The sequence below is a fragment of the Cervus canadensis genome, chromosome 7 (assembly GCF_019320065.1).
Source record: "Cervus canadensis isolate Bull #8, Minnesota chromosome 7, ASM1932006v1, whole genome shotgun sequence".
NCBI lineage: Eukaryota > Metazoa > Chordata > Mammalia > Artiodactyla > Cervidae > Cervus > Cervus canadensis.
In genome coordinates this window covers 19,988,500-20,118,150 of record NC_057392.1, presented here as the reverse complement: position 1 = coordinate 20,118,150, position 129,651 = coordinate 19,988,500, and the positions used below count along the sequence as shown (strand labels likewise).

General features: G+C 49.3%; 2 protein-coding genes across 3 annotated transcripts; one reads left to right on the top strand and one right to left on the bottom strand.

Annotated features, from left to right (window-relative positions):
- The first annotated feature begins 41,130 nt into the window (after window positions 1-41,130).
- TFF3 (trefoil factor 3) lies at window positions 41,131-44,476 on the top strand. The gene is made up of 3 exons (XM_043474481.1): window positions 41,131-41,288; window positions 42,851-42,997; window positions 44,276-44,476. Exons 1-3 carry the CDS (start codon window positions 41,162-41,164, stop codon window positions 44,287-44,289), a joined length of 288 nt encoding a protein of 95 aa, XP_043330416.1. The 5' UTR covers window positions 41,131-41,161; the 3' UTR covers window positions 44,290-44,476.
- Window positions 44,477-54,689: 10,213 nt separating this feature from the next.
- ABCG1 (ATP binding cassette subfamily G member 1) lies at window positions 54,690-120,864 on the bottom strand. 2 transcript variants are annotated; one of them, XM_043474479.1, is made up of 15 exons: window positions 120,703-120,864; window positions 113,788-114,022; window positions 77,329-77,446; window positions 76,041-76,173; window positions 73,207-73,257; window positions 69,187-69,332; window positions 68,910-69,033; window positions 67,871-67,985; window positions 64,399-64,583; window positions 64,157-64,258; window positions 62,934-63,102; window positions 61,873-61,973; window positions 61,610-61,768; window positions 60,229-60,347; window positions 54,690-58,226 (listed from the first exon to the last, which is right to left on the bottom strand). In XM_043474479.1, the coding sequence occupies exons 1-15, from the start codon at window positions 120,742-120,744 to the stop codon at window positions 57,998-58,000; spliced, it is 2,028 nt and encodes a 675-aa protein (XP_043330414.1). In that variant the 5' UTR covers window positions 120,745-120,864; the 3' UTR covers window positions 54,690-57,997. The 2 variants fall into 2 exon arrangements, with proteins under 2 accessions (XP_043330414.1, XP_043330415.1); XM_043474480.1 differs by having other exon boundaries at window positions 64,435-64,583.
- Between the last annotated feature and the right edge of the window lie 8,787 nt (window positions 120,865-129,651).

Below are 129,651 nucleotides of genomic sequence, written 5' to 3'. Positions count from 1 at the left end.
AGCTTTCCTGTGAAATTAGTTCAATTCAGTTCAGTCACTCAGTCGTGTCTGACTCTTTGCGACCCCATGAACCGCAGCACGCCAGGCCTCCCTGTCCATCACCAACTCCCAGAGTTTACTCAGACTCATGTCCATTGAGTTGGTGATGCCATCCAACCATCTCATCCTCTGTCTTGAAATGAGAGGAGACTTCATTTTCCCTCTCGCTACACTTGGTGGGGATCCTGGCAAGGATGCTGGGCCTCGGGGCCCCACGGCCTTGAGAAAGCAGCCTCGGCTTCCGTGCTGACGCATGGTGTCCTCTGCAACCCACGAGGCTACTGCTTCAGGGCCACACACACAGAGTGAAGGGTGCTTCTGGGGTCTGTGCCCCTCAGCACCACCTGGGCGGTGAGCAGTGCCCCTCCCCCTGGCTGGGGGCTTGTCCATCCAGCCACAGGGAGGTGACCCTGTGTCTCCAGCCAGCTCAGCCAGGCAGACTCAGGGCTGTGCCCTCACGGATCACTGCTCTCCCAGCCTGGTTCCCAATGGCCGTTCCCACTGGTCAAGCCCCTCCCCTTCAGCCCCCAGCCCTTCCGTTTACACAGCCCCAAGGCTTGTCCCTGCCCCAAGGCTTGTCTGCATCTGTGTGAAGAGTTGTAAGGTGTTCCGGGACACTGCTGGGAGCTTCCTGGGCCCCACTGCAGCCCAGATGGACGGCAACCCAAGGAGTCGTTTCACTCCACGGTCCCAGGGCTGGATCCCTGCTCCAAACCAGCCAGGCCTCCCTGGCAGCTCAGATGCAAATCCAGGAGTCAGATGCCTGGGCTAATACTGCTCTGGCGCTGGGGGACTGTATTTCTAGAAGGTCCCATGGCTGGCAACTTCTATATTTCCTGGGATCCAAAGAGAGCTCAGCAAGGAGATTAAACCAGTCAGTCCTAAAGGAAATCAACCCTGAATATTCATTGGATGAACTGATGCTGAAGCTGAAGTTCCAATACTTTGACCACCTGATGCGAAGATCTGACTCATTGGAGAAGACTCTAATGCTGGGAAAGATTTGAGGGCAGGAGGAGAAGGGGACAACAGAGGATGATGATTGGATGGCATCACTGACTCAATGGACATAAGTTTGAGCAAGCTCTGGGAGATGGTGAAGGACAGGGGAGCCTGGCGCACTGCAGTCCATGGAGTCGCAAAGAGTCGGACACGAATTAGCAATTGAACAACAACAAAAGAGAGCTCAGCACTTCATGAAGGCTCGACCTTAATTTAGCACAGACAGAAATGAGGCTTCAAGGAAGGAAGGGTCGTCCTGTTTTTCTCACTTATGACACAAGGTGAATGAACAGGGGTTTCCCCATGAAGAACCTTCCAGGGCCAGGATGCTCACAGGGCTGCCTGTCCTCCAGTGCCCTCTGCTGGCCACTCTGGGAACAGACGTTCCTACCTTCAGGTGGCAGGATTTGGCATCTGACAGTACTCAGCTTCCTGATGGAGGATCCGCAGGTGGAGCATTGGTAAAGAATCCACCTGCCAATGCAGAAGAGGCAGGAGACACGGGTTTGATCCTTAGATCAGGAAGATCCCCCAGAAGAGAAAATGGCAACTCACACCAGGATTCTTGCCTGGGAAATCCCATGGACAGAGTCCCTGATCGGCTGCAGTCCATGGGGTCACAAAGAGTTGAACACGACTGTGCAGCTAACACACACACATCAATAAATTCAGCCAAAAAATTTAAAAATTTAAAAAATAAATAATTCAGTCTGATTTGACTTTACAAGTTTAGCAACTTACAATATTTATTAAGGTAGCCTTGTGGGTTGCAGAGGACATCATGCGTCAGCACGGAAGCCGAGGCTGCTTTCTCAAGGCCGTGGGGCCCCGAGGCCCAGCATCCTTGCCAGGATCCCCCCAAGTGTAGCGAGAGGGAAAATGAAGTCTCCTCTCATTTCAAGACAGAGGATGAGATGGTTGGATGGCATCACCGACTCAATGGACATGAGTCTTGAGTAAACTCTGGGAGTTGGTGATGGACAGGGAGGCCTGGCGTGCTGCGGTTCATGGGGTCGCAAAGAGTCAGACACGACTGAGTGACTGAACTGAATTGAACTAATTTCACAGGAAAGCTGCTAGCAGGCAGACCCTCAGGGTGTTCCTGAAGGTCCAGCAGTTGGGGTGCAGCCTGCGGTGGGGGCAGCTGCCCGCCTGGACCACCACTTTAGCCAAAGCCACAGAAGTCTCCCCAGGGAGGGGACCTGGCAGGGATTAGCCTTCCTGTATCAGCAGGGGGGACCTTGGGGGGCTGATGCCCTGGCCCTGAGACAAGGGAGATCCCTTCTGACCCCCCCAGGGCCTGGACTTGTGGACTGGTTCATGTGAATCCAACAGTAACTAGTAGTCACTTTCATGAAGCACTCACCATGTGCCCCGCACTGGTCTAACCACATCTCAGGGTTTAACTCATAGAATCCTCACAACAAGCCCACAGAAAAAGGTGCTATTAATACCTCCCAGATTGCACGTGAGTAAAACTAGGTACCAACCACCTAAGTCACTTGCCCAAGGTCACATGGCTAGGAAGCAGCCTTGATACACAAGCTGTTGTAGAACATAAGTGCAATACATTCATATTAATATATGTTGTTGTTTAGTTGCTAAGTCATGTCCGACTCTTTTGCAACCCCATGGACTGTAGCCCGCCAGGCTCCTCTGTCCATGGGATTCTCCAGGCAAGAATACTGGAGTGGGTTGCCATTTCCTTCTTCAGGGGATCTTCCTGACCCAGGGATTGAACCCGGGTCTCCCACATGGCAGGTAGATTCTTCACTATCTGAGCCACAGGGAAGCCCCAGATTTGTTGACGTGGGTTCACAAAGCTGAGATGCCACATTTAATGCTGCAGTCTAGGAAGTTAAGGACTCTTGCTGGTTTGAAGATGGTCATCTTCTGGCTGTGCCTTCATAGGGCCTTTCCTAGGTGTGTTACATGCAGAGAGAGACAGAGGCAGAGAGAGTGGGAAAGACAGAATTATAAGGCCTACTCCCGTCAAGTAAGGCCCTACCCTGATGACCTCATTTAAGTTTAATTCCTTCCTTAAAGGCTCCAACTCTGAACACAGTCACCTTAAGGGTTAAGGCTTCAATATGGGAATTTGGGGACAGACTTCAGTTCACTGTTTCCACATCAGTAATATTGCTAATGGTTATCCCTTGAGGTTGTTGTTTTTTAAATTACTCTCTGTTGCTATTGTTCAGCCATTGTGTCTGACTTTTTTGGACCCCATGGACTGTAGCCAGCCAGGCTCCTCTGTCCATGGGATTCTCCAGGCAAGAATACTGCAGTGGGTTGCCAGTTCTTCCTCCAGGGGATCTTCCCACCCCAGGGATTGAACCCATGTCTCCTGCCTTGGCAGGAAGATCCTTTACTACAGAGCCACAAGGGAAGCCCACAATTCAATACAATAAAATTAGTCTATTTAAATGAATCCATTCAGTGAGTTTTGAAAAATGAATCCAGTCGTATAAACATTACCGCAATGAAGATGCACAACATCTTCACCCTTCGCCTCAATCTACTCATGCCCTTTTGTAGTCAACACACCCCTCCCAATCCAGCCCCAAGTAACCAACGATCTGCTTCCCTTCACTACAGTTTTGCCTCTTCTAGAGTTTCCTGTAAGTTTAGACATGTCTCGCATGGTTATTTGCGTCTGTCTTTCTATTTGAAGTACATCTGGGTTGCCCACACCTGTTCTCTGCTGAATAGGGTTCTGTGGGGGCTGGGTAGGGGGCCACTTCACTGTTTGTGTACCATCCCCCGTCCATAGGCTTTTGGGGTTTTTTTTTAAGGGTCGTTTCACTGTTTTGGGAACAAAGCTGCTGGGGACAAGTGTGTGCACATCTAGAGCTGGCTATAATTAAAAGGTATAAATACCTTTCCTCACGGTAAATATCTGCTAAGTAGGATGGCTGAGTCCTATGGCAACTGTTCTGCTCAACTTGATAAGAACCTGACAAATTGTGGGTGCTCCCCACGCCCTCTCCAGCCCAACATTGTTAGCGTTTACTTTTAGTCATGCTGCTGCGTGGAGTGGGCATCTCGTTTCCTCTTTAATTTATATTTCCCTGGTAACTAATGATGTCTTTTCAGAGGCTTGTCTTTGTCTTACTTTTGCTCTGGTAAAGTGTTTGTTCACATCTTTTTTTAAATTAATTTTTATTGGAAAATAGCTGATTTATGATGATGTGTTCGTTTCAGGGGTACAGCAGAGTGAATCAGTTATACATGTACACATGTCCGTTTTTTCTCAGATTCTTTTCCCATATAGGTCCTTACAGAGGTCATTACAGAGGATTGAATATTCCCTGTGCTTGACAGTAGGCCCTTATCTGTTACCTACTTTATACATAGTCATCTGTATATGTCTGGAGAAGGCAATGGCACCCCACTCCAGTATTCTTGCCTGGAAAATCCCATGGACGGAGGAGCCTGGTAGGCTGCAGTCCATGAGGTTGCTAAGAGTCAGACACGACTGAGCGACTTCCCTTTCACTTTTCACTTTCATGCATTGGAGAAGGAAATGGCAACCCACTCCAGTGTTCTTGCCTGGAGAATCCCAGGGACGGGGGAGCCTGGTGGGCTGCCAGCTATGGGGTCGCACAGAGTCGGACACGACTGAAGCGACTTAGCAGCAGCAGTCTATATATGTCAATCCCATAGTTTTCATCAGGTGTTTTGTCCTCTATATGTTGGGTTGTAATAGCTCTTTATCTATTCTTCATACAGGACCTTTATCAAATTTATGTTGTACAGATATTTTCTTGCCATTTCATTTCTTTAAGTGTCTTTCAAGGAACAGACGTTGGTAATTTTGAAGATGCCCAGTGTTTTCAACCTTTTTTTTTTTTTTTTAACGATTCACACTTCTGTGTCCTAGCTAAAATAATCTTTGCCTAATCTAAGGCTACAAAGATTTTCTAGTATGTTTTCTTCTGGGAGTTTTATAGTCTTAGCTCCTGTATTTTGGGTTTCTGACACATTTTGAGTTTTCTCAGTGTGAATTTGGGCATTTTCCTTTTTTTTCAATTCTCTGGAGCCATTTATGTTGCATTGGGGAGTATTTGGTACTGGCAACTTTATTAGAATTTCTCTGTGAGACCATCTGGGCGCTGAGAGTTTTACAAACTTGTTCCCCGGCAATGCTTTCTAAGTCCTCTTCAGTTCCGTGCCTTGTCACTCAGTCATGTCCGACTCTTTGCAGCCCCGTGGACTGTAGCCCACCAGGCACCTCTGTCCATGGAGATTCTCCAGGCAAGAGCACTGAAGAGGGTTGCCATGACCTCCTCCAGGGGATCTTCCCAACCCAGGGATTGAACCCAGGTCTCCTGCATGGCAGGCAGATCCTTTACCATCTGGGCCATCAGGGAAGCCCAAGGATACTGGAGCGGGTAGCCTATCCCTTCTCCAGAGGATTTTCCCGGCCCAGGAATTGAATCTTCAGCATTGCAGGCAGATTTTTTACCAACTGAGCTACCTCTTTGGTTGATTTGAGCTTAGTGCCTCTACTGAAGCACTTTGGGTAAAGTGTGATTTTTCTAGGAACTTGTCTATTTCATCTAGATTTTCCCAAATTAGCTGCATAGAATTATGTAGAGCAACCTCTTATCATTTTTAAAAGCTTCTTGTATTTTAATAATGTTTCCCAAAGAATTTTTTTTTAATTGTTGTTGATTTGGGTGTTTTTTTTCCGGTTTTTTTTTTTTTTCTGTTTTGATTAGGTTAGCTAGTGGTTTGCATACTTTATTTTTTAAAAGAATCAAGATTTCAATTTATTACTTTATTGTTTTTCTCTTAGCTGCCTCATTAATTTCTTCATCTTTGTTCTACTTTACCTTGTGCTCTTATTCTTTTCCTAGTTTTATGAGTTGGAGATTTAATTCCCTTATTATTGATATGTGTTTAAAGCTGTAAGTTTTCCTTTGATTACTGTTTCAAATCTTCTTCATAGATTCAGAAATGTGATGTTTTTATTATCATGATTTTTTAATGAAAGTCTATAATTTCAGTTTGTAGTTAATCTTTTAGCTACAAGTATTTAGTAGAGATGTTTAAATTTCCCTTTGCAAGAACTTTCAGAAATGTCGTTATCTTGTGGCTTTTTTACATTTGATGGTAGAGTAATTGTGATGTTTCTATCATATGGAATGTAATGCTTTCTTTGTGATTAAATTCCATGGTTATTTCACGTGCACTTAAGAAGTTGTGTTACGGAATCCAGATCTGGCTGCTTGCTGCTCATAAGCCAATAATTAGAGAGGCAAGTGTCCATGGAAAGGAAAAGTGCTTTAATCAGAAAAGCCAGCAATGTGGGGAGAAGGTGACTGATGTCCGGAGACCAGCTCTGAAGATTCTGCTCAGCCATGACAGTTTTTAAGGAAAAAGGGGAGGATGAGAATCTCAGTGAATCGTTGAGGCAGGAGTCTGGGTTCTGCACCCTTCTCCATGGTGTGCAGACTGGCTGACTCTCTCTTCATATATTATCTTACCTTCATGATCGAAATCCAAGATTGCTAATGGGGGGCAGCTGGGGGTAGAGAGCTAGTCCTTCTTGAACTACTCAATTCTTCATTCTTACTTCTCATCTAGGAAAAGAATCCACAAGTTAGACAAGGCCTGGTGTGAATTCAGGAGAACATACATGAGAAGTTAGTTTCAGTTGCTTAGGGACCTCATTCCTATAAGTAGGTTCTTTTTAAGTTTAGAGGAAAGAGAAACTGGGAACAGGAAAGGGTCAAAAAAGCTGCTTTCAATTTCCCACTGGTCAGGACATCACTCCACCTCTATGAGATCGCAGTAAAGGTCCATCTTCTGTAAGCTCTTCATGCTGACATAGCATGCCATATTAAGAGTGGAAGATGTTGACATGTGTCTATAGCATCTCTTTGCTGACAGTTTTAGTTGCCTGCTTACATACACGGGCAGAATAAACTGCAATTATTTTGATGCCCACAAAGATGCGGATTACTATGAGCAATAGCGTTAGTCCCATTCTCTTGAAGTAAGTTCTTGGAACTGTGCTAACCATGGACTCAGTACTGCTCAAGATGGAGCGGCTGATGCCATGGCTGTAGTCTGGGCGTCATGCTATTAGGTTTTTACCTCTGGTGGTAGTTTCAGTGTTTGTAAAATAACTCATAAATGTGCATCAAAAACTGTCTGTGACTCTACTGTTCTCATTAACTTTTCGGTTTTGCACTCGAGAGTGGGGGACGTGGGCAGTGCCCTGCAGGATTCTGCTCAGTTCCATCTGTATTATCAGGACTTAAAGTTTGACATACATGTGTCCCTAAAGTAAGATCATGGCATCTGGTTCCATCACTTCATGGCAAATAGATGGAGAAAAAATGGAAAATAAAAAGTGGCAGTTTTTATTTTCTTGAACTCCAAATTCACTGCTGATGGTGACTGAAGCCGTGAAATTAACAAATGCTTGCTCCTTGGAAGAAAAGCCATGACAAATCCAGAGTGCATATTAACAAGCAGAGACATCATTTTGCCAACAAAAGTCTGTATAGTCAACCTATGATTTTTCCAGTAGTCATGTATGGATGTGAGAGTTGGGCCGTAAAGAAGGCTGAGCACCAAAGAATTGATGCTTTTGACTTGTGGTGCTGGAGAAGACTTTTGAGAGTCTCTTGGACAGCAAGGATATCAAACCAGTCAATCCTAAAGGAAATTAACCCTGAATATTCATTGAAAGGACAGATGTTGAAGCTGAAGCTCCAATACTTTGACCACTTGATGTGAAGAGCTGACTCATTGGAAAAGACCCTGATGCTGGGAAAGAATGAGGGCAGGAGGAGAAGGGGGGGACAGAAAGAGATGGTTGGATGACATCACTGACTCAGTGGACATGAGTTTGAGCAAGCTCCAGGAAATAAAGGTCAGGGAAGCTTGGCATACTACAGTCCATGGGATTGGAAAGAATTGGACATGACTTAGCAACTGAATGAACAAAAGATTTACCTTATTGATTATATTGTTTGTCTCCATTTTCTTACTTATTTTGTTTACATAACTTACACACAGAATGGGGTCCTCATCAACACCCCATGTGTTTCCAACTAAACATTAGCTGTGTTTTTCTCTCTTTCTGTACCATCTGTATGTTATGTTTAGTAAAGTAGAATAGCTTTGCCTAGCCCAGGTGGCGCTAGTGGTAAAGAACCCACCTGTCAATGCAGGAGACATAACTGATACCAGTTAGATCCCTGGGCCGGGAAGATCCCCTGGAGGAAGGCATGACACCCACTCCAGTATTCTTGCTTAGAGAATCCCATGAACAGAGGAGTGTGGCAGGCTACAGTCCATGGGGTTGCAAAGAGTGGGACATGACTGAAGCAGCTTAGCATGCAGCCCATTCCTGGTACAAAGATATTTATAACTGTTACACCTTTATTGTGCATAGTGGCTTATAAAGTGTCCCTCTTCATCGTGTGTAAGTGATTTGTCCTGAGTCCTGTTTTGTTTGATGTCAAGACACCTCCCCTGCTTAGTGTTCTATCAATTAAATCACTTTTGATCATTAGTGTTGTAAAGTTTATATTTTTAGCAATACATTGACTAATTTTTCATCACAATGACTACTGGTTATATGCTGAAAACAAAGGAATACTGATCAAATACAGAAAAGTAATGAGGATAACAATCATAAAAGTAGTGATATTGAAAATTCATCTTCAGATTTTCAGTGGAAAAGTTATTTGATGAATCAGTTAAAAAATCTTATGCATGCATGTATGCTGAGTTGCTTTAGTCATGTCCGACTCTTTTTGACCCTATGGATTATAGCCCACCAGGCTCCTCTCTCCATGGTATTTCCCAGGCAAGAATACTGGAGTAGGTTGAGATTTCCTTCTCCAAGGGGTATTCCCCACCCAGGGATCAAAGCTGTGTCTCATATTTCCTGAATTGGCAGTTAGTTTCTTTACCACTAGCATCACCTGGGAAGCTCCTAAAAAATCTCTTCTTGAAATCACACACAAAAAAAGTTGCAATAACTTTGTATGATGTAGGATAAACTGAATTGGTCTAAAAATATTTTATTTTCAATGATCCCTTAAAAATGCAATCATTTATATTATGATCCTATTTATTTCTATAAGATTTTTATAGAGAACATCAATGTTTTCCAGGAAATAAAAACAAGTTTAAGAAGAAATAAACAGGACCATAATATCAGTTCAGTTCAGTCGCTTAGTCGTGTCTGACTCTTTGCAACCCCATGGACTGCAGCACGCCAGGACTCCCTGACCATCATAAACTCCCAGAGCTTAACTCATGTCCATTGAGTCGGTGATGCCATCCAACCGTTTCAACCTCTGTCATCCCCTTCTCCTCCTGCCTTCAATCTTTCCCAGCATCAGGGTCTTTTCAAATGAGTCAGTTCTTCGCATCAGGTGGCCAAAGTATTGGAGTTTCAGCTTCAGCATCAGACCTTCCAAAGAATATTCAAGACTGATTTCCTTTAGGATGGACTGGTTGGATCTCTTTGCAGTCCAAGGGACTCTTAAGAGCCTTCTCCAACACCACAGTTCAAAACCATCAATTCTTCAGTGCTCAGGTTTCTTTATAGTCCAACTCTCACATCCATACATGACTACTGGAAAAACCATAGCCTTGACTAGACGGAACTTTGTTGGCAAAGTAATGTCTCTGCTTTTTAATATGCTGTCTAGGTTGGTCATAACTTTTCTTCCAAGCAGCAAGCATCTTTTAATTTCATGGCTGCAGTCACCATCTGCAGTGATTTTGGAGCCCAAATATGCTACTGGAGATCAGTGGAGAAATAACTCCAGAAAGAATGAAGAGATGAAGCCAAAGCAAAAGCAACACCCAGTTGTGATTGTGACTGGTGATGGAAGTAAAGTCCGATGTTGCATAGGAACCTGGAATGTTAGGTCCATGAATCAAGGCAAATTGCAAGTGGTCAAACAGGAGATGGCAAGAGTGAACATCGATATTTTAGGAATCAGCAAACTAAAATGGACTGGAACAGGTGAATTTAACACAGATGACCATTATATATACTACTGTGGGCAAGAATCCCTTAGAAGAAATGGAGTAGCCATCAAAGTCAAAAAAAGAGTCCGAAATGCAGTACTTGGATGCAATCTCAAAAACGACAGAAGGATCTCTGTTCGTTTCCAAGGCAAACCATTCAATATCATGGTAATCCAAGTCTATGCCCTGACCAGTAATGCTGAAGAAGCTGAAGTTGAATGGTTCTATGAAGACCTACAAGACCTTCTAGAACTAACACCCAAAAAAGATGTCTTTTTCACCTGGAATGCAAAAGTAGGAAGTCAAAAAACACCTGGAGTAACAGGCAAATTTGGCTTTGGAGTACAGAATGAAGCAGGGCAAAGGTTAATAGAGTTTTGCCAAGAGAATGTGCTGGTCATAGCAAACACCCTCTTCCAACAACACAGGACAAGACTCTATATACGGACATCACCAGATGGTCAATACTAAAATCAGATTGATTATATTCTTTGCAGCCAAAGATGGAGAAGCTGTATACAGTCAGCAAAAACAAGACTGGGAGCTGACTGTGGCTCAGATCATGGACTTCTTATTGCCAAATTCAGACTTAAATTGAAGAAAGTAGGAAAAACCATTAGACCATTCAGTTATGACCTAAATCAAATCCCTTACGATTATATAGTAGAAGTGACAAATAGATTCAAGGGATTAGATCTGATAGACAGAGTGCCTGAAGAACTATGGATGGAGGTTCATGACATTGTACAGGAGGCAGGGATCAAGACCATCCCCAAGAAAAAGAAATGCAAAAAGGCCAAATGGTTGTCTGAGGAGGCCTTACAAATAGCTGAGAAAAAAAGAGAAGTGAAAGGCAAGGGAGAAAAAGACCATAATATAAATGATTGCATTTTTAAGGAAACATTGAGAAGAAAATATTTTTATATCAGTTCACTTTATCCTGCATCATTCAAAGTTACTACAACTTTTTAAAATTATTTTTGTAATTTCTAGAAAAAGAGTTTGGAGCTTTTTCCTTTTTGTAGTGAAAATTGCAGAGTGAAAAGGGGTGGGAAGCCTGGACCCATGCCTGCTTCCATAGTCCTTATCACTCTGAACCTCAGAATCAGCCCACCAGTTATGTATGAGTTTAAGAATCTCTGAATTTTTCTGCTTTATGGCCACACTGTTCTGCAGCATGTATCTTGGCACAATGAGCATATTGAATCAGGGTCCAAATGGTCTTCATTAAGGCAAACAAACCAGCGCAGAGATCCTGCCTCTCTGCTTTGTTTGCTTCACTAGAGTCTATAAACATGGGATGATAAGCAAGGGCCCAGCTGATGGGTTTCCAATCTTTTAACGGCCTGTGGGCACTGGCCGGAGCCTTGCAGTCTGCTGGATGGCTGACTGCCGGCCTCAGAGTGTAGCCCTGGGTTATAGGGCTCCTCACCCATGAGCTCCAGCCAGGTCTCCTCCTTGCTTCTCCTCCCTTACCAGTCCCACTTCCACACTCTCTTACTGGGGGTACTTCCGTCCCCTGCAACTGGGGTGCCAGGGGACTGAGCAGACAGCAGCTTCCAGCTCAGGGTGAAGAGCTGGCAGGACAGGAGGTGCCAAGGACTGGGCAGCTGCTCTGGGCATGAAACCCAGAGTGAGACCCAGCCCAGGAGGCCAAGTCGAGCTGCAATGAGTCATGATGGATGGATGGGGATGTTTACAGAGCCCGCACCTCCAGGGCACCACAATGTAATGGAGCAGTCGCTGAGCACAGGTGACCTGTAATGATGTCAGCACCACCCTGTGGCCTGCACTGGGGTGGTGCTTTGCCTGTTAGGTGGCTCTGACATCACTGCTCCAGCCTCGCACCGTCCTCGGGAGAGATCACAGTTGCCCATCAGGAAACCACGGCTCAAGAGTTTGAGGACACCCACCAAAGCTTCAGTCAAGTCTTCTGTCTTGAGACCCCACAGGACCATCCTCTCTCAGCCTTCCTGCTTGATAAACATGATGTCATGAGGAGTCCAGGTCACCATGCTGTGCTCTGCCCTTGAGCTGCTGCTGCCTGGACCCAAGTGTGGGGACCTTTCTGCCCAGGGCAGTGCAGGGTCTCTCCCACCATGGATGCTCTAGTGTCAAGACTGTCCCATTCTGCCCTGATGCTCTGGAGAGAGGCGTGTTCTAGCTACATCTTCATCTTCCTCTTCCTCACATTTCAGACAACACACCCCACTGCCTCCTGCCTGGCAGAGCTTGACTCAGGATCTCTTGTATCTTTTGTATTTCCTCTGTTCAGTTACATTTAGTCATGTCCGACTCTTTGTGACCCCATGGACTGCAGCACGCCAGGCTTCCCTGTCCATCACCAATTCCTGGAGCTTGCTCAAACTTATGTCCATTGAGTCAGTGATGCCATCCAACCATCTCATCCTCTGTGGTCCCCTTCTCCTCCTGCCTTCAATCTTTCCCAACATCAAAGTCTTTTCCAATGAGTCAGTTCCTCTGTTTGGAAGAGTGGTGTGTGGATGATAGGGCCTCAACACCTTTGTTTTCCCTCCCACACGGCTGCCTTTGTGTTTTGAATTTGTTTAATTACGTATTTATTTATTTTTGGCTGCGCTGGGTCTTTGCTGCCATGCACGGGCCTGCTCTTCGTGTGGCACACGGGATTCTCATTGCAGTGGCTTCTCTTGTTGTGGAGCACAGGCTCAGGAGCCCGCAGGCTTCAGTCGTTGTGGCTCAGGGGTTCTAAAGCGCAGCCTCAATAGTTGCGGTGCTCAGGCTTAGTCGTTCCGCATCATGTAGGATCTTCCCAGACCAGGGATCGAACCCAAGTCCCCTACACTGTCAGGCTGATTCTTATGCCCTGGACCACCAGGGAAGTCCTGAATTTATTTTTGAAGTCAGCATATTCACCCACTCAGTCCTTCCTAACATAAAGAATATGGAAAATAATGCACATATATGTATAACTGAATCACTTTGCTGTAGAGTAGAAAATAACACAACTTTGTAGATCAACTATATACTTCAATAAAATAATTATTTTAAAAAATGAGTTTGGGGAATGATAACAGCTTCCACATATGCAAATCAATGTTGGATTAACTTAATTACTCACGAAAGTCTAGGTGTTATTCACCTTTATTCAGATGGAATTAAAAGGAATGCATTTAATAGAAAACAAAGCACAAAGTTGGCTGTAGACCATCTTCGATTAATTTCAGGAGGAAAAAATTCTAGGGTGAAATTAAACCTCGAGACTATGTTACAGCATTTCAATACACATGACCACGTGAAGACAGTGAAAGTGTTAGTTGCTCAGTCATGTCTGACTCTTTGCCACCCCATAGACTGTAGCTCACCAGGCTCCTCTGTCCATGGAATTCTCCAGGCAAGAATGCTGGAATGGGTAGCCATCCCTTCTCCAGGAGGTCTTCCCTGCCCAGGGATAGAATCAAGGTCTCCTGCATTGCAGGCAGATTTTTTACCATCTGAGCCACCACAGAAGCCCTGAGTAAAAGTAAAGAAATATGGACTATGGTAAAACAAATAAACTGTTGTATTGTGTGTACTTTTAAAGATATAAGCTATTTGGCGCTGCGTGGAGTTTTTCATGTCCTGTTAACCATTTACTTAATAGCAGACCCCCACCCCAAATTCTAACAATAAAGTTCCTTCCTAACGCTTGGCGCCACTGGAGGGCAGCAGTTACAGCAGAAGGGACACAGTGGATTCCGCAGGGAGGTGTCTGGGTTTGAGGTCATGCTGCTCCCTTCACGACCACAGCTTCCTTATCAACTGTGACCCTATCATCTTCCTCCTTTGGAGCCTCCCACAATATGTGGGCTAAAGGCTGTGCACACAATGGATGCTTAGTAAATATTGACCGATTATTCTTTGTTCAGTAACATATCAGTGTGTGGGACTTGAACAAATATTAACATTTTGGTAAAACTCCTCAAGACAGTCAAACATAAGCTATCATGTGAGTGCTATGGATTATGAATCATCTATTAATGAACCTTGGTTTTAGCTTCTTTCCATTTAGTATGTGAAACAGGTCTATTTTGGGTCTTGAGAACTTGTGAGCCCCTTTATAACTGAGAGCTACATGTAGAGAGGCATTGACTATTGATGTCAGCTGTGACCTGTTGACATTGCCATTCTTGGTGGTCTCACAGAGCTTTAAATTTCCTGGTGGACTGAATTCTTAATGAGGTGAACATATTAGAGCAGGGGGAAAGCGGTTTTTGAAGCTCTGGAATGGTGGTGAGTATGGAAGATCAACCTGAGATAAGCTTGCTTCAAACCCAGCAAATGTCCAAATGGCACCTTAGCACAAACCAGTTAGAATCCCTATGAGCAACAGCCCTGGAGAGGTACCAACTGTGAGGACTTCTCCTCCCCACAGAGAAAGCTCCTTTCCCCTGTGTAGACAGCTTCAAGGCAGATTCTAATCTGTGTAATCGATATGTTCTCTTTGAAGTTTTGATAGTCCAGTATGGTCTTGCTTTTGGCAACAGGTATCTTACGGGATGGATTTGCTTTCAATGTTTTCTGAATTTCCTAAAAACTATTCTCTACTTAGTTGAGTTGACAATTGTCGGGGATGCGGTGGAAAGAACCAGGAGTGAGATGTGGCTGCATTTTTGTGAGATGTAAGGTAACTTGGGGCTTCCCTGATAGCTCAGTTGGTAAAGAATCCACCTCCAATGCAGGAGACACCAGTTTGATTCCTGGTCGGGAAGATCCCCTGGAGAAGGGATAAGCTACCCACTACAATTGTCTTGGGCTTCCTTTGTGGCTCAGCTGGTAAGGAATCCCCCTTCAAAGCGGGAGGCCTGGGTTTGATCACTGGGTTGGGAAGATTCCCTTGGAGAAGGGAAAGGCTACCCACTTCAGTATTGTGGCCTAGAGAATTCCATAGACTGTATAGTCCATTGGATCACAAAGAGTCGGACGTGACTGAGCGACTTTTGCTTTTACAAGGTACCTTCAACTGGGACCATTTTTATCCTGCATTGTAGTGAAAAATCTAACAGGACATTTGTTCGCCTCTGCTGGCACCACACACTCTTGAACAAATTAGTGGGTCATTCCTATGAAGTAGGAAACATTACCTTTAGCTTATTTTCACTGATGTACTTTGAGATAAAGGATGAGATAGTATATGATGGTGGTGGTGGTGGGGTGTCACACTGAGAGCACTTTTGATCCAAGGATTCATCATACACTACATGGTCACTTACTAGTCACTTCCCCACGGGGAGGCCAAGTCACGTCCGTTCCCACCCAGCGACACAGCCAGGTCTTCATACTTAGTGATTTTGGCAAATCTGCTAGTAGAGAAAGTTGGGATTCCACTGCAGAAGCCCAAGGACCCAGGAATTCAAGTAAGTAAACTCGAAGTGACTTGAGACTTTTATTTACTCTTAAACTGGATGCTGGATGTGATTTCATTGGTCCCCTTCCTCGTCCCTGTACAGATAAACCTCTTTGATCTTGACTGAGCATCTAGAATGAAATGTTCAAATGACTCCACAAGCTTGGTCCCCAGGATTCTGACCTCAAGCCTTGGTGCTGGTTTCTCCCAAGTCTGCTCACTCTTATTCCCTCCTCCCCCTGCTTCCTGGACCACTCTATTTATTTGGATATTTTTATTTTTATTTATTTATTTACTTTTTAATTTGGATATTTTTAATGAAAAACTTAAGCTGCCGTATTTCAAGCCCCTTTGCTTAGATAAACAGTATGTAAGGTTATGGTTATATATATGTGTGTGCCACCCAGATTTATCCACCTTCAACTTTGCTCCTATTTGCCTTGTTACCTTCCTTTTATAAAAAGAAATAAAACAATAAAGGTGCCCTCTCTTTCCATCCTTTCCCCTTTCTCCCCAGAGCAGACTGCGGTTCTAAAGTCAGTGTATTCATTGGAAGGGTTGATGCTGAAGCTGAAGCTCCAATACTTTGGCCACCTGATTTGAAGAACCAACTCATTGGGAAAGACCCTGATGCTGGGAAAGATTGAAGGCAAAAGCAGAAGAAGGTGGCAGAGGATGAGATGGTTAGATAGCATCAGTGACTCAATGGACATGAATTTGAGCAAACTCCAGGAGACAGTGAAGGACAGGGAAGCCTGGCGTGCTGCAGTCCACAGAGTTGCAAAGAGTCAGACACAACTTAATGACTAAACAACGGCAACAACATTACTCTTATCATGTCCATAAGTAATATATAGTTTTCGTTGTCTTCAAAATAATCAGAAATGGGACCAAAATAGGCTGTTTTTCATCTTATATTTTACAGCTAACTTATGAAATGTATTTATATTGAAAATATGTCTGGTTCATTTAACATAGAATGCCTTCCCCTACTGATAGGCAATTAGGTATGTTATTCTCAGTTCCTTCCTGTTGAGACAACACCGAGTCGCTCAGTTTCCTAGGTATTGCCCAAATGCTTGCCAAGGTGAACGTGTCAGTTATGCCTGCACCAACTTTAAGCAAGACTTTTTAATTCTCTACACTCTTATCAGCATTTGGTGATATGTTATTCTAATGTTAGTTTATTTTGTCTTGTGAGTCAGGTGGAGCCTTTTTCCACATCCTTATTGACTACTTAGGTTTCCCTTACTGTAAATTTCCTATTTATGTATTCTAAAAACCATGCTGACTTTTTTGCCTTAGTTCATAGGAGTTCTTCTGTATCATTTATAGCCATCCTTCGTCAATTATGTAGATTCCAAATATCTTCTCTGAGTTAAAGGCTTGACTTTTTGCTCATCTATGGCATCTTAATAAACATTTAGTCTTGATTTTGAGTCGGATTTGTCAACAGTTCAGTTCAGTCGCTCAATCGTGTCCAACTCTTTGCGACCCCATGAACCACAGCATGCCAGGCCTCCCTGTCCATCAGCAACTCCCAGAGTCCACACAAACCCATGTCCATCGAGTCGGTGATGGACAAACATCTCATCCTCTGTCGTCCCCTTCTCCTCCCACCTTCAATCTTTCCCAGCATCAGGGTCTTTTCAAATGAGTCAGCTCTTCACATCAGGTGGCCAAAGTACCGGAGTTTCAGCTTCAACATCAGTCCTTCCAATGAACATCCAGGATTGATCTCCTTTAGGATGGACTGGCTGGATCTCCTTGCAGTCCAAGGGACTCTCAAGAGTCTTTTCCAACACTACAGTTCAAAAGCATCAATTCTTCAGTGCTCAGCTTTCTTTATGGTCCAACTCTCACATCCATACATGACCACTGGAAAAACCATAGCCTTGACTAGACAGACCTTTGTTGGCAAAGTAATGTCTCTGCTTTTTAATATGCTATCTAGGTTGGTCATAACTTTCCTTCCAAGGAGTAAGCGTCTTTTAATTTCATGGCTGCAGTCACCATCTGCAGTGATTTGGAGCCCAAAAAAATAAAGTCTGACACTGTTTCCACTGTTTCCCCATCTATTTGCCAAGAAGTGATGGGACCGGATGCCATGATTTAGTTTTCTGAATGCTGAGTTTTAAGCCAACTTGTTCACTCTCCTCTTTCACTTTCATCAACAGGCTCTTTAGTTCTTCTTCACTTTCTGCCATAAGGGTAGTGTCATCTGCATATCTGAGGTTATTGATATTTCTCCCGGCAATCTTGATTCCAGCTTGTGCTTCCTCCAGCCCAGCATTTCTCATGATGTACTCTGCATATAAGATAAATAAGCAGAGTGACAATATACAGCCTCAACATACTCCTTTCCCTATTTGGAACCAGTCTGTTGTTCCATGTCCAGTTCTAACTGCTGCTTCCTGACCTGCATCCAGGTTTCTCAAGAGGCAGGTCAGGTGGTCTGGTATGCCCATCTCTTTTAGAATTTTCCACAGTTTATTGTTATCCACACAGTCAAAGGCTTTGGCGTAGTCAATAAAGCAGAAACAGATGTTTTTCTGGAACTCTCTTGCTTTTTCGATGATCCAGCGGACGTTGGCAATTTGATCTCTGGTTCGTCTGCCCTTTCTAAAACCAGCTTGAACATCTGGAAGTTCACAGTTCACGTATTGCTGAAGGCTGGCTTTCAGAATTTTAAGCATTACTTTACTAGTGTGTGAGATGAGTGCAATTGTGCAGTAGTTTGAGCGTTCTTTGCCATTGCCTTTCTTAGGGATTGGAATGAAAACTGACCTTTTCCAGTCCTGTGGCCACTGCTGAGTTTTCCAAATTTGCTGGCATATTGAGTGCAGCACTTTCACAGCATCATCCTTTAGGATTTGAAATAGCTCAACTGGAATTCCATCACCTCCATTAACTTTGTTTGTAATGATGCTTCCTAAGGCCCACTTGACTTCACATTCTAGGATGTCTAGCTCTAGGTGAGTAATCACATCATTGTGATTATCTGGGTTGTGAAGATAATTTTTGTATAGTTCTTCTGTGTATTCTTGCCACATCTTCTTAATATCTTCTGCTTCTGTCAGGTCCATAGTATTTCTGTCCTTTATTGAGCCCATCTTTGCATGAAATGTTCCCTTGGTATTTCTAATTTTCTTGAAAAGATCTCTAGTCTTTCCCATTCTATTGTTTTCCTCTATTTCTTTGCATTGATCCCTAAGGAAGGATTTCTTATCTCTCCTTGCTATTCTTTGTAACTCTGCATTCAAATGGGTATATCTTTCCTTTTCTCCTTTGCTTTTGGCTTCCCTTCTTTTCACAGCTATTTTAAGGCCTCCTGAGACAGCCATTTTGCTTTTTTGCATTTCTTTTTCTTGGGGATGGTCTTGATTCCTGTCTCCTGTACAATGTCACGAACCTCCATCCATAGTTCACCAGGCACTCTGTCTATCAGATCTAGTCCCTTAAATCTACTTCTCACTTCCACTATATAGTCATAAGTGCCTTCATAATTTGTGCTATTTTAGAAAATCCTGAGAAATCTTGGCAACAACAAAGTTATGAGACAAAGTTAGTATAAAAAATCAATTAAGGTTTTATATATTAGACACAAACATTTGGAAATAAAGATCATCATCTGTGAATAAAGGCAACTCTAATTATTCTTTTGCAATTTCTATGATTTTTTCCCTTGCCTTATTACGTTTTCTAGAACCACCATCATAATATTAAATAGAAGTGGAGAGATTGAGAATTCTTTTCTTGGTCCCAATATTTGGGGGAGAACGTCCAGTATTTCACCATAAGGTATGATATTAGTTAAGGGATTTTTTTTGTAGACACCATTTATCAGCTTGAGAATGTTCCCTTCTATTTCCTCCTGGTTGCTGAGAATTTCTATCATGTTCAGGTGTGAATTTTGTTAAATGCCTTTTATGCATTTATTCAAATGATTGCATGATTTTATTTTCAGTTTTTGATTAAAGTGATAAATTATTTGAAGCTAAATCGACCTTGTTTTCCTTAGATAAATCCATCTGCATTCTGATATATTATTGTTTTTGTATCTTGCTGGATTCAGTTTACTAATATTCTGTTAGGCATTTTTGAATCTATGTTCATAATGATCTTTCATAATTCATAATTTATTTGTCAGGTTTGAGTATTAGGCTCATGGTGGCTCCATAAATGAGTTGAGAAGTATTTCCTCCTTATCATTTTCTTCCCTAAGTTTGCACAAGATTAGAGTTCTTTCTTTGATAGAATGCAGTAGTGAAACCACTGGAGCCTGAAACTTTCTTTGTATTAATAGGAAGATTTTGACAGTAATTCAGAAAGTCTAATAGGAACAGGGATATATTGATTTTCTATTTATTCTTGTGTTCATTTTGGTAAATTGTGTTTTTCACAGAATTTGTCCATTTCATCTGAGTTATCAAATTTGTTAGTTTTAATATTAATTAATATTATTCTGAACATTACCTATTTTTTCCTTTTAATGTCTATAGGACTATAGTAATAGCTCACTTCTTCTCTCTTTTTTTTTTCATCAACCTAGTTACAGGTTTATCTTTATCTTTTCAAAGGTTGTTAATTATTTTATCTTGCTCTTTTCTCTGTTTCATTTCTGTTAGATATTTTGATACTGCCCCACAGGTTCTGAAGCCTTTGGTATTTTTTAAACTTTCTTTCTTCTCTGTTCTTCAAATAGGATAAGTTACCTTGCTCTGTCTTTGAGCTGACTGACTCATTCTTCTGTCATCTTCATTTTGCTCTTAAGATCATTCAATAAGTTTTGATTGCACATATTGGAGTTTTCAGTTCTAGAATTTTTGTCTTTTTTTTTTTTTACTGTATTCTTTCCTTCTTTCCTTCCTTTCTTTCTTCTACTGTTTTTCACTTTTCAAACATTCCTCAAGCATAATAGTGATTGCTATTTTAAAATCTTTATCTGATTGTTGCAACATCTGGGTCATCCCAATTTGACTGGTTTCTTTTCTTCAGAATGCATGACACATTTCTGTTTCTTTGTCTTTCAGTAGTTTTGCTGAAGCTCCAATACTTTGGCTACCTGATGCAAAGAACTGACTCATTGGAAAAGACCCTGATGCTGGGAAAGATTGAAGGCAGGAGTAGAAGGGGACAACAGAGGATGAAATGGTTGGATGGCATCATTGACTCAATGGACATGAGTTTGAGCAAGTTCCAGGAGGTGGTGATGGGCAGGGAAGCCTGGCGTGCTGCAGTCCATGGGGTCGAGAAGAGTTGGACATGACTGAGCAATTGAATTGAACTGAATTTTGGATTATATGCAGAATAATATACTATTAAGTTGTGGAGAATCTAGATTCTGTTATATCCCTCTGAAGAGTGTTATGTTTGCTTGTTTGTGTGTTTGTTTCCACAAGCCGTCTGCTTGGCTGGCGTCAAACTTCAAACTCTTCCTCTTGGGTGGCACTCACACCTCAGTTCTTTTTATCTTTAGCTGGAGTGTGTCCTATGTACACACGGATCAATGAAAGCAAAAGTGAGAGTTGGTCAGTCGTGTCTGACTCTTTGTGATACTATGGACTGTAGCCCACCAGGCTCCTCTGTCCATGGAATTCTCCAGGCAAGATACTGGAGTGGGGAACTGTTGCCTTCTCCAGAGGATGTTCCCTTATACAGGGGGATCTTCCCTTCTCCAGGGGATTGTGCCAACCCAGGGACTGAACCTAGGTCTCCCACATTGCAGGCATATTCTTTACCATCTGAGCCACAGGGAAACCCACATAGTTCAGAGGTCAGATCAAAATTTGAAAAGAGCTTTTAAACATATTGGAGTTTGGGATTCTCCCTCTGCGATTCTCTTCTTTCTAGGATTTCTCCTTCCCTTCCCGGAAGCTGAGCTTGTCTTGCTCACTGTATGCTAGTTGTTTAGGCTAGAAAGACTGTAGGCTTTCTGTTGGGGTTTTAGCCACCACTATACAGGAGCAGCAGACTGGTTCCAAACAGGAAAAGGAGGACGTCGAGGCTGTATGTTGTCCCCCTGCTTATTTAACTTCTATGCAGAGTACATCATGAGAAATGCTGAGCTGGAAGATGCACAAGCTGGAATCAAGATTGCCGGGAGAAATATCAATAACCTCAGATATGCAGATGACACCACTCTTATGGCAGAGAGTGAAGAGGAACTAAAAAGCCTCTTATGAAAGTGAAAGAGGAGAGTGAAAAAGTTGGCTTAAAGCTCAACATTCAGAAAACTAAGATCATGACATCTGGTCCCATCACTTCATGGCAAATAGACGGGGAAACAGTGGAAACAGTGGCTGACTTTATTTTTTTGGGCTCCAAAATCAGTGCAGATGGTGATTGCAGCCATGAAATTAAAAGGCGCTTACTGCTTAGAAGGGAAGTTATGACCAACCTAGACAGCATGTTAAAAAGCAGAGACATTACTTTGCCACAAAGGCCCATCTAGTCAAGGCTATGGTTTTTCCAGTGGTCATGTATGGATGTGAGAGTTGGACTGTGAAGAAAGCTGAGCACCGAAGAATTGATGCTTTTGAACTGTAGTGTTGGAGAAGACTCTTGAGAGTCCCTTGGACTGCAAGGAGATCCAACCAGTCCATCCTAAAGGAGATCAGTCCTGGGAGTTCATTGAAAGGACTGATGCTGAAGCTGAAAGTCCAATACTTTGGCCACCTCATGCAAAGAGTTGACTCATTTGAAAAGACCCTGATGCTGGGAGGGATTGGGGGCAGGAGGAGAAGAGGACGACAGAGGATGAGATGGCTGGATGGCATCACTGACTCGATGGACATGAGTTTGAGTAAACTCCGGAAGTTGGTAATGGACAGGGAGTGGTGTGCTGCAATTCATGGGGTCGCAAAGTGTTGGACACGACTGAGCAACTGAACTGAGTGACTGAACTGAGACAGGAACAAGAGATCAAATTGGCAATATCTATCGGATCATCAAAAAAGCACGAGAATTCCAGAAAAACATCTACTTCTGCTTTATTGACTATTCCAGAGTCTTATGACTGTGGATCACAAAAAATGATGGAAAATTCTTAAAGAGATGGGAATACCAGACCACCTGACCTGCCTCCTGAGAAATCTGTATGCAGGTCAAGAAGAAACAGTTAGAACTGGACATGGAACAACAGGCTGGTTCCAAATTGGGAAAGGAGTACATCAAGGCTGTATATACCTTATATGCAAAGTATATCATGCAAAATGCCAGACTTGATGAAACACGAGCTGGAATCAAGATTTCTGGGAGAAATATAAATAACCTCATATATGCAGATAATACCACCCTTATGGCAGAAAGTGAAGAAGAACTAAAGAGCCTCTTGATGAAAGTAAAAGAGGAGAGTGAAAAATTGGCTGAAAACTCAACATTCAGAAAACTAAGATCATGGCATCTAGTCCCATCACTTCATGGCAAATAAATAGAGAAATAATGGAAACAGTGACAGACTTTATTATTGGGGGCTCCAAAATCACTGCAGGTGGTGACTGCAGGCATGAAATTAAAAGACGCTTGCTCCTTGGAAGAAAAGCTATGACCAACCTAGACAGCATATTAAAAAGCAGAGATGTTACTTTGCCAACAAAAGTCTGTCTAGTCAAAGCTTTGGTTTTTCCAGTACCCATATATGGATGTGAGAATTGGACTATAAAGAAAGCTGAGCACTGAAGAATTGATGCTTTTGAACTGTAGTGTTGGAGAAGACTCTTGAGAGTCCCTTGGACTGCAAGGAGATCCAAGCAGTCCATCCTAAAGGAAATCAACCCTGAATATTCATTGGAAGGACTGATTCGAAACTCCAACACTTTGGCCACCTGATGTGAAGAACTGACTCATTGGAAAAGACCCTGATGCTGGGAAAGATTGAAGGTGGGAGGAGAAGGGGAGGACAGAGGATGAGATGGTTGGATGGCATCACTAACTCAATGGACATGAGTTTGAGTAATCTCCAGGAGTTGGTGATGGACAGGGAAGCCTGATGTGCTGCAGTCCGTGGGGTCACAAAGACTCGGACGCAACTGCACGACTGAACTGACTGAAATGAAGACAATATCAATCATGGCCTACCCTGAGGCAAAAATCCATAAAGAGGGCAAATTCACTTCACTCCCTTTCCTGTCTTCCAATTGTCAATGCCCCTCTGGGATCTTGCAAAGTGTTTTTGTTTTGTTTTTGCTTTGTTTTTCACTCCCCAAGGCCTTCAGATTGTTGTTTTTATTTTCCAGAGTTTTCTTATTATTGCCAGGAGGGTTGGGTCTGGCATGAGGTTGTTGCTTGTCTATGTTTTCTTTCTAATACTGTAAGGCTTACTTTCATTTTGGGGCTTTTAATCCATCTGGAAATATGTTAATGGATTGTAAGTTGTAAATCTGAAGTTGCCTTTTTCTCAAGATGGATAATTAAGAGATGCTTAGTGCTGTGATACAGGCATCTAAGTGTATCTTTTTCTCTAATCTGGGTAACTGATCGTCCTGACACCAGGCACTCAGTTGTCCTTTTTTCTCCATCATATGAAGTATGTTTCTGTTATTATCCAAATTTCTTAAGTAAGAGCATCTATTTCTGGGCTTCCTGTTCTGCTCTAGCTGTTTGTGGTTCCATCACTGTGCCCAAACTTCTTTGCTTTAAACTCAATTTATGAATAATCTGACTGGATAGATACTTCTACTCATTCTCTTCTTCTTTTTACTGCTTGTTTTTTAAAAGTTTTACTGGATACCTTTGGCTATTTACCTTTCCATATAAATTCTATGATCAATTTGTGGTATTTCATAAAAATCTCCCTTTGGAATTTTGATTAAAAATACATTAAATTTGTAGTTTAATTTTGAAAAAAAAAATGACTCTCTTTAAAATCTGGTCTTCTCAACAAGTGGTGTTGGGTAAGCTGGACAGCTACATGTAAACAAGTGAACCAGAGGCAAGCCATGGTGTCCAGGGGAACTCTGTGCTTCCCTCTAGGGCTTGTGCAAGAAGTGTGAACTCTTGAGGTGTGACAGACAGCCTAGAGCAACTCATGATGACACCACATTTCCAGGGGATGAGAAGAGTCCTTGCTGAGCTGCTGGGGACAGCATCTCCAGCATCACAGTAACGGCAATTGAGGAATCCCTAAGAGCCCCCACAGCAGCCGCTGAGACAATAAGTTTGTTTTAAACATCTGATGGGTGCAGAAAGAGTGGAGACACCAGAGAAAACTCACTTCAGGAAGAACTTGCCTTAACCCATCTTTCTCTGCTCTGCCCTGCCCCACCCAGTTTTCCTACCCTCGTAGGAGCAAGTCAGAAGAGGAGGGATTAACATTTTCATTCCAGCTAACTTCAAACATGTGTTAAAGTAAAGATGATAGTTTGATGAGGCCCTGTGTGCCCATCAGTTAAATTCGACAATGATCAATTTGTAGCTAATCTTGTCTTATCTTTACCCACCCCATCTATTTCTCCCTCTTGGATGGTTTTGAAGAAACGTACATACAGACACACACTCACAAGCCTTAAATACAATTATCATGCTACCATTATTTCTTTTATAGCACTGAATGAAATTGAGTGCAGAATGATGATGATTGCATGGAGCCGGAAGCTTCACTTCCTGACAACTACATTTCATGACCTTAGGGACCATGGGGTCACCTGAGTTTTCATCTCAAAAGGAAAAGAAACTGTCCCCACTGAATGCGAGGTGAAAACAAGACACTTAATGAAATCCCACGAGCCCTGTTATTCAGCCCACTGACTACTGACAAGGACCTGCAATGGTCTGAATGTTTGCGGCCCTCCCAGACTCAAGCATTGGAAACCCGACACTCCAAGTGGTGGCCTTTGCGAGGGGATGAGGTCATGTGGGTGCAGCTCCCATGAATGGGGTCAGTGCCTGATAGACAAAACTCCAGAGGCCCCAGTCCCTCCCACCATGTGAAGCACAGATGACTCAGCAAGAGTTCTCATCTATGAACCAGGAAGATGGTCCTCCAGAGAAGACCATGCTGGTGCCATGATCCTGGGCTTCCCGAATCCAGTTGTTGTTCAGTCACTAAGTCGTGTCTGATTCTATGACCCCATGGACTGCAGCACTCCAGGCCTCCCTGTCGTTCACCATCTCCCAGAGTTGGCTCAAACGCATGTCCATCAAGTCAGTGATGCCATCCAACCATTTCATCCTCTGTCGTCCCCTTCTCCTCCTGCCTTCAATCTTTCCCCGTATCAGGGTCTTTTCAAATGAGTCAGTTCTTCACATCAGGTGGCCAAAGTATTGGAGTTTCAGCTTCAGCATCAGTCCTTCCAATGAATATTCAGGGTTGATTTCCTTTAGGATGGACTGCTTGGATCTCCTTGCAGTCCAAGGGACTCTCAAGAGTCTTCTCCAACACCACAGTTCAAAAGCATCAATTCTTTGGCACTCATCTCTTTTTATGGTCCAACTCTCACATTCATACATGACTACGGGAAAAACCATAGCTTTGACTAGATGGACCTTTGTTGGCAAAGTCATATCTTTGCTTTTTAATATGCTGTCTAGGTTGGTCATAGCTTTTCTTCCAAGGAACAAGCATCTTTTAATTTCATGGCTGCAGTCACCACCCAGAGTGATTTTGGAGACCAAGAAAATAAAGTCTGTCACTGTTTCCACTATTTCCCCATCTATCTGCCGTGAAGTGATGGGACTGGATGCTGTGATCTTTGTTTGTTGAATGTTGAGTTTTAAGCCAGCTTCTTCACTCTCCTCTTTCACTTTCATTAAAAGGCTCGTTAGTTCCTCTTCACTTTCTGCCATGAGGGTGTTGTCATCTGCATATCTGAGGTTATTGATATTTCTCCCGGCAATCTTGATTCCAGCTTGTGCTTCATCCAGTGCAGCATTTTGCATAATGTACTCTACATAGAAGTACATTAAATAAAGGACCTTTGCCAACAAAGGTCCATATAGTTATATAAGCAGAGTGACGATATACAGCCTTAACGTACTCGCTCTCCTTTCCCAATTTGGAACCAGTCCGTTGCTCCATGTCCACTTCTAACCGTTGCTTCTTTATCTGCAAACAGGTTTCTCAAGAGGCAGGTAAGGTGGTCTCGTTGATAGCTTACCGTGAACCATGTTGAATTCATGATCTCTGAGGAAGATTTAGCTTCGGGACCAGAGACCAGGCTTGACCACTCAGGGCTCTTGAGTGGCAGAAGTTTTATTACAGTGAAAAGAGACAGAGAAACTTCTGACATAGACATCAGAAGGGGGCAGAGAGTGCCCCACTCAGCTAGTATTTAGCAGGGAATTATATATTTTTAAGTTAGTTATTACAACAAATCAAAAGCATGTCTCAAGGTTGTAAAAATTTTACCAGACCCACTCCCACAATTTACATTTTAGGACAACAGAATTAGAATTTAACAACAGAAAGATTCTACCAAACCCACTCCCACCATATACATTTTAAAGTATCAGAATTAGTCAGAAGGTTTTCAGGAAGGAGAAACTGTCCTCAAGCAGGATACATTGTTGTTATATAATCCCTAGTACAGAGTTTAAACTGAGTTGTTTGTTGTGTAATTATCAGTTCCAGTCTTAAAGAAAAGCACCATTTTATGTGACTAAGACTAAGGGGAAAAAAAAAAGTTTGTCCTTTCCTCCTCCTTGAGAATTCCAGACCCCTATCACCTCCTCAAGAATCCTAGACCCTTCTCTCCTCTTCTGGGACCCTGGACTTCTTATCAACCAGCCTAGGAATTAACTCTCTCATCCATGCCCCCCCGCCCCAACCTTTTTTTAGGAGAATTATGTTGCCAAGGGAAAGGGGTGTCGTTTTCATTCTATAACTACTTCCTGCTGTTAAAGGGCATCATCCCTAAATTGTTGAAGCAACATATTCCCCTAAACCTCATATTGAGGGTCTCTGATCTGGGGCCCCAAATAATAGCTGGAAGAGTCTGTGGCACTCGTAGGAGCCTGGACAACCATTTGTGACTTAAAAGCTTTCAAATGGTTAGAAACAAATCCAGTTACACAGTTACGGGTGCAAGGAGCAAACAGTAAAAAGAAAACAATAAGAATTGTTATGATTAAGATAGTTTTCCACCATGGGGAGCTAGTTAAGTGTCTCCAGAGTGCAGTGACTGAAGCTTCAGGAGAATCCATAGCCTGAATCATTTTGTTCATGTGTTTAGTAAAGTGAGTAACATTAGTACTCATATCTGGTATATAGGTACAACAGCAGGTATGAATAACAGCACAAGTTCCTCCTTGTGCGGCTGTTAGAATATCTAAGGCCCATCTGTTTTGCAAAACCACCTTTCTCATTTGCATTTGTTCAACATTAAGGGCTGAAATAGCTTTTTGAGGATCTTGTAAAGCCTGTTGAGTAAGTTAGTCAGAGCATCAACTCATAGCATAACATCTGTAGTTCCCAGAGAGGGAAGGAATATTGCAGCCGGGTAATCATACCAGTGAAATACAGACCTTGCCTAGCAAGTTTTAAGGTGTGGCAGATTAGCAGGCTTCTCTGGAAGCTCTGAAAATATGAAGCCATGAGTAAAAGGTAAATGTAGGGCGCATCTCCGTATCCAGCTGGGGGAAGCCATGCCTATAGGTAAGAGCCATGTATCCAGTAGGTCCCATTTGGAGCAAACCAACATGACTGAGGGATCCAGTCCCAATCAGTGTCCGGCCAGAAAAAGGGAAGACCTGAACTGGGATTGGAAAACACAGGAATGGTTACATTGCATATTTCTTGAGGCAAAAATCCCAGTTGTTTCCAATCACTCTAATTAAGTTGTTGTCTAACTTCTGGGGATGGCTCTATTTATTCCCAGCATATGGGAGCATTAGATAATAGGTGTTCCTCTTCAGGAGTTAGCCATATGATCTCATCCCATATTTGATAAACATCAGGCAGGAAACCACCAGATCTAGACCCATTTACCTTCTTATGTGCAGCAAAATAGTCATTAAACCAAGATAATGTATAATCAACGTTGAAAGTCACATTATGTCCCTAGTTAAAGTACAAAGTGTTACACTAGTCCATTTTAGGTTTGCTAGATATCATCAGATTAAAGAGAGGCATCACACGCGATTGTTGTTGGTAAAGATATTCACAGAGTAGAGGAAAGCCTTTTCCTTGAAATGGAGAAACCCACCATGGGAAACCTTCACCTGATGAAGAGGGGAGTGCTCTGCAGACCCAGCAATTAGACTGTGGAATGCAGCGTAAGAATGAGCCCGGGACAGGAAAGCATTGTCTTGAGGGTCAAACAGAAGACTCAGGACTTTTGGAGTCAGCAGAAGCAGGCCCACATAGATAATCAGGCCCATCTGAAAAGTAAAAGGTGAAAGCATAGAGAATAAAGACATAAGATGACATTGCTGAGTTTTGGTCAGGGTGCCACTTTTTAACTCAAGTGTAGTGCACCAGGAATCAATTCCCGGCACCTTGACAGCTGTGGGAGAAGAAAGAATAACCGGTAAGGGCCTTCCCAGAGGGGCTCGAGAGATTGGCCTTCCAATCCCAAAGTCTTTATCAGGACTTCGTGCTTAGCTCAAACAGTGGTTTGTTAGACTCAGAGGCTGGATCAGGAGTCACCTCCCGGAGTTTCCGTAACATCTCTTGAAAGGCTGAAAGCTGAGTCACATAGTTAATTCTAAGGCTTCAGGGTCTATAACAATGTCTGTCAATGTCTATGCATAAGAAGGGTCTTCCATCAGTTCAGTTCAGTTCAGTTCAGTCGCTTAGATGTGTCCGACTCTTTGTGACCCATGAATTGCAGCACGCCAGGCCTCCCTGTCCATCACAAACTCCCGGAGTTTACTCAAACTCATGCCCATTGAGTCGGTGATGCCATCCAAACATCTCATCCTCTGTCGTCCCCTTCTCCTTCTGCCCCCAATCCCTCCCAGCATCAGGGTCTTTTCCAATTAGTCAACTCTTCACATCAGGTGGCCAGCGTCAGCTTCAGTGTCAGTCCTTCCAATGAACACCCAGGACTGATCTCCTTCGGGATGGACTGGTTGGATCTCCTTGCAGTCCAAGGGACTCTCAAGAGTCTTTTCCAACACCACAGTTCAAAAGCATCATTTTTTTGGTGCTCAGTTTTCTTCACAGTCCAATTCTCACATCCATACATGACCACTGGAAAAACCATAGCCTTGACTAGATGGACCTTTGTTGGCAAAGTAATGTCTCTGCTTTTTAATATGCTGTCTAGGTTGGTCATAACTTTCCTTCCAAGGAGTAAGCGTCTTTTAATTTCATGGCTGCAATCACCATCTGCAGTGATCTTGGAGCCCCCAAAAATAAAGTCAGCCACTGTTTCCACTGCTTCCCCATCTATTTCCCATGAGGTGATGGGACCAGATGCCATGATCTTAGTTTTCTGAATGTTAAGCTTTAAGCCAACTTGTTCACTCTCCTCTTTCACTTTCATCAAGAGGCTTTTTAGTTCCTCTTCACTTTCTGCCATTAGGGTGGTGTCATCTGCATATCTGAGGTTATTAGATACATTCAAATGAGGACAGTCCTTCTTTTTTAAGGGCAGTCTGAGTCCTCATTAAAGCTATGGGTAGAACTTTAAGCCAACTGTCCTGAGTCTCTTGAGTTAATTTATGCAGATGTCTCTTAATAATGTCATTAGCCTTTTCTGCCTTTCCTGAAGATTGGGGTCTCCAGGAATAGTGTAAGCAGTATTTTATTCCTAGAGCTTTTGACAGCTCTTGAGATACAGCAGCTTTAAAGGCAAAGCCATTGTTGCTCTGGAGGCTCTGCAGCAGCCCAAACCTGGGAATAATTTCATGGATTAAAATTTTAAAAATTTCCTTAGCCTGGTCAGTATGGCAAGGAAAGGCCTCAATCCATCCAGTTGAAGTGTCTACCCAGGCTTGTAAGTAAGAAAATCTGTTTTTGGCATATGAGTAAAATCAATTTCCCAGTCGTCTCCAGGATACTTTCCACTTCATTGTAACCCAGTTTTTGCTAACTTTTCAGTCTTTGGGCTATTTTTCTGACAAACCTCACATCCCTTGATAATGTTCTTTAAAGTTTTCATTACACTTTTACCCTCAAATAGGTGAGAAGCCATTTGGTAAGTGCTTTCAACACCTAAATGAAAACTCTGGTGTAAACCCTTAAGGATTTTCCATTGAGTATTTTCAAGAATTACAAATCGTCCATCTTCAGACTGTAACCAACCTTTATCAGTAATTTTTGCTTCTCTTTTTTCATATCTTTCTAATTCTTCTTCAGTATATTGTGGTTTTTCCTGTTCAACAGGACCGGTCCAGCTAGGGGCATTTGTAGGAGGAGGAGTTCCTAAAGCCAGAAAACGGCTTGAGAATCAGCCACCTGATTTTCCTCTACTTTACTCCCATCCCTGCTGTGCTCTTTGCAATGTATATCAGCTACTTCCTTAGGACAACATACAGCAGTTAAAAGTCTCTCAATCTTTTTGAAATGTTTAATAGTTTCTCCTGTTGCTATTTTAAATTGTCTCTCTTTCCACATTGCAGCATGGGCTTGTAAAGTCAAAAAAGTATACTTAGAATCAGTGTAGATATTTAGATATTGCTGCCCTCTGCTTAATTCTAGGGCTTGGGTCAAAGCAATAATCTCTGCCAACTGGGCACTTGTACCAGGGGGAAGAGACTTGCCTCTAAAACCTGTTCAGACGTAACCATAGCTTAACCTGTTCTCCGATTCCCATTCCAAAGAAAAGAACTGCCATCTGTAAATATATCCGTGTCAGAATTGTCTAATGGGTTATCCATTAGATCTTCTTGAGCTGCATAGTTTAAAGTTAGAAATTGGGAACAATCATGATCAGGAGTTTCATCTTCCTTCTTAGGAAGGAAAGTGGCAGGATTTAAGTTTCCACAAATTTTAAGCTTAGTTATTGGTCCTTCTAACAACAGTGACTGATATTTAAGAAGCCAACTGTGTGTCATCCAAGCATTAACCTTAGAGTTTAAGATTCCACTCACAACATGAGAAGTCAGTACAGTAAGATTTCACCCATTAATTATTTTGAGGGCTTTGGGTGTTAATAAAGCCGCTGCCGCAATTACTCTTAGACTGTGGGGCCAGCCGTGTGAGATTACATCTAATTCTCTGCTCAGATAAGCTATAGATTGCTGGTGAGGCCCTCGGGGTTGTGTCAAAACTCCCAAGTTTTCTTTCAGTGACAAACAAATTAAATTCTGACACTTCGGGCAAGCTCAAAGCAGGAGCTTGCAGGAGAGTAGGCTGAAGAGCCTTAAAAGCCTTTTGAGTATCTGGACACCAAACCAGCTTGTCAGTTTGGGTCTGCTGAGTTTCAGTTGTAAGTTTATATAAAGGCCGGGCGAGTTCCCCATAACCTGGAATCCAAATGCAGCAGTAGCCCATGCTTCCCCCCAATTCCTCTCAGTTGTCTAAAAGTCATAGGTAGGGGCTGGTTTAGTATAGGTTTAATTCTAGGCTCTAGTCCCTTCTGATATGATGAAGCCAAGATATTTAACAGATTGTTGACAAAGCTGAGGCTTTTCCCTTGATGCCTTATAACTGCAGCCTGCCACAACGTTTTAAGAAATCTTCTGAGGCTTGTGAGCAAGCTTCCTCTGTCTCAGCACAGAGCAGAATATCATCTACATATTGTAGTACCACTGCCTCGGAGCAATTAAAATTTTGTAGATCCCATGACAAACTTTGCCCAGATAGATGGGGGCTGTCAAATCCCTGGGGCAAAACGGTCCAGGTTAACTGAGAAGCTGGCTGAGTAGGTTCTTGAAAGGCAAATAGAAATTGACTTTCCTCCATCAACAGTACAGAATAGAAAAGTTTAGTCACTCAGTCGTGTCTGACTCTTTGGACTGTAGCCTACCAGGCTCCTCCATCCACGGGATTTTCCAGGCAAGAGTACTGGAGTGGGTTGCCATTTCCTTCTCCAGGGGATCTTCCCGACCCAGGGATCAAACCTGGGTCTTCCAGGTTGTAGGCAGACACTTTACCGTCTGAGCCACCAGGGAAGTCAAGTCTCCATGGAAGCAGATGGCAAATGCCTTTGTTGTTTAGTCGTTGGCAATGCTCTTGGTAAGTACCAATTTGTAGTCGATGCACACAATTATGAAATGGTCAAAGAGACTAGGAAAAGCTGACGGAGAAAGAAAGGTTCAGCCCACACGCTTTGCCCATTTTGGTTGCTCCCCTTGCAGGGACCTTGAGTGTCTCTTGGCATGGGCAGGTCGATATAACCCCCTAACAAGGCTCCCCTTTTTGGGGGCTGCCTTCAGTCATTACGAGGTACCTCAAAACTGCAGAGCAGGGCTCATCACTTGCTTCACACAGGGCATGACATTCATTCACACAAGCACACCAAAGAGTTAGTAGCAGTCTGTAAAGCAGAAAATGCAGTAAATGCAGTAAAGCAGAAAATGTGTATACTGAGAAAGCAGAGAGGCTAGAGCTCCGAGTGTTCTTGCCTTGTCCCGAAGATCCCGGACGAGCCCCCAAGATGATAGCTTACGGTGAATGATGTCGGATTCATGATCTCTGAATAAGATTTAGCTTCGGGACCAGAAACCAGGCTTGACCACTCAGGGCTCTCGTGTGGCAGAAGTTTCCTTACAGTGAAAGGGGTCAGAGAAACTTCTGACATAGACATCAGAAGGGGGTGGAGAGTGTCCCCCTAGCTAGTCTTTAGCAAGGAAATAATACACTTTTTAAGTTAGTTATTACAATAAATCAAAAGAATGTCTCAAGGTTGTAAAAATTCTACCAGACCCACTCCCACAATATACATTTTAAGATATCAGAATTAGTCAGAAGGCTTTCAGGAAGGAAAAACTGTCCTCAAACAGAATACATTGCTGTTATATAATCCGTAGTACAGAGTTTAAACTGAGTTCTTTGTTGTGTTATCATCAGTTCCGGGCTTAAAGAAAAAACCTTTTATGTGACTATGACTAAGGAATGCAGAGAGAGAGAAAAAAAAACATTTGTCCTTTCCTCCTCCTCGAGAATTCCAGACCCTTATCTCCTTGAGAACCCCAGACCTCTTCAGTTCTCTTCTCCTAGGGGACTCCAGACTTCTTATCAACCTGCCTGGGAATTGACTCTGTCAGTATTCCCATCTCTTGAAGAATCTTCCACAGTTTGTTGTGATCCACATAGTCAAAAGCTTTAGCACAGTCAATGAAGCAGATGTTTCTCTAGAATTCTCTTGCTTTTTCTATGACCCAATGGATATTGGCAATTTGATCTCTGGTTCCTTTGCCTTTTCTAAATCCAGCTTGAACATCTGGAAGTTCTTGGTTCACATACTATTGAAGCCTGGCATGGAGAATTTTGAGTATTACTTTGCTAGCATGTGAAATGAGTGCAATTGTGTGGTAGTTTGAACATTCTTTGGCATTGTCCTTCTTTGGTATTGGAATGAAAACTGACCTTTTCCAGTCCTGTGGCCACTGCTGACTTTTCCAAATTTGCTGGCATATTGAGTGCAGCACTTTCACAGCATCATCTTTTAGGATTTGAAATAGCTCATCTGGAATTCCGTCACCTCCATTAGCTTTATTTGTATTGATGATTCCTAAGGCCTGCTTGACTTTGCACTCCAAGATATCTGGCTCTAGGTGAGTGATCATGCCCTCATGGTTTTCTGGGTCATTAAGATCTTTTTTATATAGTTCTTCTGTGTATTCTTGTCACCTCTTCTTATTATCTTCTGCTTCTGTTAGGTCCATACCATTTCTGTCCTTTATTGTGCCCATCTTTATGTGAAATGTTCCCTTGGTATCTCTAATTTTCTCGAAGAGATCTCTCGTCTTTCCCATTCTATTGTTTTCCACTATTTCCTTGCACTGATTACTTAAAAAGACATTCTTATCTCTCCTTGCTATTCTTTGGAACTCTGCATTCTAATGGGTATATCTTTCCTTTTCTCCTTTACCTTTTGCTTCTCTTCTTTTCTCAGTATTTGTAAGGCCTCCTTGGACAACCATTTTGCCTTCTCGCATTTCTTTTTCTTGGAATGGTTTTGATCACCACCTTCTGTACTGTGTTACGAAACTCCATCCATAGTTCTTCAGGCACTCAGCCCATCAGATCTAATCCTTTGAATCTTTTTATCACTTGCACTATGTAATCATAAGGGATTTGGTCTAGGTCATACCTGAACCGCCTAGTGGTTTTCCCTACTTTCTTCAATTTAAGTCTGAATTTGGCAATAAGGAGTTCATGATCTGAGCCACAGTCAGCTCCCGGTCTTGTTTTGCTGGCTGTACTTGGCTTGTGTCTGTTTCCAGAGCTTTAGAAAGCAGCTTGCCGGTGCTCCATCAACATCACACACTGTGCAGTTCATACTCAGAAGTGACTGCCACCAGGGTCAGGGCTTGTGGGATGTCCTCTTGCTAGGTGACCTGGGACCGCACGCCTGCTGTTGTGGCATAATCACTTATAGCATCCCACATGCTCTAAGCGTATCCCCATGTGGACGACTCACTGCGCGGTCACTTCCCTTGGGCCTCCCCTGGTGTGGTTGCTCCCTGCCCTGGTCCTCCAGGCCCTGATTGGAAGGTGAGAGGCCTGTTCTTCCCCACTGGCCAGTGTGGTCCAGCCTCCCTAAGCAACGGCATTTGAATGGAGGGCCTGGTGGGGATTATTTGGGTCTCACGTGGAAGTGTGGAAGGGATTCAGCAGACTCTTGGTGACTGACTGTGGCCCGTGGTTCACAGAGACTACCAATCATTTGTGCACAATGAGGACAAAGGCAGGGGTGCTGGAGGGAATGGGGTCTCAGTCTGCACAGCAGGAAGGCCAGGGTCCTGGGTGAGAGGACATGGGCCCTGGTCAGAGCTTGTCCAGTTGACCAAGGGGCGGGTGGGAGGCGGGGATGGAGAAGCTTTCTTGGAGACATCTATCCAGATCTTTGACTGAATCCTCCCTCCCCTCAGGAGGAGAAGGGGGTGACAGAGGATGAGATGGTTGGATGGCATCATTGACTCAATGGACATGAATCTGAGCAAACTCCGGGAGATGGTGAAGGACAGGGAAGCCTGGCGTGCTGCAGTCTGTGGGGTCACGAAGAGTCAGACACGACTTAGCAACTGACCAACAACAACCACCCCTCCCCTCCCTGGAGAAAGTATAAATTAAATAGACCCTCAGAGCTGGGTGTCCCTGGGGCTGCCGTAACAAAGTACCACAGACTGAGTGGTTTAAACCACAGACATCTCTCCTCCGACAGCCTGGAGGCCAGAAGTCTCTGTGGGCCCGGCTCCCTCTGAGGCTCTAGCGGAGCTGCCTCCCCCATCTCCCAGCTCCTGGGGGCTGCCCGTGGTCCTCAGCTCTGAGTGGCATCTCTGGGTCTTGGTCCCTGTAGTCAAGGACATCTCCATGCCTGTCCGTGTTCACGTTGCCTCCTCTTTGTGTCCATCGCTGTATTTTCTCCTCTCTTATATGCACACCAGTCAGATTGGACCAGGGACCCACCCTACCCCAGCCTGACTTCCCCTTAACTGAAACACTTATACCCAGACAAACTTGTTCCAGATAAAGCCATGCCCTGGGGGTCCAGGAAGGACAGGACTGCACCCAGCATACCCGCAGGTCACTCGGTGACGTGGCTTGATTCACAGGGAAGAAAAGCAAGGTGGCTTGACCTTAACTGGCTGAGGCTGGAGTTCCCTGGGGGGGTCTCCTGCCACTGTTGAGCCTTCGTCCTGTCCTGCCTGCACTGGGGGCTCTCGGGGACGATCTCTGCCTTCCTGGGCTATCCCCCTAGGATGCAGCGCAGGGCCAGGGGCTGGTGTTGGTCAGGTCCAAGTGGAGGGCACACCTAGGTGCCGCCTCAGTGGTTGCCAAGCCTCAGCTTCCTGCTGGAGCCCATCCAGCTGCAGAAAAAGGCTTTCTGGGTCCAAAAGTCAGGGCTGTCCACAAGAGGCCTGGTGCCCCGGGCTCACTTGCTCCAGGCTCTAACTCTGTTTATTTCTGACTTGATCCTTTGGGCTTCCTGGTCCTCAGCCAACTTGTTCCTGGGAACTTTTCTTTGTTGTAACAGTACCTGCTGCTGATGCAAGAACTCCAACCCCAAAGGCACCCTGGATGTAGAGGTCACTTGTGGCCACACCACCGGAAATGTACCCTGAGCCGGACATCACTTCCCCAGAACCCCCAGGGGATATCACAAGCCCTGTCGTGGTAGGACCGGTGCTGGCCCAGTACTGGGGGCAGGAGACCCAGGGTCCACAGGGGTTGTCCTCAGGCCCCTGGCCTCCATCCCAACTTAGGGCCTGCTGTTCTCTCCCCCCTCCCCACGTTTGGTGGGTGATTCATTTGTACAGCCTCAAGCCTCCCATTTGTCCTCAGTGTAAACCAGTCCCCCCTGAATGAGTCCATGTCTGTGTCCCCTAAACATGGACACTCAGTCCTACTCCTCGGGGAGGATCTGACTGCAGAGAACTCAGCACAGAGGGTGGGGTTGCAGCCAAGACAGCTGCAGGGCGAAGCGACAGCTGGTCCGCAGGACGCTTCTTGGAGAAGGGCGTGACCCAGGGCCACCCAGAGGGCGTCAGTTAATGGACTTTGAAACTTCTTTCTCTGTGTGGCTCTCTGTGGGCTTGAGTAACCAAGAGGGAGAGTATCAGAAAGCTGAGCGGTAACGTGGAGTTTATCACCCTGTGCAGGCCACACTGACTGTACTTTCTATGAGGTGGTGAGCTCACGGTGCCTGCCCAGAATGCCCTTCTGACCGAACTCCTACTCATCCCTCAAGACCCAGTGCAGTTTCACCCCTGATGAGAAGCCTGCTGGGTAGCTAGCACTCCGCCAGGTCATGGTACGTCGCACGGCAGTTCACACTTCAAGGCCGACTCTCTGGGTTCTGAGGGCAGGCTTCTGCCTGGTGTCCTGAGGGCCCAGCATCCATCCCACGATCACGCTCGGCCCATGCTTCTTACATACGGGCCAGTGGCCAGGCATCCTGAGGTGGGAGGTTGCAGCACCCAGGGCCAGATGGCCTGCTTCTTGGTCCTTGTGTGCCCTGGGCACCTGCACACACAGCTGAGGTGGGGATTGCAGGGCAGGCTCCCAGGACAGCCCAACCAGCTGCTCAGACTGGGCTCTAGGCACCAGGCAGCCACCTGTTGGGGCGGGGCCAAGACAGGTGACCCAGGGGCCCGCCGCTCCGGCACTGGTTTTACTTCATTCCTGGAACTTGAAGTGCCCCATTGGAATGCTGACGGCTACGGCTATGGGCCTGTGTGCTCTGGGAGGCAGGGTGGGCTCCCTGTCCTCATCCTCTGCCCCTGGTGGGAACAGAACAAAGAGAACACACACACTGGACTTCTTCCCACAACCTGTACTCAGTTCCCGGGGCTCCAAAGCCAGCCACGCCCCATTTTCTCCAAGAAGCCTGTGTCCTGCCCCCCATCCCCAACCCCTCCCACAGCTGAGGCTTCTATGGGACCCGGGCTCTGGGGGACTGGACCCTCTGCACCGTAGCTACTGCACCGTGCCCGGCAGGCGATCAGAGTGTGACCCTGGTCACCAGCTCATGCACGCCTGCGGGCCAGGCTCCACTTGACAGGCGAGGACGCCGGGGCCCCAGAGACGGGAAGGGACAAGCCCCAGACTGGGACCAGGTCCCTCAGCTTCATCACTGTAACTACGACCCCATCTCCCTGTGGGGGCTTTTCCAGCTTGGTGACATGTTCCATGTTATTCCTTCCTCGGCCCCAAGCCCCAGGCCCCTGCAGTGGGGCTCAATCCACATTCACGGAGGGATGCTGAGCAAGTTACCAGGCAGCAGCTGGTGCTGGCTGCGGGAGAACTCAGTGGCCTCCCAGTTTCTTGCCTGGGTGGGCGGGCCGGGGGTCCACGCAGGTCCTGCTCTCCAGGCAATTCCAGGGGCAGCCGGGTGATCTCCCTGCCAGGACAGCCTTCAGATAACTGTCACTTCTAAGCCTGTTTCTGGGCATCCGTGCCTTCCTGGAACCTGACCGAATTCCCCTGCCTGGCCTGGCCTGGGGGTACTGTGAGGAGTAGGAAGGTGGGGGTCAGGTCAGCAAATGCTGTGAGGAATTTGATGTGATGTTCTTGTTAATTACATAAAAATCAAGCCATCTGTTAGCTTGGGTTACTCCCCTCTCTGGAAACAGAGCAAAAGCCCTGTAAACAATGCAGAAACTGCTCTGTCTGTAAGCCTTGTGGGGAGAGGGGCAATTCAGACATGCACTGAATTTACGCAGACATCTCTGCGCATGGATTTACCCAGGGCTCCCTGGGTAGCAGAGCAGGACCTGGGGAGTCATGAGGTGGGACACGGTGCCTGTTTCCAGTGCACGCACAGTCTAGCCCCATCAGTCCCTTGGGGAAGGGCAGTGCTAGAGATGAACCCCTGGGTGGTTTGGGGACCCCTCCAAAACCATACCCCCACCTGGGGGTTAAGTGCGGCCAGCAGGTGTGTCTGCCCTGGGATGGTGGACAACTCCCATCCCACGGTTCCTGGATCAGAGTTAAACAGAAAAAGAAGAATACCCCGTTAGGAAGGAAGCCTGGAGAACACTCCACAACTAGACCCCACGCTCCCCTGCTCTCCCCGCCAGTCAGGTGCAGGTGGGGCTGGCGTCCTCGATGGAGGGAGGAGACCACAGCGTCCCACAGAGGCTGGTCGAACCACAGCTCTGCCAGGCCTCCTTGGCGACCTTTGGCAGATGTCCAGCGACAGAGATGAGCAAACCCGACTCCACCCTGCAGCTGATCTTTTAGCTCTAACCTTCGTGCTCTGTGGACGGACGGATGGATAGATGGATGAGTGGACAGACGGATGGATGAATGGCATGCATGCTCAGTTGTGTCCGACTCTTTGCAACCCGCTGGACTGTAGCCCTCCAGGCTCCTCTGCCCATGGAACTCTCCAGGCAAGAATACTGGAGTGGGCTGCTGTGCCCTCCTCCAGGGGATCTTCCCGACCCAGGGATCGAACCCGCATCTTGTGTCTCCTGCATTGGCAGGTGGGTTCTTTACCACTGGTGCCACCTGGGAAGCCCTCTTGTGCTCTGTGGCTGGAGCTTAATCATGATGCCCCTTCATCTTGATACAAGTAGGTCACGTATAGCCTGATATATACAATAGCCTCTTCTCAAGGCTCTGCCTCCCAGCCTTAACCTTTAAAGGGAAAACATGTTTCATTCACGTAGAGATAAAAAGTTGCAGAGCAGAGAATGTTTGTCCTGTTGGAAGTATACAAGAACATGGTGCCTAGACCTGTGTGGACTGCTGCAAGGACAAAGGTCCGAGGTCTGGCCGGTACCAAGAAGTTTGCAGCAACCAGCCACGCCCCTCCCCTTTTAGTGGAAAGAAACGTGAATTCTAATTCAGCTAAGACGGTTCTTTGGGACACGAGTCCAGCATCTTCTTGGATTCCTGGCTTTCCAAATGAAATCGCTACTCTTGCTCCAACACCTGTCTCTCGATGTATCAGCCTATTGTACCGCCAGCAGTATGAATTTGATAACATTTTGAGCCTTAGTTTGTTCCTCTGCAAAGTGGGTATAATTATTCTCATTTCATTTAGATATGCTTTTTAAGTAATTAATTTTGTTTTTGCTTTTTTGGTTGTGCTGGGTCTTCCTTGATGCACAAGGGCTTTCTCTAGTTGTGGAGAGCAGGGGTTACTTTCTAGCTGTGGTGTGTGCACCTCATTGTGGTAGCTTTTCTCGTTGCAGAACACAAACTCTCGGCTCAAGGGCTCAGTAGTTGTAGCACATGGGCTCCATAGTTGTGGCTCGAGGATTCTAGAGCTCGAGGGCTTCAGTAGTTACGGCAGATGCGCTTTGTTGTTTCACAGCACGTGGGATCTTCCTGGAGCAGGGATTGAACCCGTGTTCCCTACGTTGGCAGAACAGATTCTTAACCACTGGACCACCAGGAAAGTCCCTAGATATGTTGTTATAAAATAATTTCCAAGCTCTAGCTTTCACGTTAAAAAAAATGAAAAGGAAGGTGGGCAAGGTAAAGTAAGTTCCCTTTTGTGTGAACAAATGTGCTTAAATGTACAGAGAACATTCTGGGAAAATACCTAAGAACATGTGAAACGTGGACAGGGCCACACAGAAGGGGCAGAGTCTTCTGTCCTGTCTGACTTTAACAACCAGCTGCCGGTATTGTATCTTTATTAAGACATATTCAATACTTAACACATTTGTTAAAATGTAGTTGATAAAAATAATTTTTTGTTGGAGAAAAAGCAAAAAATAAAGAAAAAGCACTTCTGCCTTCCAAGAGCTGTGACACAGAAATGAAGTCAGCATACCCCATGTACCTGACTTGTGGTTGTCACCTGTCTTTTCAAGTACTCGAGGTAGGCCTGGGATTAAGTGGCCTGGAAACTCATGTCACTGAGCAGGGACCCTCCTGACCTGCTCCTGGGTGGGTTGTTGGGTGGTGCCCAGGCCTGGCAATGCTTCCTTGAACCTCATGCTGAGCCTTTGCTCTTTACCCCTGGCCAGGCTGACAATGGGCATTGACCCTGCTCTGGCTCCCTGCGAGAGAGGTGTTCACCGGCAGCTGCATCAGCCATTGCCCCTCACTTGCTACTGCAAAACAGTGGGGTGGAAAGCACCCCTACCCTTTGGGATGGTCGAGCCTCTGGGGACTTTGTGGGCTCGTGCAGAACAGGAGTGGGCAGGGCTGGAGGGAAGGGCTCCCAGATAAACAGAACCCGGAGTGCCTGTGTAAACACTGGGGTATAAAGGAGTCTTCTCGGCCAACTCGACATGTCCTCTGAGCGGTCGGGTCCCCAGAGCCTGTCTGTGACCATGGAGGCCAGAACATTCTGGCTACTGGTGGTGGTGGTCCTGGCCTTGGGGTCCTCCAGCTCGACCGGGCAGTACGTGGGCCTGTGTGAGTACCCCTCCGACCCCCTCCCAGTGGGTGGCAGGGAGGAGGAGGGGCTGGGTGGCAGAGTGGGAGCACAGGACACGGAAGAGCCAGGCTGGGGGCTTTCTGCGGGCTTGAGGAAACTGACCAAGCTCCTTAATTTAATGATTGCTACTCTGGCCACCTGATGCAAGGAGCCGACTCATTGGAAAAGATGATCGTGATGCTGGGAAAGACTGAAGGCAATGGAAAGAGGGGTGGCAGAGGATGAAATGGTTAGATAGCATCGCCAACTCAGTGGGCTAGATAACTCAAAGGACATGAGTTTGTGCAAACTCCAGGAGATAGTGGAGAACAGAGGAGGCTGGTAGGCTACAGTCCATGGGGTCGCAAAGAGTCAGACAGGACTCAGTGACTGAGCAACAGCAACAAACTTACCAGACACACACATTTTTCTCTCAGCAGTCCTACAAACTGGGTCTTGCTGTCCCCATTTTGCAGACAAGGAAACTGAGGTTCAGAGAGTTAATAACTGACTCTACCGGTCAGTGCAGAAAGCAGGATGGGAACCCTGGTAGCCACACCAAGCCTACCCTCCCACTGCCTTCCTTGCTGGAGACTTCTGAATTAACAGTATAAGTCTTTCTACATTATTCTGACACATTTGCAAAACACAAAGAAAAGACAAATGAAAACAGCCACTTCCAGAACCTTTTCAATACCTACAGTTTTCATTTAGCCATTGAATTGTAATCCCAGGTAGGGCATGGCTGTTCCATTAACTGGATTTTGCAGAAATTAAAGTGTGGCTTTTGTTAGGTTCTGAGTGGTCTCAAACTTGGCAGCCATCCGAATCACTTGGAAGCTTTTAAATCTCAAAGCCCAGTAGGATGTGCCAACTACGTCAGAATGTCTCTGGGTGGGAGCAGGTATCACTGGTCCTGACCCCAACGTGAGCAAAGTTTGGGAACCAGTGGAGTAAGGAATTACAAATTGTCAGCCATAGAAGAGGATTCTAGGTTCCCTGTGAATTCTATTTTCCTAAGGAAAAATCTGGTTAAGGAATGAGGCACAGTGGACTCTTGCTGAGCTTCTGACATAAAGACTTATCTGAAAAGTGAATCGTAGAGACCCACAGGTATACAGGCATGGTGTGTCAAGGGAAGTAGGGAGTGGCAGAAAACAGCACACATTGCGGTTTTCTCACTTGAATGACTACCTTCTATTATGCTATTCATTTTTAAGGGGGAAGTTCTGTTGATCAAACACTGAAGGGGAACTTTGTTTCTGGGTTCAGGGGACCCTGGATTCCTGTGGGTACCTGCCAACTGGCGAGAACCCAGGCTCTACAGGTGCTAGGAGCAGCCGAGTGAGAGAGATGCTGGGCACCCGGCCAGATCTTTCACAAAACATTTCTCCTGAAATATTTATGGGGAAAGAGGGCCCTGGAGCAGCAGGTGTTGGGGAAGGGGAGGGGTTGTATCCCATGAACTGGGTGCTGGGGGGAGGGAGCGGACTTGCAAATGCGGCCGGTGGACCAACCCCAAGCCAGAGAGGGCTCTCTGACCTGGCTTTGTGTGGGCCAGCGGCGAACCAGTGTGCGGTGCCGGCCAAGGACAGGGTGGACTGCGGCTACCCCGAGGTCACCCCCGAGCAGTGCAACAACCGCGGCTGCTGCTTCGACTCCAGCATCCCCGGGGTGCCCTGGTGCTTCAAGCCCCTGCAGGAAGCAGGTGAGCCAGATGGAACGCACGAAGCCTCTCAAGCCCCGGGAAGCTGCACACACCTCGGCCCTGGGTGGGACCCCTATGCCATAGCTGTCTGCTGGGCAAGCGGGGGCTCCCAGGGGGCACCAGTGGTAAAGAACCCGCCTGCTGATGCAGGAGACACAAGACACGTGGGTTCAATCCCTGGGTCGGGAGGATCCCCTGGAGGAGGGCATGGCAACCCACTCCAGTTTTCTTGCCTGGAAAATCCCATGGACAGAGGAGCCTGGTGGGCTGCAGTCCACGGGGTCACAAAGAGTCGGACACTACTGATCACGCATGCACGTAGTTTTTCAAAGTCAAGGCCTTATGTAGAGGGAAATAGTTTAAAAGCTACCCTGGAGAAAAGTGGATAATACATGGGTTTGGAAAACCCGGCTGCCTTTCAAGGCCGTTTTCAGCGAGCACCCCACTCAGAGCCTCGGCCATTTGTGATCTGTGATGTGCTCTCTGTCTGGACGTGGAGTCCTGGCACGTCTCCCCACCCTGCTGCCCCACTCCTGCCCCCACCACGAGGGGCTCCCCCCTCCCTCGCTGGGGCAGAGGGGTGCAGGGTGGCTCCTGGGGGACCCTGCTCATGTCAGGAGCAGATGGCAGGGCACTCGGTGCTTTGCTGTCCTGGCTGCATCCCCCACCCCCCGTCCCCCCATCTCCACCCCCGTGGGGGTTGCCTTAAGCCATCTGGAGCCCAGGTGCCAGCTCACCTTCTATGAGGCACGTACTAAGTAAGGCCTCTTCTGGAATTGGCACAGTGGGGCGGGGTGGGGGCGGGCACGCGTGCCCTTTGTCCCTGGGGAATGACAAAGGCGCCTGCATTCCAGCCAGCCCATCCGCCTCCCTAATCAGTTCCGGGGGTGGGGGGCTACCCGTTGCCCAGGGCTCCTCCCCTTCCCGCAAACCCGGGCAGAGGTCCAGATCAGGCTCTGGGCCCAGTGGGGAGTCACCCCTGTGCTGGTCATCCCCGCCTCCACCCGCTCCTCAGCCCGAGACGAAACTTCTTTGAACTCTAGCAGCGACCCTGTCTGGCCCGGCCTGTCTCAGGCTCCATTTGTCCTGACCCCTTGGGTACCCCTGGGGGATGTGGCTGTTCTCCCAGAGAGTTGGGACTCGACCCTTCCCCAGGGACTTGGCAGGGAGACAGCACACACCACTGACCTCGGAGCCGCTCTGGACCTGGAGAAGCCAGGCAGCGGGGGCCGGGGACCACACAACTCAGGGTGACGCTTGTCTGTGCTTCATTTCCAGAATGCACCTTCTGAAGCCACGTGGCTGCCCAACACCCAGGGAGGGGACCTCCGCACTTGGGTACTCTGCCCGCCCACCCAGTACTCTTCCCTCTGCTTCTCTCACACTGCTCCTGGCCAGACCTGAACCTAACGCCTGGGGCCTGATATCTTAAAGAATAAAGCTCCCGTGCTCAGCATGAGGACAGGTCTTCATTCCTAAGACTTGACGCCGCTGTGTTTTATTTCTGCCAAGTCACTCTCTCCCTCCTCAGCCTTCCACTGATGGGGGCGGGGGGCAGTGTCTTAGCATCACCCAGCAGAGGGTCTGGGGAGCAGGGAAGGACCCCAAAGTAGCTCCCTAGAGGTGAGGATGCTGCAAAGCTGAGACCTAGTGTGACAGGACAGAGAGCATCACTTAGACACTTAGAAGGTTTCTCATCTTCTAAGCATCACTTAGAATGGTGTTGAGAAATACCGTTTCTAATGTAAGTTCCCCCCCAAAAGTTATTAATGATTTTCATGGTAAAGAGAGAGCCAATAAATCCATTTCACCACCTGGCACTTTTTATATATGTCTTTGCAAGTCAAGTTTAGCATCTGTGACATGTTGGCCTTCTTTTGCTATTTTTCCTCTGAAAATGGATGCAGTCTTGATACGTGAACAACGTGTCACCAAGAGGGCTCTTGAAGTCTTAGCCATCCCCAGATGGAGAGTCGTCTCCCCTACTCTCGGAGACACTCGGCTTTCCCGGGACACCAGGAACGTGTCCACACTGTCAGACCTGAGCTCCTGCTCTCCAGGCCACACGGCCGACTCCCCTGATGCTACTGAGGGCTGTTTCTGCTGCTCAGGGGCCAGGAAGTAGTGCGGCCCCTGAAGGCAGGGCTTCTGGGTCTGAGCCACCCTTCCCGCTGGAAAGGAGACACTGGCTCCTTTTCAAAACAAAAGGCTTCATTTTTAGCCTTGCACTTGGGGCCAGGTCTGTAGAGTGAGAGCTTGTGTGTGTCCTAGAAGGGAGAGGTTAATACCCTTGTTGTAGGATAAGCAACTCATCCCAAAGCCCTTTGAGGGGGCAGCACCCAGAGCCAGGGGCGGCCTGCCTGTTACACTGGGATGTGTCGAGTGAGGTCTGGTTGGAGGACGCGATTCCCCACGTGGGAGCCCCCCAGCTGGTCCCCAGCCCTCTCACACCCTCCACCCCAAGAAAAGGACTGTGTCCCATCCATCATCCCCGATGGCCCTGAGTCAGCATCTCTTCCTGGCATGAACCACTCCCCCGCCTCAATTTGTCCACAGATTCCCAAAAGCACCTCCCCCATAGGTCCCTGCTCACCCCTTCCCCCAAGAGGACAGGGCCCTCAGCGTACAGCCCTGCAGGGTAAGGAGGGAGACAAGGCCAGGGTCACAGGGGACAATTCCCTTCCCCACCACAGAGGCAGCCGAGGCCCCTGCACCCGCCCTCCTGGATGGAGCCCATTGGAGCCACCGTCTCCCCACTGACACTTCTGCCACTGCCCACCTGGCGCTTCTGTGGTCAGCTCAGCACCACTGCTTCTGCGTCAAGGCCTCCAACACCATCAAGGGGAGGGGTCCTTGCCCCCCACCTCAGCCCCCAGACGGCAGCTTCTCTTTGCTCGCTGCTTGTTCAGGGTCCTGTCTGGAGAATGTGTTTCCTGGGAAACTTGGGGAGACCCCAGGCCAGAGTTGGATGCTGGAGCAACCTTCATTCCTGCCAGGAGACCTGGCCACAGGTGGGAGGACAGGGAGATGGAGCCTCAACCTTTCGTCCTGGGGCCCACACATCTCTCCCCAAACTTCACTCTGTTGTTCCTGCAAAGGTCAGAGGGGTCATCACGCAAGTCGGGCATCTGGGGTCCCGGTTGGCGTGAACACCAGCCCCTCCCCACAGCCAGCACTTCTCAACTGGCTCAAACAACAGATGTGGATCAGAGTCACCTGAGGAGTGTCCAAGAATCTCAGAGTCTGGTGATGAAATCAGGGTCTCCAGGGCAGCTCACAACCTCAGTGATGTCCAGCCAGGCAGAGAGAAGCTGGGCACGTCCATCCGTGCAGGGCCAGCACCTGATAATGGAAGCCAAGAGTGTTGTCAGGGTCTGCGACACCAGGAAGGACAAGATCCCCAGAGAGGGGCCTGACCAGGCAGACTCAGATCGTCTCTGAGACCGTCACTCTCCAGTCAAAAAGAAATACACAGGCAGAGCCAGTGGCTCACTTGTCCTCCAAGCCAAGATAACCACAGACTTGTGGGGACCTGGACAGCCTACTTCTTATATAATTACATATCATTACTGAGTTAGGGCACTCACTTCAATCCCGTGCCTCACCCTAGCCACACAGGGCGGGGGCTGTGGCTGCAGTAGTCTCATAAGTGTGTTCACAGACCACCGACATCAGGCCAGACCGCTCTGACCGCGATGGAGCAGGATGCAGGGAAGCCCAGTTCCCCATCCTTCCAACCTGGTCCAAACCACAGTGACCAATGGCCCCCTCTGCTGGCTGACCTGAGTGACTGCAGCTTCCTGCAATCCCAGCTTCAGCCTGTTTCCAAGTCACTCACTTTCTAAATGGGACTTACCAAGAGGCCTGGTCACCTGACCACCTCGCCTCCAGACAGCATGGGATCTTGAGCAGAGCTGACTCCCAGTTTCCATCAGTTGAGCAAAACTTCATCTTTGCAGGAAACTTGGAGTTTTTTTTCTCATTCTCCTTTTCCTTGAGGTTAAGTCTAACCCCGGCCGTGGTGCTCCATTTCCCGCTTCCTGAGATGTCCTCTAGTCCCAGGGGGTGGGGGAGCAAAGGAGGCAGGGGTCTCATGGAAGCGTCTGGTGCCCCATATCCCTGAAAAAAAAAAAAACACGTTGAAAAGGTGGCTCAGTCTCCTGTAGGGCACACAGCTGCAGCGCTGTGGGGCTTCACACACTTGACTTCATTCAGCCCCCACAGCAGCCTGTGAAATAAAATCGTTATCTCCGTTTTTACAAGTGAACAAGCAGAGGCGCAGAGCAGTTAGGTCAGGAGCCCAAGGTCACACAGCTGTGGAGGGAGATCTCCAGGCACTTCCCCATCCCAGCAGCTCTGAGCTCTCAGAGAGGGCTCCTTCTTGGTTCTCAGGCCAGGCACTGGGTGGGGCAGCTTCTGGGCGGTGGGTAGAAGAGGTGCTTCCCTGTCCAGGTTAGTAAGTAGCAATGGCGGGGTGGCTGCTGCATGTCCTGCCAAACACAGCTGGAAGTAGCCCCTGGAACCTGCAGGTTCGAGAAGGGTCTTGGAGGGTGTCCCTCTGGGACCCTGCCTCCGTGTGTGCCAGGCCAGGGGGAGAGGGGGAGGCTTATAGAAGTCCACATCACCCTTCCCACTGTGGCAGCCCAGACCCCAGCAAGCCCCAGCTTACTTGTCAGGGAACTGGATGGAATTCACCCCAAAATGCCTGAGTGGGAGCTTTAAGTTCAGCCATAGAGAAAACTCAAGTCACTGATGTGCACAGTGCAAATGTATTTTGTGTGCACCACATTTTGTGTGTCTGCCTGAAGTGTGTGGCTGCCCCTCGTTTCATCCTCTGGACAGACACTCAAAGGGTCTGAGCGGAGCCCAGCATCTCACAGTGACACCTGGGGTGGGAGGAGTTTGGAGGGGTGTGGCTCCCAGGCATGCTCTGTGTTGGGGGCAGTGTGGTTCCATCTTTATCCTTCACCTGGGCGTGGACATCTCACGCTGCAGCCAGCTGGAAGTTGCTGGCTGACACCCAGACGGATCTGTAAAGATAATCAAAGCTAATAAGATGATCAAGCACTTGGCATGCGGCAGACACCCATCAAGTACTGGAGATTTGCTAAGTCCTTGAAAGTCCATGTGGTGTGGGGGGTGGGTACTGCCATCCCTTTTTTATTTTTTCAGAAGAGGAAGCTTTCAGGGAGCCCTTTAGTAATTTGATCAGGCGTTCCCAGCCAGGAGGCAGCCTGTGAGGATACACTGTGGCTGAATCATAGCACCTCCCACTGGTCACTCCGGTCTATTCCATTTTATAAATGACAATAGATTTCTGATAGGTGGCACTAGTGGTCAACAACCAGGCTTCTGATGCAGGAGAGGTGAGAGATGTGTGTTCGAACCCTGGGTCAAGAAGGTTAAGATCCCCTGGAGGAGAGCATGGCCACCCCTTCCAGTATTCTTGCCTGGATACTTCTGTGGACAGAGGAGCCTGGCAGGCTAGTCCATAGCGTTGCAAAGAGTCAGGACACCCCTGAAGCAACTAAGCACAAGGAAATTAAATTGTTAATATGTTTACAAGCTTGTGTAAAGAAAGGTCTATAACAATTGGCTAGGTTTAAAAAGGAAACACTGATGGGGAATTTCCTGGAGGTCCAGTGGTTAGGGCTCAGAGCTTCCACCGCAGGGGGTACAGTGCAGGCAAAAAAAAAGAAAAAGGAAACACTGAAATGCTGAAAAACGTGAACAATTATCCTAATTACGGACTTGCAAGGACCCAGCAGAACATCCTGCGGAGCCCTGCTCAGTCCTTGAGTTCTTTGTGACCCGGTGGGGGGTCTCCCAGAGGTGGGTGGTCTTCCTTGGCTCCGGACACTAGATGTCAATTAAGTACAGAGAGTGCTAACCAATTTTAAAATTCTGGGAGGAGAGGTGCTGCAATGTGGACTGGGCACTTTCCTCTTAGATTTATCCTTACTTTACCAGTGAGGAAACGAGAGAATTTCGCTCAAGGACACAGCCTTGCTAAGACTCAAACTCAAAGTGTGCTGGTGTTTCCTGGGCTGCGTGTCATTTGATCACCACTGGCGGACTTCGCGCCCCCTGGGCTCCCGACTGACACTGACTGCCCGGTGGGTGGCCTAGACACCACCCGCTAAACCTTCCTACCTCCCGGCCAGCCACAGCTAAACTTTGAAGCCACCAGTGGCTCACGGTAGGTTCAAATAATGAATTGGGTCCCTTAGGATCCAGGGATCACTCTGATATCAAATACCTTCCTCACTGATTAATGATGCACATTTGTGGAACCTTCCAGAAACCACAGGATGAGCACTTTGACTTGCCCAGGACAACCAGGACCTGCTGCCTTGCTGCTGGTGGAAAAGGGAAAACAAACATCAGGCTTACTCCACCTCCAGCATACACAGTGGCCATTAATTTTGCTTATTATTAACACTACTTGTGGTGTTCACAAGCTTTTCTCCTCCTCTTGCGTCAGTGCGGTTGGTCTGTGAGAGCGTTGCTCCGACGTTTCTTATTTGGCAATGACTCCTTCTGTATTGTTCCAAAATATGTCGACTATTCACTGGAATTCATCACTCTGATCTAAGAATTCTTGAACGCTCAGAGGCGCAGAGGAGGGTTTTGCAGGTTCAGGTGATCAATGCGTTCACCAGGGAAGTCTGCAAGGGAGGAGAGTGGGTGATGCCAGAAGCCCCAGATCCCACTGTGGGTCTGACACCAACAAGTGGAGCAGGAAGGACTCGGGGAAGTGGGGGGACAGAGCCTCAGCCAAGTTCAGACAAGGTTTCCAACAGGTGGATCCCTAAACCAAGATGCCCCTTAGAAGAAAACTGCATGGGGTGGAATGGCCAGGTTGGTAAGGCCTGGGGGAGGTGTCCTGGCGTGGGTGCCCTGGGGCTAGAGGCAGGATGTGGGTGCTGGGAGTGGCTGCCTTGGAAGCACCATGAGAGTGGGGGTCACACGTGGGGTCTGCAGTCCCACCTCCAGGGGACCTGTTTCACATTGCACCTTTCCTTCTGCTTGAATTTCCAGAAAAGCTTCTGTGGTTTAGATTGTAGGTTGTAAGGATATAAGTATAAGGTTGTTTTCCTACTTCTCAGATTTATTGAAGCATGGATGCTATGGTAAAAACAACCACAGTGGGGATCAGAAGGGACAGGGCTGCCTGGATTCTGGAACATTCCGAGGATGGCATGAGTGCTGTACCTTCTGGTCCCATTTGGAGTGGGGGGTGGGAGGCCAGTGTGAGGAGGGTCTTTCTGAGAATGATGAGGGGCGGGGTGATCACCAGTCATCTGGTGGGCAGCTCTGGTTTCCTTAAGGGGCTGTGCTTGGGATGGTTTGGGGATGAGATGACTAACTTTCATCTCCTTTGTTCAAAGACGTGTGTAGAATATTGGTGAATGAGATGTCTAATAAAGATCATTTTGGAAGGAGTGGAAAGTGGCGGGGATTCTGGTGCAGAAGTGCGGGTGGCTTGGGAGCAGAGGACGGCGTCTAGAGACAGAGAAACTTGCGCAGAGAGAAGTGGGGGCTCCAGGTCCTCAATGTGGCTTCTCTCTGTGTCCTGTCCCCTCACACACACCTGCAAGGGAAACCCAGTCCTCCCCATCACGGCCACACTCAGGTGAGGATCGCAGAGTGACACCTGGCCCCAGGACCAGCCTGAACCCCAGTGCTGACCCATATGGGGCCCTGACAGCGTAAAGACCCTCAACACTGACTCCTGGTTACGTTCACACATCATCTTGTTGTTGTTTAGTTGCTGTGTCCAACTCTTTTTGACTCCATGGACTGTAGCCTGTCAGGCTCCTCTCTCCTTTGGATTTCCCAGGCAAGAATATTGGAGTGGATTGCCATTTCCTTCTCCAGGGGATCTTCCCAACCCAGGGATTGAACCTGCATCTCCTAGCAGAGCCTGGGAGAAGTTTCATGTGAGTGTGGGGCCAGACCCCTCCAGGCCACTTCCTATGACTTGACTGACTCTTTGCTATCAGCCCCTCAGTGTCTTCTTCTGAAGGAGGGAGTGCGATGCAGGGGTCAGGAGTCCTGGATCCCCCGCTAGACTGTCACCATCTGAATTCTGCCTCCACCATTTGCCTTGGGACACTTGTCTCATCTCTCAGCCTCAGTTCCCTGGCCTATGAAATGGGTTGGCCATAGTTTTCTGGCCCCAAGGATGGCTGAGAAATGAGATCACATATGAAAGCCACCTGACCCCGCATTACCACTTTGCCTATCGAGTGGGGCTGGCATATCTCCTCCCTCACTCTCACTTTCCTTCCCAACTTCATCCATCATAACACCTTCCAGAGGAACTGTTTCATTAAGAGAGAGGGCAGTGCAAGGTACAGAAAATTCCCCACAGCCTCCACCAGCCCCAGGCCCGATTCTCCCCGCAGGTCTGCGAGCTGCTGCTGTCAAAAGGAAAGAGAAGCGAGAAACAGGAAAATCTGAAAATAACAATGGTTTATTTTGATTTATGTCACATTTTCATAAATGGCATCTAATTTCAGAAAACAAAGCTCAAGTCTGCAAAAAATGCACGTACAAATCATCTAAGGAGATAATTCTACAGAGATATACAAAGCAGGCCCAGGGTCTATAAGGTTGAGTTAGAAAGCTCACACCCTAGGGTCTGCTCGGGTCCCTGTTCCAACAGAGAGAAACAGCCAAGGAGTCAGGCACCCAAGGGAGCCACTGTCACTTTAAAATATATATTTATATACACGTATCTATAGATGTCGTTCTCATCTACAAGAGTGCACGCCTCTGCCAGGATTTCCTAAAGCTACGTGGCTACGTCAAGGCAAGGTTATCCACACAGCATTATAAAAACCAGAGATTACATAATTACATGTTAGATATACAGATATATGCACATCTTTACACCATGATTAAAAGTGTTATTTGCATTGACTCTTGCTTTGGAAGGAAGAACAAAGGAAAAAATGTAAAGTAGCTACTCCTCGAGTAAAAGGCAGCAGTTCAGATTCAGCTCTGAGCAGGTATTAAACCACTCTGTCCGCAAAGAAAAAAAATCTTGGGGAAGGGGGTCAGCTACATGAGCTAATTTTTTAAACATACACGTTCTACAGAGAAACCCACCTCCGGTCATGCCCCTCCCCAGGGAGCATTTGATGAGAGAGACAGAAAACTTCTAGTGTGGGGTGAGTGGTTCATATCATTAGCAATTTGGATGATAGAACCTTTTGCTATCATTTTTCACTGGCCAAGGACTTGGAATGAGATATTTGTGATGAATCTTGGGCAGCCTGTGTTCCCAAGGTCCTCGAAAAGAGTCCCCTAAGGTACATGATGACAGAATTGTGGGGGGAAAAAGTAGATATAAAAACAAAGTGTCTGCCACAGCCACTGGAATACTCTCAATGAAACCAACTGTGGTGCCTTTCAGACTGGGTTGCACCTGGGATGTCCAGGAACCCATGGATGTAGGGCTCTCAACCTTGACCCAGGTGCCCATGACTCTCAGCCCATCCCTTCGAGACCTGATCCATTCCATCCAGCTCGAGAGGGCATGTTCTGGGATCCCCAAGAGGGCAGGTGAGTTTGGTAACTTCTCCCCTTGGAATGAGTGAGCCTGCTGTTTCCTCCGCCCCAGCAGAGACCTGCTTGGCAAACACTGTTTTCTTGGAAGCTCCACAGTGCTGATTCAGGGCCGTGCTGACTGGACCACTGCCTCATGGCAGGTGAAATGAAAGCAAGACTTCCTGAACACTCCTTCAAGGAGACGCCCTGGGGGGCTTGAGAAGTGGCCCCCAAGCAGGTCAGGGACTGTCACACCTCACCGCCTGGCCGTGCCTCAGCATCTCTGCCCCAGCTCACCTTGGCCCTGCTGCAGGTGAGGGATGATCTCCATCCTGCAGAGGTACCAGCAGGTGGCTTCCAAGTTCCCCAGGACCAGATGTCCTAGCATCAGTGAACACAGGAAGTACCATTTAACTGTACGCAGAATCGGGACCACAGTTAAATGCATGCGCCAGGTACACTCCGAAGGCACCCACGGGTGACCAGCAGGGTTCTCGCTCACGTTTATATAGACACCCCAAGCAGAGGGCGTGGGCCGTGGAGAGAGAACTGCGGCTGACCATTGCTGTTTTCTGCTTTGCTCTTTTCCACTTGTGTGGCTTGGGCTCGGGCTGTTTCCAACATTCGGTTAAAACCACGAGCCCCAGGGAGAAATTCACATGTACTTGTGGCCCCATCCTCGGTTTGAGGGTGTCTCCCTGGGAACGGGGAGCGGACTGGGTGGGTCTGGCCCTCCCACTGCATACTCACAGCCCATCTTCCCTCCCAAAGTGGGGCCCAGACCTAGTTGGCAGGCTCTGTCCGGCCTGTGAGCAGACGAGAACACACTTTTGTGCTTCTGTCCTTTCTCTGCAGCTTTATATCGTGGAAAAGCCCTGAGGCTGTGCCCCTCCCATGATGACCACTTAGCTGGCTGGAAGGTGGTAGCCGGTGTACTTGGGGCACTTTCTCCTTTGATGTTAAGGGACTATTTTAAGAACAGGGAGGTGTCAGGGGCTCTAAGTCTGTCTTGCATTCACTTGAGTCATCTGTAGAAACCTGGCTTCCTTGGCTACTGTTACAGGCCATAGAATGCCTGTTTGAGGACTGAGCTTGATGCATTCAGAGATAACAAAAATGAAGTTAATGCTAAACCCTCATTTCCTCAAAGATGGGAAGAAGAAGTGGGGGAGGATATGTGACAGCTGTCAGAAAACCTGGGCTGAGCCTCAGAAGGACATGCCTGAATGCTTCAACTTCATGCCGACTTCCTGCCCAGAAAGCGGGATTTTTCAGCCCAGGCTGAATGGAGTCTGAAGGTGAGAAAAGTGAACTCCCCAGGGAGGGTGTGGGGCTCCCCCATTTCTGGTCCCAGGGGACCCCCAACAGGGACATCAGAAACACCTGTTTTTGCAGAAGGCGATTGTCTCTGGGGCATTTCCCTGAGGCAGGAGGTCAAGTGCAGGGACCGGAAGGACCAGACCTTAACGGAAGCTGCAAAGAAGGGTGGGATTCTCAGGGCAGCGGGGCTGCAGAGAGAAAGCAGAGGGAGGCTCTCAAGCCTGCCCCACTCCAGGGAGCTCTCCAGTGTCCGCACACGCTCTCCGGTCACTTAGCAGGAATGCAGGGGCCACACATCCTGGGACTTGCCTGGCTCCATCCTCTGTGTCCCCGAGGAGAGAGGCAAGCCCATGATGACAACGAGCCCTAAACACGCTTCCCTGGAAAGTGAGGCTCTGGGTGTATTTACCGACCGAAACCAGGGAGCTGAGCAACAGCCTACACCAGCTCCCGTGGTCCCTGTCCCCTGGGACCAGCGCAAGGGAGGCACACGTGGTCCCTGTGAATCTGGGCGGTCGGCACTTTCTAAAGCCCTGGCTCACATTAACAACGGGGGGAGGGATGGGTGAGGAGGCTGGAACACAGAGGAGAGAAACAGAGCTTTAAGACAGTTCACCATGAAACACGAAAGTTACTGAGATAAAGGAGACTATTTACAATCAGGCGTTAGACCAGAACACTGAGGAACGAACCAGAACCTCTGCTGGACGTCAGCAAGGATAATTCCAAATACAGACAAAGACCCCTCCTCTTTACCGAGTCAGATCCAAGCCCGGTATTTTGAGTCTGAAGCATTTAACACTGAACACAAGTAAAAAGTTATAAAATATTTTATTAGCGGTCTTATTTCTTCAGAGCCTCTAACTTGATGGCCATACACACTGCACTTCCCTCCACCCAGCTGGGTCGTTTGGGTTTGCTTTCTGTCACACGCTGATCAAGCCGGCATTTGCTGAAAAACCGGGTGGGTTCTGACTATGCTTCACCATCTGCTCGGCAGGCATGAAGTCGGGGAATTTTCTCTTTCCTTCTTGGAGTAAAGGACGACTAAAGATTGACAGAGACACCACAGATAATACTATGAGATACACACCCGGAGCGAGCTGGCACGTGCCCCTGCGCGTGTGTGCGCACACTCGTAGGCACACACACACTGGACCCTCTCGGACCCCAGCCAGCCCACAGGCAGGCTGCGTTAGGAAGCTAAGGCCAGGCACGGGCAGAGGAAGGCACCTCCCCGCTGAGACAGGGTGGGTGGGTGGGTGGAGTGGGGGTGAGAAGCTGGGTCCCTAGTCCAGCTCGGGACCCCCCTACAAAAGGCAACTGAGGAGACAAGAGCAAACTGCCCCCATCCCAGTGGTCTGCATGGTGACAGCAAGTCCAGAACTATCCTCGTATCGCACTTTACACCTTGAAAAGCACTTTCGAGTACATTCACACACTGGGAACAGGAGGCAAGAGAGCAAAGCGAAAGTAATAGAGCATTTGGGGCCAGACCTGGCTCTCTCCCGGCGCTCGGGCCCAGGGCCTCACTGAGCCTCCCCAGCCTCGGTGCTCCAGCCGCACCAAGCGTGCGGGGCGGTGGAGGGGAGTCCACATACATTGGCCGAGTGAGGACCTGAGCAGAGGAGGTGGTTAGGCACACAGCTGGGCCGCCCAGTGAGGAACAAGGGATGCTAGGTGCACGGGGGGGATGTTCAGCCGTGAACCCACCAGAGGCCTTTCTACCTCACGGACTAGCCTGCCCCTGACCTTTCTCAGGTGGGAAAATGACCTTTCTGTGGGTCTCCAGGATGAGTTTTTACCTAAAAGCTTAAGTCCTGTTTCTTGGTCCTGAAGGGCCCTCTCCCAAGGTGACATAATCAGATTCCAGCATCTTCTGTGTAAAATGTTTACCTGGTGTCTTCCCTCCCCACGTCACCCATACGAAGCTCTGGAAGCATTTAATTCTCAAGCTGATGCTCAGCAAGAGTAGGTGGAAAGGGAGGTCTGAGGTACTGCAGACAGGTTGAAGGCTCCCAAGATGGGCTGGTGAGCAGAGCCAGGCCCTGACGCTTCTGAGGAGCCACAGGGGTTAGAACACAGTGGAGCCCCTTCCTCTCCTCAACCCCATGGATCAGAGATTCTCTGGACTTACATTCTCACCTAGACTAACAACCAGAAAGGCAGCACATCATTCACCCAGAGCTTCCTCCTTCCTTCTAAATGAAGAAATGAAATCACTGACGAAGGAAGATCCAAGTCATTACATTCAGAAATTACTTAAAAGAATTAGACTTGGCAAGTGGGCCAGGTTTAAATTTCAATGTGTGAAAGATAGCACGTCACCCCTCCCCCCACCTCTTAACTAAACCCATTTAGAAAAATAAAATCAACAAGTTACTTGGATGTTATCTTTTGGTGTTGCTTAGTTGCTCAGTCATGTTGACTCTTCGCGACCTCATGGACTATAGCCTGCCAGGCTCTCTGTTTATGGGATTCTCCAGGTAAGAATACTGGAGTGGGTTGCCATTTCCTTCTCCAGGGTATCTTCCCGACCCTGGGATCGAACCTGCATCTCCTTCTTGGCAGACGGATTATTTACTACTGAGCCACTTTGGGAAGCCCGGATGTTATTTCAGGCCATTGCAGTAAGGGGTTTTATCAAACTTCCCTACAACAAAAAGCAGATTCACTCAGAGACCCTGATTTCAGGTTCACAGCATTCTAGAAGGGGAAAACAGTTCTGTTTCCTTCAGGAAGCTTCTTTGGCCTGAGCCCTCTTCTACCCTGTGGCCACACTAATTCCAACAAGCACCCAGGCTCCTGCCAGGAATTCAAAGGCCATTTACCCTGCAGAAGTGCCCATGACTCTTGTCCTAGAGGGATTTTGCTTCTGTGATGGCGTCATTGGAAAGACGTTTCCAGTCCAGAAAGACTGAGAAGATGATGGCTGAGTTGCCATGGAAACCAGATGTGGGAGACAGCATCTCCCACGGCTCTCAGTGCACACTTTGATGGAGCTCCAGAGTCTTGGCCACACTAAGCTTTTGCCGGTTTCTTACAAAGGCCTTGGGTCCTCAGGAAATCTCAGCATCTCCCCGCCTGTGCACTTAGTACATCTTTCATGGGCTACACCTGCAGATCCTGCACATTCACACCTGGGCTTCTCTAAGCCCAGCGTCCCCAGGTTCAGTGGAGGTAGTTGATGGGATATGTGAGGGAAGAGAAAATGTTTGTAAAAAATCAGCAGGATTGAGCTCCTAGAATTTGGGGGCAAAATTAAGGTGCTCGGAAAGTTAGGGAAAAAAGAAAACCGACATTTTTTGCTTAAGTGAAAATAAGAAGCGTGGGGGAAATAAAAGATTTTGAAAGAGATAGCCAAATTCGCCTTACAACTTTCTATACAACTTTAAAAAGTTCCTGCATGGCTTGGCGCACACGGTTGGTTCCAAGGTTTTCCTCCAACCTGCAACCAGCACCTGTGTCTTTCCCTGGTTCTGTCTGCAAATGAGACCAGCTCAGCGATCAAGCCAAATCCCTCACGTCTCTCCACGAAGTACGTTTACCCTGAATAATTTTCCTCACCAAGTACTAAAAAGGTACAGCTTCTGGAAATGAATGAAATTGATCGACTTTTGACTTGGAAAACGACTTCTCGTTGGAAAAAGAGACAGATTGTAGAAAGATGAAACTACGAAAATATCAGTCACAGGATGGAGTCCCTCTTGGCTTCGCCTTTCCACCCCTGGACATCTGACTGCCCAGGGGCCCCAGGAAACCACCCACATTCCTCGTGCAGAATTAGAGCTCCCCGGTCAGAAGGAAGAATTCTGCCCAGGAAGCCTCTTGTCACCCACTTTGTGGCAGTTTTAAATTCTGCCTCAGAGGTTGTATTTTAAAAATTCCTGCATGTGAAAAAGAAAGACCATTCTACATCTTCTTCCTAGTTACAGCTAGAAAGGGTAATGGAGAGAAGACCCAACTCAGTGGGGCGGCGAAGTCCAGCACTGGTTGGCTGCCTGACAACCCGACGTAGTCCCCAGGGTCCACAAGCGGGTATGTGTCCTTGAGCCTGCAAGGGTTCTGGAAGTGGCCCGTGGCCACGGTGTCCAGCGTTCCTCTCTCTGGCTTCCCAGCGCTTTACCTCTCGGCCCGTATTTTGTATCTCAGCACGAGGTAGGCGATGAGACGCAGGGAGATGAAGAAAATCCCCAGGACAATGAAGTCCAAGTAGAGCTTGGCGTTCTCCACATCCAGCTCTCGCAGGATAGCCTCTGACTTCTGGAAGTGGCAAGTCTCGTTGGTGTTACAGTGCAGGTCCTCCCGGTCGAGGCCGTAGATGGAGAGGATGACCCCCTCAAACCCATACCTGAGGGGGGAACGCCAGAGTGAGGAGGGTTTGGGATCCCCCCATCCCTACCTCTATCCATGTCTGTGGAATGTATGCTGACCCCCCCACCACATCCTCAGCCTGGCTCCCTTCCTCCCTGGAGGTCTTTTCTCCTGGAATACTTCTTAACCGCTCTGCAGCTTCCTAGCATAAATCCACTCAACAGATTGACCGAGTGTCTTTCAATTTCCTTGCCTCCAAAGTCTCCGCAAAAAAAAAAAAAAAAAAACCACCCAAATTTAACCAAGCGTGGGTATTGTTCAGAGGTGACACGAATGGAAAAACACATTGATCACTTCTGATATCACACCTTTTTTTTTTAACAGTTAAATAGAATAAAGGGTCTGAGAGCTTTTCAAGGCCTGTAGAGCATTTGAATAAAACATTTCTGCACCACCTTTCATTCTGTTCCAGTTCTGCATTATCAGAACAAAAATGCTAATTCTGAGAAGAAAGACATGGGTCTCTGATTTCTCGGTCTTGAAAGGTGCACCACTGCTGAAACTCTGCACAAGGCCTTTGTTTTGATTTTGTTCTCGGGAACAATATACCTGGCACTGAATTGACATTCTAGAAAACACAAGCTTGCTCACAGCCTGGGACTCTGGGTGTCACGTGGAATGGCTGTGGCTGGGGGCACAAGCTCTAATGACCAGCCCTGCCTGCTGAGGGCCAAGGAGCCACAGCGCCTGTGAGCCAAGAGCATGAAATCTGATGCTGAAGCGCTAAGGCACCAGAGCAGGCTTGTTCAGGAATATGAGGACGCTTGAGACATGTCTTGTTTTCCACAGGATTTCTTACTCAGAACCTTGTACTATGGTGCTGGAGAAGACTCCTGAGAGTCCCTTAGACTTCAAGGAGATCAAACCAGTCCATCCTAAAGGAAATCAGTCCTGAGTATTCATTAAGGACTGATGCTAAAGCTGAAGCTCCAATACTTTGGCCACCTGATGTGAAGAGCCAACTGATTAGAAAAGACCCTGATGCTGGGAAAGATTGAAGGCAGGAGGAGAAGGGGGCGGCAGAGGATGAGATGGTTGGACGGCATCACTGACTCAGTGGACATGAATTTGAGCTACCTCTGGGAGATGGTGAAGGTCAGGGAAGCCTAGTGTGCTGCAGTTCATGGGGTTGCAGAGTCAGACATGACTTAGCGACTGAACAACAACAAGAATCTTGTTATAAGCAGTGTTTATTCCAGAGAGGAATGAAGCTCTTCAAGGCAGCTCTCTAAAGCACACAGGATATGGGGCTTCCATGGCTTGTCCAGGGCACCACTGCATGCTTGCTTAGTCACTCAGTCATGTCCAACTCTTTGTGATCCCGTGGGCCATAATGCGCCAGGCTCCTCTGGCCATGGGATTCTCCAGGCAAGAATACTGGAGTGGGTTGCCATTTCCAGGGCACCAGTAGCTAGGGTTTATTTTATCCACGAGTGAGTCCCTTGGACTGCAAGGAGATCCAACCAGTCCATCCTAAAGGAGATCAGTCCTGGGTGTTCATTGGAAGGACTGATGCTGAAGCTGAAACTCCAGTACTTTGGCCACCTCATGAGAAGAGTTGACTCATGGGAAAAGACCCTGATGCTGGGAGGGATTGGGGGCAGGAGGAGAAGGGGGTGACAGAGGATGAGATGGCTGGATGGCATCACCAACTCGATGGGCATGAGTTTGAGTAAGCTCTGGGAGTTTGTGATGGACAGGGAGGCCTGATGTGCTGCGATTCATGGTGTTGCAAAGAGTCGGACACGACTGACTGAACTGAACTGAACTGTGTGTGTCGGGGGCGGGGGGTGGGTGAAGGTGAGGCACACAAAACTAGGAAGAAAAAGGCACTGATACTTTCTGGGTTCACGACCGGAGAATCCAGCTGGCATCTAGCTGACAGCCAAGGAGGGGCTTTCGTGAGCCTCTGCCTGTCCCCAGCCCCCTTCCCTTTGTCATCCCAAAGTCCCTGAGTCCTAAGGGGCCCCACGGGCTACCTGACGTAAGAGACGTAGGACATCCACTGCAAGTAGGTGGGGATCGTGTCAAAGCTGACAAAGAACCCTGAGAAGAGGAGCACGGGGATGGCCGTGACGGGTCCCACGAAGGTCGCCACCTGGGAGGGGACACAGAGGGACCTTACTCCTATCCGCCTCCTCTTCCTCAGGGGGCCCGGAGCCCACAGCCCACGCTTCCAGGAAAGGGCCGGAGACGTCAGGACAGATCATCCTGGTCATCCGTGGCCAGGATGGCACAGAAGCACCCCTTTGGGGAGGAACAAGCTGGCCTCCTGCACAAGGAGGGGCCAGGTTGGTGCCCAGAGGCCCAGCTGGACCCAGCAGAGGGGACAGAAGCTAAAAAAGCACGGAGGCCTGAAAAGCAGGGACAGAGGGACGCTGGTGTGGCCATGAGGGTGCTTGCGGGGCGGGAGGCAGACGCCTGAGGAGCTGACATCCTGTGTCCCAGCAAGGAAGGGTCAGGAGTGAGACTCCCTGGGTGCCGACAGCAGCTGGCATGGGCCCAGAACTTTCTACGGCTGTCGGCCGTGAGATGGACACCATTGCCATTCCCGCCCATGGATAAGGGTGCTGCCCGGAGGCTGTGAGCATGGAACAGAAGGCCATGCAGCAGGAGAGGGGGTGGCAGAAGGCCGTGGGGTGCTGACTCCCCAGGGCTCTGGCCTTGTTTTCTAAGGGTCAGACTGGCCTGAGCATGTGAAGCCCTGGAAGTACAAAAACTGTGCACACAGTGAGTTTGGCAGGCTGGGAGTAGGTGGCACCAGATGTCCAGAAGGGGCATGTGGAGGGGCTTGGGCAGGTGGGAGTGTGGGGTGTGATGGGATTGTCTGGGGAACAGCTGCATGGATCCCACAGAGGCAACAAAACATAGGCATTGAGAGCTTGGCCTCAGAGCTGGCTGTGTGACTCTGACAAAATCACCTTGCCTCTCTGGGCCTCAGTCTCCCCATCTGTGAAATGGGAGCATTGCACGTAACTTGTGAGGGTGCTTAGACTCAATGAGCCCATGTCCAACCACAGGTCCAGCTGGGCCTCTGGGCACAAACTCAGCCCCTCCTTGTGCAAGAGACCAGCTTGCTACTCCCCAAACAGGTGCTTGGCAAGAATAGCACCTGGCGTGCCCCATGACACATAAGGCCACCTGATGCTGTCAATTTGCCAATCCTGAGCAGCCAGGACACCTCGATCCCTTCCCCAAGGACCGACTGACCAACCTGTTGAAGCCAGGCTAGGAAGTTAGGACAGAATCAGGAGGGGGGTCTCAGGGACAGGGTACTGAGCCCACGGGGGCTGCAGCCCCGGCCACACAGGTGGAGGTGGGGAAGCGAGGTCCGCCCCATGGTGCATCCTGAGCTGGCACCTGCAGTGACGTGGACGCGGCTCCGATCAGCAGGCCCAGGGACTGCGCCACCAGTGAGGTCATGGTGCCCAGAGCCGCGAACAGGACGAAGCGCACAGCGTCAGACGGCTGGGACGTCATCCAGTACACGATGCTGCAGTAGGCCACGGGGAACATGATCTGGAAACACAGGGCCCATCACCCTCACCTGCAAGCCACGCTTCCCGCCCCCCAGGGAGGCTGGAGAGCCCCGCCCCGTCACACCACGCCAGGGCGCTCAGTACCTGAAAGGGCACGTCCGCCATGGTCTTGGCCAGGTAGTAGGCCTTCAGGCTGTACCAGTAATTCAGGTGTTCTCGGAGAAACACGCTCATCTCCAGAGGAACTAGGGGGCAGGAAAATGAAAAGGGTCACTAGGACATTAGAGCACTCCAAGAACTCAGACAAGGGGTCTCCTGCAAAGCCCTCTGCAGCCCCAACTTGGGCTGCCTCCCTGTGAACCTGAAGTGCTTCAAGTATTAATATCTGGAGTTTGAATGGAAAGGTATGAAATTATTCACCTACCTAGAGAAACTGCCTGGTACACTGGCATCACTGTAGTGACTGGCCCAAGTATCTCCTGCTGAACCTATTTTCACTGAGTAACTAAGACAATGCAATGCCTTCCCTGGGCAAGTCCTCATGAGCTGCTCTTGGAAACTCAGGGCAACTTAAGGAGGAGGCATTGCCGGAGGAGGTGTCTAGGCTGGGAGACCTGGTGAAGCCACAGTTTTCCACACTGTCCCCCTGAAGTGGCCAAGGGAAGCCTGCTCTGCAAGCAGCCTAGAATTGCACAGAAATCCACCTATAACAGCATTGCTGCATGCTAAGTCGCTTAGTCATGTTCAACTCTTTGCCACCCCATGGACTGTAACCTGCCCGGCTCTTCTGTCTATGGAATTCTCCAGGCAAGAATACTGAAGTGGGTTGCCGTGTCCTATTCCAGGGACTCTTTCCAACCCAGACTAGCTTTACCCGCTCACAAATTTGGCTGCACCAGGGCTATCTTAACTGAATGAGGTAATGCTTACACAGTAGCATTTGAGGGGTTCCCAATTAGAAAACCTTTTAGAAATCTCTCAGCCTTCTACCAGGCTTACAAATCTTCCATTAGTGATTCACTCCTTTGGTTTAAACATGGTATGCATTTTCTCATCTAACAGAACATACAATCATACCTACATCTGTCAACAACGAAAACGGTATTTTAAAAAATAAAATAAGACACTCTATTTGTGGCCAAGCAAGCCACGACCTAGTGGCAGACAAGGAAGAGGGGTGGGCGCGGGCTGGACCAGGCACTCACATGTGAGGACGGTGGGCATGAGGGCCGCGAACATGAGGAAGAGCATGGAGAAGAAGAGGAAGCCAGAGTTGCTCAGGACCTTCTTGGCTTCGTTCCCAATCCCCAGGTAGAGCAGGCCAATGAGGAGGCCGATGCCGATGTGGGACGTGATCCGCAGGTGTGTGAGGACCTGGGCAGACGAGGTCCACACTCAGGTGTGCACAAGCTCAGAGGTGGGCGGTCAGAGGACAAGGAGACCAGGGGCCCCAGAGGTGGCAGTCAAGGCTTCTCCTGCCCCTTCCTTCCAGAAAGGTGGCAGTCAACCCACTTCTTCTGAGGCTCGTGCATTGCAGGTAGATTCTTTATGACTGAGTCACCCAGGAAGCCCATTCATTCACTACTGTTAGTTTAAGCTTCCATTATACCATACCCAGGACCCTATACCAGCTCATGTGAGTGTGTGTGTGTGTGCATGCACGCGCACACACACACACACGTGCACTCACAGGGCAGCATTTCACTGCTGTTCAAGCAGAAGGAACTGCTATCCTTCATTAAATCCTCTTCAACATAGCAAACCAGGACTGTGTCCCTTCGGAGCAGGGGACAAGGGACAAGAATGGTGGTTAATGGACAAAGAACAGCCACAGGACAGACCTACCCTTGCAGAGCACAGCCTGGATGGCTACCAGCCCCTCTATCTTTCAAACTGGGTTCCGGAGGCTCCTGGGCACTCAGGGACCCCCTACACAGGCTGTCAGATTGCCCACTCGAAAAGGTGGATCTTGCCCTGATTCCCAATCCCTCACCAACTCCTTCCTCTGCTGGGTAGAGCTTCCCGGAGGGAAGAATCCCCTCCCTGATGCCAGCCTTGGCCAATGGAATGTGAGCACCAGTGTCAGGTTCACCCACCCACCACCCCACCAGGAGCAGGAAGCTATGAGGGCTGCCATTGGGTTTCTCCTACACTTTCCCCTGCCATGTTCTAGAAAGGAGCCAGTCCTCCATTCTGGGTCCCCAGACGAGAAGACACATGGGGCACACAACCACAACCCACAGCTGCCCACAGGTTACACAAACCAGACACGACTACTGTCATAACCACTAGTAGCCGGGGAGTGTTTGTTACTGCGTCATCACAGAAAGCCGACTGACGCTGAAAGAGGAAAGCGCAAGCAGATGAACAGAGCCGAAGGTGACCCCTCGGCTTCCGTTGCCACGGAGACCACTGCACACCGCCTTACCGAGTCCCTCATGATGCTGAGGAAAGTCCTTTTGAAGAGGATGCAGAACTGGGTGAGGCAGCTGGCAGAGAAGCTGTGGCAGCCTTCCATGGAAGTGGAGTCCTGGGGACACACCAAGGGAGGGGAGGAGGGGTGAGCCCCCCAGCCCCCGGACGCCCCCTCCTCTGAGCCGAGGAAAGTGCTTGTGCAGCAGGCGTGCGGGGCGGCGTGCAGCGCTCCCGGGGGCTGGGGGTGTGCATTACCTTTCTCCACCCCTTCCATCGTTTTGTCTGCTTTACCTCTTCAGAGGGCCGGTGCCAAATAAAAGGATTCACCTCGGCATCGCCCCCAGGCTCTCTCCTGCAGTCAGAGTCGCACTTGCCCTCCCAGACCGCTCTCACCAGGCGGCCGTTCTGGTCACCGTACTCGCCGGACGCGACTTCCATGACTGCAAAGAGGAGAGAGACAGAGGGCTCAGCCCAGGCATCGCTCGTGCGGGCCTCCTTCCTTTGTGACAAAGTCAGTAATCCAGTGGGAATATCTTTTAACTGATTATATAGATGCTGCGTGAGGATGCTAATGATGTGATAAAAATCAGTTAGCGGCCAATGTTGTTTCCAGTCTCAACGCCCAGCAAGGCCATTGATCACGTCAGGAGCCTGGAAATGCAAATACACATTGTGATGTTGGACAGCCCGAGAAGTCATGAGCTCATGCATCTATTAACTTATTCATCTGTCTAGCATTTATTGAGTGCTGGTCATGGGCATGCATACATCAGAGTTGGAGCTGGGAGGAGGGCAGAAGGAAGCAAGATTCCTGTTGGGAAGACAGTTCCCAGGATGAGAGTGAGCGAGGAGCGCTGAGGCAGCTCTTTGGTACCATGAAGAAGTGCCGGGGGTCCTGAGAGGGGTGCTCTGAGCTCCCTGGGGGCACTAGGTTGTGGACTATAAGCTCCACCTCTCAGATCCCCATGGAGCATCACCTCCGCTGACCCTCCTTGACCCTGGTGTCACGCCTCCTCTGCACCCCAAACTGTCCAAGGCCCCACGTTGCTGTTTGTCTCCTGGGTCCACCCTCCCCGGCACCTGCCACTCCTTCCTCTCCTCCCACCTGCACTCTCCCTCCACCCTCCCCCATTCCTCCTGGTGTGGGACCTGACCCTTTATCTCAGTAAGATTCTTGCTAATGCAATGCCCCCAGGGAACCTCTTTGGCAAAACCAGCTGTTTCCAGAGTCCGAGCTAGGATGGCTAACTCTCTCTCCATCCGATCACAAACCGGGAGAGCCTGGCCCCACCAGAATGTCATGATTAATGACACCAACCCAGCCAGAACTGCCTGCTCTGCTGGTCATTCACACCCACCACCCTCCAAACAGCCCCTCTCTCCCCACCTCTCTCCCTCTGCTCAGGCGTGATATTGAGGAGCCCCTCCCTGGGCTCTCCCTGGAGCCCTGTTCCTTCTCCTCCCATCTGTCTTTCCCTGTAGGTCCTCACCTCTCTGCTGGCCATGGCCCTCACTGCCCTTCCCCGTTCAGCAGCACCTGCCCCCCACTGTCCTTGCTCCTGAACGACTCTGCAGCCAACCTGACCATCCCCACCATCAAGGATGCTTGAGACGCCTCCTCCTCCTCTCCCTTGGCCTGCATCTCCTTCCCACTCACCCCACTCTGGCCCCGCTTTGTCAGAGTGGCCTTCTTGTAAGAGAGACGCTTTTCCCAGCAACAGCATCCCATGGAACACAATTCGGGAGAGGATGTGTAGGAAAGGTGGGGTCTGGGGGACTGAGGGGGCTGGATGCTTGAAAATAAAACAGAGTGAGAAAGGCTGATGACCAAGAGACCAAGAAGGAGGAATATAGTGGGTTGAAGCGTGTCCCCCAAAAGACTCATGTCCACCTGGAATCTCGGAATGTGGCCTTCTTTGGAAAAGATTCTTTGCAAATGTAATTGGTTTTGGATCTTGAGATGAAATTATCCTGGATTTAGGATGGGCCCTGAATCCAACTGAAGGCAAAAGGAGAAGGGGGCGGCAGAGGATGAGATGGTTAGATGGCATCACCAACTCAATAGACATGAATCTGAGCAAAGTCCAGGAGATGGTGAAGGACAGGGAAGCCTGGTGGTGCTGCAGTCCATGGGGTCACAGAGAGTCATACATGACTTAGCGACTGAACAATTGAATAAAATGACTGGTACCCTTATTAGAAGAGGAGGTGACATACAGACACACAGAGAGAAACACAGAGAAAAAAGCCATGTGAAGACAGAGGCAGAGACTGGAGGGATGGGTCACAGGCTAAGAACCACTGGAGCCTCCAGAAGCTGGATGAGGCAGGAAGGACCTTCCCCCAGAGCCTCGGGAGGGAGCCCGGCCCTGCAGACACCTTGACTTCTGGCCTTCGGAGTCTGAAACATGACTTCCTCTTGTTTCAGACCACCCAGCTTGTGGGGTCCCAGGGAAGCAGGACACAATGGCCAGCACGGGACCCCACGCACCGTGGCCGAGGGGGAGGATGGGACGGGATCGGGGTGTACAAGCACTTGGTGGTCTAGTGACTACGAAGCTCAAAAGAAAAAGAAGGCAAGCAAGGGGGGTTGCAAGTTCTCGCACTTGGACAGCAGGGAGCAGAAGCGGTGGATCTGATGGGAGGACAAGGGAGATGGTTCCAGAGGCGCTGGACACAAAGAGGCTGCCATGTGCAGATAAACATGCAGGCTGCACAATGGGAGGATCTGGTGGGGAAGTGACTTGGGACATTGGTGTCAGTGCCCTGGAGGGCCCCGGCCAAGAGGAAAGGCCAAAGCGGGAGCCCTGGGGGCACCGAGCATGGAGCTCATAAAGCATGAACTGCAAAGCTCAGAAGCTGCAGCCTCTGGGTCAGGAGGAGTGACTCCCACCATTAACCTGGGCTCTGGGCTCCCAGGGTGTTAGTCGCTAAGTCATGTCTGACTCTGTGCAATCCCACTGACTAGCCCACCAGGCTCCTTTGTCCATGGAATTTTCCAGGCAAGGATACTGGAGTGGGTTGCCATTACCTTCTGCAGGAGATCTTCCAGACCCAGAGATTGAACCTAGGTCTCCTGCATTGCAGGTGGATATTTTACTGACTGTCTGAGCTACTAGGGAAGCCCTGGGTTCCCAGTGAAGTGAAAGTTGCTCAGTCATGTCCGACTCTTTGCAACCCCATGGACTATATAGTCCATGGAATTCTCCAGGCCAGAATACTGGAGTGAGCAGCCTTTCCCTTCACCAGAGGATCTTCCCAACCCAGGGATCGAACCCAGGTCTTCCACATTGCAGGCAGATTCTTTACCAGCTGAAGTACAAGGGAAGCCCTGGGATCCCAGGGTCTTGTTCAAAACTGCTTTTGTCAAAATTCGTTGTGTTTGGTCAAAATTTAAGTTGAATTTTAACATCTGCATTAATCAATGCAAAGGGGATTTTGTTAAAGGTTATCTCTTTTCAGAAATAACTTCCTTTAGACCAGAAGCATCACACAGTCAAGTATTGGGAAATATTTGGCCTAACAACAGATCCCTTGTTTGTAGTCCCAGGTATTTCATCTGGAGGAAAGAAAACCTCCTTTGACTTAGTCTTAAAAGTTCTGCCTCAGGACGGCACTTGAGCTATCTGTGGAATAAAGTAACTCTTGATTTGAAGGCTACAGGTAAGAGTGGAAACCCACCAGGAATAAAAAAGACCCCCGTTTGGCTAGTCAAGGCTCAACTCACCGAAATCGGCCGGGTTGTGGTAGGTTGGGCAATTCAGACCTAAGTCCCTCAAATACGGTACAAGGTTTGAGACTTTCCCTCGGTACACACACTGTCCTTGACTGAGGACATAAAGCTGAAAAAAGTAAGAAGGAAAACATCAACTCTCTGCCTTCCTCTGTAAAGGGAGAGAAGTTCAATCCATCCATCCAATGATCCACTCACCCACTCACCCACCCATCCATCCATCCATCCATCCATCCATCCACTCACCTAACCACCCATCCATCCACTCACTCAACCACCCATCCATTCACTCACTCAACCATCCATCTATACACCCACTCATCCATCCATCCATCCATTCACCCCATCCATCCACTCACCCAACCATCCATCTATACACCCACTCATCCATCTAACCACCCACCCATCTATCTATCCATCCATTCATCCATCAATTCATCCATCAATCCATCAATTCTTCTCTCAGGCCAGCTTTATATTACCTCCCAAGGACTCAAAGTTCAAAGGGAAATCCATGATAAGTCAGGAAAGACAAGATATCAAATGACCAGGAGTTATCTACTCTGTTGCCTTTCTACCTCTCATGCTAACCATTTACTTAGGCCAGATTTTGGAGCTATACACACTGCATTCCTTGGGACATTTTTTTGCTCAGGATGATCTAAAAGCCTAAGATTTTTTTTTTTCTAAAGCCTAAGATTTATACGAGAGATGATACTGTACAAATATCACAACCTGCTATCTAAATCTGTATGGCAAGTGTCCCCCTCCTGTCATCAGGGGGGGACATTAATGAAGCCTCAGTAATGTCAGTGACTCATCCAAGACCCTGTGGCTGGACGCTAACTCTAGAGAGAGGACACTGGCCAGCTCTTCCTATCCCCTCTGGCCCTGCCACCTGAGGTGCTTATGGCACCAAAATCTTAAGAAACATAACACCTAAGGCCACTCAAAAATGAAGACACCCTCAAGAACTAAGCCACAAGTACCCAGATTTGGTTTCACCTGGGCCAATGACAGCGGGCCAACATACCTGGTCAAACAGCTCGAAGAGCTTGGCACTGGGTTGGTGGATGGTGCAGATGATGGACCGGCCGCCCTGGGCCAACCCCTTCATCAGGGAGACAACCTGGAAGCAGGAGGCGCTGTCCAGGCCGCTGTAAGTCAAGGGACACCATGAGATGTCTGTGAGCCCCCAACCAGATCCCTCATTCAGAGCGCCCTGGTTGTGTCTGTGCAGGCTGGCCTGAGCCCCTTGGTGGGCGGGGAAGTGGCTCCTTCTGCCAGCAGGGAGGGCAGGGCCTGATTACCTGGTGGGCTCATCGAAGAACATGACCGGAGGGTTGTTCACCAGCTCCAGCGCAATGGCCAGTCGCTTCCGCTGGCCACCTGAGAGGCTGCCGGTCCGCGTGTTGGCACAAGACAGCAGGCCCAGGGCCGTCAGGATCTCCTTGACCTGGCGGATAGCAGAAGCAGAGTGACATCAGAGACCACCCACCACTCCTTGTCACCTACAGGGCCCACATGGAACCCTGATCTCCCTCCCCACCCAACTCCCAGACACACCTGGAGAGACTGCAGATCCGGCCCACCCCAGCATTGCCAGGCCTGATGTCCTGATTAGGGAGGCTGAGATCCAGGAGACTGAGAGGCAGGGCTGGGGCCAGGCCAGCCTGGGCTGGAGTCCTGGTCCTGCCTCTGGTTGGCAACCTAGCAAGTCCCTTCATGTGTGAGCCTCACTTGGGGCCAGGGCTGGGAAGGTGTGGGATAAACACTGCAGAAAGGGTGGATCCACAGACACACAGATGGACGAGTGACTGGATTTCTGACCAGCACAGAGCGGGGGGCCACCCTGATAGTTTAATGCTTGAACAGATAAAATGCTTGGCACACAGTAAGCATTCACTCAGCAACAGCTGTTAGTAACACACAGCTCCCGTGGACTCAACCACACAGGCCAGGTCTCCCAGAAAGATGGAGCTCCATCCACACTTGTGAATGGGAAAAGAAGGTCTCTAATTCAGCAGCAAAGCAATGACACTGCTCAAAGCTATCACTGCTTCTCTTAGTGACCCTGCCAACACTGCCCCTGGGAGCTGCCTGGGAACCAAGGTATAAACAGCCCACTGTGTGCTCAGCCCTCCCTGGCTGCCCCCATCACTGATCTGGGATGGACTCGGGGAGCAGGAAGGTCAGAAGAGTTTGGTGTAAACTGTTCACCGGTTTCATCCACAGCAGTCAGTGTTTGGGGTCCATCCTGGTGTCTTCTAGAGGTGGCCACAAGAAGGCAGAGGTCAGCTGCCACCCTTCTGGCCTCCTCGTCAGGTTCACCTCCCAGTGGGGTGCGAGGCAACCTGCCAGAGAGGTCCTGCCAGAATTCACTGGGCCATTGTCCTAGCCCATGGTGGCAGCAGGTGGACCCTAGTCCAGCAACTTCTCTAGGGAGATGAGGTCATCCTCAAGGAGAAGGAACTCAAGGAGGAAAATTTCCACTCTGGCTCTTGAATTACTTCTGCACGGTCAGGACACAATGTGGCCTTGGTGATGGGAAGGACCAGGGCACTGCTGCTCCATGGGCCAGAAGCAGGCAGGTCAGATAGATCTGCATTTGAATCCTGCTTGGCCTTTCCCCTGCTGAGCCCTAAACCCAGCTCCATCACCTCTTCCAGAACATACAGTCATTGAGGCACGCCATCCCCGAACCTCGCAGTGAGGTTGCCCAGAAAAGGCCATCTTTCAGGAACGCCTTCCCTCATGTGGATAGTCCACTGGCCTTCCCAGGATGACATGGCTCCAGCAGTCTCCAGGAATCCAGGCCAAAGGTTCAGAAGGAAGATCACCCACTCCCTACTTGCCCTTAGCCCCACTGGAAGGATGCTGGAGGTGGAGGCCAAGGTCAGCACCTCCTGTTTCCCTTGCATGCAGGCATCTTGTCTAGGATTCTCTCAGGAGTGACGCCCTGCAGACTGGTTTTGTTTTAAAGTGAATCAGAAAGAACAATGTCCCCTCCTGGGAAACCTCACTCCTGAGGAAGGCCCCTCGCTGGGGGGTTCTCGAGGCTGGGGCCACTTTTCTGGGAAATGAGGTGGAGTGGGCAACATTCCACTACCTGCTGGAACATTCCAGTCTATTATGTTTCCTCAAGAAGTAAACAACCAGGACCCAGGGACACAACGGGGTGGGAGGGAAATGAGTCAGGGCCTGTCCTCTCCTTGGACAATCACGCAGCCCTGCTGATGGTGCTGGGAGGGGCTGGACCCTGCTGAGGATGAGGAAGACCGGTCGGGACTTGACAGACAGAGGAGTGCAGGGCTGAAGGACTGGCTGTGGGTGCTCCTCTGTGGAATCAGCTGAGAGGCACACACGTGTTCCTCGCCCCCGCCCTTCAGCAAATGCTCCCTCCCAGCTCCCTCTCCCACCTGGAAAGGCTGGTCCCCTGGGCCACGCTGCAGGCAAACCATCCCACACCCACTTACTCATGGATCGCATCTGTTCTGGGAGCTCAGACTTTAATGAGCGCATTGAACTCAGCTTCCCACCTCCAGTAGGCAGCTACGGACAAAACCCCCAGGCGCTGGAGGCCCTGGCCAGTGGGTTCCAGGAGGCCAGGCCTGAATGGTCCCCTCATGGGCTTAGTTCTGCTTCACTTCATGGCCCTCTCCAAGCCAGCAAGACCCTCTGAACCCCCGCATCTGCTCACCCATCTTCCCAGGGGGCTAGCCTGTGTCTGAGGCTCGCCCTTCAGTACAGAGTGGTGATCCTGGGTCCCCCTTGCCTTCAACCCACAAAACCAAACCCTATCTGGCTCCTCCACCCTCTTGGAGGGTGGAAACACCCATGCCTCCCATGCTTTTCCCCCACATCTGTGTTTTGGGGTCTGTTCATCCATTTTATTCCTTTCAGCTACAGAACCAGAGTCCACGTGAAGCATCTGTGAGGAGGGGTTTTCACTCCTCACAGAAACTGGGCTCCCCTACCCTGGATGTGCCATTTCTCACCCCCCAAATCCTTACCCAAATCCTCAGCTTTCTGAAGGGTGGGGTGGGGGGAGGAGGGCACAGAGAGGGACAGAAGGGGCCCTAAAGACCCCTCGCTCCAAGGTCTCTTGTGCTGCATGCATGTTCAGTCATTCAGTCATGTCCAACTCTCTGTGACCCCAAGGACTGTGGCCCGCCAGGCTCCTCTGTTCATGGGGTTCTCCAGGAAAGAATAGTGAAGGTTGCCATGCCCTCCTCCAGGGGATCTTACCAACCCAGGGACTGAACCCACGTTTCTTATGCTTCCTCCATTGGCAGGTGGGTTCTTTACCACTAGTGCCACCTGGGAAACCCAAGGCGGTTTACATCACATCCTATCAACTGTCAAGCTGCTGCTGACATTGTGACTGTTTTCTACAACAGAGGATGAGATGGTTGGATGGCATCACTGACTCAATGGACATGAGTTTGAGTAAGCTCTGGGAATTGGTGATGGACAGGGAAGCCTGGTGTGCTGCAGTCCATGGGGTTGCAAAGAGTCGGATATGACTGAGCAACCGAATTGAACTGATTCCATTTTGCACGGACACAGAAAGAGCCAAGTCGCCTTGTTGGCACCAACCCCACAGATCTTACTCTCTCTGCTGCTGGCCTGTGGTCCTACAGGCATGGGAAGACAGGATAATATTATAAAAGTAGAATTTCACCAAATCACATCTTACACTGGAACTCCCAACAGTGCCAGCCGTGGGGTGGAGACGAGGGGAGTTGGGTTTGTCTTAGACAGTGTGTAAATATAAACCAGGCCTCCCCACTAAGTGGGGGTTTCTGGTGCTCCCCGCTAGGTCTGCTTACCCAACACCCTTTGGCTCCCTGGGGTTTCAGGGAGGCAAAAAAGCAATGAAAAGGATCACAAGATCTCCGTCATCTTAGAAACGTGTTTGTGTTATTTTTAAAAGGCTGGTTAATAACAGGTAAGAACCAAATTTCTTCTTGCAAGTGTGTAGGGGTGGAGGCTGGTTATTTTTAAATGGATGACTAACCATCTTCACTGTTAGTGTTTTATCAAAAACAATGGAGTGTAAAGTGTATCAGAAACTAAAAGGGGAAGAGTGCTCGGTCTAAGCCTGAGGTTGGTTCCTCAAGCCCGTGTCCTTGCTACATCTGTGAGCTGTATCTGTCTTGTGGCAGCAAGGTCACTCCAGGTGTGTGCCAGTCCAAGGGCACACTGCTGTGCCACTGACCCCCCCAACGAAAACAGCCAGGCGCCAAGCCACAAGCCAAGTCAGTCCCCAGAGGCCCCTCCACATGTGACTGCCAAGTGGATTGCATGTGACCCAAGCATACACTTACCATCTCCCTTCTTCCTTCGTCCTTCTCCTGGAGTTTGAGGTGTGCGGATACCTACAGGGGACAACAGCAGCGGTATGGATCAGAACAGATGGCCAGCAGCAAGACAACCTAACTCAGCGATGGCGGCATGACCGAGGAAACCCGCAGAGGTCCGGGCTCCCCACCTCCCTCAGCTTCACTAAGGAAGGTCCCAGAGAGCAGTGAGGCCTGGGCCGCTTCCAGTCACTTCGGTGGATTCTCCGCTGGTCCCTGAGAGAAGTTAGATGTGGGCAACTGAGCAACGAGGACTCCCCAGGCTTTGGAGGCTTCAAGATCACTGTTAGGAATTTCAAAGCCACCTGTGAAACCACTGACAGCTTACCATTCTCCACAGTGGGAGTATTTACACCACAGAAATTGGCGAGTGGTACATAAAAGGAGTTAATTGGGAAAGATCCTGATGCTGGGAAAGACTGAGGACAAAAGGAGAAGGGGGCGGCAGAGGATGAGATGGTTGGATGGAATCACCAACTCGATGGACATGAGTTTGAGCAAACTCCAGGAGATGGTGGAGGACAAGTAAGCCTGGTGTGCTGCAGTCCATGGGGTCACAAAGAATCGGATACAACTTAGTGACTGAACAACATCAACATATAAAGAGTCTAATTTTGTTATTTCTGTTGTTTGGTTTGATATCCTGCCTGCTAGCACACACGGGACCCCTGACCCTGTCTGGCGAAGGCCTGAGTAGCCATCACCATGGCCAGCATCAGCCTTGGCTCTTCTGCTGAATCCTGGGACCTTGGGAAGCAAGGACTTTGGTCTCCTCCTCAGCACAGCACTGAGGTCAGAACCTGCCCACCTGGTGAGCTACTGAGGCTGCCCAGTGGCCCCTCAAGAGACTGTGATGCAGGGGTGAGGGGTCGAGAGGCTGAGCTCCCAGAATCAGGCTGGAGCAGCTGCCAGCCATGTGACTCCGGTGTCATGTCTTAGGCTGCCTGGGGGCGGAGGGTCAGAAGCAGCACACGGAAAGGCACCGAGGGCTCGTGGCCAGCACCGTCCCCAGGCGTGGGACAGGACCCTGCAGAGTACAAGGTATCCTTTCTCATCGTGTGCCAGCGTGCTAAGTTGCCTCAGCTGTGTCTGACTCTTTGCGACCCTATAGACTGTAGCCCGCCAGGCTCCTCTGTCCATGGGATTCTCCAGGCGAGAATACTGGAGTGGGTTGCCATTTCCTCCTTCAGGGAATCTTCCCGACCCAGGGATCGAACCCAAGTGTCTTACGTCTCCTACACTGGCAGGCAGGTTCTTTACCACTAGCGCCACCTGGGGAGCCCATCCTTTCTCATTAACTGAGAATAACTCAATTTATTCAGTTAACCATTTCTCATTAACTTCACAGTATTTGTCAAAGGGATTGTGAAGTTCTCAAAATCAAAATGTAATTGATTTTAATTCTGAAAAATAAATGGATATCCCAGCAGAGCCCGGAGACAGGTTAGGGGGAGGACAGACGTGACAACAGGAGTTGAAGATCTCGTTTTCAAAAGAAAGCGGTGACAGAGCTAGAAATCAAAGTGAAGTTTCTCAAACAAGCAACCAAGGAATGAAGCTCTGGTCACCCCAGATGAAGGTGAAGTGTCGACGTGGGAATCCATAGGGTAAGTAGAGATCATATATTTCCCAGCCTCACCATCCTGTTTGCAAACTCCTTCTGAGCAGCCCATGTCCCCATGAGAACGCCCACTTGGAGGCCAGAGGAGTCACATGGTCACGCTGCTGGATGCTCAGGCCTGCTGGGGCAGCAGGTTAGAAGGGAGACCACCTACCCAACACCTTCTCTGCTTCTCTCTGCTGAGCTAAGGATCCCCTGGAATTGCCCTTCAGCCAAAATGCTGGGCATCCTCCCATCTGTGACACCCCCCAGAGAGGAAGCCTGGCTCCGTATGTGTCAGGAGTGCAAGGCAAGACTTCTCTTGTGGAAATCCATGGTGAATGCTCGTCTGCTGCCCGAGCATGAGGTAGACTAGCTGGGAAGGTCCCCAGTGTGCCAGGAGAGGCCTGGAGACCAGGCACTGCCTTGCACCACAGATGAGGAGATGGCAGAGAAGCAGGCAGCCCCACGGACCCATGCTCCATCATGGACAAGGGCTGCCCACTGACTTCCTGGCTGGGAGGCTCCCTAGCAGCTCCCGCAGCCCACAGCTGTGGGTCAGTGTGGTCCCTGTTGACCTGGCACAAGGCTAGGTCACGGTCTGCCCGAAGAGTACAGACCACGCCAGGCCATCCTAGATCCCACTGTACAAGATGCCCGGGCTAACCGCTAAACTCTCCAAGACACCTTTTCTTATGTGGTTGTGTAGGATTACATGTCTGATGACCTTGCTGGACTACGTGTGTGCGGGCCTGAGACCCCGCGAGTGAGCAGCAAACACGTGTTTTATACCCACCTGGCAGGCAGGTGAGTCAGAGGATGAGACCCTCAGGGCCCTAATCCAGGCACCAGACTGCCTGGAACTTTGGCCAAAGCCATAGAACACCAATGGGAAGAAAAGACCCTCGACCCGTGGGCCTAGGAGTGTGGTCACTCTGGCAGTGGTCGCCCACATCAGCCAGGTTAATCACCTTCTCAGAGACCTGGCCTCGAGTTTGCCATCCGGGGTCTACAGGGCCTTGGGGGGCTGCCTTGGGTGACACTGTCCACACAGCACATGGGGTCTGAACTCTGTGTGAAAGTGGGGTGCCAGTGCCGCTCCGCTTCATGTGGAGGGTGGGGGGTAGATGCAGGTGAGGGCGGGGTACATGTAGGGGATGGGGGTGGCCAGGTGTGAGGCTGCAGGCCCCAGGATGCTCACCATCATGGCCTCCTGCACGGTCAGGTGCGGCAGCAGCAGGTCGTCCTGCATGATGTAACAGGACACCTTCCGGAAGCAGCGCAGGTCCCGGGGGAGCCCGTTGATGAGGACCTCACCCTTCATGCCGGTCTCCCTGCAGGGTCAGCCAGAGGATGTGTCAGCCTGGCCCCTCCCGCACCGCCTCCCCCTCCTCCAAGGCTGAGGGAGGGGGGAGACCACAGCCCTCCCAGCATCATCCAACTGGACCAGTAGGGACACCAAGCTGGGCATGGCCGGGAAGCCCAGATCAACGCTCAGAGGAGGGAACCCTAAGAAGAAAAGGCCCAGGGTGGAAAGGGAGGGGAGAACAAGCGTGGGCCTCCCTGGGATCTCACGTTCGTCACAGGTGCCTACGGACCAAACCAATACATGGATGCTCCTACCTGTGGACATGAGGCCCCATGCATGCCCCTGGCTTTGCAGGGTTTATAAGATGAGCGTATGAACAATCCTGTGTTTAGCCTCAGTTATATCAACTCCCCCAAAGGCCAAGACTCTGCAGCCCAGGGTGGGACCACTAGGTCAAAACCAGTTCCTGAGGGCAGCATGAATCTGATGCTGACTGGGAGGGACCAGTACAGGCTTGCTGGGCCCAGGCGGCTCAGAGAAGAGGAGGGGGTCTGGGCCCTGGACCCACTAGACCAGGCAGATGGGAAGTTGTTCTCTCAGACCACAGTGGAGGTGAGGCATCCCGGGTGTACTGTGGAGACGGAGGGGCATGGCCCCACCATGGCCCCACCAGCCACACTCCCTCCCACTCAGACACACAGGGCACCTCTACTGTCCAGTACGACTCTGGTGCATCATCGCAGCCCAGGGAGGTAGAGGGAGCCACAGGCATCCTACTAAGGTCCACCTTATCCAGTGCTGCCTCGTCGATGCCACGAAAAACAGAAACACAGAGAGTCTATGGAGACCAGTGAGGTTACACCTGCTCTCCAACTTCATCCAGCCCACTACTATGACCATGGGCCCTGGGGTGGGTCCCTTCTTTCCTCCAAGGAATGGGTTGGATCAACTGGCTTCCCAGGGAGCCAGGCTGGGAGACCTGTCTCCAGGTTGCCGCATGTAGCTCCAGGATGGTGCTGGGCAGTCTGGGCAGGAGTGTGGGTGTGGGGTGCGCTGAAAAATGACTGAATTCACCAAACAGAAGCTACTCCCCTGAGGCTTCCCAGAGCCTTAAAAAGTGATGGGGTGGATCATCCATGCTGCTGGCCCCTGGCGAACCACTGGCTGAGGGTTTGCTCACCTGTATCCAGCCAGGATGTTCATGAGTGTGGACTTCCCAGCCCCAGAAGGACCCATGATGGCCACCAGCTCTCCACTGTTGAATTTTCCAGAAATGCCTTTCAAAAGGGTCTTGTATCCTGTGAAAAAAGGATCATGTTCATTTCCAGCCATCCCAGGACACAGTGGTTCTGCCCCCAGTACTATAGAGGCCAACATACAGAGTATGTAATTTCAGAACCAAGGCCAAAGGCAAGGTTTTTCACTCCACAGTATTTATAAAAATGCTGAGTTCTGGGCAAGAAAATGGACCTCCTGTCTTTTAGATGCCTCTGCCTACTGCCTCAGTTGCATTTCATGGGTTATACTAGTGATAAGCACCAGTGGGTGTATAATGCTATAGCATTTACAAAGCCCTTTCCTTGACATCACCTAGGGCAGCCATCCCTAACCTTTTTGGAACCAGGGACCAGTTTGGTGGAGGACAATTTTTTCCACGAACCAGGGGGTAGGGGACGGTTTTGGGATGATTCAAACACATTGCATTTCTTGTGCACCTTATTGCTATTGATATTATTATTACATCAGCTCCGCCTCAGATCATCAGGCGAGATCCCAGAGATTGGGGACCCCTGATCTAGGATTATGAGGAATCCACCATTCTCATTTCAGATCCAAGAAGCACGTGTCCAGTGGGCCTCGGAGACTCGTCTGGGCACCCACTGCTGGAGCAGACAGATCCTAACCCAGGGCTGCACCGCCTACCACTATGGTAAACTGGCACCTTTATCAATCAAGTGATTAATTTATTATTTCACATATGACTTATCTATTTAAGATCCATATTGGTATAAATTATTTATATAGAATTTATCCACATTTGTAATTAAATGTTTCATAAGCTAATAATTCATTGCTAATTGAAAGTTTATCATTTTGCAGTTATACCACATTGCTTTGGACTTTCTGCCAAATCTCCATCAAAGAGCCTTGTGAAAGGACAAAAAAAGAACTATACATGCCAGACAGAGTCACATTACTTCTTTTCAAGCAGATGGTTCAGATGTGCTACAAAGACTTAAAAGATCCCACATGCTGCAGCTATAACCTGACACAATCAAATAAATAAATTTTGTTTTTTAAAAAGGAATCAAATAGAGACAACTGGATTCATCTGAAGATTCCTAATTCAGAGACACTTCTCAGTCCCTGAAAACATTCCCAGGACATGCCCTTAAATGACCAGAATCGGGCAAATGCAGCATTTTGGCTCCCAATGCAGAGCTGAAAGGGCCTGATGAGGACAGGGTCTTTGGGGCACCTGACGAGCCCCTAGTCACTCCCCGGGCCCCAGACCCATGTTTACTGAAACCCCAGCCTAGGTCTAGGTCTCAGCATGTTCTCCCTGCGGCCTCTCTTCTTTCACAGATGGGAACCCCAAACCCCCACCTGTCACCAGGTGCCTGCCTGATTTGAACAGGGAGTCATTCCCTGAGGACTTTTTAATCAGGCCGAGAGAAGCAAAGGGCAGGAAGCTTGCAGCCTTGCAACTTGACTCATTATGGGGAGTGGCAGTCACTAGGGAGGCCTGAGATAGTCATCCTGGGGGGAAGGGACCGACTGGCAGATGGACAGGTTGGGGGCATCTGGGAGACCACTCAGGTCTGCAGGTGAATCAGATTCTTGCCACTGGGACGTCAGTGATGGCAGGTGGACAGACACACAGCGGGGAAGCCAAAGAAGAAAAGGGTGGGGGTCAGGGACCCTGATAGGTTACACCTGCCCAGCGGCAGACACAGGTGGACGAGCTGGGGGACAGCAGGCACCCCCTCTGGTGGGTAGAGCCCCAGAATGGGCTCCGTCCACATGGGAGGGAGCTCTATGGAGGGGGACCCCAGGGGACCAGTGTGACATCACTGAAGGAGCGTTAATGCCAGGTATCTGCTCATTACCGGTCTCCTGGGGGTGCAGGCGGCTTCGGGGTTACTCCAGAGCAAAGCTTCCTTCAGCTCTGTGCTTCCCCGAGTTCAGAACCAGCCAACCCTGAGCTGGTCCCCTGGAAACCGGGGCTTCCCGAGGAGGTATGGGGTGGCTGACTTGACCACCAGCCACTTGGAGGTCATGTACATTCTGGATCATGATACCTGAGTGCAGCCTCGGCATGGGGGTCTGTGAGGCCCCTTGCCTCAGGCAGGGGCCATGGGAGCTGCTCTCTTTGGGACCCTTGATGATGGGGTTCACACGAGGGCACTGGATAATAGTAACACTTCCAGGGAGCTCACACAGGCTGTGATGCCCATGGCCAGGATGCCAGGAACAGACCCGAGTCTGGGAGATGGGGAAGCATCAGCCTTTCAGGGGAAAAGGCAGAGAGACTGGGGTACAGACTGTGGTCTTGTCATTTACAGCCACCAGCTTGGAACTGGGGGTTTGACTGTGGACCCCGGGCTAAACCAACACACCTGGAGCCAAAGGAGTTATCTGCTTCCCAGCTCATTCCTAGGAGGGGGCGTGGGCTCCCAGGGGGATGTGGAGGGACAGCGAGTGTGTGTGACATGACGCAGAGCTGGCTGGCCAAGAAGTGTCCTTGTGTGTGGTCCACCCTCTCGGGCACCATGTTTATATCAGAAGCCTGCTTTTCTTTTAAAACGACAGAACTGTATTTGGGATTGAAGAGTCTGGAAGGTGACAGTGGACTCAGAAGTCCAGGAGGCGTCCACCTGCACCCACCCTGGACCCGTAGAGGCCAGGATGGGAGGACAGGGCATGCTCTGCACTGGCTGAGGCCTGGGTAGCCAATGGGGGCACTCGTGTTAGAGCCAAGTGTGTGAGCGAGTTGGTGAGCACAAATGCATCCCTCTGCTTAGGCACTGAGTTGTGCCCAACTCTTTGTGACCCAATGGACTGTAGCCCGCCAGGCTCCTCTGTCCATGGGATTCTCCAGGCAAGAATACTGGAGTGGGGTGCCATTTCCTTCTCCAGGTGCATCCCTGTATTTATGTAATGAGCTCGTCCTTCACTGCAGAGTCTGGTGTCTGGTCCCCATATAGAAACATGAAATTGAGATGCTCCACCCCGCCCCACCCCACCCCCCTGCCCTACTTCTCAGAGGAAGCTCTGCTCGGCCCAGCTCTTGGTATAATGGATAAGCCGCCTCCTCTGTGTCTAGAGGTCACTTGTTTACACAGGTGCTGACCCTGGGCTGCTCCTCGGATCGGGCCGGTGAGCACTCAGGGGACTGTAAGCATATAAACCTCCCGAGAGGAAGGGCCACTGAGTGCTCCCCAACCCCACGCAGGGCATGAATGCTCTGTCCTTCAAAGGTCCAGCCCCGAAGACAGGTCAAAACCCAGACCCGGGATGACAGGAGAGATGGAGAGACAGAAACAGAGAAAGACAGACAAGACAGAGAGATGATAGTGCCTTGAGCCCACCCATCACAGGGAAGGAAATTCTGCTTAGACCCTGGGTTCAGTGGGGGAGCTTCCCATCCTCTCAGATGGGAAGGACATGGCCTGAAGCGAGAAGATAGGGACCAACAGTGGGAGTTGGTCCCTTGACTTTCAACTGCAGGAGCGCTGGAGCAAATATGCTGATGAGTGGGGTTGCGGGGAGGCACTGTGGAGGCCGCAGATGGAAACCCACAGTTTCCAGCCAGCCTGGGCCAGTCTGTCTCACAGCCCTGGATGCTTTACATCGAGGAGATGTTGAAAGGGTCTTCATGGGGGAAACGATAAAAGTACAATGTGATGTCTGGTTCTGGCTGAAAGCCTAGTCATGCCCCGGCAGTTAGAGGAAATACTATTGTTGGAAGGGTGGCTAGGGCAGGTGACCAGGGCACGGGAGAATGGAGCATCTGGGGGAGAAGAGAAGCCCAATGCAGAGGAGGAGCAGACCTGATTGAGAATCCCCACAGCCCCACAGGCCCAAGGGTACCCAAGGATCATCTTGTCTGTCTTGTTTTTGGTGTTCAAGAGCAGTCTGTGAGAAGCAAGATTCATTTTCCAAAGTTTTGCTTTACAAATGCCCTTGCTAAGCATGCTGTGTTTTGTAAGGAGAGCTAAAGACATACCATAGCATTTCAAATGGTCTCGTGGCTCCACTAAACTCCGAACTGGTCGACAGAACCTGTGCCTTGCCCAGCGGGTATTAGGAAGGAAAACCATGAGAGTAAACCTGTAAAGGCTTTCTCCACAAATCCCGCTGAGGTCATGAAAATGAAGCCAACTGGAGGTGACTTTTCCACGATCTAATCCTTTCTCCAAAATCACTGTGGACAGTGACTACAGCCATGAAACTAAAAGACACTTGCTCCTTGGAAGAAAAGCTATGACAAACCTAGACAGTGTATTCAAAAGCAGAGACATCACTTAGCTGACAAAGGTCTATGTAGCCAAAGCTATGGTTTTTCCAGTAGTCATGTACAGGTGTGAAATTTGGATCATAAAGAAGGCTGGGCACTGAAGAATTGATGCTTTTGAATTGTGATGGAGAAGACTCTTGAGAGCCCCTTGAACTGCAAGGAGATCAAATCAGTTAATCCTAAAGGAAATCGACCCTGAGTATTCATTGGAAGGAGTGATACTGAAGCTGAAGCTCCAACACTTTGGCCACTTGATGCAGAGTCAAGTGACTGGAAAAGACTCTGATGCTAGGACAGATTGAAGGCAAAAGGGGAAGGGGACAGAGAATGAGATGGTTGGATAGCATCTCCCACTCAGTGGACATGAATCTGAGCAAACTCCAGGAGACAGTGAAGGGCAGGGAAGCCTGGCATGCTGCAGTCTATGGAGTCACAAAGAGTAGGAGCAACTGAACAACAAAAACAAATCCTTTCTGAGGGGGAACTGAGATATGTTCAGAACATCCACGGTCCATTCAGCACCCACCTGGTGGGGCTGTATTTATCTATAAAGAATGAAGATAAAGATGCTTGTTAACAGTTTGCATGAAGTGAAAACTGAAGGCTCTCGGTTATATCTGCAGTGGGTTACTCTTACAATGTTAGCAATTCGGAAAGAGCCTGTCCAGACATTCTGTGTTTAGGGAATGAAGGATATTCTGAGCAGGCTACTTCTTCTAAAGACAAAGCCCACCCACCAGTCAAAACCGAGTGCCCAAGGGGAGCCTGACATCTGATATCTCCCCCCAATGCACCCCTCCTTCTGCCTCCTGACCCCCTCAGCTCCGGGAAGACATAAGCAGAGCCATCTTCTGAAGCACCATGTCCTACATGTGCAGTGGTGCTTGGCGTGTAGTAGTCACTGAGAAAGTGTCTATGACATTAATAATCAGAAGGTGAGCTCTCTGCACAGGTGAGCTCAGAGTGATGGCCACTATCTCAGGCACAGACATTTGATTGTCACTTCTTTCCAAGCCACCCTCCAACATGACCAGACCCCTCTGGCGAGTGCTGGGTGAGCAGGATATGGCCAGCAGCTCATGGAGGACCAGCGGTCTGGATGGTCTCCGAGATCAACCCACCGAGTGGGCGCTGCCTTACAGACGGGCCACTGTTGTCCCTCTGTGTCACAACCCTCTGTGACACATCCCGTGTGACATCCTGGGTCACATCCCTCTGTGTTACACACCCAGTCGTCTGTAAACTCTTACATAACTGCAGTCAAAATGTGCATGTTCCATCACTTCCGAGGAATCCCTTTTGACGCAAATTTTACCGAAGTAAAGAAAGTGTGTGTGTGTGTGTGTTAGTCACTCAGTCATGTTGGACTCTTTGTGACTCCATGGATTACAGCCTACCAGGCTCCTCTGTCCGTGGAATTCTCCAGGCAGGAATACTGGAGTTGGTTGCCATTCCCTTCTCCAGGGGATCTTCCTGACCCAGGGATCAAACTTGGGTTTCCTACATTGAAGGTGGATTCTTTACCATCTGAGCCACCAGGGAAGCCCGACATATAGAATACACAGAGAAAAGTGAACACATCGATAGTGTACGCAGGGCTCCATATACCTTCCCCAGACGGAACCACCCAAGGAACACGCCCTGAGATCAAGAAACAGGATCCACAGAGCATCCGGAAGGTCCTCAGGCCCCCTGCCATCACTTCAGTGCAGGAATTGCTTTTGAATCTTAAGTAGAACCCTTGGGCTGTTGGGTTTTAATCAGGGAAACACATCTTTCCCAAACCAAGGGAAAACCCAGTCATTTCCTCCCTTGGAGGAAATGGAGACAGCTCTCCTCCCTTGGAGGAAATGGAGACAGCTCTCCTCCCTTGGAGAAAATGGAGACAGCTCTCCTCCCTTGGAGGAAATGGAGACAGCTCTCCTCCCTTGGAGGAAATGGAGACAGCTCTCCTCCCTTGGAGGAAATGGAGACAGCTCTCCTCCCTTGGAGGAAATGGAGACAGCTCTCCTTTGCTATGGAAAAATTAAGAAGCACCCCTTAGATGGGAAATTGCTCCTTTGTTCCCCCCCGGCCCCCATGTTAAATGCCTGTTTGAAGGCCTGTGACCCCAGCCTGGAGGTGGGCTACCCCTCCCCCCACTTGGCCAGACAGCAGCCCCTGGGATGAGCTAACTCTTGTCCAGAATGTACCTCAGGAAGTGAAGTGAAAGTCACTCAGTCGTGTCCAACTCTTTGCGACTCCAAGGACTGATGGAATTCTCCAGGCAAGAATACTGGAGTGGGTAGCCTTTCCCTTCTCCAGGGGATCTCCCCAACCCAGGGATCAAACCCAGGTCTCCTGCATTGCGGGCAGATTCTTTACCAGCTGAGCCACAAGGGAAGCCCCAGGTCAGGATAGCAGGGAGAAACAGCGACCGACCGCTGTTACATTCTCTATGTCAGCTAACAGTGCTTTAGAGAGAAACAGTCACTCATCATCAGAGAAACGCTAATCAAAACCACAAGGAGGCACCATCTCTTGCCGGTCAGAATGGCTGCTATCCAAAAGTCTACAAACAATAAATGCTGGAGAGGGTGCGGAGAAAAGGGAACCCTCTTACACTGTTGGTGGGAATGCAAACTAGGACAGTCACTATGGAGAAAAGTGTGGCGATTCCTTAAAAAACTGGAGATAACACATATATATGGAATTTAGAAAGATGGTAACGACAACCCTTTATGCAAAACAGAAAAAGAGACACAGAAGTACAGAACAGACTTTTGAACTCTGTGGGAGAAGGTGAGGGTGGGATGTTGCGAAAGAACAGCATGTATATTATCTATGGTGAAACAGGTCACCAGCCCAGGTGGGATGCATGAGACAAGTGCTCGGGCCTGGTGCACTGGGAAGACCCAGAGGAATCGGGTGGAGAGAGAGGTGGGAGGGGGGATCGGGATGGGGAATACGTGTAAATCTATTGCTGATACATGTCAATGTATGACAAAACCCACTGAAAAAATAAATTAATTAATTAATTAAAAAAAAAAAAAACTGGAGATAGAACTGCCGTATGACCCAGCAATCCCACTCCTGGGCATACACACCGAGGAAACCAGATCTGAAAGAGATGCGTGTACCCCAGTGTTCATCGCAGCACTGTTTACAATAGCCAGGACATGGAAGCAACCTAGATGTCCATCAGCAGATGAATGGATAAGAAATATACACAATGGAATATTACTCAGCTATTAAAAAGAATGCATTTGAATCAGTTCTAATGAGGTGGATGAAACTGGAGCCTGTTATATAGAGTGAAGTAAACCAGAAAGAAAAACACCAATACAGTATATTAACACATCTATATGGAATTTAGAAAGATGGTAACGATGACCCTATATGCGAGACAGCAAAAGAGACACAGATGTAGAGAACAGACTTTTGGACTCTGTGGGAGAAGGCGAGGGTGGGATGATATGGGAGAATAGCATTGAAACATGTATATTATCACACGTGAAACAGACTGCGAGTCCAGGTTCGATGCATGAGACAGGGTGCTCAGGGCTGGTGCACTGGGACGACCCTGAGGGATGGGATGGGGAGGGAGGTAGGAGGGGGGTTCAGGATGGGGAACACATGTACACACATGGCTGACTCATGTCAATGTATGGCAAAAACCACTCCAATATTGTAAAGTAAATAGCCTCCAATTAAAATTAATTAATTAATTTAAAAAAATAAAAATAAAGAGAAACGGTGCTTGTCAAAACCTCTGATGTTCTGTAAGGCTGGTTGGCTCCCGGCATGGACTTTTTTCACTCTAGAAACCTGCCTCTGAAAGAGCGGTTGGGAGCAGCCCCCGCCTCGGGAAGCGTCAGCCCTGGGCGCCTCGTTTGGGTCAGTGCGGGCCGGCTCTGCGGTATCTCCCTCTTCAAGCCCCACAGCAGGCTGAGTCCCGGGTGCCTCTCCATAGAGTGCAGAAGAGGAGAAGCCAGGGATCATAGATGGTTCATGACCTGCCTGAGGCCACACAGTGGCTGAGCAGAGAACCCCACATCCCAACCACTTCTCTGCCCAACCTCAGAGTGGCCAAGCACCTCTGCCAGTCCGGGGAAGTGCAGCTGGGGGGTCTGGGCAGCCAGTTCCCCCCACCCCGCCCTCCCTCCACATGCAGGTTTGGTCCCAATGAATCCCAAGCACGTGTGTGCTAAGTCGCTTCAGTTGTGTCTGACTCTTTGCAACCCCGTGGACTGTAGCCTGTCAGGCTCCTCTGTCCATGGGATTTTCCAGGCAAGAATACTGTAGTGGGTTGCCATTTCCTTCTCTGGGGGATCTTCCCGACCTAGGGATCAAACTCGCATCTCTTGTGTCTCCTGCATTAACAGGCAGTTTCTTTACCACTAGCGCCACCTGGGAAGCCCTAATGAATCCCCAAGGTCAGCTCAATTCAGAAATGCAGTCTGCCGTAACATGAAATATTTAACAGAGGATGGGAATGAACACACACCTTCCCTCCTCAAACATGAGATGCCCTTGGTCAGCAAAGGCCCCGTGTGCCACCCGGGTCCTAGCGGCCTCTCCCAGCGCTGATGCAGGAAGATGCCATGGGAGCCAGGCCCCCAGCCCCTCTGTGCCCCCAAAGAGCTCCCAACTGTCCAATCACCTCTCATCCTTCAAATTCTTTTTCACTTTGTGAAATGTTTTTGAGTTTTGTTTTTTTTTTAAAGAAAGAAAACCAAAAGTTCTTTCCAGGACATGGGAAACCTCTTTGGTCTGGGGGGATCCCCAACCCCGCTTCTGAAAGGACCTCTCACTGGGGGGTGGAGTCTGTCCTCTGACCCAAGTGGATGCTCCCAGCACCTCCTTGTCATAAAACCCTCTGCTGGGGAAGAGCAACACATGGACCCATGTAGAGGGTCCGGAGCAGCAGGGTCGCTGGCACATCGGGGTCTGCTGCCCCTTGACCCTGCTACCTGCAGAAAATGACAAGCGGCTTGTCCCTCATCTCCAGCTCCAGGGGCCTGCTCACTCAAGTTTCACTTAACAAGCTTCAGACTTTTTAACAAGGGCCGGCTTTTCCAGGGAGATCCCGAGGTCAGTCAGTCTGTTTCCAAGCTCACCGCACAGAGGTCTGTGGTGTGTGGCAGGGCTGGAGCGGACAGTGGGTGTCCTCCCAGGTGAGCTGGCTGGAAGCCCAAGGCCACAGCAGCAGCTCAGCACTCAGATCCCTCCAGGGGGTCAGCGTGCCATAAAAATACTGGGCTCAAACCACAGGAACCTCAGCTAGTGTGTGTCTCAAGCTTGTGGGAGTGACTGGGCCACACAGAATAGCCTCCTCTGAGTCTCAGCAAACAGGTGAGCCTCGGACCTCCTGGTGGTCCAGTGGTTGGGAATCTAACTTCAATGCAGAAGAAGGTGGGTTCGATCCCTGGTTCGGGAAGTACCACATGTCCTGGGACAACTAAGCCCATGTGCCATAATTACTGAAGCCTGCACGCCCTAGAGCCCATGCTCCGCAACAAGAGAAGCCACTGCAAGGAGAAGGCCACGCATCAAACTAGGGAACAACTGCATTCGATGATGAAGACCCACCACAGCCATAAATAAATAAATATCTTGGGGGGAAAGAAAACAGGTGAGTCTCATCACAGAGAAGGGTCCTCGATGGACAGAGAGACGCTGCCTGCGGGGGAGAGAGGAATAGAACTGCCCATATTCACCTCCACACCCCAACCCAATCCCCTCTCAACCACCCCCAGGGTCCCCACACCCATCAGCCAGGCTCCAGGACAGAGTCTCAGATCCTGCTGGTCCGTATCCTCATTGGGAGACCTCCTCTCACACAGGAATGATAAGGCACAGATCCAACCACCCCCTCTAACCCCACTCCCATCTCCAACATCCAAGAGGTCAGTTTTCCAAATAAGAACCCAGACCACTGTCATCACTGACCATCTGACCACCAGGGACATCCGGAACCTCTACAGATGCCTCCTCGTCCAGTCCACCTGCAGTTACAAAGAGGCCCCTGAGCTAGCGGGGTGGGTAGGGGTGCCTTGCACCATCTGAACACAGCTGTTGGGGATTCCCTGTAGAAAGGGAGTCAGGAGGACACTGGTGAGGAGCCGGCAGCTCCATGGAAATGAGGGCCGGGGGACTTCGAGCAAGTCCCCATTTCTGGGCTGTCTTTCTGTTTGTTCTTTCTGCTAATGGGTATTTTCCTGCCATCAGCTCCTTGGCTCCTTGGCAGAGCGGAGGTGGGGGCACGGGGAGGGTGGGCACAGAACCTGACCACCTGTCCTGCCTCTTGCTGTCACCTCTGACACCACCAGTTGGCGGGAGGAGGTTCGGACCCAGGTCTTTAACTGCTGGGACTCGACATGCGCATCTCCACGTTCCCCCTGCCCCCCTGCAAGCAGCAAGCTCTTGGCTATTTCAGGCAACTCTTCTTAATGCTCACAACTTGAAAAGGACCACAGCAAAATCATTCAGAGGGAACACAAGGAAGGGAGAATAGGGACTTGCAGGCACCTCCTGGTTTCAGCACAGTTCATGTGTCACGGAGTGGCAAGACCCTGGCTTGTCAAGTGCTGACAACTCACACCTCAGGCCCTTTGGGAGGAGCCCGGTCCCAGCTCAGCCACCATCAAGCTATGGGACTTGGGCCAGCTCTCAGAAACACCCACTGCCCAGTCTCTGGATCCCACCCTGGGGTAGAGGTTAAATGTCCACTCTAAACATGAGTGGCCAGGTCACCAGCTTTACCCGAGAGGTGATACAGGGTCCTCACCTTCCTCCATGGGCTCATCTCTTTAAAGGCTGGATCATCAATATTTTACGCTCTGCAGGACACACAGCCTGTCACAACCGCTCAGCTCTGTGGTTTTACCATAAAAGCAGCCAGATGAAACGAACGGATGTGACAACACTTGAATGAAGCTTTACTAACAGAACCAGGAGGTGGGGAAGGGTTTGGTCCCCAGGCCATTGTTGCCAGCCCTGCCCTAGGACCCTGGAGTACCAGCCATGCCACTTCCCTCTGGGAGGTTGGAGGAAGGCCAGGTAAGGAGGGGGCACAGTTCTGAGGGAGAGCAGGAGAGCTGGGGTGTGCCCGGGAGGAAGGCACACACTCTACACCCAGAAGCAAGTAAGAGCACTGCCCTGAACCACAAGTCGCTCTGGACAGCATGGGTCTCCAGAATTCTAGAATGAACGAGGCTAGCTCAGCCAGTACAAGAGGTGACAGCCTGTGGGTATGCCGGGTGCTAGGAAAGCTTTGGGCTGGCTCTTCTCCCATCCCTCCCAGACTTCCTACCATGCCGCCCCTGTCAGGAGTACCACCGGAGCCACGGCTTTCAGGGCCACCTGCAGGCCCCTCATCAGAAGCCCTGAGGGCAGGCACTAGCAGCTGCCCTAATCTCATGACCCTTCTTTGATAGGACGTCCCAGCCCATGTCTCCAAAGCTCACCAGGAACAGCAATGTCACCCACAAGTTGACACGTGCCATCTATCTCTACAAGGGTCAAATCAGGAGCTGCTACAGCTGCTGACCTTCAGCACCCACTGAAGGAGTTCAGGGTGGAGATCAGGAGCGCAGCAACAGTGCTCTGGGAAAAACTGGCAGAACAGGTCTTCACATAGTTAGATATTTTCAGGAGAAGATGTTTTTGAGCCCAATTCTTTTATCTCCTTGTATCTAGAAAAATGCTAAAATCCTTTCTGGTGACGACTGTTCCCCATGACTAGCAGAAACCTTCTGCTAAAAATATATGGTCAATTGCATGCACTCACCCTTCACCAAAATCACATACATACTAACCTCCTCCCCTGACTCTTTGGAGCAATTTCTCAGAGCTATCAGAGATGCTGTCTCCCAGGCTATTGTTCTCATTTTGCCCCCAATAAAACTTAATTCATAATTGTCACGTTGTGCCTTTTTTTTTCTTTTTTTCAGTTGACAGCAGAACCATGTTTAAAGCAATCCCCAACTGCAAGTCCCAGAGTGGTTTTCATGCCCAGATCTTGGAGACTTGGGGTGAGGAGAACTCTGGAGGGAGGGATGGGTGGGTGGGTGGAGGGAGGGGTGGTGGGATTCACGCTCTGCCTCATTGTGGAGGCAGAATCATAATCTCCATGGATGTCCACATCCTAGCCCTTGGCATCTGTATGTTGTCTTTGCAGATGGGATTAAATGAAGAATCTTTAGATCGAGAGATTATTCTGGATTACCCGGGTCAGGGGTTGGGGGCAGCGTGGTGGTCCAAAATCATCACAAGGGTCTTTACAAGGGAAAGAAGGAGGCAGGAGAGCCAGAGGCAGTGGCAGGAGCTATGAAGATACATTCAGAGAAAAAGAAATTTGAAGACGCTACACTGTTGACTTTGAAGGTGGAGGAAGAGGCCATGAGACCAGAAACCAAGGTGTCTCCAGAGCGAAAAAAGGAAGGAAAGGATTCTTCCCTGAAACCTCCAGAAGGAAAGAAGGAACAGAGCCCTGTTAACACTTTAATTTTAGATTCTGACCTTTGGAATTTTCAAGTAGCAAATTTGTGAGGTTTATTAAAAAAAGTTTTAAAAAATGTTTTTGACTGCACTGCAGGGCCTGCGGGATCTTAGTTCCTCAGCCAGGGACTGGATCCTTACCCCCTGCAGTGGAAGTGTAGAATCCTAACCTCTGAACCTCCAGGGAAGACCCACAGATTTGTGTGTTTTTAAGTCACCGAGTTTGTAGCAATTTCCATCAGCCATGGGAAATGAACACGCCCACCCTCACACTGCCCACACCAGCAGCATCCCTGCCAGACCCAGGGGACCACTTCCCTCTGAAGATAACTCCTACATGAACATTACGTAGAAGCTACACTTCTCAGCCAGCAAACATTCACAAGAGACAGTGTCCTGAGAAGGAATGTTCTGGAAGTGATGAGAGCTGCTGTCTTGCAGCTTTCCCAGGGGTCCTTCTGCAGTCCAAGGTCCTTCTCAGACTCTCCTGTGCAGCCCATGTGGGCACGAAGCCTGGTTACATCATCTCCAGTACAGGTGTTTTCACGATGAGGTTAAAGGAGCTGCTTACGCGCCATGCGATTAAATACGGAAAGAAAGATAATCGGCCTTGGAGCTTCCAGTGGGGACCTCTGGAAAGGAGGGAGCACAGTGGTAGGAGGAAACCTGGGCCTCACGTCTGGCTGTGCTCATGGCTAGAGAGTGGCCATGTACAAGCTTCCCACCATCTTGGCCTCAGTTTCCCACGAGGAAAGAGAAACTTAGACTTCTCCAACTATGAGTCACGTGGAGCTCTCTTGCTGAACCAAATGTCAGCTGAGGTTCAGTGGCGGGCTCCTACCAAAACAACCAAGGGTCCTGACATAAGGGCCAGAGACACGGAATTCCATCTGCAGACACAATGCTCAAAGCAAACACTGATGTTGAGGTCACCGGCCTGCAGAGCCTGGCCCAGAATCTTGTCTCAATCTGAAGCAGGTCTTTCATTTCAAAGAGATGTTTTTCAGTTGGTTCTGAACACTGACAACTAAAAAGAAACAAGGGAGCCCAAGCAGATTGTAAAGGCAATAAACCTAGATCATTATTTTCAAGTGGATGTGTGCCTTCGATTATTTTTTAATGGTAAAATTTTGCAAAGCAGACTCACAGAATCGTCGAGTGAAACATTCTCTAGGTCTGCTAAGCAAAACTTGCCTAACCCCAGGGCATTGCCTCATGCCACACACATCAGTGATCCTCCACTGCCCAGAACTGAGCTCATTGACTGTGTATTTTCTCTGCTGAGAGGCAGAGACACAGGCAGACATTCCTACTCAATGGATGAAAATTAACATCAGTATCATGGGATGCAAAAATTATAGCAATCAAAGGATTGTCTGATCTGGTGAGCACGGAATCCTTCTGGATCCTTCTCCATGCTTGGGAACCAGGAAGGGGAAATGGGATGAATGATGGGAGAGGGAAGTAGGGTGGGGGGAGACACAGAGAAGGCATGTGTAGGCTAGAGGGGCTGCCTCAGTGGCTCAGGAGAGGACGAGTCGTGTTCTGATTGGTCAGTCACCTCTGGAAGAGAGTATAAATGTTCCCTGTGCTTGCCAGTGTTATCCAGTGTGCCTGACTGCAGGGAGCAATTCACCGCATAGCATAAGCTCCATCATCTTCGAAACCTTTGCTGGTGTGATGACTTCATTCACTCCTGTCATGCAGGGAGGCACCTGTGGACTGCAGGCATTTCAGTGGCCAGTTCAAACACACCCTTATGTGTGTGAAATCCCTCTTGACCACAGAGTGAAACACATTCCAGCTTCTGGAGTGTTGGATCCAACGTGGGAGGCAGTGAGCACAGTGGGCAGGCGGACCGAGTGAGAGGTCTGTCAGAGTCTGGATGTCCCAGCATTGTCTTTCTCAGGGTCACAATCTTGTTCTCACGCAGCCTTGCCACAAGTTTTGGGATGAGGCTGCCTGGAGGAGCAGGATGGATGGAGGGTCCCAGCTCATCCATCCCCAGCACCCAGCAAATACTAGCACATGTCCTGCTAACTCTGCATCTCTCTTCACCAGCCCTGTATCTCTTTAATGATAACTCCATAAACAATAAGGAATAATTCAGACCAGATGCTAACTGGAAAATACTTCTGCAGAGCCGCCAGCCCCATGGTCCTCAATATCACTGGCATGTGATATTCCTGGAGCTTTGAAAGCTATTCTGACGGAGTCGGTCTGGCCCCAGTGGCCCCTCCACCACCCTGGAGCTCAGCCCCTAGTTTGCTGTGTGACCAGGACAAGTTGCTTCAGCTTCCTAGACTCATTTCCTCACCTTGACCTTCAAGGTGTTTGCGAAGACAGAATAAGATCACGTGTTTGAAGCGCATCCAGAGGAGGTAGGGGTACCCTTCCAGCAGGTAGGGGCTGGAAGAAGTGGTGGAGCTGCAGCTGCAATAGGCACAACACGCACCCGGTGAACCGCAAGCCACCTGACAGTGATCTTGTCACCTGAGGAGGGACAGCTGGGCCACCATCCTCATTCATGTGGACTGAGGACCCTGTGTGCATCCTGGTGCATCTGCAGGGAAGGGACACCCAAGAGAGCATCCACCCCAGGTTAACATTCTGGATCTGGCTGCTCAAGCCTGTGATCATTTTCAGTGAGCCAGAGCCCATTCCTGGAATGCTCCAGAAAGCCTCTAAAGGCTGCTAGGTCAGCCCCTGTGAAGAGGAACCTTGACCCCAGCCTCCCTGGGAGCACGCCTGCCTCTGTTCACACTGCGAGAACTGCTGATTCTCGGTGGGTCAGGGTCCCAGACAACACTGGAGGCACACTGCTGTGATATCATTTCCTGTCACCGGATTCTGTGGGTCTTCTGGAATCACAGCCCCCTGGGGCCAGGACTCCTGGGCTGGGTGCTCAGAGCAGCTGTGAGGTCAAGAGAACAATGTGCTATGCACCTCCAACATGCACACACACGCACACACCATGTGCATACACACATGTACTCACATGTGTACACACACCATGTGCACACACATACCATGTACACAGGGCATGGACACTGTGTACACACACATGTGAACACACCATGTACACACATGCCATGCATATGTGTGTACACACATCATGTGCACACACCATGTAAAACACACATGCACACATACCATGTACACATATATACACATCCCATGTATATACATGTGTACACACATACCATGTACACACACACCATGTATATACACATACCACATGTATATACACTATACCATGTACTATACACTATACCATGTATATATACACACCATATACACACACACCATTCACACACACAGCATGTACACACACCCCATGTACATACACTGTAAACACACATACATACCATGTATACACACACACCCCATGTACATACAGCTGTGTACACACACACACCATGTACACACAAACCATGTATTCACACACATACCATGTACACACACCATGTACTCACACACATACCATGTACACACACACAGCATGTACACCCACACCAAGTACAAACAAACCATGTAATCACATACTATGTCCACACCCACCATGTACACACATATACCATGTGTACACACACACCATGTACACACTGTATATACACACACACACCATATACACACACAGTGTGTGCACACACACTATGTACACACATATACCATATACACACACATGCCTGTGTTCCACAGTTGGGAAGTACATAAGCCCACTGGCAGAGGAGCTCCTGTCCCAGGGCAGGGACTAAAAACTAGACGGGTGGCCTTCACATCTGCCTGTCAGGCATGAAGCAGTTCTCCATCACTGCAGTATTTTTATCCTTCTAAAAGCAGAACTGATCTTTTTCACAAGCTTCTAAACCTGCTAGAACACTGAAGAAAAAAATCCTTCTGATGACTTAAATTATGCCAAAAGCACTGATAAGGGTGCCAAATAAGCTCCAAGTATCACATCAACCTCAAACTGAAATCAACACGCAGGACCATTTCTACACCCAAGGTCGTGACTTTCCTCTAGATGCCAACATTGACAAGAGGAGCCCAGTTACACTCCTCCCCCTTTCCTTCCCCTTCAGTCTGGTCTTGGGGTTCAAAGGGACTCATGGTGAAAACAGCCTGCCTTGTTCTCCAGACCCTCTTCCTCCCTCTTTGAGAGTATGCTCAAGGCAAAAAGTACAAGGTCCGTGTTCCCAGACACCAATGACATTTCCTCCTTAACCCTGCCTGCTTCTTATCCTAATGCCCAAGGGCCAGCTCATCAGTGCCTCACTTTTCCTTCAGCTCAGTTCAGTTGCTCAGTCATGTCTGACTCCTTGTGACCCCATGGGTTGCAGCATGCCAGGCTTCCCTGCCCATCACCAACTCCCGGAGCTTGCTCAAACTCATGTCCATTGAGTCGGTGATGCCATTCAACCATTCCATCCTCTGTCGCCCCCTTCTCCTCCTGCCTTCAATCTTTCTCAGCATCAGGGTCTTTTCCAATGAGTCAGTTCTTCACATCAGGTGGCCAAAGTGTTGGAGCTTTAGCTTCAGCATCAGTCCTTCCAATGAATATTCAGGACTGATTTCCTTATTAAGTACTTCTCCTTATTAAGGGGCAAAGCTACACCCACCACTCAGACCTCTTTCTTGTTTTTCCATCTGAAGTAAAAGGGGACTTCTTTTGCCCACAACAATAACAGGAACCCCGCCTGGGAAACGACCTAAAAACGTCCACATGGACCTAACCACATGTGAGAGTTTCTGAGTCTGGGGGAAGGGACTACTTGTAAAATGAGGACATTACCGCTCATCCTTGAACTGTGCAAACAGCAAATCTTCATCTGCCACCCCCAGTGGGTGTCATGGCAGGAAGTCCATTCTGCCTTCGGAACAGCTGCTCAAATTGTCAGGCTGTGAACACTGACCCCTGGGCTTTAAGCAGGTGCTCCACTCTGGAAGTCAACTGGGCAACAGACAAAGCGGCAAGTTTTCTGGACGGTTTCCCCAGGGCATGAATTTAATAGGCTTAAAATGGTCCCCTGACCACAGCTCAGCAATGCTTTTCATCCTTGTTTCCTCAGAACCTCTTCCTGCATCACCAACCTAATCTCTTTCCTGTTTTGGGGTCCCTATCATTCTGCCTGCTCCAGTCCCCCAGCATCCCAATGCCCCAAAACTCAGCAGAAGCGGCCCCTCACCCTCCTGTCCGCATGGGTTCTGAATTTCAGTGGGCGATTATCACTTCAGTAAATATCATGCAAAATGCTGCTCTGTGTCCACAAGCATCCCAAAGAGCCGCCCATAGCTTCCTCTCACTCCGACTCCACAACAAGGTTGGGAAATGCGCCAACTTAAAAGGCAACCCCACAACACAGGGCTCTTTGCCCATCCTTCAAAGCCAAGCCACTCGGTGGACAGTGACAAGTCAGGGGCCACTTGGCAGAGTCACTGAAATGCAGTTTCCTGTTCGTGTTCCCGAGAAAAGCCTCAGCACCAAGGGCAGTGCCCAGCTCCTGCCACGCGGGCTCCTGGCCTAGGGACGGGGGGTGTCCACTACACCTGCCCCGTGGGTCCCATCAGATGGAAATCTCTCCCCCTACTGTGGATCAGGGAGGCGGGGCTCTGCAACAAAACACTAGTGAACTGTGTCCCAGGCCTTGCTGAGCTGAGTCCAGTAAGGTTCTGGCTTACTCTCCACCCTCCACGGGGGGCCAGGGTGCTCTCCCCACATGGGCACCTGCACATCCCTGCTCTGGTCTTATGACCTGCTCTGAGCACCTGCCCTGGCAGACACTGGGGTCTTGGCTCCTCGCCCATGTTCCCAGCTGACAGGCCCTGGCCAATCCTTGAATCTCCCGCTGAAGCAGCCCTTGATTCAGGGCAGAGGAGGCGCACTCCCCGGGGACGAGCTGCCCCCAGGCTGGGATCTAGGTTTAGGGGCGTCTTCTGCTGCTTCTCACAGGTCTGGTTACATTGGTCTCCAAGAGCCACTGTCACAGGTAGGCACGTGGGGACTTTGGAAAAGGCAGAGCACACAGGTGGCAGCCCCAGCAAGAAAGTCCCTTCCCCTGCCGCCCTCAAGCAGTGGCCCCCGAACCTCGCTCACTGCCACCACCACCTGGCATGGGATGACATCAAGAGGTGAACTTCCCTCCACTGACTTCCCAAACCCTGGCCCTGGAGTGAGTTAAAATCCAAGTGTGTGTGTGAGTCGCTCTGTCACGTCCAACTCTTTGTGGCTCCATGGACTGTAGCCCTCCAGGCTCTTCTGTCCATGGAATTCTCCAGGCAAGAGTACTGGAGTGGGTTGCCATGCCCTCCTCCAGGGGAGCTTCTCAACTCAGGGATTGAACCCACTTCCCTTCATGTCTCCTGCATTGGCAGGCGAGTTCTTTACCACTAACGCCACCTAGAAAGCCCCATGAACAGCATCGAAACATGTATATTATCTAGGGTGAAACAGATCACCAGCCCAGGCTGGATGCATGAGACAAGTGCTCGGGCCTGGTGCACTGGGAAGACCCAGAGGAATCGGGTGGAGAGGGAGGTGGGAGGGGGGATCGGGATGGGGAATACAAGTAAATCCATGGCTGATTCATGTCAATGTATGACAAAAACCACTACAATACTGTAAAGTAATTAGCCTCCAACTAATAAAAATAAATGAAAAAAAAAAAAAGCAAGCCCCATGAGTATGAATTAGTTTGATTATCACCACAGCCCTATGTGGTACAGACTTTAATACCCCCATTTTATAGAAGAGAAAATTGAGGCACAGAGAACTAAAATCACTTTCCTAAGGTACCAAGGCTAACAGGTGGGAGGCCAGAATGTAAACCAAGCAGTGGGCTGCCAGCCTAATTCTCTGCCGGAGATGGCAAGTTGATAAGTTTAAAAAAGCAAAATAAATGAAGACACACGTAATGCCCCTCCTGATCGCAACCATCTGGAATTGTACTATCCCCTGATTTTTGTCTCTATTGTATGACATTTGTATTTATCCTTAAATAAGTTTGGTAAGTTTTACATGGTTTTGGAATTTATATAAATGTGTGTATTCCAGGAATTGCCCCTTCTCCAGCTCCACTTTATTTTTTTAATTATTTATTTATTTTTGGCTATGCCGGGTCTTGGTTGCTGCATGGGCTCTCTTCTCTAGTTTCGGCAAACAGGGGCTACTCTCTAGTTATGGTGTGCAGGCTTCTCACTGGGGTGACTTCTCTGGCTCTGGGTGTGCAGCCTGAAGTAGTTGCAGCTGCTGGGCCCCAGAGCACAGGCTCAATAGTTGTGGTGGATGGGCTGAGCTGGTCCATCTGATTGTCTGATTTTTTTTAACTTATTCTAATCTGGTTACATGAGCTTTAATATTGACAGTAGAATCATCAGTATTTCAGTCAGAACAAAATAAATACATGCACATAAGATACAAATTTAGAGATGGCAGTAATAGGCCTGGTTCTCAAAAGCTGGTTTATCTCAAACCAAAGGTCTTTCAACCTGGGCTTTCTCAACTATAAAATGAGAAGACTGGACCATTGCAATCTTTAATAGCTTTTCCTAACTTGGAAAAAATACTCATGTATAAATATGATCACATAAGGATGCATTTATAAATACAAGCACTGATATATGCACCTGCTATTATATATTGAAATGTCATTTCTTCTCTCTGCAAAGCAAATTGATGAAAAAGAAACTCAAAAGCTCAAGGAACAGCATTCATCCCTTTATGTCAGTGAGGAAAAGCTGTGACTGATGATTCCTCTCGTAGCCAAAGCAGTTCTGTTTACTGTCTTTGCACGGCACTGAGCTTCATCTATGAAAATATTCAGTCGCAGGTAAATCATTAGGACAGTTTTATTGTTTTGCCAATATCTTAGGTGAAAACTGTCTCAATAGCAGTAATTCCTTTCAAAGCTATTTTATGTCCATTGATGACTATGTTTTCCCTCAATAACAGTCCCTGTAAAAGTCCCCACCTTTATGTCTCTGAAGTGCCTGGATCGCAAATTCAGTGCCGCCCCCTTGAAAGTCTGGGAGCTGACAGGAGAGCCCGTGAGGTGCCCAGAGGTGGGTGGGGCAGTGACGTCTGCCTCCCGGCCATCAGTCCCTGTCCCCATCACCCACAGCTGCTGCCTCCCCCGGTGACAGGTGTTGGAGCGCTCCAGCCCGGGGCCATTCCTGGATCTTATGCTGGGCCATTCCATGGAGAAGAGATGCAGGCAAGGTGTCTTGTCTGTCTCCCAGCACTTTCCCCGCCTTGAACTCCATCTGCTGGTCGTCAGATCTCCACCAAGATGCAGAGATACATTTGAGAAAGGGAGGCACTCAGGAGCAGGGAAAACGCCAAATTGCCTGGATTCCTCCAGAGGTCATCCAGTGAGCTCAGTACACACCTGCCAAGCCTCCTACGCTCTGAGCTGCTCTCGTCCTTGCCTCGACAGGACTCCGCCTGCCTGTCCAGCTCTCCCCTGCCTCCCGGGCCTCTCCACGCCTCCCTCCCATGAGGGGAGGCTCGTCTTTGCTTCTGCTTTGCCATCCTCCTGTCCCCTGGCTGGCCATGTCATTGCACCAGACTGCACAATATGTGGCCCAGCTCACAAATAAGAGGGCCCCAGTGTCCACGAGAGCAGCCCGTCCAAGCAGTCCTCTTGTGAAGCAACTCAGAGTAAAGACATCCTGCTGCCCTCACCAGCTTTTCCCTTTATCTGGCTCGAACACCTAAAGTCAACTGGAGAAGAATGCAATTTCCAGTGGCTTTATAATTTTTATGACTACAAAACCCCCAAACCAACATCTTCCTTATGAATCAGGCTGCTATACAAGCTAACGGAAAGCGTCAAGCTTTTACCTAAATCCTGTTTCCTTTGGTTCTTCCATCTACGGACTTTTTGATCCTGAAGTTGGCTTCATCCTACACCTTCTAGTACAAAGCACAGGATGTCTGCAATTCAATGGGAGAGGCCCAGAGACAATCCCAGGGGACACACTCCTGACACTCAGCTCCTGGGATGAGGCTGAACTGCAGGAGGCATCTGGGGTTAGAGCTGGGCCAGTGAAGGGGGATCTGGGACCTGCCAGGCATGGGGTAGTCTTACTCAGGGTTCACCTTCCGCTAGCGAGTCATGAAATGATGAAGCCCACGCTGCTGGCTTCCCCTCCCCCTCACAGGATGACTTTCTCCAAGTCTCAAGTTCCTCCAGTAAGCCTGGGGTTTTCTCTGCCTCTGGCCAACCACCGTGTGAAACTGTTGCACCAGGGTAAAGGTCACAGCGCTCAGCAGGTGTTTTCCAAGTTCTTTGCAGAGTCCGTTGTTTTGTCAGGGGAATGGGCCTCTGTTCAGCACAGAGGCAAGAAAGCTTCCCACCACCCAGCTCACACTCCAACCACTAGGACACCTGCGCGCTCCAAGCAGAATTTTTAAAATTCAAAAACTATGATCCTTGCAATTCAGAATCTGCCATCTGGGAGACCAGGAAGGCTCCAGTTCTTTGCCAAAAAGAGAATGGGACTGCAAAGTAAGACAATGCCGCCTGTTAGACCATGGAGACACGGTGCAGGAGAGGCAATCAGGCCTTTCAGATGCGCTGACTGACGGGCAAGTCAGTGACTGCATCGGCCGCCCGTGTTCCCTGCCTGGTCTCTGGAGCTGCTGCAGAGGATGGTGAGCATGTTGACCTTATTCTGCGGTGACCGGCATCACTAAGAACAAAATACCCAGAGAAGGGCTCGGGCAGGCCCACGTAGACACCCAGCACCAGGAGGGTTTCTTAGAAATGTATCTGGCTCCTTCGTACTCTCCACAGAAGGCAAGTTTGTGGATAAGGGACCAAAGCACTGTGGAACATCCTCCATACAACGGAATCATTTACCAAACAGTATAAAATTACCAAAGCCTATGGATTTTCAAGTTCCACCCAGAAACACAGTTCTAATGGGTCCCCTTTTCATTCCCTGGTGAGCTCATTGATGTTACGTGTAACAAGAAGGCCCATTTTGCAAGGGGTTTCATGAAGCCGGTGGCCCAGGCCAGTGGTCCAGTTCATATTCCAAGAGGCAGGCACTTCTGAATGTGGGCAGGGCTCTCAGAACAAGTCCTCAAGCATCAGAGTCACAAAACTCCCGGAGATCCACATGCTCCTTCCTGGCTGGTCCAGACCTCTGGGCCCCCGAGTCCCTCTGGAAAGGCTGCCCATGTGGCCACCCCAATGCTCCCCCGACCCCTGCAATGCTGACAAAGTCCCAGAGCAGCAGATTTATCCCGCACTACCCTGCCCAAGTGAGTGTGGGGTCCACTTGTCACAACAGTCTGCTGTCTGCAAAGATGTGCAGCAGGTTTAATCTGGGCCAGGCCTGAACCCTGCTGCAGGCTCTGCTCCCTCAGCCTCCAAGCTCAGCAGATTTCTCTCTGATGACACTGGCTCATTCTCTGTGTAAACAATGCTCCCGGGCACAAGCAGGCAGGAAGTAAACAATTTAACCTTTAGAGTGTATAGATAACCAATGGGAATTTGCTGTGTGGTTCAGGAAACTCAAACAGGGGCTCTGTGACAATCTAGAAGGGTGGGATGGGGAGGGACATGGGAGGGAGGTTGTGGAGGGAGGGGACATGGGTGCATCTATGGCTGATTCTTGTTGATGTACGACAGAAAACCACAAAATTCTATAAAACAATTATTCTTCAATTAAAAAAATAATAAAGTGGCCAAAAAAAAAAAAATGCCCCTGGGCCAGGGAGGTCAAGGGATCTTTTGACTGGACACAGAACAAACAGAAGGAGTCTGGGGTCCAGACAGGATCCTGGGGTCCTGGCAGAAACTCTGAACTTGTCACTCACACTTCTCCAACCAGGATTTCCCTGTTGATGACCTGGAGACCAGGTCTGACAAAGTGATGGGGACCCACTTGGCGAGGCAGGTCACACCACTGCCATCCTCCTCTGGGAGGCGACTAGGGGGCCCTCACAGCCCAAGACGGGGACACAGGGCTGGACTCTCTCTCTCACTCGAGACTTACAGCCTCGTGACCTCAGGAAGGTCCTGAACGCTTCCCTGTTCTTCCCTCACACCCAAGAAACGCTCAGTTAAGTTGACATCCACCAACTGTACAGTGTCTTCACTCTTTTCATTTCTGAAGTCTCAAATATTACCCCCAACTTACTTTTAGGATGATAAACAAAGGCTCTGATCCATCCTATGACCCTTAGGCTACTATTATTTAATTATTTCCTATATAATACCATCAGAGAAGACAATGGCAACCCACTCCAGTACTCTTGCCCAGAAAATCCCATGGACGGAGGAGCCTGGTGGGCTGCAGCCCATGGAGTCGCTGAGAGTTGGACAGGACTGAGAGACTTCACTTTCACTTTTCACTTTCATGCATTGGAGGAGGAAATGGCAACCCACTCCAGTGTTCTTGCCTAGAGAATCCCAGGGACGGGGGAGCCTGGTGGGCTGCCATCTATGGGGTCGCACAGAGTCGGACACGAGTGAAGCGACTTAGCAGCAGCATACAATACCATTCATAACTACTATGAAAAAAGTGAAAGTCACTCAGTCGTATCTGACTCTTTGCGACCCCATGGACTGTAGCCTGCCAGGCGCCTCTGTCCATGAATTCTCCAGGCAAGAATCCTGGAGTGGGTTACCATGCCCTCCTCCAGGCATAAGGACATGCAGCATTTACAAAGACTGTAGCTACTGTTTATTAAATACTACACACAGGGCACAGAGCTTCATGTCTATCAAGCTATTTGGTTCAATAAGATGGGTATTATTACCAATAATCCCTTTTCACAAGGAGGTTAAGTAACTCATCCAGATGCCCAGCTAGAGTAGGGTAGGTTTTGAACTCAGACTCTAACTCTTGAGGCCACATTCCCACCCTCAACCCCCTCTCTGCTGAGCACAAGCTACTAAAAGGCACTAGACTGGGAATCATTTATTAAAACAAACAGAGAGAAAGAAGGAAAATTTTAACTAAGCCCCATGTAATACAGAAAACTAACCAAACTGATCCACGGACCACAGCCTTGTCTAACTCAATGAAAGCATGAGCCATACCACATAGGGCCGGGCACAATAAAGGACAGAAACAGTGTGGACCTAACAGAAACAGAAGATATTAAGAAGAGGTGTAAAGAATTCATAGGAGAACTATACAAAAAAGATCTTAATGACCCAGATAACCACGATGGTGTTATCTCACCTAGAGCCAGACATCCAGGAGTGTAAAGTCAAGTGGGCCTTAGGAAGCATTACTATGAACAAAGCTAGTGGAGGTGATGGAATTCCAGCTGAGCTATTTCAAATCCTAAAAGATGATGCTGTGAAAGTGCTGCACTCAATATGCCAGCAAATTTGGAAAACTCAGCAGTGGCCACAGGACTGGAAAAGGTCAGTTTTCATATCAATCCCAAAGAAAGGCAATGCCAAAGTGCTCAAATTACTGCACAATCGCACTCATCTCACACACTAGTAAACTAATGCTCAAAATTCTCCAAGTGAGGCTTCAACAGTACATAAACTGAGAACTTCCAGATGTTCAAACTGGATTTTAAAAAGGCAGAGGAACCAGAGATCAAATTGCCAACATCCGTTGGATCACAGAAAAAGCAAGAGAGTTCCAGAAAAACACCCACTTCTGCTTTACTATGCCAAAGCCTTTGACTGTGTGGATCACAACAAACTGTGGAAACTTCTAAAAGAGATGGAAATACCAGACCACCTGACCTGCCTCCTGAGAAATCTGTATGCAGGTCAAGAAGCAACAGTTAGAACCGGACATGGAGCAACTGACTAGTTTCAAATTGAGAAAGGAGTACATCAAGGCTGTATATTGTCACCCTGTTTATTTAACTTGTATGCAGAGAACATCATGCGAAATGCCAGGTTGGATGAAGCACAAGCTGGAATCAACATTGCCAGGAAAAACATCAATAACCTCGGTATGCAGATGACACCACCCTCATGGCAGAAAGCGAAGGGGAACTAAACAGCTTCTTGATGAAAGTGAAAGAGTAAAAACAATGGCTTAAAACTCAACATTCAAAAAACTAAAATCATGGCATCCGGTCCCATCGCTTCATGGCAAACAGATGGGGAAACAATGGAAACAGTGACAGACTTTATTTTCTTGGGCTCCAAAATCACTGCAGATGGTGACTGCAGCCATGAAATTAAAAGACACTTGCTCCTTGGAAGAAAAGCTATGACCAACCTAGACAGCATATTAAAAAGCAGAGACATTACTTGGCCGACAAAGGTCCATATTGTCAAAGCTATGATTTTTCCAGTAGTCATGTATGAATGATGAATGTGAGAGTTGGACCATAAAAAGAGATGAGTGCCAAAGAATTGATGCTTTTGAACTGTGGTGTTGGAGAAGACTCTTGGGAGTCTCTTGGACTACAAGGAGATCAAACCAATCAATCCTAAAGGAAATTAGTCTTGAATATTCATTGGAAAGACTGATGCTGAAGCTGAAGCTCCAATATATTGGCCACTTGACTCAAAGAACTGACTCATTGGAAAAGATCTTGATGCTGTGAAAGACTGAAGGCAGGAGGAGAAGGGGATGACAGAGGATGAGATGGTTGGAATGCATCACCGACTTGATGTACATGAGTTTGAGCAAGCTCTGGGTGTTGGTGATAGCCTAGCGTGTTTCAGTCCATGGGGTTGCAAAGAGTTGGACATGACTGAACAACTGAACTGAACTGAAGCCCTATGTAATAAATAATAATTCAGTTCACCTTAACTTCCTTCTTATTACACATTAACTCAAAATTACTCTAAAGGAAGAAAAATGCCTTTTCCACAAAATTACAGCCAATGGGATTTCACGTTAAATATCTGCAAACCCAAGAGCAGCATTTATGCGCTGGTCATGTGTGGCCACACAGAGACTGGGCTCCCCACCAATGCCCCTGTGGCTGCCAGTCAGAGCAGAAGCCCATGACTAGACAGCCTGCCCTCTCATATCATTTAGGATAGAACCATTTTCTGGACAGGCAGATATGCAGGTCTTTAGAAATAGGAAACCCACAAGCTTCTTTGCAGGTCTTAATGGGAAATGTGAAACTAAATATAAGGGCTCTCCACTTTTCAACCAGCTTTTGGACATAATCTGTTCTTGTGTCGGCAATAAGCCCTATTATTGTTTATAATGAGGGAACAACTCAGCTATCATAGATGTGCACGTCTTTCTTTTTCCAAAGGTTTTCCACACACCTCACCAGCAGCACCTCAGGAAACCATAAGAGAGAATTTAGTGCATAACAACTACCCACCACCATTTCTGATTCCTGTATCCTACCTTCAGGTCAGCAAGTCTTGGTGCTTGAGAACTACACTCTCTAGGTAGGTTTACAAAAATGTCAACTCTACAATCACAAAATCAAACAACCAACCAAGTAAAACCCAAAGCTATGAGAAGAGTTTTTAACTCCCCATCTCCTTGTGTTTGGTCAAGAACCATATAAATGATGGTGCTGAATGTTTCGTGTGTGTGTGTGTGTGTGTGTGTGTGCAGTGTCTGTGCAGCCCCGTGGACTGCAGCCCGCCAGGCTCCTCTGCCCATGGAATTTTCCAGCCAAGAACACTGGAGCAGGTTGCCAAGCCCTTCTCTAGGAGATCTTCCCAACCTGGGAATCAAACCCACATCTCTTTAGTCTCCTGCATTCGCAGTCAGATTCTTTACCATTATCACCACCTGGGAAGCCCTGAATGTTTCATAACTCACCTAAGCTCAGCACAGAGGAGCCAAACTGGCCAGGTGTCCAGGGAAGACCCTGGTCCTCAAGGAGGGGCAAAGCATGGCCCCTCTGCTTCTACCAAGGCATTTCTGGCCTTCGAGGTGCTGGAATGGAGCCCGACTTGTAAATCATGTTTATATTTACGATCACATGAATGGATTCACACACAATGTACACGTGTATGCTCCAGGAAGCACACGTAAAGTTCAGCTGCTGTTTCTCCGAGCCTCACAAACCCACCCAGGGTGGAAGTGAGTCACTAGGGAGTGGGGAGCAGCAGCCTGGCAGCTGACACTCTGGATTCCAGTCCCCTTACTCCATCTGCCCCTCGGATTCCTAAGGGGAACCCCGGGATTCCAAGAACCACCCTGCTCATTTTTAAACGCTGACTGCTCAGTCTGCCCAGCCCAAAGCAGGAGGCCCTGCTTCTCACTGTCTCACCTACAGGGTGAATCTAAAACAAAGCAAAACAAGAATGATTCACAAGGATTCAGATGTGGCTGTCTCACAGGAAACACGTGCACCTGGCCTCGTGGCCCTACCTTCCACTTTCAACAGAAATCCGGAAAATTCATGAAGCTTCCCCATTCTGAGGAAAGCTTTGAGGAGGAAGACACTACACAAGGAAGCCAGCCATTTTCCCTCAAATGGTCTTTGTAAATATCTATGTGCTATTTCTATCCCAGTGAAGTCTCCCAACTATGCTTAAATAGTCATCAAAGTAATAATCATGGGTAAAAAGGAGCTCCATTCATCAGAAGCATGTTAGTGACGTCTCCAGGGTAAAATTAGGCGACTGGAAAGGTTCTCTAATTTTCTGGGCCCAAGTGTTGGTCGGATTTGGTCTGGAGCCGTGTGGTACTCAGGCCCGGCATCCGATGTGCACAGGGCAGGGTGTGGGGAGGACGGCCGGTCCGCTCAGAGAGGCCGCAGCATCCGGACCTAGCAGCTTGGCATCCTCTGTTCGCGCTTAGCAACAGCTACCGCTTAGCTACAGCGCCGGGCGGGCAGCCAGGCGCAGCGCCGCCGCCGAGGTTACCCGCGAGCGTTGACCGGTAGTAACCCCGGCGCGGGCGGCGGCGCCAGGTGGCCTTTGCGCATGCGCAGCGGAGCGCCCCTGCTCAGCCCGCACCTAAGCAAGTGCGCGCGTGAGGGACCGGCCAGTGCCCTTCTCTTCCAACCATTCAGAATATAGGGTTCCCGACGTGCACGAAAACCACCAGGCAACCTCCGCCGGACCCTCAACCATATCTACGTTTGCAAGCAGGTGTGTCCCCGCCGCTTGGCAGGGACAGTGCAAACGTCACCCAGGGCCCCAGGCCTGCAGAGTCAGCATCCGCCCCTGCGGAGAAGACAAGGGGTTTTACTCCATTTTTAAAGGCCGGGCAAGAGTCCTGTTGGCGGGCCGGCCAGGCCCTCGCTTTCCCCAGAGCTGGCCCTGGGCGGGGACGCCGGGGAAGGGGTGTGGAATAGGGAGAGGGGGTTGCAGGATTTGGGATTGGCCCCAATGAATTCGCTTCTTGGAGACAAGCCAGTCTGGTCGCCCTTGGAAGAAAGGTCAAGGTGAAGGACGGGTGGCCCGAGAACCCCATCCTGGAGGAAACAGGATCAACGGGGTCCTTAATCAGGGTGGTGACCACAACCGCCCCCGGCCCAGCCCAGCCCATGAAGGAAATCTGGGGGTCTCTTCCCCAGGAGGTGGGGAGGCCTTCGGTGGCACCTTTGCTGCCACCGGGTCTGGGGTTGTGTTTGTCATGGGCAGAGAAAGGTGAGAAAAACAGCTCATCTTATGTGGACCTGTGAAATGACAGAGGAGGAGGGTTCTCAGTGGAGCTCGGAGCTCGTGGAGAGGCTGGTGGTTAGTAAGATTCGCGGTCTAGGCCTGAATCTGACATCTGCCTCCTTCTAAGCCTTCTTTCCTCCCGGGTTAAGTCCACACTGACAGTGATGCTCTGTGGCTTTCCCGTGAGCACCTAACAGAGACAATATGCTAAAGCAAACAGCATTTGTTTAGAAAAGTTATTTTTAATAAAAAAAAAAAAAACACTTCTCCCCAAAAAGTGGGAGGGAAGAAATAACAGAAATCCCATTAAACTCCTGCTAAATAAGGTTCACTTTCAAGATAGGCAGAGGAGATATCAAGGCGAGGGACTTTTTGTCTGAGTGCATCAGCTTGTCTGATGACAGTAAAAGAAACAGACAGAGTGACTCAGGTTCTGTTTTTCCGTTTATCCCCACCCTTATCAGTTCACCACCGAGCATTCCAGCAGGGGCTCCTGCTCGATGCCCTGCCCCCAAGAGTGCCACTGTGCTAACTTCTCCCAGAGCAGGGCTCCAGCTTCATCTCCTCTACCAGCCACATGCTTTTCATTCCCTCCTTTCCAGATAGCCCTGGAGCCTAAGGCATCTGGCTTGTACATAGGCTTTTTCCCTCCCAGTTTGTGAGCACATTTCTGCAGTTTCAAAAAGCAGAACTTGGATCAACAAATGAACATTGCTCGAGTTGAGATTTCAGCTCCACAGACAGAATTCTAAGAATGAGAGTTGTGCAAACATGGGTGCCAGGCCCTGGTTGCTGTCAGGATGGAGCAAGAAAGATTGCTCCATGGGTGAGAGGTCAGAGGAGGGAGCTTCCAGGCTCCTGTGGGCTCCAAGATTCAGGCTGTAAATATAGGTCTCCATTGGACATAATTGCAGTCTTGAAGTCAAGCACAAAGAAGACTAACAACAGACACAGCTGACCAAGTGAGAAGTAAAACTAAGGGCTGTGGGTCAGGTCAAGTCCCAGCAGGCACACCAGCCTCCATCCTAGATTCTGAAAACTCCTCCTGATGCCTTTTTGCAAATTATGGGCAAAACCACCTAGTATTAGAGATATTTTATTTGAAGGTAAGTTTTCTATAGAGGTTTTGGAACTCCATCAGGGAGGGTTTTATAAAAGATGTACCTCCATCCTAAAAACTCCTTGTTTTGTTCAGGTCAGTCTTTCCAAATGTTTTTAATCTGACCATGTAGTTGCCTTTGTTCCTTAAATAAGCAAATCTGTTGGTTCTAGAACTGAACTCAAAACAAGTAGGTGTGTGGTTACTAAACATTTTCTTCTACCAGTTTATAGACAAAAGAAAGGGTTTTATGTTCAGCAGAATGTCACCTTGGGTTATATCTTGGCCTTGATGGATTCAGTTCTGGTTTATACGAGATGTTAGTTCCAGCATATGAAGTTTTAAAGACATGAGCATACTTGAGGGTGTTAAAGGAAGGCAGGAGGGTACCTACCCAGCAGGTGAAGATGAGTATCACAAGAATGTACTCAAAAAGTGACACAGTGACACCAACCCCCCACTGAGCAGAGCACAGTCCTGCGAGGTCACACTGAAGAGGCCAGATGGCTCCAGACCAGGCACACTCTTTAGAAAAATGGCAGCGTGTTAGTAGGTCCTGCCTACTAGGTGGCCTGGGGTGGCCTGATATGGGCATGAAAGAGAAGAGGAGACCTCAAAGCCAATGTCAGCAGGGTCACCTGTGCTATGTCTGTGGGGGCTGTCAAGCCTGATCAGACTACACATGAATCATGCACCCCTGATTCCAGGTCCCCGTTAGTGATGGTTTGACCTCCATGCAGCATGTCCCAAGAGAGTTACAGAAAGGGTGCCTAGACCCTTTGAATGTTCAAGTTCTTCCTGTAAGCTAGCAAACTCTTTTGGTTTTATACATGGTCACACTACATCCATCTGTCAGGAGAGTCGGCCCATCCTCTATAGTTTTTCAAAGCCTCTTTTGGAACCTATAAGGCAGAGATTCAGAACTGTTCCAGAAGACCTCGTCATCAAAGGGGCCTGAGCCAGTGGCCTGTCCCAGGGAGCCACAGAGAACCTGGCAACTGGCCCCGGAGGGGGCACAGGAGTGCTCCAGCTGTCTCCATTCACCAAGGTGACCTGGGGTCACTGGGCTCCCCATGTCAACACCCCAGCATCAAGCAGGGAGCCCTCGTAAGCAAGGTCTAGGTTTGCTACACTGCACCATAAGACCAGCCACAGCCTCAAAAACAAAGGCAGAGTATCAGAAGCCTTTACTTTGCACCCCAAAGAAAGCTTGCTTTTGCATGACAGTTCCATAGAAGATGAAAGTAATTTATGTATGGCCGATTCACTTTGCTGTACAGTGGAAATTAATACAGCATAGTAAAGCAACTATATTCCAATAAAGATTAATTTTTTAAAAAGTAATTCATTCATGCTAGAGGAGCATAAGCCTGCCTTCACACCTGAACAGCCCACCCCCTAGAGCCCCCTCTCTGCTCTGGAATTTCTACAGTCCTCCTTTCACTGGCCTTCCTCCCCATCCATGTCCCCACCAGTTGGAGCAAGTCACCCAGTGCTGGGATGGAATCCAGTCTTCCCCTTAATGGAATTGCTGAAAGGGATTTTAATGGCACCTTCTACTCATTTTAGCCAGCCTGTCATTGCAGGCCTTGTGAAACAGCCGTGGAAATTAAGAGAAAGCAAACTTGAATTTGAGAAGGGCATTCAGATGCATTTTTATGGCTCAGAAGCAAACCAATATGGATAATCTGATGTGGGGCTGCCCAGAATGTTTAACTCTATCCTGGCATTTGGCAAGGATGAGGCTGGAGGGTCTGGTTTCCGAGTAGGAGGTGCTGTCCCATTCCATTGGAGTGTTAGCGTGTTGAGACCCCAGCCGGGCTGAGGAAGAGGAAAGAAGACTCTCTAAGGCCCCAGCTAGGATTACTTTTGTTCTCAACCCACAGGTAATCTGGGGAGGTGTATTTCATTTCTAAAAATCAAGTCACCTGTTTGTGCAAAGCACGTCAGGCACACCAGCCTCACCTCCCTGGGGAGCGGACAGGACAGCCAAGCCTCTCCAAGAGATTAGGAAGCCTCTTTATGGATCCCTGTGGAAGGTAAAGGTGACTGACATCCAGGCAGGCCTATTAAAGGCAAAATAAATCAGAAGTAACAGTCAAGGCAACCCTTAGTGGTTTTGTAAACAGGGGTGAAACACACCCATGTCATGGTGGTTCTGTTGTCAGCCCAGCACTCCATATAGATATGGAGTCCTAAATGTTACCAACACCAACGCAGTGCCTAGCTTCCACAAAGCAAAAGCTACTTTCAAATTTAAGTCACACTGGGGTAAGTGAGGGCAATTAAACTAGACGTTTCCCTACGTCCCTCAACACAATAGTTCACGTGACTAGTTAATGTTATGATACCAAAGTCCAAATTGTTCCCAGTCATCTGTCCCATCAACTCTGGCTCCAAGAGGAATTCCTTGAGGGAAAGTCATTACTATATCAGAAGTCAGTGAGATCCTCCCCGGGGGGCACTCTTTTCTCTTGGGAACAGTTCCTTTCACAATTATGTTCTCTACTAGGAATCTATTACACGATCCACATTTTCCTCTAAAGACATCATTAATCATATAGTGAAAATGTACCTACAATTGAAAATACAAGATGTTTCTTAAAGGCCACAGCCAGTGCCTGGCAATCATGAAACTCAAGAATTGTAAAGAACCAGTGCTGGCATCGCCTTCTTAAACATGGAGTCACTCACATCCTTTCCACTAAGGGTTATGAAGCTTCCTTTTTCCATCTTCTTTAAAATAATTGTGTAGGAGCTTGTGATATTATTCTAACACCAGTGACAGACTTTGCCACAGCATTCTGTGTTGAGTTAGTGCATAGCACCTTGTTCTGGGATGGGGGTCGGGGGAGGCTTTCCTGGAGTTTACTTGAGTGGACCAGTGTCTGTGTGAGGGGAAGAAGCCTGGACAGGAATCCAAGGCCGAGTGGGTGCTGGCTCTGACTTTGAGCGATCACCCCAGCCTTCAGGCTCCTGTGTCCTTCACTCACTATACAACCAGGCAGTCCTGAAACACATCACCCTCTCAACCCACAACTCTCATTTTCCTTTCAGAAACACCTCTCCCCTCCTCGGTGCGCTGCGTTCAGCCCCGCTGTGATCCTTATAGTGAGCTCGGCACATAACGTTGAATTTTAATAAACAAACAACTCAGTACAGACAGAAAAACAGAGAACATGGTGAGAGAAGAAAGCACAAAAGCTCTTGCCGCAACAGTCAGTTGCACCCGGCATGACACCTGGCATCACACATCACACAGAGGTGACGCCAAATATAAAGCTGCCACCAAGAGAAAGGGGAGACACTGGCCAGCTGGATGGGCAGCAGCAGAGTGGGCCTCATGGGCACTGAGTCTGGAGAAGAGCACCGCTGCCCTGTGGCCACAGGGACCCCGGCACTCCGAGGCCCTGCGCCAGGCGTGGCCTGGGCACCAAGCCGGACCACTGAGTCTGAAACCACCGTCCAGCCTCAGGCCTGTCCCCGAAGCTGAGGCTCAGAGCAAGTCCTGAACATGCTGCTTCCTCTGTATTTGGTGAGAAGGTGGACAGGTACCCCCCAGCCTCCGGGTGTGCGGGAGTGATAAACCACCGGGGCAGCAAGAACGAAGGAAATGATGGAGCGCAGGGAAGGAGGGCAGGGCCGGGGGGAGCAGACATAGGTGCTGCAGAGGCCAAGGAGGAAGCCAGATGGAGAAGTCAGCCCTCGCTGCTTGAGAAACCAGCAACCCGGACACATCAGCCTGCCTTCCACTCCGGCCCTAACCATCTCTGACTCACAGGCAGGTCCCTGGGGCCCACACCCTACTCCTCCACCCAGCCCCCATCCTGAGCCCACACAGAGGTTACTTCAGGGCAAGTGTCTACCCGGAAGCCACCTGGGCAAGGCTTCCTAGTAGGCCACTGGCCATGCACCTTGGTGGCCTCTCCCTCGCTAATTAAGAGGCCATTTCCGTTGACAATCGGCATGACCAGTTCTAACAAGTAGAGACTATAGTGTGGGCAAGCCACACATCTGGCCAGGAAATGATATTCTTCACCTGCCAGAGCCCCAAGCGAACACCTGCCAGGTTGGATTTCAAACCAAAATTCTGCCTCTGTTTTCAAATGTCGGCATTTCTGCATTGCAAGTTGTCTCCATTTGAAAAATACCCATCTAAGCACTTCTAACATCATGATCACATTTCTAAGGCCACACATAACATGTGGAGAGAAACCTGTTCATGTCTCCCACAGGTTTGCCACCATTTATCTATAGAGACACATCAGGTCAAAACCTCACGATGCCCTCCTAGTCACTTAGTGCATTTTTTCAATAAAATTCTTTTTTCAAGTGGACAAGGAAAAAGCTGGAAACTTATGTTGAAATTTCAAGAGGCTCAACAAATAGGCTCCTGAGCCTCTCACAGAACGTCTTTGTTAATGAAACAGGCTGGCACACCCTGAAAATATAAGTCTCAGATCACTCAGATACTATCAGCTGCTGATAGTATCTGTTTGGGATCTGTTCCTGGTTGTGGTAACAGACACACAGTCATCCCACAGTCAACTTGGCTCCAAGGTCCCAAGGATCTGTCAATCAAGGCTCTAAAACCATGGTTCCAAGGAATTCTGGGGTGCCACACCAACCGTCTCAACAGATTCGCTTCAAGGCAGTAGGAAACAAAATGAAGGCAAGAGAGGGAAGTTAAAAAAAAAAAAAAGTGAGTCTTGGTGGGTCTTCTTCATAAAGGAAGAAGGATAGAGTCTAGATTAAGTTAAAAAGTTTAAACAATATGAACATTTAGAAGGCACCAGAATCACTTTGTTCCAAACTCCTCATGATTTTCCAGTTGTTTTAAATGGTTCGTTAGAAACTAAAGACCATCATTTCTGGGTGACATCTAACATGTCCTCTCCCAGTCACCTCCCTCCCCTGCCTCCAAAGATGGACACAGGGTGGGTACACAGAGCTGAGGTGGATGAGGAGTGAATTCCATGGGAAGAAGTCAGTCAGGCTTGAAGAAAAAGAAATACCAGCCCAGGGAGGTATCAACTTTATACTCTGAAAATCAAGAGCTAGCAAAGGAGCATCTCCGTTTCTAAGAAAACTCAAAATACCAGCAGTTGTCAATTCCCAACAAGAATCAAAAGGGCAGCGGCAAACTCCTGTGTGTGCACGTCTCCCAAGATCTCTGAAGTCTCACCTGCTCCATCGACTCTTCTATGTTTATGGCTAGCCCACCAACACCCCCCTGGTCCTTTCAAGATCTGTAAACATACACAACTGGTTTCCAGAGAGGTTATCCTGGGTCACTGGTTACTTTTCAACACTTCAAGCATGGGAGGAAACACCTGGTTTCCATTTTTCTCAGAAACCAAAAAAAGTCCCATCTTGAAAGACTACCATTAACAGCACCCAGTAAAGAGAACCCTCCGTATTCAGACTGGAAGCCAGCACACAGGAGCACTGGTCAAACTTTGTGATCATATCAGAGGTTAAGAACTATTGTGTGACTCACAGACACAGAAAGCAATCTTGTGGTTACCAGAGGGAGAAGGGGAGGGATAAATTAGGAGTTCGGGGTTAACAGATACACACCACGATGTATAAAATGGATAAACAACAAGGACCTATTGTGTAGCACAATATTCAATATCTTGCAATAATCTTTAATGGAAAAGAAGCTATAAAAGTGTGTGTGTGTGTGTGTGTGTAAATTGACTCACTTTCTGTACACCGGAAACTAACACAACATTGTAAATCAACTACACTTCAATTAAAAAGACAAGAACAAAAACACTGTGTCTCTCGAGTCATCTAATCTGATCTGTTCATATCATAGATAAGTAAAAACTCAGACATAAAGCAATTAGGCAGATTGGCCACAGCAGAGCCGGAGTGGAAAGAGACAGTCCCCCACCTCCCAGACCCAGATTTTCCCAAACCACCTGATTCCTTCAAGGCTCCGCCCACCGCGAAGGCTCCGCCCACCATCCAAAGGCTCCCAGCAGCTCCGCTCCCTACCTTTCTTCCTCCACCAGGGGCCTTCTGGGACAGAGTAGGAGAGGTCCTTGAACTCAATGTTCACTGCCGCTCTCCGAGGCAGGGAGGAGAGCCGCTGGGCTTCTGTGAGATTGTTGTCCTCTTTCTTCAGATGTCCGTTCAGCAGCTCCTTCTCCATGGCGTCCCTGTTGCCGAAGACTACCTCGTCCACGGAGACGCACACTGACTTGGGCTCGGTCATCCCTGAAGAGCCGTTCTAGAGAGGCAGGAAAGAAGCGCCGAGAGCGGGTGTCAGCTACATCACGGCGAGGCCCACAAGGACAGAGCCGTCCATCGGTCGGCACCATCTGTCAACACTCCTCACCCTCCACCGTGCCCTCAGCAGCACAGGACCGGTGCTCCCCTAGAGGAATTCCCTCTCTCCAGCCCTCACTTCTTCTACCACTGTAAATATGCTAAAGATAAACTATGAAACTGATCTACCGTCTTATTTAGCAACCATAACATCTAATCACAAAACCAAAATAAATACACCAGTTTTCTCAAAGAATGAAACATCAGCCACCCTAAAAAACTACCTACTTACAGTCCACTTGTTAAAAAACCCAACAAAAATGAGTGAGACTGCTAAGAAATGCACAGTTGAGAAAGCTTTATGATGATCTCGCTCAGTACCTCCCTGGTATAACCTCATACACATTCTCAAGAGCAATGGTATCGCTTGGACCACTAGGAGTTGGTCTTTGTGTTTTCCTTATAAATTTTCCAAACCCCCTACAACTCTCCTCTCTCACTGTCTCTTCATAATAGCTCTGAAGTGTTGGAAAGCTTGATTTTTTTTTCTCTGTGATACAGACAAGGAAACTGAAGCACAGACTATTTTAAGGAACTTGCTCTGAGCTCTACAATCAAGTGAGGGGCAGAAGGGATCCCAGAATATGAGTCATCCATAAAAACGGGTGCCTCTTCCACTGCATCATCAGGATACCTAATACGTAGCTCCACTGGCCTTTCAGGCTTCCACTGGGAGTCCACTGAACAGATGACCCAAGAACCAAAAGTATTTATGCAGAGAAAGGAATATCCTTTCTAATGGCTTGGCAATGCTGAACAAATCAATATGCTTCAGGCACCTCCAAAACACAGAAGAACCCTGGGGTGGACAAATAATGTGCTGTGCTTTTTCTAGCTGTCTCTTGAATCGAGAGAGAACATTCCCCCGTGCCAAAAGCGTGGGCCTCCAGTGACACACCTCCATACTGTTGAGGCAGTCTGCCTGATCTAGGCTGATCTGGATGACCATCTTTGATAATTCGGGCCCTTCTGATGGCTTTATGGCTAGGTAGCCCCTGACATGCTACTATTTGTTCCCAGATATATAGGAGTATATCACACTGTTATTTTTCCATAGGTTTGTGGAGTATTTCTTTCAAGTTGATGGCTTTCTGATCATTATTGTTTCTAATAAAAAATCTAAAACAAAACCAGAAAGTGGATCATCAATAAACATTCTTACAAACCCCAGCAACTCTAGTGACCAAAACAAGCCCTCTCCCCATTAGAATGACCTCCTGTGTGTACAGTGACTGCATCCTTAATCATCTGACATTATTTCCATCATTGATTTTAAGGGCCCCCTGCAATATCAGAGGATTTGGAGGTTTCAGATTTTTAAAGCAGGAGTAAGGGGATGGGGAGATGTGACCACAGGGGTTTCTGGCTCTTATGATGCTTAAAAATGTTGTTTTGCTGTTTAAGAAAAAGACACACAACACACACACACACACACACACACACGCACACACACACACCTCCCAGGCATCTCCCACCTCTGGAAAGCTTTACTGCATCAGAACTTAGTTCATTGACTGTAACATTCTGTGGATAAAAATTAAAGTGTAGAGTAAAACTCTTGACAAAATTAATCTTGCTTTGCCGCTGGCACCAAGCACGTGAAGTGCTTCAAACGCAAACATGAGTGGGTTCGTGCATCCCCCACACAATCGGGTTTGTGTCAGCCTGACAACGGGCCTCCTCAGAGCCTGGGCTGTGGAGGAGCCCCTCCTGCGCCCAGGAGGGCGCTGCTGGGCTTCCGCATCCGCGCAGGCCCAGCACCTTCAGTGATGGGGCCCCTTGAAGGAACAACAGAGACCCTGCCCCAGTTCTGCACGAGCTTGCCTTTGACCCAGCAGTGCGACGCTCACCTTCAACTCCAGCATGCCATCCCTGTGCCACCTGTCCTGCCCTTCCGGGAACAGGAGCTTCTTTCCCCGAGTTATAACCCAGTTTGACTCCACAGGAGTCCTGGAAGCACCAATCCTGGCTTTGGCCGGGGGTGGGGTAGTGGAAGGGCTTGGGGGCTGGGGCGGGACTTAGCGGTAAAGAATCCTCCTGCAGTGCAGGAGACAGACGCAGGAAAAGGGTTCGATCCCTGGGTCAGGAAGATCCCCTGGAGGAGGGCTTGGCAACCCACTCCTGTATTCTTGCCTGGAGAATCCCATGGACAGAGGAGCCTAGCGGGCTACAGTCCATGGTCACAAAAGGTCCCATGCGACTGAGCACGCACGCCCGCATGCATGGGGTAGTGGAGAGACCAATGGGCAGGGCAGTTAGCTCCAGGCCTGGTCCCCAAAGTCCGTCATCACCCCCCACCTTGAAAGGTGAGATGTCTGCATCGCGTCCTGAGGCTCTAAAGCCTGGGTGGCCAATCGTTTTGTGTTCAGTTAGGGACCAGGAGTTTCCAGCAGCCCCTCCCCAGGGCGTGGCCTCCTTCCCCCTCCCGCCAAGGTGGGCCATCCTGAGGAAGCTCAGAGACAGGTCAGGTCTCGCAGAGCTGATGAAGCACACACAACACGGGGATGAGCAGCCATTACGCCACCCTCCTCCCAACTGGAGCAGATGCCAACGTGGAGCATGACGGGGGTCTGATTTCCCCCTCTAGACTCCAGGCTTATCTACGCCCTCCCTCTGTCACTCTTAGCTCAGATAAAGCCCTGGGGATCAGCAGTCAGCCGGCCAGACACGGCCTGTGGCCTCAGCAAGCTCAGGGTCAAGACTGGGCCCCAAAGAATTTCAATACAAGGGTCCAGGGCTAGGAGGAGATGCTACTGGGACCCGCAGGGGTCACCCAGTGCAGCGTGGGCCTTGGGGTGTGGGACACACGGTGCTTCTGAGGAAATAAACTGTGAGCTGGGCTTAGCAAGGGGAGGTGGAGGAGAGGTGTTGCTTCATGACCTTCCCTGCGAGGGAACAGCAGATGCAAAGGCTGGGCAGCATGAGAGGGCAAAGCACCTGGAGACCGGAAATTCAGGGGCAGGAGCGCTGATGTGGGGTGGGGGAAAGGGCTTCTGGAACAAGATGGGACTAGAGAGGCTCACCGGGTCCGCTCGGTGGAGGGCTTGCCAAGCTTGTTAAGCGATTTGCGCTGTATCTGGAGGTCTCTGTGGGCCGCAGAGGGATGTCAAGGAGGAAGTAGCAAGTAGCCAAGTAAGTCCACAGGGAGCCGGAGCCCGGGCAGTAGGGGGGTGGTGGGAGTGAGTGACCTCCACCAGCTGGGGCAGTGGGGAGGGAGACAGATGGACGGGCCGGTGGGACAAAGCTGGGTGAGTAAACTGATTTGGAACTGAAAAAGAGAAGCCAGAGGCCCAAACTTCCTATATAAAGTTTTGAATTATTATGCCTCCCGCGTGGTAGATAAACGATTATGAACAATAGCGACTATTCATTCAGTAATGCACGACAATGTGCCCATTACACTCCAGGCTGCATAGATTACTCCCCTTCTGTCTCCACAGCTCGACAGGGGGCATACCCTTTTCCACTCCATTTCACAGAGCCTGAGGCCCCACAGCTAAGGAGAGGCCACTGGGGGCCAGTTCCTGCAGGGTGCTCCCACAGGCAGCGTCCCTAACCATGATGGACTATCACTTGGCTTTCTATAGGCAAATTGCAGTGGTCCCTAGGCCATCCCAGCCCCTGTCCATCACAGGCAAAGCCACAAGAGACTGGGGAAACCGTACAAGCCCACCTTCCAAAGCAACCAAAGCAGTGCATACCATCACCCGTCTTTCCAACGGGTGTCCAATTAATAAAATCCTGCATTCCTGTCTGATGGGAGGTAGTGGCTGTCACTCCGAAATAGACCAGCTCTCTTCAAACACATCCTCAGATGAGAGCCGCCAAGGATGTAGGTTACAGCTAGCTTGTCCTTAGCCTCTGGAGCTCATTAAAAATGAAACAAATATATCTTCCCTCCCCATTGGTTCCCTTTCATTGTATGCTTCTCTATCTTACCGAAGCATTGTCTTTGCCCTCTCCCTCCACACAATTTGTGTCGCATAGTAAACGGTAAATAATAGCGAGTCCATTCACAGGTGTTGAGTGCCAAGGAGACCCATTTGAACTGTTTCTGCTTGCTGTTGGTAAGAATTTTTTCTTGGCCGCTGATTTCCTTGCACATCGAGATACCTATTTAGCTGGGGAGGGTCTCTAACAGTCAGCAAGCCCCGCCCCCACCCCAGACCACAGTGACGCTGGTTCACTCTCTTTACTCAGGGAAGCCCAGTTGGAGACAGAAACTTTTCAGCATCTTTTTACAGCATCTTGGGAAGAAAGGAAAGAGGAACTCACAGGCTCCAGGTACTGGCATGCACTCTCCCCCACTTCTCTCCCTGCTGCCAGCTACAGTGTGCACCTAGACGGGTGAACCCTGCATTTGGAGGGCAGACCCCACCCCCACACTGGAACCTTGAGCACAAAAAAAGGAAAACTAGGTCCAGCACCCTCAAGAGCACTGCCTAGGGAAAAGAACCCAAGCGTCAAGCCCTTAATTAAGCAAAGGGTAGGTGTCACTGATACGGTCACTCAGAGTGCCAACCTCATCGTCTCCAAAACCTGGCTTCCAACAGCCCCAAATGCCAATTCCATTGGGAGTCTTGCTTGCCCCACCCAGCCCAGCTCAGGGACTCGTGAACATGGGTGGGTGGTTTTCCCATCCTCCAAGGCACCTTCTCTAGACTCACACCTGGCAGTCAGCCCTGGGCTGGACCCTAGAGGAAAGTTTAGGGCCCTGGGAATGTCTCTAGGGCTCTGTTTATGACTTGGGTTGAAATTTTAAATTAAAAAAAGCACAAGGTTTTCAGGGAGAATGATTTTCACACAAAACATCATTCTCTGAAAAAAGTGAGCTCAGCCTCACATGAAAGAAACACCTAAGTTCTGGTGCAGCATCAAACCGTAAGGTAACATTCAGGAAATCTTGACAAAAACATCTCTACCTTAAAACATTCTGATTCACTATTGTCTCACATGTATAAGGCACTTTTGCAGCTTTGAACGGGCTTCAAGAGTTAGTTACCAGGCACCTCCAAGACCTGAAACTTCCTTTATCCACAACTAACAACAACAATCTCCTTCATTTCCCATTCCCACCATCATTCTGGAATCCCAAAGAAATGAACAAGTGCAAATGAAAAATGGTCAAGTGTTACCCAAACATTCAAGCAGATAAAAGCAAACGTCATGAGGGGGCTGCCTTTTTCATTTGGGGATCCCTGTCATATATAAGAAGCTAGGTCATAAAGGCAGAGACCTTCCAGAGATGGGACCTGGCTTGTGGATCCCCCTGCCCCTGGCTCTTTCCTGCTCTGCCAACCTCCTCAATGTGTCCGCGGCCCCATTCTCTCGGTTTACACAAAATCATTATATAATGAGCTGGCGAGGCTGGGTATGTTCTACAGTAACCTGTTTGGAATCATAGGATGCAGTTGTCAGAGCAGAGCATGCGCAGAAACCCGGCTACTTTTTTTTTTTCTTTCGCTCAAGGCAAGAGGTAACTGTCGGTCAAATCCTGCAGAGCCCTGCTGACTTCAAATACAGGATGCTAAAAATGAAATAAAGGCAAAGGGTGGGGAAAAAACCGGTGCGTGCTGTGCACGGTGGGGTTACAGCTCATGGGAAGTGACTAGCAGGATAGTAAACACACAGACAAAGGACAGAAGAAGGATGCTTGGGGGGTTGGTAGGGGGAGGGTGAGATGGCTTGGAATACGGAATACTTTATTCTATCTGTACTTTAGATGACCTGAAATCAGTCCAGAAGTACCTCACTGCACTGCCGGTGTGCTGGGCATAGAAATGAAAGGCCCTGGGATGGGTGAGACAACAGTTAGTTTGTTTTTCTTTTTTTCTAACGTGAGTTTATGGAGCTGTTTTAAAGGGGCAAGAAGACCTTTATAGAAACAGCACTGACCACCTATAGAAACAGCACTTACTGTAAGTGTCTAGCAAAGAATTCTCCTGCACCTGGTGGTACCCCTACGGAGCTGGCACCCTTGGGAAGAGTGAGATGAGCGCCTTTGTCCCCACCCCAGTCTCTCTCCAGGGTAGAGAAATGTGACCGGAGGTACCCAGGCTAGCCCCTCACCTGCCTCCCCGTAACTCCGCCCGCCGCCCCCTCCTGAGCAGGTCCGGGAGAGGCTATCCCCAGGAGCGAAAGGGCAGCCCAGGCTCTCGACCACCTCTCTCCTTTGTTCCCCTAGACAGTGCCGGCGCTCCGGAGAGCAGCCTGCTCCTCAGGCTCCCGCCACGCGCGCGGGCAGAGGGATGGGACCCCCTTTTCCTCTGGCCCAGGCTGCCGCCCCGCCCCAGTATGCTATGGGTCCCCAGGCCGGGCACCCAGAGGCGGACGAGGTCAAGGCCATCTGTCCAGTTGTGGGACCTCCTCCTTTCCTCCCTCCGTCCCCTGGCCCTCCGCCTTCCCCGCGTCCTCGGTTGCAAGCAGCATCCTGAGGCGTCAGGCGGCCAGGGCGGGGGGCGATGTGAGTCGAGCGCCTCCCCCGGGGCTCACGGGCAGGTGTCAGGGTGCAGGTCTTTGTGCGTTTCTTATTCTCCGGGAGAACAGAACCCAGCCCCGGGGACAACGGATGCGCTCACTCACCATGGCGGTGCCGACCGAGAAAGTGGCCATCAGACAGGCCATGCCCCGGGGGCGGCGGCGGCGGCGGCGGCGGCGGGGACAAGGCTGCTGGCGGCGGGGACGGGCGGCGGGCACGAGGCTGCGCTCGCACCGGCTCGGCTCCTGCGCGCCGCGCGGGCTCGGGCTCCGGCTCTACTGCTCTGGGGCCCCGGCCCCGCCCACGACTCGCCCACTCAGGCCCCGCCCATGACCCGCCCACACGGCCCCGCCCTCTACTAGCGATTGGCCGGCGCGCGGGGGTGGGGCGGAGCCGACAGGTGCGCGTGCTCTTGTTTTGCTTCTGCGGGGGCGCGGCTGGCCCAGTTCTCTGCTTACAGGCTCCTCTGGCTGCCCGAGCCCCTGGCCCGGCAGGTGCAGAGGATCCTCCGCAGACCCCGCGTCTTCGAGTTCCGAAACTCACGGGGGCTGGGCCAGAGACCCTGGGCCCCCGACTGTCAGCGGGGGGTCCCCGTCAGGACTACCACCTCAGTTTGCAGGGTGTGCGGGGGGCGGGGCGGGGAGGGGGAGGTTCGTCTTGGGAGGGAGAGTGGAAGGGTAAAGGAACTTCTCTCTCTCTTTCTCTCTTTTTTCCCGTTGTTGGGCACCTCTCTGCCAGGTAGGAGCGTGAGAACTAAAGAGGAGCTGGCCGCTCCAATACCCGCCCCCCACCATTACAGCTCTGTATCTGGGGCACCCGCTCCTGCCTACTGAGGCAGCACAGTCACCCAACATTGCTGGGTGCCAGACGCAGAGTTAAGCCTTGGATAACAAAAGGGTGCTAGGTGAAGATGCCCAGGCCTCTGTCCTTCAGGAGTTGGCCAGGTCCCCAACTCCCACCTCAACAAAAAACCAAAAACATTTTTTTTTTTTATTTTAGATGCAGTGTTGCCAGTGCCTGGCCCACAGCTGTGTTTATGCATAAGGAGAGACACATCAAGCACCCTCTCCTGTGGCCCCAGACGGGAGTATCAGATGGCCTGGCTTCTGCTAAGACCCTTATTATATGTAAGTGGAACCATTTCCTGGTAACCATGGTGATAAGACATTCCTTACTCCCAATCTCAGAGGCTAATGCTTTTATTCAGTGGTTTGCATGTGGGGACCACAGGTAGGAATGCATCCCTTCTCACCTCCAGCACACTGGGTCACCCCTCCCCACTCTTCCTCGGGTTGGTGAAGCCCCTGCTTTTCTCATGGGGAGAGGGAGCACAGCTTTTTACACCAGGCAGGGGGGCTTCACACCTGAGATCTTATGACCATAGGCAAAATCTCCCCTCGAATCAAAGGATGGAGGGAAAGGCAGTGTAATGCATGAGCTCAAGGGCGAGAGGGCCCTGCCTTTGTCTGCATAGTTCACTTGAATAGTTCATGCATCACCTCTATTCTGTTGTTAAGAAATCTGACTGCTGTATCTCTAGGTGCCACTCGCTCTCTACATGCCAGGCCCACCAGTCTGTGTGGTGCCTTGAACATGCTGAGCAGGGAGGCCAATGAACTCCGAATGTTCTGGAAAGAGGTTTCAGATTCACAAGGCTGTCTGTGAGAACTGAGACCCAAAGGCAGGGATGGAGGTGCCTCATCTCTGAGACCTGGGATTTGTGGGCAGCCTTGAAGCCCACCACTTGCCCCAGGGCCAAATGGAACACAAAACAGGGGCAAGAGACACAATAGAATGTGACCATGGAGGAACTCTCCATGAGAATCGACCAGACCCTGCTGTAGAGCCAGGACAAGTGACAGTGTGGTCCTGCTGCCGTGGCATGTATTCTCTGCCCAAGACCCACTCTCCTCACTGCTGGGCATATGCTCAGAACATCCTTCTGGAGCTGCCCCTGCCCCCAGCTCTACACCACCTGATTCCGTCAGTGATTGGTCAGGTACTGGAAGTGTAAGGCTCTGCTCGCCGAGCCCCTGGAAATGGCCAGGAGGACAGTATGTGGAGCCTGAGGATGAAGCCAGAGAGGGAAGACAGTGACAAAATGGGTCCTTGCTGGCTTTTCTGTTACAGGCCGTGGAGAGCTCCACTTACACATCTGTACATTGGGATAACAATCGTCTCAGCCACATGGGAGATAATGTGTGCTCCACTGCGCGTGGACACATAGCCAGCAATTCTAATCCTTGCTAATGATATCCTTCTTGTGCCAAATCTGGGAATAAACAAATGGTGAATAAAGTCGGTCAGATCTGTTCAGATCTGTGACGTGGCTATCGGGACTTCTTTGATTGTAAGTGACAGAATGCCCTCTCCAACTGGCTCAAAGTATTTCACTGTCTTAGGTAACAGGAAGACTCGGGATGCACTGGTTTCAGGCTTCAGCCCTTGATCCCAAGCTCTGTCGATGGCTCTGCTTTCTGTCTGCTGGCTTTCCACTATGGAAGGCTGTCACCACATGGGCCTTCCAGTAACAAGCCTGCATCCCATCACTGTGACCAAAACCAAATCAGGTCCACTCTTCCATCATGCAGCAAAGTCAAGCTACAGACACTGGAATGTGAGGCAGGAAAGTGTAGCCTTAAATGCAGGGCACCAAGCCAGGAATGGGGAGACAAGCCTCAGATCCACTTCCACCAGCTCTTTGATTCTGGGATCTTTTTAAGGGGAAGAATAAAGAAGCTTGGGTTAATTATCATCTGTGTCAGCTCGGAGTCGTGGTTTCAGGAGGCAGGAGGTCTCAGGTGGTCCATGGCTCGGGGCATGGACCTGAGAATATCTTGCCCTGGAGAAACAACCTGGGAACATATATTAATGATGAGTCTATGTGCTGTGCTTAGTCACTCAGCCTTTGCAACCCTGTGGACTGTAGCCCATCAGGCTCCTCTGTCCATGTGATTTTCCAGGCAAGAATACTGGAGTGGGTTGCCATGCCCTCCTCATAATGGAGTGGGTCTCCATGCCCTCCTCCAGGGGATCTTCCTAACCCAAGGATCTAAATTTGGTATGTTTTATGCTTGCTCTGTGAGATTAACATATTTCATAAATATTAATTAATAATTCCTTGCCTAAGTTAGAGGAACTCTTATTGTGTAGTTTAAAGGACACCCTGCCAGAAGCACACTGGTGCCACTCAGGCCTCAGGTCTCTCATGGCCCCGCCCTTTTGGAAGCAGTCCTGCAGGTGTCCCACTCTGGAGACTATATATATATATCTGCAGTTGCACCCCCTCCCAAACCATCTCATCCCTGATGCTATGCCCCCTTATAATCCGTGCATCACCGAATTAATTCACTATTGATTGTGTTTCCTGTCCGCCACACTGCTCAAGAATGTAAACCCCATGCAGGCAGGAATATCCACCCACTTATGGATCATCAGCCCCAGGCTGCTGCTGCTGCGAAGTCGCTTCAGTCGTGTCCGACTCTGTGCGACCCCATAGATGGCAGCCCACCAGGCTCTCCCGTCCCTGGGATTCTCCAGGCAAGAACACTGGAGTGGGTTGCCATTTCCTTCTCCAATGTATGAAAATGAAAAGTGAAAGTGAAGTCGCTCAGTCGTGTCCGACTCTTGGCGACCCCATGGACTGCAGCCTACCAGGCTCCTCCCTCCATGGGATTTTTTAGGCAAGAGTATTGGAGTAGATTGCCATTGCCTTCTCCAATCAGCCCCAGGAGCAGTGTCCAAGCTCATGAGCTATTCAATCAATACCTCCCACCCCCAGTCCCTCTGGATCCTCCACACTGGTTGTTCCCAGTGTGCATGAAGTGCCCAGAGTGGAAATGTGCATGCCCGGCAGTGTTCCAGCAGGGGGGCTTCTCCCCCATCGATGCCCATCTTTGCCCAGATGGGCTTTCCTGGTGGCTCAGTGGTAATGAATCTGCCTGCAATGCAGGAGATGTGGGTTTGATCCCTGGGTCAGGAAGATCTACTGGAGAAGGAAATGACACCCCACTCCAGTATTCCTGCCTGGGAAATCCCATGGACAGTGGAACCTGGAGGGCTACAGTCCATGAGGTCACAAGGTTGAACACAACTGAGCAACTAAATCACCACTGCCACCACCACTGCCTGGAGTAAAACAAAAAAAATCTATGACAGAAGGCTGACTCCCCACCTCCTTAGCTCCTCTCATTATGTTGACCTCTGCTCTGCAGCAATGTGAGAGCTTATGGGATTTCTTTCTCCAAAGCCTCAACCGAGCTTGACTTTGGAGGTATGGTGTAGGAAAGCGTTTTTTTGCTTGCTTACTCTTTACAACCCAAGCTCTGACTGTGAAGGTATCAGACAAATGAAAGCAGAATCTGATGCCTCAACAACCAATAGGAAAGACGGGCTTGCCCTTTCCCCAGACTGGCGGGGATGGGAAACATGGTGGGGTCTTTGGGAGGCAGGGATGGTCTGGGGAACCCTGCCCTATAGTACCCCAGGCCCACAATATAGCAGGTATTGGTCACTAGAGTCATCTCGAGGGGAGACTTGCCCTTTGCTGGGCTGGAGACCTGCTTTCAGGTCATGGCCCCTGACCTCTTGGCCTCTCTGGTTCTTCCACTCATGTTGGCAGAGTCATCAGACCCCTTCTACTTTTGTTCACATCACCTCCATTGCTTCCACTTCTAAAAAGGAGGAAAAAGAGAGAAGGAGACAGCGAGAAGAGGTGAGAGGGAGGAAGGAAGACAGAAAGAAGGAAGTGGAAAGGGGGAGAGAGACAGAGCCTTAAATAGGAAGAATAGGAGTCTTAGCCTTTGATGGGAAAGGGTGGAAAGGGGAGTAGCTGAGCAGACAGATGCACAGACAAAGGCTGCCTGGGAGGATGACAGGCGACGCCACACACCAAACAGGGACTCTGTAATTGGTGTCCTTTTAAGAAACATTGTTTCCCTGTCTATGGTTGGTTTGATTCCTATTTTGCTGGCCCTGTTGACTCCCCCGGGGTTCCCAGTGGCTCAGTGGTAAAGAATCCACCCGCCAATGCAGGAGATATGGGTTCCATTCCTGGGCCAGAAAGGTCCCCTGGAGAAGGAAGCGGCAACCCACTCCAGTATTCTTGCCTAGAGAATCCCACAGACAGAGGAGCCTGGCAGGCTACAGTCCATGGGGTCACAAACAGTTGGACATGACTAAACAACAACAGTCTGGCTTCCTCAGCATCTGTCTCAGTCCAGATGCACCCCCATCACATGTGAGCATGAGCCCAGCTCCAGAGAGGGGCCCTGCCATCCCCAGCCTGTCAGAGGCGAGAGCAGGGGAGGGGTCACCACTGAGAGTATGGTGCAGGTGGAGGGAGAGAGGAAAAGAACCCGGATGGTAAGAGGGAAGGCGGAGGTGAGTGAATGAGAGAAAGAACAAGGCAGGTAAGTATTTTATAAGCTAAGTGAGCAAGAGGCAAGTTAACCATTGCAAGCAGATTATTTCTGTTTTCTCTCATTAACATGGAACACAGAATGGTGGGAAAGATACAGGAGACCAACCATTTCTACAAATGAAGAAAGAGAAAATAGCATCTGGCAATAGAGATGACCTTCAAAGCCGAAAATTAGGAGAGAAGTCTCAGAGGCACACATCAGAAAACGACTGGAGGCCTCCTTCCCCCACAGACATAGAAGCATGTCCCCCCATAAAAGAAGCCAGCTGGGGAGTAGCTGGAACCACCCCCCCCCAGGCCACGGGGCACCCACTTTTCCTCTGGGGAACTGCCCTCCCCAACTCCAGGTACTCAATCCTACAAGACAAGCCCTACCCAGAGCCATCAGATCATTCCATCTAGTGGTTTGAAAAGTGCTGTAATGTGCATTACCCGCTGAGATGCTTAGAACAGCCCTGCAGGGTCAGAGCGCAGATGCCATCACAGGAACACGTGTGCATTTGATTTCCAAGCCCCAGGAGCAGGACAAGTCAGGCCCGCTGGAACACAGAGTGACTTTCCACAGCTCCGAAGACCACAGCTCCAGTCCACTGTGCTCAGCACCCAAGCCACCCAGCAGAAGTCCTCATGCCTCCTGGAGACGCCTGAGCTCTCCTGGGATCTGCCCACCCACTTCTCCCCTTCCCAGGCCTGCAAAATGTTTCCTCCACCTCCTGCCTCTCCCCTCTGGAGATTCAGCTCTATCCCTTCCCCTCCGGGAAGACCTGACTGTCATTTTGCTGAAATGAAAGCAGAAGTCTGGTTAGGGAGATTATCTTCTGGACACTTGGAAACTTTTAGGGCAGAGCCTTGCAACTCAAAAGTCCCCAAGGCAAGAGAGAATCAATCTAATTTTTAAAAAAATCTTGGCTACTGTTTAACGAAAAAGAAGGGGGAAAAGCTCCAGTAAGGAAATAGTGTCAGAGATTATCTCAGCAAATTATTTCCTGCTGCAGAAAATAAGGGGATGGAGTCTGCCCGAGGTTTGAAAACCGCCTGGGGTCAAGATGCCCAGGCAAGGGCCTGGCTCTCCTGACTCCTGCTGAGCACCTTTTCCACTTTATTATAGCTGCCAAGCATTTGTTACAAAGAGCCGACTCATTGGAAAAGTCTCTGATGCTGGGAAATATTGAAGGCAAGAGGAGAAGGGGATGGCAGAGAATGAGATGGTTAGATAGCATCACTGGCTCAATGGACATAAATTTGAGCAAACTCCAGGAGACAGTGAAGGACAGGGAAGCCTGGCATGCTGCAGTCCATGGGTTCGCAGAGTCAGACACGACTGAGCAACTAAACAACTATTATAGAACATTTGTTGAGAATATGTCAAACCTATTTCTAAATGGGAGAGAACTAGCTACCAGTCCAAGTGCAGTCTTTTAAAAGTCACAGGCAGACTAGAGGGGAGATGGATTAGACATGCTTTTCTCTATCCCTCCCCCAGCACAACTAAAAACTCTGGACATAAAACAAAACAGACATGAGGAGACTCTGGAAGGTGGAGTGGACAAGACAGGGTGGCCAGGACCTGGGGACCCAAGGCAGCACACGGTGGTCAGGTCTCCGGCTTTCTTTTCACTGCATGGATCCCAGATGCTCTGCTGAAGAAACCAACAAACCGGAAATGGCAATTGGCACAAACAAAAAAGGTCCCACAAAGGACTACTCACTCTAGCCACAGGAATGGAAAGAGAGTTGCCTAGCAGGATGGAAAATTTGTAGACAATTACCTCTCTATTCCTGCCAAATACCATACAGTAAACTCCGCACACTACCCACACCAGCAAAGATGAAAGGGGAGCCTAGATTTTCACTCTCCCCAGGCTGTCATGAAGCACCAAAACCTGCTTCATCCCCCATCAAAACTATCAGAGAAGGCCAGACAGGGAGTCTGGGACCCACTCTCTTCCCTCCCTTCCTCACTGGAGTGGTGTCAGAGGAGACACAGTGGAATGAGCCCTCGCACCCCCAATCAGTGGTAAGGAGAACATGATCCAAATCATGATGCCAGTGGGAAGCATGTGGGGAGCAGTAATGAGGTTCACCTGTCCCAGCCAGGGAGGCATGGGTAGTGGCCAGTGGAGAGTCAGCATTCCAGTCCTTCCCAGCAGTAACGAGAAGTCCCTCCCTTGGATATCTACAAAGAGTGAGCAGAGAACCTAGAATTCTACCCTCACAGGTGGTAATGAGGCAGTGCTCCTCTACCCTTCCCTGCCTAGTGATGTCAAAAGAAGTCAGCTAAAACAGAAGGCTTAAATAAGATCTAGCATCACGTAACATTACACTGAAAATATCTAGGTTTCCATAAAAAATCATTCATCATACAAGAATCAAGAGAAGCAAAATTAAATGGGAAAAAAGGCCAATCAATAGATGCCAAAACCAAGATGAAAAAAAAAGTTACAATTACCCAACAAAGATATAAAAGCAGCCATCATAAAAATGCTTTAGTGAGCATTTGGGAACACACTTCAAGCAAATTGAAAAATAGAAACTCTCAGCAGAGAAATAGAAGATGTAAAGAAGAATAAAATGGAAATTGTAAAACAAAGCAAAAAAATGCAATAACCAAAATGAAATAGTCAATGGATGGGCTCAACAGCAGAATAAAGGGGAAAAGGAAAGAATTAATGAACTAAAATGAAATAGAACTATAAAAATCACCCAATTTGAGCAACACAGACAAAATGTATATGTCTGATAAGTTGCTTCCGTCATGTTCGACCCTTTGCGACCCTATGGACTGTAGCCCCCAGGTTCCTCTATCCATGGGATTCTCTAGGCAAGAATTCTAGAATGCGTTGTCATGCCCTACTCCAGGGGATCTTCCCAACACAGGGATCAAACCTGCATCTCCTGCAACGCAGGCAGATTCTTTACTGCTGAGCCATGAGGGAAGCGCAACACAGAGAAAATAAGCTGTACAAAAATTAAGAGCGGCTATGGACTTCACTGCTGGCTCAGATGGTAAAGAATCTGCCTGTAATGCGGGAGACCTGAGTTTGATCCCTGGTTCTGGAAGATCTCCTGGAGAAGGGAATGGCTACTCACTCCAGTATGCTTGCCTAGAGAATTCCCTGGACAGAAGTGCCTGTCGGGCTACAGTCCACAGGGTCGCAAAGAGTCAGACACAACTGAGCGACTCACACTTTCAGTGGCTAAGAATCCCCTGCCAGTGCAGAGGACACTGGTTCAGTCCCTGCTCCAAGAAGACTCCATATGCCACAGAGCAACTAAGAACATGCATCACAACTACTGATGCCCTCGACCTAGAGCCCGTGGTCCAAAACAAGAGAAGCCACTGCAACAAGAACCCCATGCACAGCAAGGAGGAGTAGCCCCAGCTCACCACGACTAGAGAGAGCCTGCCAGCAACAAGGACTCAAAGTAATCAAAAATAAATTAATTAATTTAATTATTTTTAAAAGGCAAGGGAACATTGTATTGCTATGATGATAAATGGGCCAATCCAGAATGAAAGCATAGCAATTCTAAGTATGTATGAACCAAAGAGAAGAGCTATAAAGTTTGTGAAGCAAGAACTGATAGAGCTGAAAAGAGAATAGATAAACCCACCATTACAGTTGGATAC

Excerpts from the sequence above, each read along its gene's own strand:
- TFF3 (XM_043474481.1), top strand. The coding sequence starts at position 41,162 with ATGTCCTCTGAGCGGTCGGGTCCCCAGAGCCTGTCTGTGACCATGGAG. Across the intron at positions 41,289-42,850 it reads CGGGCAGTACGTGGGCCTGT|CGGCGAACCAGTGTGCGGTG; the intron begins GTGAGTACCCCT and ends TGTGTGGGCCAG.
- ABCG1 (XM_043474479.1), bottom strand. The coding sequence starts at position 120,744 with ATGGCCTGTCTGATGGCCACTTTCTCGGTCGGCACCGCCATG. Across the intron at positions 73,258-76,040 it reads CCGTGCAGGAGGCCATGATG|GTATCCGCACACCTCAAACT; the intron begins GTGAGCATCCTG and ends TGTCCCCTGTAG. Across the intron at positions 67,986-68,909 it reads TCTTCGAGCTGTTTGACCAG|CTTTATGTCCTCAGTCAAGG; the intron begins GTATGTTGGCCC and ends TACTTTTTTCAG.